Source organism: Siphateles boraxobius, unplaced genomic scaffold (genome assembly GCF_051911475.1).
Source record: "Siphateles boraxobius isolate OS27281-9 unplaced genomic scaffold, OSU_SipBor_1 26, whole genome shotgun sequence".
NCBI classification, from domain to species: Eukaryota; Metazoa; Chordata; class Actinopteri; order Cypriniformes; family Leuciscidae; genus Siphateles; species Siphateles boraxobius.
Genome location: NW_027508876.1, coordinates 1,775,461 through 1,919,639, shown reverse-complemented (window position 1 = coordinate 1,919,639; position 144,179 = coordinate 1,775,461). Strand labels below are relative to the sequence as shown.

At 42.1% G+C, this 144,179-nt stretch overlaps 2 protein-coding genes across 6 annotated transcripts; both read right to left on the bottom strand.

Annotated features, from left to right (window-relative positions):
• Positions 1 to 54,653: 54,653 nt before the first annotated feature.
• pfkpa (phosphofructokinase, platelet a) lies at positions 54,654 to 91,486 on the bottom strand. Of its 5 annotated transcripts, XM_077244107.1 has the most exons (23): positions 91,214 to 91,471; positions 84,913 to 84,986; positions 84,063 to 84,140; positions 81,766 to 81,955; positions 81,333 to 81,498; positions 79,026 to 79,070; positions 78,766 to 78,874; positions 76,118 to 76,213; positions 74,509 to 74,601; positions 73,846 to 73,971; positions 73,426 to 73,490; positions 72,715 to 72,784; positions 70,942 to 71,088; positions 66,170 to 66,240; positions 65,965 to 66,052; positions 65,002 to 65,154; positions 61,065 to 61,217; positions 59,871 to 60,035; positions 59,609 to 59,670; positions 57,202 to 57,313; positions 56,757 to 56,856; positions 55,366 to 55,471; positions 54,654 to 55,277 (listed from the first exon to the last, which is right to left on the bottom strand). In XM_077244107.1, the coding sequence occupies exons 1-23, from the start codon at positions 91,302 to 91,304 to the stop codon at positions 55,121 to 55,123; spliced, it is 2,517 nt and encodes an 838-aa protein (XP_077100222.1). In that variant the 5' UTR covers positions 91,305 to 91,471; the 3' UTR covers positions 54,654 to 55,120. The 5 variants fall into 5 exon arrangements, with proteins under 5 accessions (XP_077100222.1, XP_077100219.1, XP_077100218.1 ...); XM_077244104.1 differs by lacking the exons at positions 65,002 to 65,154; positions 76,118 to 76,213 and adding an exon at positions 77,731 to 77,826 and having other exon boundaries at positions 91,214 to 91,486; XM_077244103.1 differs by lacking the exon at positions 65,002 to 65,154 and having other exon boundaries at positions 91,214 to 91,477.
• A 1,242-nt stretch (positions 91,487 to 92,728) lies between these two features.
• Positions 92,729 to 93,668, bottom strand: ifnu (class II cytokine, IFN-u). The gene is made up of 5 exons (XM_077245422.1): positions 93,555 to 93,668; positions 93,391 to 93,468; positions 93,170 to 93,295; positions 92,997 to 93,074; positions 92,729 to 92,821 (listed from the first exon to the last, which is right to left on the bottom strand). The coding sequence occupies exons 1-5, from the start codon at positions 93,666 to 93,668 to the stop codon at positions 92,729 to 92,731; spliced, it is 489 nt and encodes a 162-aa protein (XP_077101537.1).
• Positions 93,669 to 144,179: the final 50,511 nt, after the last annotated feature.

Here is a 144,179-nt window from a genome sequence, read left to right as displayed (position 1 = left end):
GCATTTTTGGTTTCTGCCTTAGTCTTGCTTAATTGAAAAGCTACGAGTGCAATGAGACACAAAACCCAGTAAAATGTAGCTTGTAACCGGAAAAGCTACACTATTATGAAAACAGCTGCTACCAAGAAATGTCCAGTCATTATACTACAATAGTCTACTTACAGCTACTTTGAGTTATGCCCTATAGAATACTTGGAACAGCAATACATAACCAGAATATAAAATGTTTCCTGGTACTGTAAAAACAGACTTTGATCACGTATTGTGAAAAAAATGGGAATTACTACAGGATTACAAATCCTTTTTTTAAATGTAAAACAAAATAGATATTGTTGGTAGTAGCTAAATTGAAAGGAACCATTCACAAAGAACACATTTCTGCACTTAAAAAAAGCGAGGCACAGGGCAATGGCATGAAATGCAAAGTCTTTTTAAGTTGACCTTTAAAAAGTAATTTTAACCTGAGCATCATGTGTAATGCCATGTCGAGATGGTGTAAAAGAATCAAGACACAAGCTCAGCAGTCAAAGATATCCATCGAATGCATGTTTATATAGAAAAAAAAACATGATCCGTTAAGGGGAATGCAATCATATAATGCATCACGATAAGCTTGGTGAAAAATCTTACTTTCAAGTTACACTTGAAATACGTTGACATGTTGCTAAGATAACTGTATTTTTATGATCATGTTAGCTTAGAAACAAGAAACTTTTGAAAGCAAGCCCAAGTCACGTCTCCCGTGTGCTTATTGTGAGGAACGAATTTGTCTTTGAATCAGTTTTTATTAAGTGACTAAATCATTAATTTTGAAGGAACATATTTTTTAGGTAAACCTCCCATTCTGTTATTGGATAACTCAAAGGGGGGAAAAGTGAATAAAATATTTCAAGATTTATCAGCGGATCTCCCACCGGACTAAAGATTAACCAGAGCTCCATTGTGTTGGTCTGTAAACCTATTCACCTTCCTTTCTGAAAATCCCATGGGTGAACATACAGCCACACATGCACAGAGCACAACACGCTTCACGGCCTCAACCCTTGTGGTGATTACACATAATTCAACAGGCCCAAACTACGAAGCTGTCGGGATGGAGGTCAACGTGTGTAAATATCTCCACTTATTAATGTGTCAACGTTCTAATGTGGCCGCAAACAGCCCACCGGGGACCTGTGGTGAAATAAAAATGGGTGGCTGAAACAAGGTTCGCTGTGCCATTATTTTTGCGCGTCTTTATGACTCAATTTAGACCGTGAGGAAATAAAAGAAGCCCACGTCAAAGACAAGGGTGCAGATGATTTACCGGGCCTGGATGTGTGTGTGTGTGTGTGTGTGTGTGTGTGTGTGTGTGTGTGTGTGTGTGTGTGTGTGTGTGTGTGTGTGTGTGTGTGTGAGACTGCAATAGCTCTCTCGGCTGGCGTGGGCGCGAGGGAAGTCTGCTAATGAATAGGGCTTATTTTGATGAGTCTCTTTAACCTTGGTTAAGAGGCCTGGATGCACAGGTTGCACCGGGGATCAGGTACGCTGTCATGGAACACACGGTTGTCTGGCAGAAGCTTCTGTGTCTCGCATGAGCGCAAAAAATGCCATTTTTCCCTTCCTAATTACCCAAACAGTCTCAATTAAAACTCACATTTTAAATGCAAATGAATGAGCTTTTATCAAAATAAGTTTCTTTTTTTCCCACTACCCAGACTTCACATTCCAGATGGATGCCATGGTTAGGAATTGATTAGTTTTTTTTTTTAATACCTCAGAATTTTTTTTATAATTTTTTTTTTTTTATATACCAAGGTGGTATAATGGTAGCTTGGCTGCCGGGTTTTTAATTGTGTTGCATCTTTTAGAAGAGAGCCGGTGGCGTCTGTAATGACGGTGACTTGCCTCGCATCGGGTTATTTTGCAGTTGTTTGGGAGCTGCTGGGGCGTACTAACACTGGAGGAGACCGACAGTCAGTAATTAAAATTCTGTTCAGCATGACAACGCTGTTTCATGCCTCATTTTTCACACACAGGAGGAATACACAATCCACACCATGAACACAATAAGTAAATAACAGACGAACACTTACTGTCATAAGAGACATGCAAATGAGCAGAGGGAAATGAAATCACAGCGTGCCATGTTTACGGTTTACATAAACGTACAGTTTTACATATGTATCTCTGCAGTTTACACGCATGCAGTTTGGTGTATCTGACATAAGTTGACATGGTGATATATGGAATATTCATGATAAGTTTGTGATGATCTGCTGGTGATAAAAAATTATAAACATTGTCATTATCTTAATGGCTTTAATGCAATTTTTACTCAATCATTAAGATTCCTGGAGAGTTTGTCATTAGACTAGTTTCATGGTCCTTCTTTGCAATTTGCGAATTTAAGAGTTAAAGTTGTCACAAAATATTATATGCAACACTGTTGATTTCCATAATCTGAGTTTTTTCTAATTGAACATTATATTTGACAAACTTACTTTTCTTTGGAATAATGTGCATTGATGAATCATGTGTCACGGGTTATGGACTATTATTTATATATTCTGTTTAGTTTCCTTTTAGTTCCTGTTTCCCTGCTTTGTTTAGTTTTGGCTTCCTGGGTTACTGATTATTTTGTTTGTTTCTATGGTTACTTAGGATTTAAACATGTCTTTCATTATGTTTGCCTCGTATTTATGGGCTGTTTACACGACACAGTTTTCAAATAAAAACGTAAAACTTTCTAAGCGTTTTGGCTGTTCATTTACATGACAACGGCGTTTTGGTGGTCTGAAAACAAAACCTTTGAAAACGGTCTCTGTGTAAACTGCAAAATCACGAATCTCTGAAGACTATGACGTCATGCACATGCGTATTACGTGTTTAGTCTATAGTGTTTCATCGCCATCTAATGGCCTGGTAGCAGAATACAACGTTTTTTGTAATTTTTGCAAATCTGTGTGAATGGGGATCGTTTTGACAATGGTGTCGTCTGTATGTGGAAAACTCAAAGGAAAAACTTCTCAGTTTTAAGCATATCGTTGTTGTGTAAATGGACACTTATACTCCCTGTTATGTTCAGTCCCTTTTCAGTTCTCATTTATTATTTACATAGTTAGCGTTTCTCCTATGTTGTTCCTGTAATCCCCTGAGTATTTTGCATCATTAATAAAGACTGTCTATTTGTATCTTTGTGAGTGCTGACTGCTGACCACGCTTTACATCATGCACAAAAAGACCAGAACCATGTGTTAATAAAGAAAACAGAAAATAAGGGGTTCATTTTGATTTCATAATTCATATTTGTCCTCACTTGAAAATTTTCATGAAAATCCCAGTGTCACATTTGTTTTACATATTACACGTTTAAGTTAAAATATATGTAGCCATATATTTGCTATGTTTAAATAAAAATTAAATATTCCTCCTTGTGTTTGTTTAATTGAAACTGTAGACTTTAACTATTGTATTTAATTTTACATAAATAAATAAATATTGAGATTGAATTTACACTGAATATCGTTGAAAGGCTTAAACATATTTTCCAATCACCTAGCACTGTGGTTATTTCTACAAACTCAAGTTTACCACTAATCTGATGATCTTTTCTAGGTGGGATTTGTAATAACGGGACACATGTGGGGATTTATCACAACACATGTGAATTAGTTAGTAAAACTGAAGGTAGACGCGTGTGGGTCTCCAGGGATGGTGTCCATGGGGCTCGTCCATTATTGTCAGTCAGTTATCAGTGTTTCTCCCGCTATGTGAAGGTCTCAGTGGAGCCCACAGTCTCCTTAGCATTTAACCTGGGCCTCCACACTCTCGGCTCTTTCATCAAAAGCATCCTGCCTATTTTGTTTCCCAGCACCGCTGAGAGTTATTGCTCGTGACAACTGCAGTTCTCTCTTTTCTCTTGCTCTCTCTCTATCTCTCTCTCTCTCTCTCTCTCTCCACTTGCTGGGATTGTATTACCCTGTGATATTCTAGCACTCTCTATTAAATATGCATGAACCCTAGAGATGAAATTAATTTTGGGAATGCACACTTTTGAATGTTCAAATATGCCTTCATCTGCCTTTGTATCAACTCTTGAATGTGTAATTTCATTTAGGATAGAGGCGGTAGATTAAAGCAGCACCATTTTGGCCAGTCATCAATGCAATGCTGAAAAAGAAACGCACCAAAAAATATCTGGTGGTAATTTGAATGAAAACTGGGGTTCAGTTGAAAATCCTTAAGATATTTTAGTAAAGATATGTCTGGAATGATAAAAGTAAATGTTAAAAAAAAAAAAAATATATATATATATATATATATATGTGTGTGTGTGTGTGTGTGTGTGTGTGTGTGTATGTTAACATTTATTCACCCTCATGCCCATCCAAAACTACACATTCAAATGTTGGCACATTAAGATGTCAATTGCTCTGTCTTGTGACCAACATGGTGTTATCAGTCTAGTATTATTTTAGTACCATTAACATACTGTTATCTTTTTCATTTCAGTTTAGTTATAGTAATTTAGTCGTGTGTTTTTAAAATTTTGTTAAACAGTTTTTTATATGTCTATATTTTTATTTATTTTTATTTAGAAATTCCGAGAGCTTAGGCTGCTGACTTGTTGCCTCGTTGCCCTTTCTGGCAATGACTTCTCAGGCAGCGTTTACCCACAAAGATACTTCACCAAACGACTTCTGAGGCAGCATAACGGTTTAGTATACATCTATGCTGCCTTCAAAAATCAGTTACATGATGGTTCTCAGGAGACCGGAAGTGAAGCTAAACTTTGGATTTGCACGTGCCTTCCTACCTTGAAATGCATCATCCGAAGGCAGCATTTTTAAGCTTTCGGACGCAGCCAACATTTCAAATTGGATTAATAAGAGCACAGTGTTTTAGGCCAAACGAAGGGGGGAACACGTCTCGGTTACTTATTTAACCCTTGTTCCCTGAGTAGGGAACGGAGTCGTTACGTCGGATGACGACGAATGGGGTTCCGCTTAGAAAGCCTATCAACTTCGAGTATTAGAAAACGAGCCAATGGCAAAGAAATGCATTGGGTCAATGGAATTTGCATACCGTATCTCCGCCCTACCTCGTGGGTATAAAAGGAGGACGCAGGCAACATGCAGATATGTTTCTTCGCTGAGGAGCCAGGACTGAGCTTCAGGCGATCCCCGCGGTACAGCGGAAAGTGGCAGGAAGACGTAACGTCTCCGTTCCCTACCCAGGAAACGAGGGTTACATACGTAACCGAGACGTTCCCTTTCGTTGTCACTCCGAGTTACGTCGGATGACGACGAATGGGGTTACCAGTCTAATCACGCCACCTTCTCGGCTGCTTCCAGTGCCCTGCGTAAATCTGAGATCCCTGTCGTGAGACTGGCACGGACGAAGGACTCCTATTTAGCACAGGAATACCAAGGTACACTAGGGTGCATATCCCAAGGTTTAGGGGAAAATGCAATTATTGCCAACCCAGAGGGGGGTTCTTAGAGAATACACATATGGATGGATGCATATGGAGAACAAGTCAAGTAAAGTCAAGTCAAATATATTTATATAGCGCTTTTCACAATACAGATTGTATCAAAGCTGCTTCACAGTATCAATCAAAACAACTTAACAATGTTTGTTTATTACTGGAAAAAAAAAAAGAGAGAACACTGGGGTGTCCAGCCGCAGGTGGAATATTTCAACCCCAGGGGTGGCAAGGTGGCTTGCCAAGGGAAAGACACATGCTCAGAGAGGCTTACAGCGGAAATACACATGTGGGGGTCGCTCAGAGGAGGGACCATGCACACGGGAGGCACCTAGCCGACGCGCAGGCAATAGACACTGGCACCGACGTCAGGAGTGCTGGAGGATCTCAGGGCTTTTGGGGAAGCTCACCTGAGGAAAATATCGCCCGTATCCAGTCCGTGGAGTGGAATGGCGAGCAAGCGAAGACACCTGAGCGGGTCCAGTACTAGCTGGTTGAAGCGAGTACATGAGAGGACACAGGCTCCACTCGGAGATTGTAGAATCTGGCGAATGTGTTCGGTGTCGCCCAGCCTGCAGCTCTGCAGATGTCTGTCAGCAAGGCGCCATGTGCTAGAGCCCAAGAGGACGCCACACTCCGGGTGGAGTGGGCAGTCACACCAAGGGGGCACGGTCGACCTTGCTGCTGGTAAGCCAAAGCAATGGCGTCCACTATCCAGTGAGACAACCTCTGCTTTGAGAGAGCCTTTCCCTTCAGCTTCCCACCATAACAGACAAAGAGCTGGTCTGAGGTCCTGAAACACTGCGTTCTGTCTACATAGGCGCGGAGGGCGCATACTGGACAGAGCAGTGCCAAGGCTTGGTCTGCCTCCTCCAGGGGCAGTGCTTGCAGGTTCACCACCTGGTGCCGGAAGGGATTGGTAGGAACCTTGGGCACATATCCAGGCCGGGGTCTCAGGATCACGTGAGAGTAAGCCGGCCCGAATTCCAGGCACGCTTCGTCAACAGAGAATGCGTGCAGGTCCCCTACCCTCTTGATGGAGGCCAGTGCAACCAGGAGCGCTGTCTTCATTGACAGGAACTTAAGCTCCACTGATTGCAGAGGCTCAAAGGGAGCACTCTGCAGGGCAGTTAACACCACTGAGAGGTCCCAAGAGGGAACGAGAGGAGGACGAGTAGGATTCAGTCTCCTCGCTCCTCTCAGGAACCTGACGATCAGGTCGTGCCTCCCCAAAGACTTACCTTCAACAAAGTCATGCTGTGTGGCAATGGCGGCGACATAGACTTCTAGGTTGGAGGGAGAGAGCCTTCGCTCCAACCCATCTTGTAGGAAGGAAAGCACGACGCTGATCGAACATCTCCGGGGGTCTTCTTGGCGAGAAGAGCACCAGCTGAATAACGCTCTTGCTGTTAATCTAGACATTTTTGCTCCCCTGAGGTCACGCAAGTTTACTTTTACTCGCACTGCTCCATGGTATAATGACAATCTGTGCACTAAGAAGGCGGCCTGTCGGAAAATGGAGCGAAAACTGCGTCTCACTGGCTTGCATGTTCATTATCTAGCCTGGAAGGATCTTCTAAGTGACTACGGAGCATTAATTGAGATTGAAAGATCTTTGTATTTGTATTTCTCTCAGACTATTGAAAACAATCAAGAAAACCCAAGACATCTATTTAAAACTATAAACAGACTCCTTCAAGTTAATGCTGCTACTACCACGCCTGCTTCTCAGCCGCTGTGTAATTCTTTTCTTCATTTCTTCAATTCAAAAATTGATAGTGTTCGTAAACAAATCTCTGTTTCATCTGTTTCTACTGTTTCATTCCATTGTCCACCTGGGTTCACTGGTACTTTTCTAATTAACTTTCCTCTTCTTGATACTGAGACTCTTACAAGGGAGGTATCAAGCATTAAAGCTTCCACTTGCTTGGTTGATCCTCTTCCCACATCCTTATTTAAATCTTGCTTTGGGGTCCTGTCTCCGGTGGTTCTCAGTATTATGAATGACTCTTTGCAGACTGGGGTTGTTCCAGCAGAAATTAAAGATTGCTGCGGTAACTCCAGTACCAAAACAAGAGAATGTTGCCCTGGATGATTTTAATAATTATCGTCCTATTTCAAACCTTCCGTTTCTGGCAAAAATACTTGAGCGTATTGTTGCCTCTCATTTGTGTAAACATCTCACAAGTAATAACCTCTTTGAACCACTTCAGTCAGGATTCCGTAAATTTCATAGTACTGAGACGGCTCTGGTTAAAGTCACCAATGATCTGTTGATGGCTTCTGACTCTGGTGCAACATCTATTCTCATTCTTTTAGATTTAAGAGCCGCTTTTGATACTGTTGATCACAGTCTAATGCTTACACGTCTTGAGAGAGTGTCTGGTGTGTCGGGGACAGCTTTGAAGTGGTTTCGGTCCTACTTTGCTGACCGTTCCCAGTTCATCTCAATGGGTGACCATAGGTCTGAGATTAGCCCGGTTCTCACTGGTGTTCCCCAGGGGTCAGTTCTGGGCCCTTTACTCTTTAACATCTATCTATCACAACTTGGCCATCTCTTGAGATCGCTCGGCCTCCATTATCATTTCTATGCCGACGATACGCACATTTATATACACTCAAAACCTAATGAGCGCTCCAACGTTGATTTTCTTTCTGGTTGTATTACTAGGAATAAAAAACTGAATGAGTAATAATTTCCTGTGTTTGAACAGTGATAAAACAAGTTGTGCTCATTGGTTCTCGTCATCAAACTTCCAAAGTTGGTTCTCTGTCTTTTAATCTTGATGGCTCTGTTTTGGGTATCCAGAGCAAAATGAGGAACCTTGGAGTTATTTTTTATGCTAATCTTTCATTTGATTCTTTCATTCAGAGTACTGTTAAAACATATTTTTTCCATCTTAGAAACATCGCTAGATTGCGGCCTATGTTAACTTTTCCTGTAGCTGAAAAGCTGATAAATTCCTTCGTCGTCTCTCGGATTGACTATTGTAACGCTATTTTAGCCGGAGTTTCTAAATCTACACTACACAAGCTTCAACGTGTACAAAATTCTGCTGCTAGGATCTTAACTGGGTCCAGAATATGCAACCATATCACTCCGGTTTTGGAATCCTTGCATTGGCTCCCAGTTAGGTTCCGAGTCGATTTTAAGATTATGATGCTTACATATAAGTCCTTGCACGGCCTGGCTCCAAATTATCTATCTGAACTGTTGCTCCCCTACACTCCGAATCGCAGATTGCGCTCCTCACAATCGAGCATGCTGGTGGTTCCTAAAACTCGCTTAAAATCTATGGGTGACAGGGCTTTTTCCTTCTCTGCACCTGTCCTTTGGAATGCTCTGCCTCTTGAACTTAGAGAAGCCCAGACTTATGCTACTTTTAAAGGTCAACTTAAGACATGCTTTTTTAAACTTGCATTTACCTGTTGATGTGTTTTGCTTTTAACAATTGTTTATTGTGTGTACAGCGCTTTGAGAAGCTGCTTTTAAAGGCGCTTTATAAATAAAAGGATATTATTATTATTATTATTACCAGTTGACGAAGAGGTTCCACTTCAACGCATAGAGGAGTCTCGTGGACAACGCTCTAGCGGAAGTGATGGTAGCCACCACCGCTGGTGGTAGGGTACTCAAACCTGCCTCGTCCCGTCCAGGAGCCACACGGGGAGGTTCCAAAGATCGGGACGAGGGTGCCAGGGGTGCCCCGTCCCTGAGAAAGGAGGTCCTTCCTCAGAAGGATCGGCCAGGGAGGTGCTGTCGCGAGGAGTACTAGTTCGGAGAACAAGGTCCGGCCGGGCCAGTAAGGCGCAGCAAGAATGACCTGCTCCTCGTCCTCCCTGATCTTGCGCAAAGTCTGCGCAAGAAGGCTCACTGGGGGAAACGCATACTTGCTGCCCTGCGGCCAGCTGTGCGCGCCAGAGCGTCCGTGCCGAGCGTGCCCTCGGTCAGGGAATATAACTGGGCGCAATGGGTCGAGTCGTGAGAGGCAAACAGATCTATCTGTGCGTCCCCGGACTGGTCCCAAATCAGCTGAACCGACCGGGGATGGAGCCGCCATTCCCCCTGGAGGAGCTGCAACCATGAGAGCTCATCGGCTACACAGTTCAGAGCTCCGGGGATATAAATGGCACGAAGCGACCTCAGATGCTTCTGACTCCATAAGAAGAGGTGGCGGGAGAGTTGTGACATACGGCGGGAGCGCAGACCACCTTGGCTGTTGATGTACGCTACAGTCGCGGTATTGTCTGATCGGACTAGTACATGTTGGCCCTTGAGCCCGGCCCGGAAGCGGCGCAGAGCAAAACGTACAGCCAGCAACTCGAGGCAATTGATGTGCCATAGGCGGAAGGGTCCTGTCCAGGAGCCTGCAGCAGCACGTCCATTGCACATGGCGCCCCAGCCCGTGGAGGAGGCATTTGTCATTACAACAACATGCCGCGAAGCTCGTTCCAGGGGCACTCCGGCCCGTAGAAAACTGAGCCCACGGGGTGAAGGTCTGACGGCAGGTCGGAGTAACTGGTACTCGGGGGGTGCCGTGATGCCATTCCCACCTCGGGACTCGGTCGCGAAGCCAAAGCTGAAGCTGTCTCATATGAAGCAATCCGAGCGGCGTTGCCGCGGCTGCAGATGCCCCAGGAGCCTCTGAAATAATTTCAGTGGAACCGCACTCTTGCCCTCGAACTGTCTCAGGCAAGTCAGCAGTGACTGCGCACGCGCGCTCGCTCGTAAGCTGCGCGGACATGGCGACCGAGTCGATTTCCATTCCGAGAAAAGAGATCCTCTGCATGGGGCAGAGTTTGCTCTTCTCCCAGTTGACCCGAAGGCCCATACGGGCTAGGTTCCGGAGCACTAGATCCCTGTGTTCGCAAACCTGATCTCGAGAGTGAGCTAGGATCAGCTAGTCGTCGAGATAGTACAGAATGCGAACCCTGTGTTCCCGAAGGGGAACAAGGGCTGCCTTGACGACCTTCGTGAAGACGCGAGGAGACAGGGCTAACCCGAATGGGAGAACCGCGTACTGATATGCCTGCCCCTCGAAAGCAAACCGCAGAAACGGTCTATGTCGAGGGAGAATGGAGACATGAAAGTAGGCGTCCTTCAGGTCGATTGCTGCAAACCAATCCTGGGGCCGTACACATTCGAAAATGCGCTTGGCAGTGAGCATCTTGAACGGCAGCCTGTGAAGGGAGCGGTTCAGCACGCGCAGGTCCAGGATTGGCCGTAACCCACCGGTTTTCTTCTGGACAATGAAGTACGGGCTGTAGAAGCCGGACTTCATTTCCGCTGGAGGGACAGTCTCGATCGCACCCTTCGCAAGCAGGGTAGCAACCTCCACTCATGATAGGGGCATTGCCACCAACCAAAGTGGAGCGGACTCCCCTGAACTGAATCGCGTAGCCGAGCATGACCATTCGTGCGACCCAGCGGGACAGGTTGGGAAGCTCTAGACAGGCTCCCAAGAACTGTACCAGCGGGGTCATGCGAACCACAGACTTCCCGTCGGTGGAGCAGCGAGGCGGAATGACTGTCCCGGACGTGGACGGCATAGCGGCCCAGTGTCGGGGCATAGTCATTGACCGCGACCTGACAGAGGAGACCAGGGAAGGACGAACGTTCCACGGGGGTCTACTCTGCCAGGGGGACAGTCGGTCCATGAGAGCGGCAGAGTCCGGGGACAGCGCGTGCTGTCATCCGGCTCTGGGACAGAGGGGGACGAGGGGTGCACAGCTCGGAGGCGGCGCACCGTGTCGTCCGAGAACTCTCTGTGCTCAGGGATAAACATGTCACTTCTTCTTTAACCACATTAAGGTGCTGCCCACCCGGGGGTGAGCAGCAGGAAGTGGAAAACAAAGGATTCTCCCCCGGCCCTCCACCGGGGGAAGGAGTGGTCCTGCTACAATCTCCTGAGAAGTGACCATCATCCCTGAGCAGCCCGTCTCAGGAGCGCCGCTTGGCCCGGCGTTTAGCGGGGGGCGGGGCAGAAGAGGGCTGTGGCGTCCCCCTGCGGCCTCCAGAGCCAGCCCGTCTAGGTGAACGGGCGGGGTGGGAGCCGCGGTGGGGGGCGCCTTCAGCGGTGGGCAGACTGAGGGATTTAGGTGGACGGCGGGGACGTCGGGACAGAATATGCCTCGGTCTGCTCATGGGCGGTTGAGAACTGTTGTACAGCCCACAACCGCACCGCCGAAGGACCAACCTGGGATATGAGGGTGTCGAGCAGACGGGTCCGCCGGGAACATCCTGCACATCGGACAGGTTAAGGCAGAGGCTTGAATGGTGGACATCACCTGATCCAGGGAGCGTGCGGCCACTTTCGTCGCTCGGTGAACAAGGTCAGTGGCGGCGCGCAGCTCGATGAAGAGCCCCGGGTCAGTCCTACCCTCCTGCATGTCCATGAGCACCTGGGCCAGGAAGACCAGCAGAATGGCCATGACATGCAGTGAGGCGGCCGCATGTCCTGGGCGCTATAGGATTTCGCCACAAGTGTAGACGAAAAACTACAGGCTTCGGAAGGGTGCTTAGGATTGCACCGAGAAGAAGCACTCTGAGGACACAGTTATTCCACTCTAGTCCGACGCTCGCGGCGGCGTGGGAAAGCATGGCCGTCATCTGAGGATCGAGGACTCGACAAATGCCGTATGCACACCCGAAAGTGGCAGCACTGTCAAATCTTCACTTCCTGAAGATCCTAGCCCGCCCTGTGATGCTGCGATGGACAACAGATCCAATTCTGGAACGTCAAAGGAAACCCGTGGGGGGTCCGAAGACGGGCCCACGGGCGTCCCGTGATCGTTCACGGGTTGCGTCAATGGAGAGGGTGCGTGGGGCACGGACGGATAGTCGGCGCCTTTGTTCCACACCAACACCCTCAGGTCACCCTGGCCACCTGCCGAAGTAGCACCTCATGTGGAGAGTGTTAGATCGGGGAGTGGATGAGGGGACTCTCTCTCTCACGAGATCACTGAGTCTCGAGCGTAATGACGCGATGGTCACGTTCCCACGGGGAGAACGCATCCACAAACGCTGCTCTAGCGTGATCAAGCCCAAGCACGCAAAGCAGAGAATGTGCCCATCAAAATCGGAAATGAGTCAACCGCAACCAGAAATGCACGGGCGAGCCGTCTTTAAAAATATGTGCCGTGTGCGAGCTCTTTTGTGAGAGAAAAGAAACCCTGATAGTGTTGAAGCGCCCGGGGAGAAACACACTCACTGGCAAACCACTGCACAGATTAGCAGGAAGCGGGCACTCGCCGGGAGATCACCGTCACACCAACACCAGAGAATCTCGCTCGTCTGTAAAGCTGACAGTTCAGAGATGGCTTGTGGAACGAAGGATTAACTTGGCTCCAAAGCGAAAACATATCTGCATGTTGCCGGCGTCCTCCTTTTATACCCACGAGGTAGGGCGGAGATACGCTATGCAAATTCCGCAGACCCATGGCATTTCTTTGCCATTGGCTCGTTTTGTAATACTCGAAGTTGATAGGCTTTCTTAGCGAAACCCCATTCGTCGTCATCCGACGTAACTCGGAGTGACAACGAAAGGGAACTGAAAAATACTCCCATTCTGTCAGTTCCGCCCAACCCCTCGAAGCAAAATGCGGTCTTGTACAGGTAAGAAAGCTGTTTCCATAGTTTTTCCATAATGCTGTTTCAAGAGAAGACACATTTTCAGTGATAAACCGACTCTTACAATAACTGTTCTGTTTAATAACCCTTTTTTGATCCGACTGTCTTTGGGCAGTAATGCAAAAATGCGAAAGTATAATTGATAGTTTTCACAAAGCCCTGGAGCTGTCAAAACTCAGACTTATAAAACAAAGTTAATTCAAACTATTAATAAATACATATATATATATATAAAAGCTAATTCAAACTATTAATAAATAATATTATGATATATAAATAATACTTAAATAACACTGCCATATTTTAAAGAATTTGAAAGTAAAATATGAGCAGATTTTTAAAAACAACTGTAATTTCCATCTTTTCCACACACAAAACAAGTGTATGTCTGGGATAAAACTGGGATATAAGGGTCATATGATACTTCAGTACTTTTGTATTTTTAGAGCTCTTATGGCCACAATCATGGCTTATCACTTCCACTGTATGGAAAAGAGTAACTTGAACATTCGTCAAAATATCTCCTATTGTGATCTACAGAGAAAAAGTCATACAGGCTTGTAAAAAACATGAGGGTGAGTCAGTGATGACAGAACTTTAAATTCTGGGCAAACTAAGCCTTAGATCATCCCCACAATCGGACATAATCGTGTCATTGTTGTCGTCGTAGGCTCCAGCTGTGAAGCTTCCCGTAAGTCCCACACTCACTCGAGCTGAGTTCCAGCATAAAAGCAAAGTGTGTGATTGGTTCCACACACACTTTCACTCTAACTACATCTGCATAATTACATTCTGCACCAGGGAAGTCTCTCTGGAGCCATATTGTTTGGAGACCAGTCAAATCCCCTCTCAGGCAGATAACCCAAAGGCTAACCATAGCTGATTCCAGAAAGGCGTATTTTACTCTTTCCCCCTCAGAGTAATAATTGGAAATGCAGTTTACCATCTTTTTACCGATGGCAAGAGTATGAGCCTAACTGGTACCTTCATTGGGGAGCGTCAATAACAGTTGGGGTTAGATGTGGCGGGTCGTTAGTAGGCGACCCCTCGGTCTTATCAAGTAAAGTGGTTTTTGATTAGTGTTAATGGGGATTGGTAATGGCCTTTGGCTGTTACATGGACGGTCATGCTTCAAGTCAGGGTGCACTGTGGGAGTTGTTTGTTGTTGCGAATGCACACGCATAATTGCTTTTCTCAAGGGCACATAAGCCATGCGTCGCTCTCCTATATTGTGTGTGTGCAGAGAAAGTCATAAATCCATTCACTGTGTTTTGCAGCCAAGTTTTTCAAGAAATGCTTTAATGCCTTGCACTGGCATGCACCTGGGTGGCACAAACAAGACTGGTTAAACTGCATCGGCGCATGTGCTTTCTTTTCACCTGCCACACTGAATGCCAGGCGTTCCTGTCGAGCTTTGCCCTTGCATGCTAATGCATGCTTAATGTTATTCTTATGAACTGGCAGTGACTTCATATGTTAGCCAGCACTCTGTCAAATTAATGTCAGTTCCATTAATGCCGCTGTCCATTTTCTCGCCCTCTCCCTTTCACCGTTCAAAATTTCTTTTCCCGGTGTGGTCGCAGTGTGCCACCGAAACTCTGCAAAGATGAAAGACAGAGAGGAGAGAATTAACGTCCAGGGTCATTTATCAAGAACGGGACCCAAAAGAGCAGATGAAACTCTGCCGATGAAAATGTGTCCTGAGAAATGTCACTGAGATATTAGGTTTAATATATCAAATCATGAGTCTTCCCAACAGTGCTGAGCCAACACCAGTTCACCGCCTCACACTTTGCGTAAACACCGTGGCGTACCATCGACTTTATAATCTATGGGGAACGGTCAGCATGCGGGAAACGGCGGAGCAGCAAAGTGTCACTAAAGGTGTCATGATTGATGTCTGGTTTTGCGAGCTATCATTTGTCCAACAATAAAATTTGAGAATCTAAGCAAACCATCAGTTCGCTATCTGCCACATGAGGGATGAGCTCTTTCCTAACTCTGCGTCTCCGTGGTCGTGATCGATGTTTCGTTTTAGAAAGCAATGTGGCGAACAGCAGCTGTGATTGTTCAGAAGACAACGCTAGTTTTGATGAATGCTGCCCACCTGCATTCTGCGCTAACTCGCAGTTCTTGCTGAATTTGAAATCAAAATTGATAAACAATGTGCGAGAGAATTATAGCCACCACTTACCCAACCCGACCCGAGAGATCAAAGTTTGTCTGGTTTGCTCGATTCAGTTAATCCTTACTGGTAGACTTTTATTTTGAATAAAAATCATCCTTTGGAAGTGCCTGTAATTAAAGTAATCTCTATAAAGGATAAGGGCCTGGAGTTAATGTCAGGTGATTTAAGACTGTTGTCCTGTTTGGAGTTTAATTAAATAATTAAAAGCTATTATTGCAAATAATCATAGTTAACGCAAAAAAGAAATTTCTGTCATAATTTACTCACCCTAAAGTTGTTCCAAACCAGTATAAACCATCAGCTGAACACAAAAGATTGAAGAATAAGAGTAACCAAAACATTTGATGGACCCCATTGACTTCCATAGTATATTTTTTCCCTCCATACTATGAAATCAACTGTCTGGTTACTCATATTCTTCAAAATATCTTCTTTTGTGTTCATTCAGCAGAAGACAGAAATTCATACAGGTTTGATACAACTTGAGGGTGAGTAAATGATGATAGAATTAAAATTCTCTTTAAGATATTATATTTGTTTCCTTTTAAAGGAATCTTGCTACTATCTAATCTTGCTTAGTAAAATAGCAAAATATTTCATTTTGGCCAGTAAAAATTATGCCAGGGCATGTAAAAAAATAAAGAAAGAAATAAAAACCTGAACTACTGGCTCGCCTGGGCCAGCAGAAAAAAGAAAATCTTTAAATTTGATCCCAAATGATGAATTTGAAAAGCATTGTTCCTTTTCTTCTCTAAGCAAGTGAATGCAGATCAGTAATAAGGCTCTTGATACAATCTCCAATAACAGACGAGAAAGCAGTGAAGTGCAAAGCCCTTAATCAATGAAACATCCAGCGTCAGATACTGTACAGTACAGTACAGCATAGCAGAGATTTGTTCAATCTGCCTGCAAAAAAGCTTCAAAAAGTCCCACATTCATCATTCACGTTTTATCGAGCTGCAAAAGCTGGAACATTACGCCAGTTTATTTCTTCATGGATTTATTCATTCATAAATATTCATCCTCCACATGTCACACACACACACACACACACACACACACACACACACACACACACACACACACACACACACACACACACACACACACACACACACACATGATTTATCTGAAAGAGAAATATTGCTTTTCTAATATTACACACCGAGATTTATTGTCTCTCATTACCATTGTTATCGCAGTAGCTTTCAAGTAATCTATTTTTACCACTATGGGCGTTCACTATTTACTGCACAGGAATATCATTCGGGATCATACATCTTTCTCCAGAAATCCATATAAGTGTGGAATCTACGGCAGAAATCTGCAGCACAAAGCATTCTGAGACCACACATTGACTGAATTAAGCGTCTCTTTAATGGAAATGGTCTATTTTCCAGGGCATTAGAATGATCCAGGCCTGAGTTTAATTGGAGCGCTGTGTTTAAGAGGAGTGATGTATGAAATGAAGTTAAAGTCAGGCAACTCCACACATCTGAGCTTGATACGGACCCTGAAACGGGCCGAGGCTTAATCAGTCAGATGAGATCAGATTCTGATTTAAGACGGAAGGAAATAACAAGGGAGAAATGAAATGGTAATTACTATTGATTACCTATGTGCGTATGACCCCACAGGCCTGGCTTTGCATACTTAAATCAACTTAAATAATTGGATTTGCTAATTTTTGTACGTGTAAGCGAGAGTGTGTATGGCTAGGACTATGAAATGCGTCCATGCTCACTAAAAGAAAAACAAAACTTTAGACTCTTGTGATGAATTACCTAACCTTTAATTTGTGTTTTGAACATGCACTGGATTTATTGGTGAAGTTTGGTACTTCGGTCATTGCATTGTAGCTACTTGATTTTAGCAAACAGTAGATTATAATTATGAGTTGGGAATCATTTATTATATGATCTGTCTTTACAAACAAATCCTGCACACATGTCATGAGTACACATGCTCCATGATGAAGATCAGGATCAGAAGCAGTTGTGTGTGTGTGTGTGTGTGTGTGTGTGTGTGTGTGAGTCTGACAGAAGCATGAGTGACCATGCTGTGGAACACGTGCTCGCGGCTCAGTTAGTGTGATGATGCACTGCTGCCCCCTACCGGATGGACAGAGAATCGCATCACTATAGCAAACGCTAATTTATAATAGTTTTATAGTTCATGTGATTATGCAGTCAGTAATTTAACTGAATAAAAGACAGGCCCAAATTCAAATGTCTTTTTTTATTTCACAATGGATTTAAGAACAGAATGGAGGACTCATTAATAAACATACTGTAAACATTTTTACAGAGTATAGAATGTTTCAGTAAAAATAAAGTGTATATTAGAAGTTGCCACAGTCATTTGGGAACAGATAGTGTCAAGGAAACAACAACAAATAGTAGCTACTATTGCCATGATTGATCAAATAAATAATTCCAGCAGGTTTGTTGATTCTTATTTGCTGTATTTGCCGGTAATTGTTCACTTAAACAGATCATCCCAATATAAAATTGTCTTGATAATTATTGACTCATAATATCTCCATTTACAATATAACTTAACTGCATCACCATGCACACATTAAAAATTACAGATATTTATACATGAATGATTCCTATTTCATCTAACATTACTGACCCGTCCTTAACTCCATCCTCCATTTTTTTGGACTATTCAACATAAATTAAAACAAAAAGCTAAAATTGAGTTTCTCTTCACCTTTTGTCCACAAGTAAGTTTGACAACGCTTTTAAGTTATTGAATGTGGATTGGTTTGAATGGTCACTTCTAGCAATGATTGTTTATGGAGGCAATATTTAAAGGCGGGCTCTGGCACAACACAGGTAGAAAAAATTCTGCTTTTTTAAAAAGGGTTCTATTTTTAATTGCTTTAATAATTTGTTACTTATTGCCATGCATCACAAGATGATATAGAACATAACAATATATATTTTTTTTTTGTAAAGTGTCTTATATAGCTGAAAATCATGATTTCTTGTTGTCCGAATTAGTCAGTGTATTTTTTTCCATCATGTATCGTGTAATCAAAATGTTTTATTTTACTTTTATTTTGGTAATATTTCATTGATTTGATTTATAAAAGCCTTAATAGTCCTTTTGCTAATTCTACATTAAATTGTTTAAAAATAACTTCAATCTTACAAAAATGTGTGTCCATAAATCTTGCTTCAATTATGTTACCGTACCATACTTTGGCTTTAAGTTGGTGGAATTATCTCCCACAACTATGCAAGATACAGGAAATGATGTCACTTTCCCTCATTGATAAGATCTGAAGCGCTGAAAGGCATGTGTGCTCTCTTTCTTTCTTTTTCTAAAAAAATTCTTACAAAACGTCAAAATTGTTACCTGTTTTCAAAAGTAATCAGAATGTATCACTGATCACACAGTGGGTTGTTTAAAAGTCTTTTAATCATGACTTTATTAGTGCCATGTGCTCTTAGAATTTATGCACCAGGGTTCAGCATTCACACTTATTCAAATGAACCGCACTAACAGAGCAGGGTCTTTTAATCCAATCAAACATGCCAAATGTGAACACACCCAATTTTGATTCGCCAGTTTGGTAAGAATGTAGGAAACATTTCGTTATTTCTTTTTTTGCTTTCAGCCAGTGAGAAATGTCTTTTTCTATTAAGAGGCGATAGCCTATTTGCCCCTTAATTTAGATTTCCTAAGGCAATTATTACTAATATAAGTAAAAAATTCTATCCTAATTAAATATATGCATCATATTTTATGAAAAAATATATCTTAAATTGAATAAATAGGCAAAATTTCAATCAAATAAGAGAGCAGAGCGAGAGAGCTTTATTTTATAGAGTTATTTAAGAAATTGAAATGCTGTTACTAATGAAATGAAATCAGTCAACAGAAGCACAGACGCTCAATCTGAAGTGGCATTTTGATGTTTTTACACACAATGTTTAATGCAGCTCAGAGGTGACATGAATGTATTAATTAGAATTGCATAAATAATATAATGAGATTAGAAAAACGCGGATTCATTCAGTAATGAGACACCAGTCTGTGTTGCTCAGAGACACAAAGGTTCTGCTGTGGTTTTGTTTGGAACTATTTTCATTGAAGAAATATAGCAAAAACAGACAATATTGAATCTAATGTAAATCACTTAATATTAGCTTTTTCTTATTTGTGTAAAACGCCCTCAGAGCTCATGTGTAAGCCGATGCACATCATTTGGGCCCAACATGAGAAAAAGTGGAATTGGTAACATAATTATTAAAGGCTTAGCAAGAGACATTGACGACTTGGCTTTTTACGACACTTTCTCATGCTTTGGGGAAGTTCTGTTGAGCAGCACGGTCTGTGACATTAATGGAGAAGCTAAAGGCTATGGTTTGGTCCATTATGCCACACTCGAGGCTGCTGAGTTGGCAATTAAGAAGCTATAGGAAGCCATTGGAGGAACGCCAAGCGAAGAGAAATCCCAGTCCAGACCACCTCTAAAGAAAAACTACAGACTTTATGTGTAAAACCTGCCATACAGCTTAGGCAGTGAGGAGTTGTGTTGGGATGAGTCTCCAGCTTCAAATGTCGAAGAACAGACTCGTAGGTTTGTCTAGTATGCCTCGTTTGATGATGCCATTATAGCTACATCAGTAATGATTGGCTATATTGTCGGAAACTGGCCATTGAATGGCCACTTTGTTTCAGAGCGTGAAGAAAAAAGGAAATAGAGCCCCAGTGAGAGCAGCCTCGACATTTTAATGTAAAGTCAATTTTGCCCCAAGCCCCTCTGAATTTTCTGTCAGCATCGTACCATTGTACAGAAATATTGCCATTTTCAAATGCCGTAGTAGTTATGGGAGAAACAAAGCTTTTCAAAACTTTGAATCAATTGCGTCGCAAAATAATCCACTGTATCGAAGCACTTGGACCGCCACATGCTGGTCAAAACGGTGTAAATGCAACGAAAACTCAGAACTCAAATCCCAAATAGACATAAAACACCGTTTACAAACCAATTGCAAATGTTATATTGAATATTTAATGAATGTGCAATTAACAAATCATCTTATACCATTAATTATTGAAGTGTCTGTATAATGTGTTGTTTAATTAAATTGGTTAATTGGGCTAATAAGTGACTAACAACAACTCTTCCTTTTAATTTGACAAATATGTCATTATAGTTTTAACAAATTTATAAACCTAAGCCGAGATCAAGTAAAAACCATATAGACGCTGGTTCATTGGTTCTCAGAGATCATCGCCCCCTAGCGGAGAACCACTGTCATTTTGAAATGTTTCGAATCAGTTTATAAATGTAACGAATCCTCGTTGACTGAAATCTCATGACTTTGGCAGTTTGATACGCAAGTTTCATGAAGCAATGTTTGAAACCCCCCATTACTATACAATGGTATTTTTATACCACAATATTAGAGCTGCACAATTCTGCCATATAAAGCCATAACACAGCGAGGGAGAAGAACTGATTTCCATTACACGAGAGTAGATGTTAAAACTTCATGCTGATTTGTACTCGGCTTTCGCCAAGATAAGCACCAACTAAGACATAGCTTTACAGTAACCTATGCTTCTCCATCATTTTACGCTTCTTTCCATATGGTGATGTAAATCTCCTTCTGTCAAGTGTTAACACGCGTCAGCACACACAACGGCTGCAACCACAGTGCGGTCCCCCCATGACAACCGTCTGGATTGAGCTGAGTAGGGGACATCTCTAGGGTCTTCAAGTGGGCACCTTCCGTCCTCAGTGTTTCATCGACTAGCCCACGACACCTCAAGAGGGCTCGACAGTGACTCTGGTGTCCCAGAGTCACCCCCCTCCGTCCCCCACTCTACTCAGCTCAGCTTACTGACCTCTAAATCCCTCCTGCTGCTGAGACCTAACCACAATCTCACAATCTCTCCGCAACCCAACCATACGCGCCAACCATGCGTGCTGATCCAGACAACAAAACAATATCTGGTCGTAGGTTAGTGGTGGCAATATCAGGTGGAAAAATAAGCCGTTGCTCAAGATCAGCCAGCATTTTCCAGTCCCTAGCAGCTTCCAGTTGTCCTGGGCGAGAGTTGGTGTTAGCACCTTTTCTTGGTGGTTGCTCGCCTGGGCGGAGGAATATCGTCTTCTGCGTGTAATGTTTTGCTAGAACAGGCGGCAACTTATTGGTCATACTACGCTTGCCTTCCAATGCTAAAGCCAAACATCGCAAAACTTGGTCATGGCGCCAAGTAAACCGACCTTGGCTAAGAGCCACCTTACATCCAGTCAAAATGTGCCTTAATGTGGCAGGTGATGAATACAAGGGACAAGAGGGATCCTCTCCTACCCAGAGGTTTAGGTTCTGCGGTGATGGGAGAACATCATATGTTGACCTAATAAGGAAACTGATCCTACTCTCTTCCATTGACCAAAGGTTTTGCCAGCCCATTTTGCATTGTTCCACACTCTCCCATCTCATCCACTCTCCCTGCTTGGCCTGGGAAATGGCCTTTATTCATCTCATCCTCTCCTCCTGTTTTCGCACCTCGTTGACTACCAGCTTCCTCCTTTGAGCTGGGCCTGCCTTGTGCCATTTAGGAGGAGCTAAACTGAGCCCAAAACCCCCTCTTCCATGCTGTACCTGTCCCACGATATCCCCAATTTGAAGGTCAGCCTTTGCCTTTACTACAGATTTCTTTGCTGACCACTTTCTACCAGTTTTTACCACAGGGGTTGCCTCCCTTACACATTTGTCGTGTGACTCTGCTAAAGTCATTTCCAGTCTGACCTTGGCACACTTAAACTCCTCAGTTAAAGCAGAGACTGGCAGCTGCAATACTCCTTTACTATAAAGTCCCACTCTGCTGAGGCAGCGTGGAACTCCCAACCATTTCCTGATTTGTGAACTTATTAACGCTTCCAACTAAGTTACATGAAACAATCCAACTACATATTTTACACCGCTGACAAGGGAAAAGTCACTACTCAGTGTTTATGGCTAGCTTCTAGCTTTCTGCTGCTTCTCTTTCAAGTTAGTGACGAAATGCACTCTTTAGCGCTGTTTGTTCGCGTTTGGCTACGGTAGAAACATGACGTCACAATATGTCTCCTTCATAGAAGGGGGTACCCGCGGTTATGTAGATATAATGTCTCATTCTAAGGTAATAAAAACATTACCGTTTATTAAGTAAGTTCTTTATATACCACTGAAAACAGTTATTGATGTCATATTGCATTTCTGTTAATAGATACGCAATTTTTACACATTGCACCTTTAACTTGTTTCATTACGGGATGAATCAACGTTTTTGAACAGATCTCTTGAATGGTACAATGACAAATACATTCTTTTAATAGTCACTTGGTCGCCCCCCTGGTGGCATAACAATGTAATACAATTTGTAATTTAAAGCATAGACAGCAATGAGATCGTGTGTTTGAATCAAGAGCGCAATTGTCACAGGTCGGGGGGGGGGCAAGCCAGACTGCACCCACCCCTCAAACCCAGGACCACCTCGAGGAGTGTACCAGAGACCAGGCAGACAAGTAGTATTAAAATGAACAATCTTTATTCGTCTAAAAAGGGGAATTAAAAAGTCTTGACGTGGATTTTGTGTCTCTTCCCAGGAAAGGGAGCCCGCTTTTGGACCCTGGGAAGCGAGGGGTTCGCCCCACCGATCCATGCCACCGGCAACCACAGAGGAGGAGGGATTCAACCGCCGTTCCAGCAAGCAGGTAAGTATCTTGGTAAGTGAACCTTCTTGGGCGTGATACAGGCGGACAGACGTCCGGACTGGGACTGAAGACTAGGAGAGGACTCTTCCACCAAACAGGTGAGTGCCAGGTACGTATACCTCTCCAAAGCACAAGCAGAGCGGAAGCGCCTCGCTGGAGGACAGGTGGGTAGATGGGTATGTATATCTCCTCAGGGCAGGGCGCTCTCCCGTGTCGTCACTGGGCAGCAGGTGCGGGGTCTCTCGTGTCTCTTTCTCCTTCGGCGGGGTTCAGTCGTTAGCAGAGGTATCCTCCATTACAAAGACAGAGACAGTTTTTTTTGTACACACTCACTCCCTTTACAATGGGGCAAGGACTTACGGCTGGAGCGGATGGCTGTACCGACACAGTGTGGCCAAGGCAGGCCTCTGCTTCAGTCAGGCATCACACGAGAAGGCAGTAACAGGGGAATCATCTATTTAAACAGACAGAACCATTGATACAGGTGCAAGCAAACTCCTCTATAAGCTAGAGAATCGAGCTTACGGCTGGATTGTGTGGCTCTAAGCAGACAGTGCCGAGGCTAAGGTGGATCCCTCCTTCAGACGGGCATCACACAAGACAGTAGCAGAAGAATCATCTATTTAAACAGACAGAGCAATTTATACAGGGCAAGCACACTTCTCTTCAGTATCGAAGCGGGGGCTTATAGCACGAGCAGGACATGCACATTCAACACTGAGGCCTTGTTCAGCAAACACTGGGCAAGAATATGAACTGAATAATACATATACATCCACACACTGCAACTTCACGTCAAATCCACTACTGTGTGACACTTCAATTCGGGCACTGCATATCCACTCTCAGTGCAATAAGGCCAGCACCCACCCAATGATCAATCCTTCCACTGTTACGCTGAAGCAGCACTCAGGAGATGAAGAGATGCAGATGACTTCTCACAGCATGGAAAACAGCGTCTTCAATACTCTCTCACACTCAGACGAAGATATCAGGATTTTAATGATGACTCAGTTCACACTTTTAAGTGACAGTTATACTCGAAATCAATACACTTCACAATTCCTTACTCAACTCAGTGCAAGGCATCCATTCACACAGATCCGATGTTTCATTACTTAGCTTCCTCTCAGGAATGATGGCGCTCTCCAGTCTTGACTGTGTCTCCACAATTCTCCTACTTCCCATCCAGTTCACGCTTCCAGCTTGTATTCACATAAATCACCGTTGCACCTGTAATCCAGCCAAATTCTCAAAAGATCCCAGCAAATTCAAGCTACTGCCAAAGAACGATTTCTCCGGGGGAGTACCAACGCTCAATCTCCTCTTCCTTTTCCTTTTAACTGCTTCATTCGGCCCTGTAGCCCTATCGCCGATCCTCACACCAATCGCCCGCACCTGATACCGTTTGCCTCATCAGCCGCCGCTGTCATGGAAACCAACAACAAGCGGAACCGGCTCGGTGTTTCACTGATATTGTTCCGGGGGGAACACATTTCCAGCGGACATTTGTTCCGCTTCCTTTGTCACTTGTGACACAATATTTAAATAATTAATCGTGCAGCTCATCACTAGTAGCGGGAATTTCGGATAATTTTACTGACTCGGATCTTTGAATCTCGTTATACAAAATGAACTTTTTTCAAGTCATTCGTTCATTTCAGCAGAAAATGTCACGTCAATAGCCAAATTCCCCAAACACATCAAATGTTGATCACATTTAGAATAAGAAAAAAAAGTTGCAATGCAAGGAAGAGGCCAAATTATGAGAAACAGAAATGATTAATTCATTTATCTGGGTCTTCAGGCTATATGCAGTCCGTTTACATTATCTCCCGATCTGGGGTGCGTTTCCCAAAGCCAACTATGGTCGCAAGTTCCGTCGTTACCAATAGAGTTCAATGGAAATTGCGATCATAGTTGGCCAACGATGCTTTTGGGAAAAATACCCCTGAGTTTTCGTTCATCCTGTGACATCCTCATAAACTGAGCAATAGCAATAGACCTTTCTCACAATAACCGGAAATACGTAATCGTTGTGGAAGCGGAGTTCCTGTCAAGCGTCAACACATCAGAAAAACAGAAAATGGATCAGAGAATCTACACATCTTCGCTAACGGATTTGCCAAAAATTACATTTGCCGACATTACACGACTCGTTGAGGAAAACTCCGCACCAGAAAGAAAAGCAATAAATAAATAAAGGGTAACATTTTTATACAAACCGAATGTATCGTCCTGTGGAATCATTCATTCACAGTCAGCATGCGAAGATGTTCAACTAATAATAAAGATCTTCATCGCTGGCAAAAATATGATGCCTTTGCAGATTTGCTTTCACTAGACTGTAGGTCCACGGCCACTTCATCCAACGCTCTTGATGTTCTTAAATCTTCCTGTTACGACTCAGAGTCGAGTGTGAATTGAAATCGCTTCAGACGATTCAAGTGCGTGCATGAAACTTAACAGATCATTCAATCTGATTCGCGAACCGACTTAGACAGATCTGCCAACTTGTTTGATGAAGTCTTTGAACAGAATCGACTCAAAAGAATGATTCATTTTTTAATTGAGCATCGCTCATGCCCATTAAAAAGATACAGCGTGCTTGGAATAAACTACGCATTTAACAACATGTATTGCATTAAAAATAAAGTAACGAGAGGAACGTCGCCCAACATAACGAAGTAAAAGTACAATTTTTTTCATTAGAAATGTACTCGAGTTAAAGTAAAAGTACCCACATTTAAATCTACTCTTAAAAGTACAATTTCTCCAAAAAAAAAAAAATAGCCTACTCAAGTAAATGTAACAGTTAACGAAGTAAATGTACTTCGTTACTACCCACTTCTGCAAATCATAGCGTGTCCACTTAGACATAGTATAGAGGACTATCTTACTAAAGCATTAAGTCTGCTTTTAATGAAGCATTATTTGTTCTGTCTATGGATGTCCAAGTGAACGTCTTGTGTGTAGCGACAATAATGTTAAGTGCTCCCCTTCTTAATCGTAAAGTTTGGTCCTTCATCCCGCCGGATAGCCTGAATCCATTTCCGTCTAACTTCACTATCAACAGGGAAGGAATGAAACGACAGATATGGCTGCTTTTGTGAATAACTACAGATATCCATAGTTAGCCTTTATTGTGGATATCTATGACAACAGTCCTGTAAGCTACAATGACTCTTGCTCGTTGCTTGCGCCATTTGTTTACCTTGCCAGAGAATGTAATATGGGGAGAACGGTCAATGGAGCTATACCCCTAAAAATCCACTTTTCTCAGGATATAATTTTTTGTGTAGTAATTTATATGTTGTATTCGAAAGGAGATGCAAAGAAATTACTCATTGCTGAGTGTTAGATTTGTTAGAGTCACTCATTTGCTTTAATAGGGAGTGAATAGGCTCTCTGTAGACGGCTCTGGCTATGCAGGTCGATACCGGATACAGAATTGATTAGTTCATCTCTCGAGTCTTCGGGTGCGAGTAGTTCAGTTTTATGCCATTTAACTTTATGTTATTAGTCCTATAAATACGTATCTTTTTCAAAGTGATTTTCCCCATCATATATAAAGCTTAAAGGCCATCTTTCAATTTAATTGTATAACTTAATTTATACAGAATCTTGTATGAAAATGTCAATTTAAAAAGACATACATAAGAATACATATGTTTTACAACACCCACAGGCAGAAATTAAGAAAAAAGTGTACCTATTCTAAGCTAGGCTCAAAAAAACCGCCCTTTTCCAGAGAACCCGTCATATGACGTAACGACAGGCAAACAAGTAGGCGTTGCTGCCCTGGTTCTCAGTGTGGGTTTACGTAGTCTGAGAGGTGGTAACAGAAAATAGAGCTTGTAGTTCTGCAAACGCATCTAATCTGGTGCCTATTACACGACATACCAAGATTGCTGTGGGGACAAAAAGTAAGACTGTTAAGTTAGCACTTTTAAAAATCCACTCACTTAAAAATAAATCACTTTTAGTCAACGACTTAATAACCACATACAACCTGGATTTTATGTTGCTAAATGAAACTTGGCTAGAAGAAAGTTGCAGTGCAACAGTCCTCAATGAAACAGCCCCACCTAACTTTACTTTTATGAGTGTCTGCAGAGCTGTCAGAAGAGGCGGAGGTTTAGCTGCTCTTTATAAAGATGTCTATCAATGTAAGCAAATATCATTTGGGAATTACCCGTCTTTCGAATATCTGGGTATTGTGTTAAAAGGTGCTCCACGCATTTTACTTATCATTGTTTACAGGCCTCCAAAATACTCTCCAGCTTTTGTTGAGAACTTAACAGAACTGTTATCAACAATTTCCTCAGAGTTTGACTGCTTTGCCATTGCTGGAGATTTTAACATTCACATAGATAATGCAGAAAACAATATGGCAAAAGAAATCAAAACTGTTTTAAAAACTTTTGATCTGACTCAGCATGTACATGGACCCACACATAATCGTGGACACACTCTAGATTTACTTATCAGTAAGGGTCTAAACATTTCATCAATTGTTATTAAGGATGTAGCACTGTCTGATCATTTTTGTATTTTCTTTGATATATTGATCTCTCCTGCCATTGAAGCTAGATCTGTGTCTGTCAAGAAGAGATGCTTAAATGAGAACACTAGTGTACTATTTATGAAGGCTATATCTTTAACACCAAGCATATCTGCTGACTCTGTTGATTTTCTCCTTGATTCTTTTAACTCAAAAGTTAAGAGTGTAATTGATGATATTGCTCCTGTGAAAGTCAGGAAGAAGAGTGGCAGACAAAAAGCACCTTGGAGAAACTCAACAGCAGTGCAAAATATGAAAAGACAATGCAGAAAAGCAGAGCGCATGTGGCGGAAGACAAAACTTGTAGTCCATTATAAAATCTACAAAGACAGCATCCATGCTTTCAATAAGGAACTAGGCAAAGCTAGACAGACTTTCTTCTCGAATATTATAAACAGCAATATAAACAACACGCGCACTCTTTTTGCTACTGTAGAGAGACTGACAAACCCCCCAAGCCAGATTCCCAGTGAAATGCTCTCAGTGAGAAAGTGCAGTGAGTTTGCTTCTTTCTTCTCTGAGAAAATCAATAATATCAGAAAGGTGATCAGCTCATCCTTGAGTTGCGCTGGGGTAAGGCAGATCAGACAACAGCACGAGAAAGTAGCCACTATGTCTGATTTCGAAGAAATTGATGGCAAAAGTTTGGAAGAAACCGTACAGCACCTAAAAACATCAACCTGCGCCCTTGACGCACTTCCCACATCTTTTTTCAAAAATGTGTTACACAGCTTAGAAGCAGATCTCCTAGAAGTGGTAAATGCCTCACTTCTCTCTGGGAGTTTTCCGACCTCCCTGAAAACTGCTGTTGTCAAGCCCCTCCTGAAAAAGAGCAATCTGGATAAGACCATATTAAACAACTATAGACCGATCTCAAATCTTCCTTTCATAGGCAAGATCATTGAAAAAGTTGTCTTCAATCAGCTGAACAAATTCTTAAGCTCGAATGGATACTTTGACCATTTTCAATCTGGTTTCCGACCGCACCACAGTACAGAGACCGCGCTCATAAAGATAATTAATGATATTCGCTTAAATACTGATACAGGCAAATTATCAGTGCTGGTACTACTCGACCTCAGTGCTGCATTTGACACTGTCGATCACGAAATACTTCTTGACAGGCTGGAAAACTGGGTCGGGCTTTCTGGGATAGTCCTAAAATGGTTCAGGTCATACTTAAGAGGCAGAGTTTATTATGTGAGTATAGGAGACCATAAGTCTGAGTGGACATCCATGACATGCGGAGTCCCTCAAGGCTCAATTCTTGCGCCACTCCTATTCAACCTGTACATGCTCCCAATGAGCCAAATAATGAGAAAGAACCAAATCGCTTACCATAGCTATGCAGACGACACACAGCTCTACTTATCCCTATCGCCTAACGATTACAGCCCCATTGACTCCCTTTGCCAATGCATTGATGAAGTAAACAATTGGATGTGCCAAAACTTTCTTCAGTTAAACAAAGACAAAACTGAAGTCATTGCGTTTGGAAACAAAGATGAAGTTCTCAAGGTGAACGCATACCTTCAGTCTAGGGGTCAAACAACTAAAAATCAAGTCAGGAATCTGGGTGTGTCTCTAGAGTCAGACCTTAGTTTCAGTAGTCATGTCAAAGCAATAACTAAATCAGCATACTATCACCTGAAAAATATTGCAAGAATTAGATGCTTTGTTTCCAGTCAAGACTTAGAAAAACTTGTGCATGCTTTCATCACCAGCAGGGTGGATTATTGTAATGGACTTCTCACTGGCCTTCCCAAAAAGACCATAAGACAGTTGCAGCTCATACAGAACGCTGCTGCTAGGATTCTGAGCAGAACCAGAAAATATGAACACATCACACCAGTCCTCAGGGCTTTACACTGGCTGCGAGTTACATTTAGGATTGATTTTAAAGGATTATTACTGATATATAAATCATTCCATGGCCTAGGACCTCAATACATTGCAGATATACTTACTGAAAATAAACCCAACAGATCACTCAGATCATTAGAATCACATCAGCTAGAAATACCAAGGGTTCACTCTAAGCATGGCGAGTCTGCTTTTAGCTACTATGCCAGCCGCAGCTGGAACCAGCTTCCAGAAGAGATCAGATGTGCTCCTACAATAATCACATTCAAATCCAGACTCAAAACACATCTGTTTAGCTGTGCATTTACTGAATGAGCACTGTACCACTGTTCGTCCGACTGTTTGCGCTGTATTTTATTTTATGTTTTAATTACTCTGATTTCGTTTGATTATTTCTGGATTTTATCTTTTATTCTAAACTGTTTTAATTATTCTGATTTCTTTTGATTATTTTAATTTCTTCTATGTAAAGCACTTTGAATTACCATTGTGTATGAAATGTGCTATATAAATAAACTTGCCTTGCCTTGCCTTGCCTTGCCTAGTTATCGTTATAGTTGAGTTGGTTTGAATTGTCACAATGGTGAATTCTTGTGTTTGTTTTAGATGCAACCACTCCAACTTGTCTGGTCATCGGGTCCACCGATTTCCAAACAAGAAACACAAAGATTTCCGTGCTTGGATACGTTTCGTCCAGGCAAAGAGAAGCAATTTCGCTGCCTCCTCGGTGACAAGACACACGGTGGTATGTGAAAAACACTTCACACCGGAAAGCTACAACCAAGGAGATCTTATGGAATTTCGCATGGGATTTCGACGAAGAGAGTGGCTTAGGCTGGCAAATGGAGCTGTGCCATCGGTGCATGCAAGTCCACCAGCAAAATCTGGCGGGAGTGAAGAGTCTAACGCTAATGTTAGCACTAGCAGAGAATCTGCGCGTCGAAAACGGGAGCTTTGCACAGTAAGTCTTATAATACATTACATGTTGCATCGAAATGTAGCTCTGCATGTAATTTCTGCAAATATATTTTTCTTGACGTTATAATGGATTAGTCTTGGCATTTTCCTGCGGGACGGGATAAGACATAAAATCAATGCATCTCTATTATTGTGCGGGAATAAATTTGCGGGCGGGAGTGTAACACATATGTTGCGGGAACGGGTGGTAATGGTCAGAAATTCGGCGGGCGCGGGCGGGAACGGGTGGTAATGGTCAGAAATTCAGCGGGCGCGGGCGGGAACGGCTGGTAATGGTCAGAAATTCGGCGGGCGGGAACGGGTGGTAATGGTCAGAAATTCGGCAGGCTTGGGCGGGAACGGGTGGTAATGGTCAGAAATTTGTCAGGCGCGGGCGGGAACGGGTGGTAATGGTCAGTAATTCGGCAGGCGCTGGCGGGAACGGGTGGTAATGCTCAGAAATTTGGCGGGCAGGAATGGGTGATAATGGTCAGAAATTCGGCGGGCGCGGGCGGGAACGGCTGGTAATGGTCAGAAATTCGGCGGACGGGAACGGGTGGTAATGGTCAGAAATTCGGCAGGCGCGGGCGGGAACGGGTGGTAATGGTCAGAAATTCGGCAGGCGCGGGCGGGAACGGGTGGTAATGGTCAGTAATTCGGCAGGCGCGGGCGGGAACGGGTGGTAATGGTCAGAAATTCGGCAGGCGCGGGCGGGAACGGCTGGTAATGGACAGAAATTCGGCGGGCGGGAATGGGTGGTAATGGTCAGAAATTCGGCGGGCGCGGGCGGGAACGGCTGGTAATGGTCAGAAATTCGGCAGGCGCGGGCGGGAACGGGTGGTAATGGTCAGTAATTCGGCAGGCGCGGGCGGGAACGGGTGGTAATGGTCAGAAATTCGGCAGGCGCGGGCGGGAACGGCTGGTAATGGTCAGAAATTCGGCAGGCGCAGGCGGGAACGGGTGGTAATGGTCAGAAATTCGGCAGGCGCGGGCGGGAACGGGTGGTAATGGTCAGAAATTCGTCGGGCGGGAGCGCAGGACTCTAAGTTACCTCCTGACACTTATTTTATTGAGTTAATAAGATTATCTTTTTGGAAACGCATCCAAGTAATGCTTTATAATATTATTTTTCTTAGTTACATCGAATTTGCCTTGGTTTTCTTTGACTAATCAAAGCTGGTATCAACAGGGCACATGCGAGGGGATGCAGCTCGGGACTATTTTGAAAAGATTAGCTGTCTTTTAAACAATACACGAATGGGGGATTTTCATGAAATGACTACATTTTTTAAAGTTCAAAGTTGTAATTTTGGTCTGTTTTCAGATTTTGGGAGAGAGTATTGCCAGCAAAGACAGGGCGGGTGCTACTGCCACTTCAGATCCTGAAGATGATGGAGATGGAGACATCTCTACAATGGACCCTGAGCCAGCAGTGGTCCATCGTGGATCACAGTGCAACATAAGATGTTTACATCGTTCATTAGGTAGTTAGCTTATATCTAGCATTCACCATACATGCCATATACAATCACAAATAAGGGTTACATGTCAACATTTTTCATGATCTCCATGGTTACTATTTTGTAGTTTACACTTTTCAGACAGTAAACATTAAAAATTATGAACTTCATAATGTTAGAAAAATATATTTTGTACTGGGTTGCATTAGATAGTGCATGTATTGTTACCAATGAATGTACAATGGTGAACAATTATTAAGATTAATCTCTTTCATCTAAGCTGTTCAGGTAAAGCCTCAGATGGTGGCTGTGGGGACTCAAACCGAAAGGTTTGAGCATCGCAGATCAACTCCACTGGCCAGTCCTGAACAAAGTAATGATGAATGATCATTTTCTGATATCATCAACCATTCTGGGAATATGTCATGGAGTCCAGGGGAGGAGATGTTGAGTGAGTCCTCTGAGGAGGAACCAAAAGAGCTGGAATCTCTCAGTGACCCAAAGTAAAAACCTTTTTATTAATGGAAACTGTTTCTGATTGTGTATCAAAAATGTCATAGTCAGAATTAATGTGTTTTTTCCTTTTCTTGTTTTCAGTGCTGTTGACAAGTTCATTGTTTGCCAGAGGCAGTTGCTGTCCTTGTTCACGGTTTGCCCTGCATGCTGTGGGGAAACCCAGGGACACATAATGCACCGGAAGGAACCTTCATGAAAGTTAAGCAGGTAATGTCTTAATTGTCAACTGTCTGTGAGGAGCTGAATTATAGATTGTGAATGTACAGTATGTATATTAATTATTTGTGTCTTAACTATACAGGCATTTCACTGCCTCATCTTAAAGCTGCTTGAGTCTTGAATCTTCTCTCATCTTTCAGGCCTGCGGAACTTGTGGTTATGAGTGTTACTGGCAAAACCAAGAAAAGGTGCATCGAAACATGCCTGCCTGCAACCTTTTACTCAGCGGTGCCATCCACTTCTCAGGTTGCATGGCTACTCAGACCATCAGGATGCTGAAGCTGTTTGGACTGCAGTGCATAATTCCCGGCACTTTTTTCGGCCATCAGTGCTATTACACTATCCCTACTACCATGCAGGCCTGGATGAATGAGCAGAGGGGGATCATCAGGGAGTTGAAGGAGACTGGAGGTGGATTGATCCTGTCTGGTGACTGCAGGTAGAATGATCCAGCTCACGTCACTGATGTAGAACAGGTCAGTGTGTTTTTGCATTAACCTCTAAATGTAACTGTTTTTGACGTTCTTAGATCAGATTCTCCTGGACACTGTGCCAAATATGGTTGCTACTCCTTGATTGAGGATCGGATTAACAAAGTTTTGGATGTTCAACTTGTCCAAGTAAGTTGATGTCACACAGAAATCTTGTGTCTGATTTAGTTACTGATATTACTGATACTGTTCAGTAATAATCAATTGATTTTACAGAGCTCAGAAGTCCCAAGCTGCTCTTGGTGTGAGCTAGAGGGTCTAAAGCGGAGTATGCAGTTCCTGATGGACCAAGACATGCAAGTGTCTGCTCTGATAAGAGACAGAAATCGGCAGGTAATGATGCTAGGAGAGATCTAAAGCTGAACAGTATTGACATGCACAGTATCACTCAAAATAAATTCTAAATTCTATAAAATCAATTTGTGTGTTCTTTGTTTTAGGTGGCCAAGTCGGAACGTGAGAAAATGTGTTCAGAAGGAACAAGGCATTTCTTTGACATCTGGCATATTGGGAAAAGTATGTATTGTGATGTTGGTAGTTCTATATAACAGACTTGTTTTCTGTAGTTAAGTTCACTTTCCTAATAATTAGTTTGCTCTGCTCTGTTTGTCTGCTCTGGAACAGGTGTACAGAAAGCACTGGATGCTGCTGCAAAAGAGAGGGACTGTGAGGATCTGAAGCTGTGGAGGCCAGCCATTATCAACCATCTCTACTGGACCGCAGCTTCCACCCCTACAGGAGATCCAGATGAGATGCAGGCAAAATGGCAGAGTATGATAAATCATGTACAGGACATACATGAACACAGCACTCCTGCATTTACCAGCTGCGCACATCCACCGTTGGAAGGAGAGGCAAGAAACAAGGAGTGGCTTGAACCAGGTACAACATAGTAGCCTATGTTAAAAGATGTCAAATGTTTTGAGGCTAAACTTTTTTCAGTGCTTGTTAAGTTTAGTTTGGTTTTGTCAATACGTAACCCCATGTGTACTAATAATTACTTGTGCTATGAAATGCAACAGACTATATGACAGAATATGTTTTATTTAGGATCACCAGCAGCCACTAAACTGGAGAGTGTAGCTGCCAGGAAAACACTGGTAAAGAATATTCGACAATTGTCGCCTCAGCATCAGACATTCTCCCTGGAGGCCTACCATTCCCTCATTCTGCACTTTCCTCCCAAACACACTGGCTTTTCTTTTCTTGGGATGTACAGCAGGTAGTGTTATCACTTAAGTATCGATACTAATAAAATTAGGTATTTTTTTTAGTGCTGGGCAACGATTAATCGCATCCAAAATAAAAGTTTGTTTACATAATATGTGTGTGTACTGTATAATAATTTTTTATATATAAATACACACATATGCATGTATATATTTAAGAAAATATGTTCCCTTTCGAAGGGAACTCAACAATACGTCAACGACGTTATGGGGAACGCCTCAGGCGTGACAGGTGTCTGAAATCACTATCAAATCACGTCAATCATATTGACCGGCGACAGCCCGTGAATCATTAGCGTGAATGATTAACGTGCGACCTGGAAGTATAAAGGGGCGCCTTGCAAACATGACAAATCATCTCATCGTCTTCAGGGACTGTTTGTTTGAAACGCTATTCAAGTATACGAAGGTAAGAGAAAGATGAAACGCACAGCTAAGGCAGATTGTTTTCGTAAGTGTGCCGACCCGTGTCCGAGGTTTCTGACACCGGCCGACACACACGAGCTGTGCGTTTTTTGCTTGGGTGAAGAGCACGCACGGGAGGTTCTCGAGGGAGCCCTCTGTGCTAACTGCGAGCGTTTTTCTCTTAAAACGCTCCGCTCTCGTCTGGCCCTCTACTCGAGTGAAGGGGGTTCAGCGTCTGGACCTCACGGCGCGGGTCCCGCTCGTGCCGAGGCCGAGTGGCGACTTACATCATGGGGCTCCCAGATGGAGCTCGTCGATCGCCTCGAGAGGGTTGTTAACCTCTCAGATGATTCGATGGCTGACGAGGGCGAACTGCAGGTCGATGGGGAAGATTACTCACCGACTGTACCTGCAGTTGATGCTCTTCAGGACGCGCAGGAGATGGCTGAGGAGGTTTATGATCAGGTAGATCCTGAACATCCTCAGCCATCCTGCCCCGTGTATGCAGAGCTGGTGGATGTGATGGAGCGCGCTGTCAATAGGCTGCAGCTGCCTTGGCAGCGCGCTAGAGGAGAGATCGCTCGCGGTAGGCTCGACGATCGGTTTCTCCCCGGCCATACACCACCAGCTCAGGTGAGCCTTCCATTCCTTCCTGATCTTCACACGGAGATCGAGAGGGCATGGAAGAGCCCATACTCTGCCCGTATTCACCGACATCAGCGGGCCAGTTTCGCTGATGTCGAGGGGATCAGAGAGCATGGGTACGTGTCAATGCCGCCCATTGACGAGACGTTCGCGAACTATCTCGTGTCTGGGCGGGCAGCGACATTGAAAGCTCCAACCCTGCCATCCAAACCGCTGAAAACAACGGCTCGTTTGAATGGCAGAGCATACACGGCAGCAGGTCAGGCCGGTGCTGCACTGCACACCATGGCAGTATTACAGGCGTACCAGGCCGACCTGCTGGGGGATCTCGACCAGGGGGCAGGGATGTCCCCTGAGGCGGTGGCTGAGCTGCGCCGCACCACAGATCTGGCTCTCCGGGCCACCAAGCAAACCGCTGCCGCGATCGGACGGTCGATGGCGGCGATGGTGGCCACAGAGAGGCATCTGTGGTTAAATCTAGCCGACATCGGGGAGAAAGAAAAAGCCTTTCTCCTCGATTCGCCGGTTTCGCCTTCCGAACTCTTCGGCACCTCCGTAGAGGCGGTGGTGGGGAAGTTCAGGGAGGCGAAGGCGCGCTCAGCAGCGTTTAAAACTTGTATACCGCTGAGATCCGCGTCCGTACCCCGGCAAGCGGGAGGGCCTGGCCCTTCACGGTCTGAGGACCGTAGGCAGGGTCAGCGAGCCAGTGTCGCCTCTCGTGCGCCCCCTCCCTTGAGGAGCAGGTCGCAGAGAAGGCGTGACTCCCGCAACAGAAGAGATTTGAGGGAGGTTATCCAGCGCAAACGCACACAGCGTCGGTAATGGATAACCTCCCCGGAGGGTCACGAAATCTGCCCTCTCTCTTCTGACCCCCAGGCGTTCATAACATCAGGCCTGGGGATGGGCCTATGATGAGAACTATGTTCTGATGGCCCACCTAGGCTTGGTTAGTGGAAACGCCCCTTTCAGGCATGTAAAGTGGCGGATCCCAGGTTTGTAAAGAACTATCTGGCGAGTCTTCACTTTGCACGCCGCAGGTGAGCTGCTGGTCTTTTCAAAGAGTATTTTTTGTGATTAAAAATAACATATTTCTCTTTACAGACCTCGTTCCCTGTATAGAGTCATGGGGTCATGTCAAGGTAATAAGGTAAGAGAACTTTATTGGATTATCAGGGCCCTGAAGTTCCCCGTTAGGTGGCCAGAACGGTAACTGTGTTAGCCTTCGGGCTGCTAGCCACCTCAGGGTAGAGTGGTTGGTCTCTCTCTTTAAATTGTTTTACTTAGAGTGTTGACTGACGCTAGAGCTTCAGATAGATCTTATGTCCGGCCCACGGGTCCGTTTGACTTCTTCCTGAGTATGTCGCCCCTTGAGCTCTGTTTGGGTTTTCATTAGGCTGAGCGATTCTGCAGCCCTTTGTATGGAATAATACAGACTATATTCTTTAGTAAGGCTGTGGCTCCTCCGAGCCCTCAGATAGATCTATGCTTGCAGGCTGGCCCTCACCAGGGCCGCCTCTGTAGCTGGCCTAGGCTGTGCCAGGGATAATAGAGGCGCTCTGCTAAAAATTTTAGCATTTCTTCCTCTGACCCTTCACTGTGTGAATGTTGGTTTCTAGCATCCCTGTATAAACAGCCTCCTCCCGTGGGAGTCGTTAGGCCAAGGCCCGCCCCCTTCTCTGCATTCTGGGGTGACTAGAGTAATGCAGCGTGGTGCAGAGGATGGTTTGTAAGGACATGGTAGGTCTCAAACAGGCCTCCGTGGTATATATGTCTTTATTGAGCAGGGTTAGGCCGTCTTTCGCTTCACGAAGAAGACTGGGTTTCCTGCCCGACCCTGCCATGCAGAACTGGCCTACAGATTTAGGCCGCCAGTTTAGGCTTCACTCACCTCGCTGAGCTACTGCTCGAGCGCTAGGTCGTAGGTGGTTGGCTTTCATTCAAGCCCCACTCCCCTAGGTTGGGCACAGATACATTTCTGTCACCCCTAGAGCCGCTGGCAGGCCCGCACCCTGGTAACCTCAGGGTGAGGTGTGAGTATTCCCCTGAAGCCAGAGCATTGCCCTGAGCTGACGCCCATGCATAGATGGTAGGCCCCTAACTAATTGGGGCCTCCGTTGAGGCAGAGTGGCGTATGTTGTACTCCCCTTGTTTTAAGGGTGCTAGCTTTCTTGCGGAGTACACTGCCATGGGCAATGTGATTAGGCACCAGGATGCTGTAGGCGCTGTGTAAACAGTTTTTCTGCCAACGAAGGCTGCGCCATTAGGTAGTAGGCCTCAGCAGGCCTCCTTGATTGGACAGCCCCCCAGAGGGCACTGTAGGCCAGCTCACTTTACGTGGTTGGCCTTGGTGGTTCGGGCAGTTGACTCACTGATGGGTAGTAGGCCTTAAACAGGCCTCCTCGGAGGTGAGTCCCAACATTGTGGGACATACCTTATAGCGCTACTGGAAGCCCATTAGTAAATTATGCTGTGTAGTATGGTTTCCAACAGTGTACTTTATGGCAGAATATGACTTGCTATTAGCTAGTAGGCCCGACCAGGCCTCCCTGATAGGCGAGTCCCCAGCTGGCTGGCCTTAGCAGGCCACCTTATACTTTCACCCGGACTCAGGGCTCAAAGCTACCCGTGGTTATCAGGTAGTAGGCCACTCAGGCCTCCCTGAAGGTGAATTCCCACTTAAGATGGTTATCAGGTAGTAGGCCTCACCCGGCCGCCCTGAAGGCGAATTCCCACTTACGTTGGCTATCAGGTAGTAGGCCTCTCTGGGCCTCCCTGAATGTGAGCTCCCAAATATTGTGGCTGTCAGGTAGTAGGCCGCTCTGGGCCTCCCTGGATGTGGGCTCCCAAATATTTTGGCTGTCAGGTAGTATGCCTCACCAGGCCTCCCTGAAGGTGAGTTCCCACATACTGTGATTATCAGGTAGTAGGCTCATCCAGGCCTCCTTGAATGAGAACGGTCAGGTAGTAGGCCTCACCAGGCCTCCCTGAAGGTGAGTTCCCACAGATAGTGGTGACCAGGTAGTAGGCCTCACCAGGCCTCCCTGAAGATGAGCTCCCCACATACTGTGGTTGTAAGGTAGTAGGCCTCACCGGGCCTCCCTTAAGGTGAGTTCCCACGTACTGTGGTTATCAGATAGTAGGCCTCTCTTGGCCTCTCTGAAGGTGAGCATCTCACATACTGTGGTTATCAGGTAGTAGGCCTCTCTGGGCCTCCCTGAATGTGAGCTCCCAAATATTGTGGCTGTCAGGTAGTAGGCCTCACCAGGCCTCCCTGAAGGTGAGTTCCCACATGCTGTGATTATCAGGTAGTAGGCTCCTCCAGGCCTCCTTGAATGAGAACGGTCAGGTAGTAGGCCTCACCAGGCCTCCCTGAAGGTGAGTTCCCACAGATAGTGGTTACCAGGTAGTAGGCCTCACCAGGCCTCCCTGAAGGTGAGCTCCCCACATACTGTGGTTGTAAGGTAGCAGGCCTCACCGGGCCTCCCTGAAGGTGAGTTCCCACGTACTGTGGTTATCAGGTAGTAGGCCTCTCTTGGCCTCTCTGAAGGTGAGCATCTCACATACTGTGGTTATCAGGTAGTAGGCCTCTCTGGGCCTCCCTGAAGGTGAGCACCCCAAATACTGTGGTTATCAGGTAGTAGGCCTCACGGGCCTCCCTGAGGGTAATTCCCACTTACGTTGGCTATCAGGTAGTAGGCCTCTCCGGGCCTCCCTGTAACGTTCCCTAGTGGTGCTGGGTTTATGAAGCTAGTGGTCACTTGCTATCAGTTTCAGCTAGCCTTAATAGGCAGCTGCTGAAGGCGAGCTTGCGCCCTGGCTCGCTAAAGTGTTCATTCTCTGCTATTGGTTCCCCCCCGGAACCTTTTCTGCCTACAGCCTGGTTTGCCTACCAGGCAGACCTTGTGCTCCCCTCACCGAGGGTCTCTATGAGCATGCGGCTTCCTGAGTCTGGTCAGACGGTCGTAGGCCTCTCGTGAGGCCTCCCAGTTAGATCAGCCCTTAGGCCTTCACAGGCCTCCTCAGTGTTTTGAAACACAGACACTGGGTTGATCCATGGATCGAGTAGAGAACTCCCCTCGCTAGCAAGGGTTGAAAAGCACTATGCTGAGTCATACTCTCCGGGATATCCCGTCTCTGAGATCCGGGCCGAGTGGTTCTCTGCCAGCTTCGCAGTCCCTCGGGTTGGATGCCTTACTTAAGGCATTTGTCCAGAGGCTCTGTCTTCAGACAGACAGGATTTGGCCAGACTAAGTGTCTATGTACTGGCGCCAGGTCAGGCCGTCCTGGTGGCATTTCGGGGTGAGTACGTTCCCCTGAATAGTGACTGGCTGGGGTTCCCTTGGGTTCCCTAGCCACATTCCCTAGAAGGGACCCCTTCTAATTGGAAGCTGAGGTTCCAGGCCCGGAGCCGGCCCAGGTAGACCTTTCATTTAACCATGTTTATGAAGGTTTTTCTGTGAGGCTGTAGCTTGGGCTATGACCGTAGGGAATGCTGTCACTGACAGCCCAGTGTGACCTGAGGGTGAGTGGTTCTAGCGTTTCATTTGAAGTTGCTGGTTCTGACAGTTGTCACTGCCACTTGGCATGCACTCCCCTTAGCATGGCGGCGTTGGTATATCGTTCCCCATAACGTCGTTGACGTATTGTTGAGTTCCCTTCGAAAGGGAACGTCTCAGGTTACGACTGTAACCTATGTTCCCTGAGAACAGGGAACGAGACAATACGTCTCCCTGCCATGCCTCGGGGCTTGCCTACCGTACAGTCCCTTCAGACGATAAGGTGATTTGTCATGTTTGCAAGGCGCCCCTTTATACTTCCAGGTCGCACGTTAATCATTCACGCTAATGATTCACGGGCTGTCGCCGGTCAATATGATTGACGTGATTTGATAGTGATTTCAGACACCTGTCACGCCTGAGGCGTTCCCCATAACGTCGTTGACGTATTGTCTCGTTCCCTGTTCTCAGGGAACATAGGTTACAGTCGTAACCTGAGACGTTATTTATATATAAAATATTATATTTATATATAATATTATGTATGAATATATATACAGTATATACATGCAAATGTTTCTTAAATATATACATACATATGTGTATATTTATATATAAAAAATTATTATACACAGTACACACACATATATTATGTAAACACAAACTTTTATTTTGGATGCGATTAATCGTTGCCCAGTAAAAAAAAAAAAAATTCAGGATATTGCAATACTTTTGTAGCAGGTAAATGATGACGGAATGATTATGGCTAAAAACTAATGCAGTCTTGTATAGCGGACCAAAATGTTATTGATTGATAACAGCATTACATATTGTTTGCAAAAAAATAATTGCAAAGTTGAGTCATTGTCTTAGACCCATTTGAACTGAAAACATTAATGTCATGTATTTCTGTTGCATTTCACTGCATTGGGTTAGCTTTGGAGACCTAATGTTCTATCTACTTATCTCCTACAGACTTCTCTTGGCAGCCCTACATTTCAATAGTAATGGCAACAGAGATGTAGCTCGAACCAGTGAGGGTGAGGCACGCTAAGACGTTCGCTACCCGCGGTTTCGGAAAGGTGGCTTGGTAGCCCACCCCATCAAGAAGAAACCATCTTACGGTTAGTAGTTTCACTTAGTTTCTAAATATCTTTTTTTATGTGAGTCAACCATGTTATTAAATGTGTTCTTAACATCTCTCCTCAAGGATACGCAACAAATCTGATGGTCTCTCTGGTAGAGGAATACTCCAAGTCACCACAGGCCCTACAAGAAAGCAGTGCTGTCTTGTCCTCTGCTGAAACCCCCCCCCCCCCCCCCCCCAAGGATGAGGCAGTCAGCCTCCATCTCGTACGACACTCGCGTTTTTACACGTAATAAAAGATAACTTTGACCAATACAGTTTGTTTCACTATGAATTTATTAATCGTCTTCCAAGTGGGGCCACTGGAAACTTTTGTACGTTTGTCCCTCCTCTGCAAACTGCCTCCTTATTGCTGACACAACACATGAAGGTATGGCTTTCCTAATGTCCCTGCCTAGTATTCCGTACGCCCAGCGGACAACCTGTCTGTATGCTGTGTATCGAAACTGCCTGTGGTGGAGATTGGGACCTAATTACATTTTGATCATACCATGTTTTCATAGTAAACAATTACAATGGTAAATATTGAATGTCCTGTTGGCTGATATTCTACTGTACTGCACAACACCAAAGTTGTTTTTATAGTAAGTATATGGAAACCACTGAGTTTAAAAACCTGCTTAACAGGATTTACTATTTTGGTGTAGAAAAGCTGGTTCTTTAAATTGCAGTGTGAAATAATTTTTGCTCAAAACATACTCTGGCCTGCTGGCTTGGAGAGGGCCATGCTCCTGTCTGAAGTTCAAGTATGCTATCTGCAGCACAAAAGGATTCATACAGGATGCTTCAAACCCTGGATGGAGTGTGAGGCAGGTAATGTCTTCTGGGGGATCTAGGTTTTGGACAAGGGACCAATAGGCGTCGACCTCCCTTCAGCACACACTCTCCACTGCTGATGGCATAGCCTCACATCTACCACACAAGCACCTGTTAAACAAAATGTGTCAAGATAAACTCACGCATTTATCTGCATGCCTTTCACCCAGTCCAGGTGACAATAAAATATCCTTGTGACAATGACTATATTTACATGAACAACATATTCCCGTCCTAACCGGAACACTAACTGCTTTCATACACATACTCTGTAGTACATGCGAGCTAATTTACATAATGTCCGTCGGAAATACTAGGGGAGTATAACAGCCGGCTAAGTTCGGAAAATCTGGGATCTAAATTAAACATTTTAAGACGCATGTTGCTAGCATAGATGGTGACAATATACATGGATGCTTGAAAAACAACAAAGTCGACAGCAATGTTGCTAAATATGATTTATTAAAGATACTGCAATGTGATAAAAATGGAGACAACGTTAGCCACAATTAGCTATAGCCTGTGGTCACTCACCAAGACACCTGACCAATCCTCCACCGATTCTCCTCACACCACAACTCTATCTCTCTCCTCTGTCCATTTACGCTTCACCTTAACTCTGCCTGACCCCTCCCTCGCCTAGGTGGCTCATAATTATAAGGCAATGGCCCATCGGAAGAGTTGACATGAACCCCTACTGCAACCTCTTCAATGTCTTCTTCTTCTTCTTCGTCTTTCAAGTTTAATGGCAGTTGGCAAACCAAACTTTAATGGTGCATTCCCGCCACCTACTGGATTGGAGTGTGGATAACGTTATGGTAGTAATGACCAAAATCCTGTTAATTAAATGAGTAACTTTTAAAAAATTAAATAGTAATTCATATATTTTAAATTGCGTTGGACCATTCCCTAATAATGCTTTGATAGAAAAAACGTCAATTTCCATTTCTTTTAATACTTGAAATAGTTTAAATCTTTCTCTCGCATAAGCCTCACATTTCAATAATACACATTCCACTGTTTCCATTTTTCCGGAACTACATTTGTCACAATATCCAGTCTGGTGTTTCCCAATCCTGGCCATACTTTGATTTAGTAAACAATGGCCAATACGCATTCTTGAAATTATAACATCCCTCCTCCTATTACCAAAATTTCTCCTTTCTAAACCAACTGTTCCTTGAATTTTGTATAAATGCCGACCCATATTTCCACTATCCCACTCCTTCTGCCATTTCTTCCTAATTTCTTTTGCTATAATACTTTTTATCTCAGTCTTACTTAATGCAATTTTAATATCAACTTCTTGGAATTTTATGGCCTGTTTGGCTAAACTATCCACCTCTTCATTTCCTGCAACCCCCATATGAGCTGGTATCCAAAGAAAATTAATAACGATTCTCAATTGTTTGATTCTAAAAAGACTTTGTAATATTTCATAAATTAAGTCCTGTCTAGCTGTAGAAATACCACTTGCTATACTTTCAATTGCATATAACTGATCTGCTTGGCTGAACTTCTTCAACCCACTGTAATGCTAATATAATTGCTATTAATTCTGATGTAAATACTGAAATGTAATCTGCTGTTCTTTTCAAAATGTTGACTTTAAATTGTGGTATAAATACTGCTGCAGATGTTATACCAGAATGTGGATCTTTTGAGCCATCAGTATATATCTGGATGGCACAATAATATATATGATCAATGTAATCTTGTACCTTTACGCTATCCAGGATAATCTCCTCATTATGTTTGTCTTTGTGTAACTGTATATCTATAGAAGGCATTGGAAAAAACCAAGGACGAATTGCTGGCAAAACCACACAGTTGGCAATATTAACATCTTTAACTATTCCTCTTGCTTCCTCATTAATGAACCATCCAAAACTTGTTAGATTTTTATAGTTATATTCCCAACAATCCCTTAAAACATTCTTAACTGGATGATTTTCCGATTGACCATTTATGTTTGCCCAATATCTCATTCTTAACTTAATCCTTCTCATTCCAGGTGGCATTATACCCATCTCCACATTAAGTGATGACACTGGTGATGATCTCATTGCTCCACAACAAATCCTTAATGCTTGATTCTGAATTGCCTCAATCCTAGCAAGATGAGTTTTTGAGGCAGAACTATACACAATGCTACCGTAATCTATAGTTGCTCCAATTAGTGCCACATAAATACATTTGAGCGATTGCCGATATGCTCCCCATTCAGCTCCAGCTAAACATCTCATTATATTTATCACTTTTTTACATCTATCTATTATATTCTGAATATGTATTCTGAAATTTAACTTTGAGTCCATCCATACTCCTAAAAACCTAACAACTGATGTCTGCTCTAAAGTTTCTCCATACATTTTAATGTTTATAATAGGGTTCATCTTCTTTTTTGAGAAGTAAACACAAATTACTTGTGTTTTTGCCATAGATAGCCTAAAGCCCCATTTATTAGCCCAGTTTTCTATCGATTTTACAGCATTTTGAACCTTATCCTGTACAAACTTGACATTCCGACCTCTTTTCCATATTGCAGCATCATCAGCATATAAAGATTTCCCTATCCCAGGTTCTATCTGAGAAAAAATGTCATTGATCATTAAGTTAAACTAAATTGGACTGCTGACACTTCCTTGAGGAGTTCCATTCTCGATTACATAAATCGGAGAATACTCACATCCCACTCTGACTTGAATAGTTCTATTTAACAGAAAGTTCATAACCCAGTTATACATTTTACCTTTAATTCCCATAATATCCAACTTAATTAAAAGTCCCTCCTTCCACAACATATCATACGCCTTTTCAACATCAATAAAAACACCTACCATAACTTCTTTATTAATCTGAGCCTTTCTTATATCAGCTTCCAAACACAGCACAGAATCCATAGTATTTATCCCTTTTCTAAAGCCACTTTGGAAAGGGGAGAAGATATCCCTCTTCTCGATAACATAAACCAGCCTATTCATTACCATACGCTCCATTACCTTACATACATTTGAAGTTAGAGCAATTGGCCTATAATTACTGGATTGCGTATGATCTTTTCCTGGTTTCGCTACTGATATAATTACTCCATGTTTCCATTCCATTGGAAGCTTTCCTGAATTCCATACTTTATTATAAAAACTTAAAATGACATTTAATGACGGATCTGATAAATGCTTAAACATTTCATAACATATCTCATCCCTACCTGGAGAAGTTTGTTTGGTCCCTGCAATTGCTCTTTTTAACTCATACAAAGTTAATTCAAAATCCAATGTATCTCCAGTTGACTCCTTAACTTCCAATACATGTGGTTTCTTCCGCATACTCTGTTCCCTTAACTTCATCATGTCATTTGATATATTATCATTACTATGTACTTTCACAAATGTTTGTGCTAGAATCGTCCTGGTTTCGTATGCAACCCACCGTTCCCTGAAGGAGGGAACGGAGGACGTAGTCGACGCGACTGAAATGGGATCACGCTAGGGAGCCTATCATCTTCGAGTACTATTGAACGAGCCAATGTAATTGGCGTGCGTGATTCGCATCACACACTCCGCCCCCGCGGCGCGGGTATAAATACGGAAGTGGATGCACGCACTAGTTGCTTTTCGCTGAGGAGCCGAGAGTAACCCGGGGTCAGCGGTGGTCCAGCGGTAGTGGCAAGGGGACTACGTCCTCCGTTCCCTCCTTCAGGGAACGGTGGGTTGCATACGCAACCAGGACGTTCCCTTTCAGTCGATAACGTCGGACGTAGTCGACGCGACTGAAATGGGATCAACCATTGAACACGCCACTAACGCTGCCACCTTCCAGTGCCTAAACCAAAGCCTCCTGATGCCCCCGCAAACTTAAGGCGGGGAAGGACAGGGCTTAGGCCAGGGAAGTCACTGCTGTTCCTACAGGACCACTGGGAAAGCGTTCCCCGTACGTTGGAAGGAAGGGACGCTGCGGAAGCCACATCCAACCCGAGGGAGGAAATGTGGAGAATACACATATGAACTGGGCGGAAACCGGGCAGTCTAACATATGGAATGTCACTGGGGTGGCTCCAGCCTAAGACGGGGGGAGACACACCGGACAGTGACGGCAGAGAGACTCTGCCGAGGGAAGACACGGGCTCACCGCAGGGAGCCGTATCGTGGAAGAATACACATATGGGGTCACCGAAGGGACCGCAACATATGGACCCAGCCTAACACAGGTTCCACACTGCTTACGAGTGGTAGGCCTAACACCAGACGTTCCGCACGTCCGACGTCGGAGGGGTGTGGAGGAACTCAACAGGGTTCAATTTTAAGGGAACTCAACTGGAGTAGAAAGGCGCACGTATCCAGTCCATAGGAGGGGAATGGCGCAGCAAGCCGACACTTGAACCGGGCTCACGGTGAAACTGGCTTCATGAGAAGGGAGCCCACGGGAAGCAGCGGTTCAACTAGGTGTCGTCCAGCCCCCAACTCTAGAATCTGTTTAGCAAAGTATATCGTCAACGCCCAGGCGGAGCACTTTACACTCATCATAGAGGAGCTCAACACCTAAGTGGACATGTTGCATCTCGGATCTTTGCCGAAATGAAGGCAAGCACTAAGTGCAACTTTGCATGGAAACAGCCTTCCCTCTCTGCTGAATTCCAACAGATCTTTGAAGAGCTGGTCTGAGGTCTATGACTTGCATTCTGTACACGTCCAAGCGAATCGGACAGAGAAGCCAGGGCTGGATCTGCCTCCTCCAGGGCAGCGCTTGCAGGCTCACCACCTGCTCCTATTACGGGAGAGGTAGGAACCTTGGGCACAATCCGAGCCGGGGTCTCAGCTTGTGAGAGTTAGCCGGCCCAGACTCCAGGCACAATACGTTGACCGAAAGCGAGCAAGTCCCTACCCTCTAGTAGAGACCACGCGAGCAGGAGAACTGATATAACAGAATTTTTAACTCACTACCCGCAGTGGCTCAGGGGCGGTCTCTGCAGTGCAGTCGCACCAGGGACAAGGCCCAAGAGGATAAAGAGGGACACAAGGATTTACAAGACCTTGCTTCTCAGGAACCTGACGATCAGAACGTGCTTCTGCATACTTCTGCAACACGATGAGCGTCGTTTAAACACCGAGGCAACATCATTTTGAGGGTGATTTAGGAAAACAGCCTACTGCAACCCATTTTGCAGGAAAGAGAGCACTGAAGTGATCGAAAGCTTTCAGGATCTCCTCAGGGGAGAAGACGCACTCAACGACTAGGTTCCACTTCTAAAGGCGTAAGCACGCTACCCAATTCTAGGGGGTGCTCGCAGAAGTGATGGTAACTAACACATGTTCTTGTGATAGCCACCTGAACCTCCGCGTTCGGATGTAAGACCGCCCGGAATCTCCGGGGGAAGAACGCGTGTGCCATCGTGCCCCGTCCCCGAATCCAGGGGAAGTCAGGAAGGCTGTTGAAGGGAACCAGGTCTAGTTGGGCCAATGAGGGGCAACTATGAAGACCTGTTCCTCTCCTGACATGGCACGTAGGTGCAAGTGACGGGCGCAAAAGACAGGAGCATTGCTCAACACAACATGTGAAGATCACTGGGCTTCAGGAGCATTTTCTGCTCAGCACTTGGGTGTGACAAGTTCACTGAGCTTCAGGAGCATTCCTGCTCAACACCTGAGTGTGATAAACTCACCGAGCTTCAGGAGCATTTCTGCTCAACACTTGAGTACGAAGAACCTCACTGAGCGACAGGAGCATTTCTGCTCAGCACTTGAGTGTGACAAGTTCACTGAGCTTCAGGAGCATTACTGCTCAACACCTGAGTGTGATAAACTCACTGAGCTTCAGGAGCATTTCTGCTCAACACTTGAGTGCGAGGAACTTCACTGAGCACCAGGAGCATTTCTGCTCAGCACTGCGTGTGATGAATTCACTGAGCTACCTGTGATGGACTCACTGAGCTACAGGAGCATTGCTGCTCAACACCAGAGTGCGATGAACTTCACTGAGTTTCAGGAGCAAATCTGCTCAACATGAAGAGTGATGATTTCACTGACTTGCAGGCGCAAGGCGACCATGAGTCGCAGTCACTTTTAGAAGGCTCACTGGGGTTAAACGCATTTCTGCGGGCCCCTGGGGCCGCTGAGTCCCAGTGTTTGTCCAAGGGTAGTCCGCTCGGTTTACCCAAACACTGGCGGAAAAATAAAACCGGGGGGGCAACTGAGCGGCCCCGGAATGGTCATGACCCAGCCGGACCCAGGGGATGGAGTCTCCACTTGCCCTGGCTATAACTGTCGTGAGGCTCGATGGCGGCACGATTGAGTAAGCGGGAGGAGTGGAATAAGGCGCCCTCAGAAGCGTCTGACTCCAAGGAGGAGGTGACGGGTGAGTTTGTGACATGCAGGGGAAGCTTGCGCAACGGTCGCAATGTCTAACAACTCGAGGCACGAATGCCCGTGTAGTCGGGGGTCGCCCAGGCCCCCGTTAAAACACGCCCTTTGTACATGGCCGCTCTGTTGAAGAGGGTTTGGCAGCAGACCGGGATGAACTATAGTCACACAGGGTGAGCTGCTCTGCCACGGTCACCTCGGGACTCGATCGTGAAGCTAGCGCTGAAGCGGTCACATATGGAGGGAGCCAAAGGCTGCGACTACCATATACCCCAGGAGCCTCTGAAAGTTCTTTCAGTGGGACCCTTTCTCACTTCAACACCAGCTGAACACATTCTCATTGGAGAGACATGTTGGACCGAGTACCTCTCCAAAACTAGAAAAGAGATACTCAGCCCGTGGGCGAGATTACTCTCTTCCAGTTGACCTGAAGACCCAACGGGCTCTGGAGCACTCGAGGGGAAGGACACTGTACTGATACTCCACCCTTAGACGCAACACACAGGATGGCCTGCGGTGCGGGAGGTAGAGATCTGAAGCACATGTCTTTCAGGTCAAAGCTGCAGACCAATCTTGGGCCAAGATGGTCACGACCCACCACCTAGTAGCACGAAGAACGAGTTTACAACTGGCCTTCGTACCGGCTGGAGGAGCGGCTATATCAAATCCTTCGCCAGCAGGATAAGATAAGCACGCACAAGTCAGGAGCACTGCTCAACACTCGGTGTGATGAATATCACTGAATTTTCAGGAGCACGTCTGCTCAACACCTAATGTGATGACTATCACTGACTTGAGCGGGGTAGCCGAGCCTGAGGTGGGGCAGCAAAGTAGAGAGAGTGGTGTTAGTGTGCTGTGCAACACTTACCTGTCTCCACAAGCGGCAGGGGGCGCGTGAGAAGGCGGATGACCGGGTCCTCGAACGCACCAAGCTGCCTGCTGGCGACCAAGGGGGAGCTGAGGGGTGTAAGGCTATACAGGGTCACACCCGCCAGACTGGCCCTCTTGGGACCCAGGAACAGATGAAATTGCTCTCTCTTTGAAGTGTGGGTACCGCTTGCTCCGCTTTTTTTTTTTTTTAGGGAGCCAGCGGCGGAACAGACACACACACAAACAAAGGCTCCACCCGGCCCTCACCCGGGGGGAGGGAGTGATCGTGCCACTCCAAGAGCATCTCATCCATTCCTGGGCGGCCCGCTCCGGAATGCTTTCGCTGTCGCTTGCCACCTGGCTTGGCAGCGCCTGGAGCGGGCTGGGCGTCTCTACTGCGGCCGGCTCCCTGCTGAGGCCTGGGTGGAGGCTGCTGCGGAGGGCCAGCAGGAGCGGCGGCCGGAGAACGCCCACGGCGACGAGCAGGCGGAGGAGCTGCCACCGGCGGCGGGTGGAGGCAGCAGCTGGCCACCGGGGCAGGATGTGCCGGATGACCTCCGTCTGCGCTTGAGCGGCAGAGAACTGTTTGATGCAGTTCTCCACCGCGTCGCCGACCAGCCCAACCTGGGAAATTGGGGAGACCAGGAACCGAACCTTGTCCGCATCCGCCATACCAACCAGGCTGAGCCAACGAAGGCGCTACTGGACCACCAAGGTGGACATCGCCAGACCGATCACGCACGCTACGACACCCGTACCCCGGAGGGTGAGGTCGGATGCAGTGCGGTGCTCACCTATGAGCGCACGGTCTGGATTACCCTCGTGCATGCCATGGGTGCCCTAGCCTGCAGCAACGCCATGGCACGCAAGAGGAAGGGGCTTGCCCACAGGCTTTGTAAGCTCTGCCCGTCGGAACGGACGAAACTCACAGGCCTTAGGGGGGAGACGAGGATCCCCCCAAAAGGCAGCGGCCGCCGGACACAGGTGCACCTGTGTCGACAGACCGCTCCAATGGAGGGACACCTCGCAACCCTTCACCGTTCCTCCATCAAGGGTAATGAGGGGGAAAAGCTATTCAGGCAGTTTCTGGCAGAGAAAGATGCTGTTCACCACCTGATAAGCTCTCCATGCATTTCGGGAAAGAAAGGCACTGGGGCGGCGAGCTGAGAACCAGCGCGGCCCGCCCCAAGATACCAAACTCCAGATTCCAACCGAGACTGAACGGGACACGGTGGAGGTTCCACTCGAGCCCGGCAGCCTCGGCGGCCCGTTTCAGCATAGCTGATAATTCTGGATCCGGCTCGGGCAACATTGAACTCCCGGAGGGAGACAATGCAGCCGAGTCATCATCTCCAGAAGTCAGCTCACCCTCTGATGCTGCAATCGGCGTCCTGTCCTCCAGGGGAGCCCCGAGTGAAACCGCTGGCCCACCCATTACAGATGGACCAGCAGACAACACAGGAGGCTCCAGTGGTTGCAGTGGAAGGGAGGAGTGAGGAGCCCACAGGGAATGGTTACCGGGCGGGACATCCAACACTATCCTCCGGTCACCCATCCCACACAGCACCCGAGGGTGGGGCATGGTAATGGGGACTCGCTCTCCGCGAACGAAGGCGAGTCTCGCCCTCAACACTGCGACAGTCATGTTCCCACAGTGAAAACATGAGCTGTCCACAAAAGCTGTCTCAGCGTGCTGTAAGCCAAACACGTGACACAACAGTTGTGACCATCAGAGAGAGACAGGGAACGACCGCACCCAGAAACGCACGGGCGGAATGACATCTTGAAAAAGACGCAAACGCACCCGTGTTGCTCTTTCAGAAAATAGGACCGTCACCAGTGCCGGAGCACACAGGGAAATGACCGCGGCAACACTGAACAGAGAACTGAAACAGTGAAGCACTCACTTTTCCGCCCTCTAACCAGCCATCAACACACACAAACATTTAGAAATTTGTTGCTGTTAAAACAGCAGTTGAGAGCTCAAAGCTCGCGATCACCGCTGCACTCGCGCTGTAGAACACCAGCACTGGGAGAGTCTTCCTGAAGAACACCGACACACTCGCTCGTTGTAGACAACAGCACTCTCAGAGACATCAAACGATCGGCTCCGAAGCGAAAGGCAACTAGTGCGTGCATCCACTTCCGTATTTATACCCGCGCCGCGGGGGCGGAGTGTGATGCGAATCACGCACGCCAATTACATTGGCTCGTTCAATAGTACTCGAAGATGATAGGCTCCCTAGCGTGATCCCATTTCAGTCGCGTCGACTACGTCCGACGTTATCGACTGAAAGGGAACTCTGCCTTCCTGCTATCAGACACAACAACTTCCTCATTATGAATTATCGTCGGAATACTATTAATTCTTTGTTTTCCTCCCATCTTTCTAATCATATTCCAAATCTCATTAATTCCAATATTTCCTCCAATATTATTGCAATACTCTCTCCAATACTTTCTTTTTGCTGCCCTGATAACCCTCCTCACAATTGCCTGAGCGTTTTTATATACAATAAAGTCATCATATCTAATAGATTTTCTTACTTTTTTAAGCGTTTTGTTTCTTTCTTTAATTGCCATATTGCATTCTTCATTCCACCACGGAACACTTTTCCTCTTACTACATGCCTTCTTTCTACCAAATACTTCTTCTGCTGTACTCCTAAGAACCTCACTAATTTTTTAATTTAAAACATCAATATCTTCCTCACCATTATCATTAATTTCAAACAATTTATCATGACATACCTGTAAATACATCTCCCAATCCCCTGATTTAAAATTCCACCTAGGAATTCTTTCGAAGACTGTTTTTAATAATTCTACTCCAATTGTACTACAAACAGGAAAATTATCACTACCAATAGTACTTTCATTCAATACTTTCCAATCACGCCTACAAGCTAAATTTTCTGATACTATTGTCAAATCTAACACAGAATATTTGCATTTAGAAAGATTAACTCTTGTGTAGCTTCCGTCATTAATGCATACTAGGTCTCCCCAGTCCAGCATATCTTCTATGATCAATCCAGTATAATCAGTTTTAAAACTCCCCCATAAAGTACTGTGTGCATTAAAATCACCACACCACACCCTTTTAAAGTCTCCAATTCCTCCAATGTTTTCCATCATTTCCTTAGTTAGCTTGTCACATGGGTTATAAAAATTAATTACCCTAATACTCTGATTTCCTTCCCACACTTCCACGACCACAGCCTCAAATTCATTATTATCCACAATTTTCCTAAACCCTATACCTTGTTTAATAAAAGTTGCTACTCCACCACCATTTCCTTTAATTCTGTCTTTCCTAATTGTCTCATATCCACTAATCAGAAAATTTAACTGTGGCTTAAGCCATGTTTCCTGAACACAAATAATATCAGGGTACACATCACAATTTGCTATAAAATGCTTAAATTCTTGCCCATTTGCAATTAAACTTCTTGCATTCCACTGCAAGATTACAAAAACCATTATGAGCCCCCACATGCTGTCTGACTGTCTGTTCCTTGTACCACCAGTCTTTCTTTTATCATGTCAACAGATATGTTCCTCAGTTCCAAATATTTTTCTGCAGCTCTAATGATTATCTTAATCCTTTCTGATCTACTTTCAGTCTGTGCTGAACAATTCACCACTTTTGCTACAAACGCTATGAATGAGACTTTATCTTCAATCAATTCCATTTTTTCCCTTGGTGTTGGCATCTTACTTGGTTGTGATTGTACCCTAGCAGGGGATTCCTCTACCATGACTACTTTAGGGGTTTGTTTTACTTTTTTAAGTGCTTGAGCAAATGTTATTCCTTCTTCCATTCTCACATTTTGAACCTTAATTGCATCTTTCCTTACTTCACAACCTCCATAAGCTGCACTGTGCTCTCCCCCACAATTACAGCATTTTGGGGTTTTACTTTGTCCACATTTACCATACTCATGATCGCCTCCACATCTTGCACATCTTTGTTTACCTCTACATACAGCAGCCACATGCCTGTATTTTTGGCATTTGAAACACCTTACTGGAGGAGGGATGTATAATCTGACTGCATAACTGACAAATCCTAAAAAAACTCTTTCTGGTAATTTGACCTCATCAAAAACCAACATAATTGAAAGACTGTCCGTTTTCTCATTATTTCTGAAACATTTCAAGCGTCTTACTTCCTTAACTGCTGCCCCTTTTACATTTCTTTTGATCGTCTCATCTGAAACATCCAAAGGAATTCCAGATATTACACCTCTAATCCAATTTCTCTCTTCTGGAATGAAGCATTCTACTTTATGTCCGATCATTGATTTAATTCCCAGAGCTGCTTTTTGTTGACTACTATCTTTACAAAATAACAACAGTCTTCCATCCTTCAAAGTTTTTACATTCTCTACAATCCCTACACTTTCTTTGATTGCTTTTGTAAGTCTCAAAGGGTTGATGTTACTCACAGAGTCGGAAGCAAACTTTATCATTACTTTAAACACCTTCTTCTGTCCTTGACCCAGTTGACTTCCCTTGTCACTTTCCGAGTCTGAAATTAACTCACGGCATTTCTTCCTTTTCTTAGTTTTAACTACGTTCCATCCTAAACTTGAATTTCCCCCACTATCTTCCTCAATCCTATCCTCCTCCATTTCCGGATCGCTTCCGGAATCTCCGTCAGATCCTACCATCCGTACACCAGTCACAATCCAGCTGTTTGCCAACCGTCCGCCTCCACCTGAGCAGACCTCTGATCTCCCACTCCGAGCCACGTTTTGCTCTCTTCAATGTCTGACTCCATTACGAAGAGATGAGATTTACCGGCTGTTGCGTCACGTCCGATCAGAGCGTTTGTGACAGCGGAAATAATTTTACTCACAATTTCTTTAAAAAAACTTTTTTAATGCACATTTATGATTAATTTCTTCACGCAAATCGAGTTCCTACAGTATTTATCTACACGTCTAATCACAGGGATCTTCAACTTGAAAGATGGGCTTTAAAGCATTACCAACTCTTTAGTACCACATAAATTAGGAAAATAACCATCATGACAGAAATTCTAAACTATTATAAATTGAAAGAAATAAAAAAGCTACAATTTGAGACCAAAAACGCAGCATGTAGGCCTAACTGTCAAAAAACTGACTAAGCGCTTGTTTATAATAAAGTTTGGGAATTATTAACTCATTTATGTGTCCAGCGCTCTCACATCATGTCACGTGACAAAAGAACTAAAGTCTCAGAAGAATCAGACCCGAAGACTCGAGAGGTGAACTAATCATCTCTGTTTCCGGTACAGACAGCATAGCCTGTTTGGGACTGACGGGAAGAACAAAAGATTCGGACCCGAACCCGAAGACTCAAGAGATTAACTTATCAAATTTGTGTTTCCAGTACAGAACCTATAAATGTTGCGTATGCGCCATCAACTCGGTAGTCCCGAGTCATATTAAAGATTTGTTCAAAATGAACCAACCGACCGACCCATCACTACTCTACACAGTATTCATTACATGGTACTCGATGGCACATGACGCAAGTAAAAAAAAAACAGGGAAGCATGTGTTCATGGTAAGTATGTTAATGAGAAAAATCAAACAGCAGACATTGATTTTCACACTTTGTGATTGTGGTCTTTATTGGTCAGGCAAATGTTAACACTTGATGATGCAATACATTCAAACATCAAAAGGTGCTCTACCAATGTGGACTTCACCACATACAGCGCTTGACACCGGAAAGTGGAATTTTTCATTCTTTCTGACAACTTCAGAGAGAGAAATGTGCTTTGAAGCGCAACACTATTGCAGACATGGCGGGGTGACAGCGAGGCCGTCGCTGGAAGCACAGCGACAGGAGCGAGAGGGCATAAAACAGTCAAACCAAACTGCACAGCGTCTTACACTCTCCTACGATTAACACTGATTTCTGTAAAATAACAAAGGGTGACATTTTTCCAACACAGCGATGAAAAAATAAAAGCAGGCCCGGAGAACAAAAGTGTCGACGCCAGCGCTCGCAGGACAGACGGGCCCGTCTAAAGCGTGACCTGTGAACGCCACCGTTATTTGGATGAGTTTAAATGGCAGCCGTGGCCTCAAATTCTCTGGGTTGGTTCAGGGCCACGTGTTCCAGCTGTCCCGAGTCTGACACGTCGTAGCTGGTCTTGTACTTGGCTAGGATCTTCATGAGTGGACGTAACTTCAGCCACCACTGTTCCTTAGGGATTCTGTGACTAAACACACAAAACAGAGGGTGAGATATTATTAATTTTATAAAAAATAAATGATCTGGTTTATGGAAGAACTGTGGTGTGAACATACACAAAGTCAGTCTCATCTTTCAGCTGAACCACAGGCTGGAAAACCATAGCGCGACGCCGCATGCCCAGCAAACAGGCCGAGTCCTCTGTGTTAGCAAACACTCTCCCTGGAACACACACAGGTTTAACACGCGCTTACAAAATCACTGTCTTCGCATTAGACTGTGAAGCATTTCTGCAGGAAGTGTTAACTCGTTCCCTGCCGTTGACGGAGTTTTCTGCAAATTCTTGTTTTCACTGTTATACGGTAGGGGGCGCTGTTACACAACTTCTGAAATAGTACAGAATCTCTGGATCTTCAGATTTTCTAAATATTCTGGGGGCCAGGAAAGTTTTGTTTAAATGATCAAAAATGTTGGTGCTGACTGGCAACTTAAAAAAAAAAAAAAATAATACAAAACCGCTGGCAGGGAAAGAGGTAAAAAGATTCTGATATGGTGTGTCAGTTTGCATATGAGAATAACTGCATTAAATCAATAAATAGAAATAAATGCATGATTTATATTCAACCATTCACAATACTGACCTGGTCAATAAATCGGAATTAAATAAAATAAATATATAAATGGAAATATATTACAAATCCACAAAATAAAAAAAATAAAAACTTATAAGCTTATGGAAGCTTGTTTCTGCCACGGAATAAAAAAAGAAAAAAGGTAATTGTGAGTTTTTATAAGAATTCGGACTTTTCCTCACATTTCTGACTTTTTTTCTTGCAAATGCTAGTTTATATTTCACAATTCTGACATTTTCTCAGAATTGTGAAATATAAACTCGTAATTGCGAGAGAGAATAGTAAATTCTGTAGAATTAAACTTAAATTCTGAGAAAACCTCAGAATTGTGAGATATTAACTTGCACTTGCAAGAAAAAAAGTCAGAAATGTGAGAGAAAATGATTTTTCCCCTCAAATTCGCAATTACCTTTTTTATTTTGTTATACCGTGGCGGAAACAAGCTTCCATATAGACAGGCTAATAATAGCCTTAAGGACATTCTTTCACTGAGGTCACCAAATCAGACTGAATAAAATTCAAATGTTTACCTTCATCTTTATTCATCCACAGGCACAGCAAAAGGAGTAAACACACACAAACACACACACACACACACACAAAACTAGCTGAAAAAAATGCAGCGACTCTACGGTATGATTTCAAAATCAAGTAAATTAAGGTCAAGGACTATGTTGAGTACTATGCCACATCTGTGGTGTTTGTGTGCACTCATGATTACACAAACAATATGACGGTTACTGAGTGGTTTGTGTACAACAGCACAGGTCAACAAGAAGGACAAGAGGTGATTGAATTCTACTGACAGGTGAAAACCGCTTTAGTGAAATTTGCTTCATTATCCACATGAAACGCATCACTGTTGTCATTTCTACCTTGTCTGTAGCTTTCATTCAGTTTCTTGGTGATCCACTGCATGGCCTTGGCAGCGATTTTGGTCCCAAAGTTACGGTCAAATGGAGAAGGAGCACCACCCTTGTGAAAAATAAATACATTTATATTGTATATAAATAGTATTGTATATTAAATATAAACTAATTTATCCTATAAGCCAGGTATTCCATGCACACAGAAACATACTTGCTGTATAAATGCAGTTATCCAGCACAAGTATGATCTAAACTGTTTGTGTCAAAACTCTTTCTGTTTCTAGAATAAATCTGTCCTTGTATTAAGCAATCATAATACTCTTGCTCGTTCATTTGAATAAGCAGGCAAAAGAAAACCGCATGTCTGCTCCAGAATATTGATTCATTAGACTGGAGTTAACTGGTTCCTGTTGGCTACTGTGTTCTTTGATTTCTGATTTATGTGCAGTACCTGCTGCATGTGACCCAGAACATTCTTCCTGCAGTCAAACACTCCCCTGCCTTCCTCAGAATACAGCTGATAGATGAAGTCTGTGGTGTAGTTTTCATTACTGTTCTCATTCCTGCATGAACACAAGCACACACACAAACCGGCTGAGTGAGGAGTGTGTGTTGTGACTGACAGGACGCCTGAGGCTCTGCTCACACATCTCAATCACACTGACCCAAAATACTCTCATCTGAGCTGAGAAGAGACAAAACATGTCCTGATGGATGTTAAACATGCATGATCTACAGAAAGACACACAGACATATAGATAGACAGACAGACTGGTGGACAGAGAGACTGGTGGATGGATGGATGGATGAGTGGATGGATGGGTGGGTGGATGGATGGGTTGATGGATGGATGGATGGGTGGGTGGGTGGATGGATGGTGGGTGGGTGGGTGGATGGATGGGTGGATGGATGGGTTGATGGATGGGTGGATGGATGGTGGATGGATGGATGGATGGGTGGGTGGGTGGGTGGATGGATGGGTTGATGGATGGATGGATGGATGGATGGATGGGTGGATGGGTGGATGGATGGATGGGTGGGTGGATGGATTTGGATGGATGGGTGGGTGGATGGATGGATGGGTGGATGGATGGGTTGATGGATGGATGGGTGGATGGATGGATGGGTGGGTGGGTGGATGGATTTGGATGGATGGGTGGATGGATTTGGATGGATGGGTGGATGGATGGATGGGTTGATGTATGGATGGTGGATGGATGGATGGATGGGTGGATGGATTTGGACGGATGGATTTGGATGGATGGATGGGTTGATGGATGGGTGGATGGATGGGTGGATGGATGGGTGGGTGGGTGGATGGATTTGGATGGATGGGTGGATGGATGGATTTGGATGGATGGATGGATTTGGATGGATGGGTGGGTGGGTGGGTGGGTGGATGGATGGATGGATGGGTGGATGGATGGGTGAATGGGTGAATGGATGGATGGATGGATGGTTGGATGGGTGGATGGATGGATGGATGGGTTGATGGATGGATGGATGGGTGGGTGGATGGATGGATGGATGGGTGGGTGGATGGATGGGTGGATGGATGGGTTGATGGATGGGTGGATGGATGGTGGATGGATGGATGGATGGGTGGGTGGGTGGGTGGATGGATGGGTTGATGGATGGATGTATGGATGGATGGGTGGATGGATGGATGGGTGGGTGGATGGATTTGGATGGATGGATGGGTGGATGGATGGGTTGATGGATGGATGGGTGGATGGATGGATGGGTGGGTGGGTGGATGGATTTGGATGGATGGGTGGATGGATTTGGATGGATGGGTGGATGGATGGATGGGTTGATGGATGGATGGTGGATGGATGGATGGGTGGATGGATTTGGACGGATGGATTTGGATGGATGGATGGGTTGATGGATGGGTGGATGGATGGGTGGGTGGATGGATTTGGATGGATGGGTGGATGGATGGATTTGGATGGATGGGTGGGTGGGTGGGTGGATGGATGGATGGGTGGATGGATGGATGGGTGGATTGATGGATGGATGGATGGGTGGATTGATTGATGGGTGGTGGATGGATGGGTGGATTGATAGATGGGTGGTGGATGGATGGGTGGGTGGGTGGATGGATGGGTGGATTGATGGATGGATGGATGGATGGATGGGTGGATGGATTGGATGGATGGGTTGGTGGATGGGTGGATGGATGGATGGATGGGTGGATGGAAGTATGGATGGATGGGTGGATGGATGGGTGGGTGGATGGATGGGTGGATGGATTCTAAACTATATTTGAAATGCATTTATTTTATGCTAAGTATACTATAAATACATTTACATATTATATACTTAATATAGATACCCTGCAAATGTACATTTGGTCAATTGGAACAACTAATTTTGAACTTAATGTACTTAAAGTTATCCAGAAATAGTGCTGAGGCCCAACTAAAGATATACTTAAATATATTTGATTATGCTAAAGTGGAACTATTGCAAGAATACTTTAGGTAAACTTTACATATCTTACATTTAAAGACTGATATTATACAAAGATCATACTAGCCTTACTTATAATGATATTAAAACACATTTTAGGCTTAATATTAAGAAATGTGCATTGTGCAATAAAGAAGTACTCCAAAAAAAGTTGAATTAACATTTTTATATCAGTAAGTCTCAAGCGGTATGTCAGTAAATATGTTAATGGATTTGTAGTATACTTAGTATGAAATAAATGTATTTTAAATACATTTTGGTATACTTTTTGTCACCAGATAGATAGTGACATTAGATAGATAGATAGATAGATAGATAGATAGATAGATAGATAGATAGATAGATAGATAGATAGATAGATAGATAGATAGATAGATAGATACCTCAGGATTAGTCCTCTCTGAATGCTGGTCTTCATTTTCTCTGTCAAGTGCTCTACATTCGACTGAAGTAAAGAGAAATGCGGTTCCTTCATTTAACCAACAGATGGCACTAATGTTATGTGTTTAAGAAGTGCACTGAACTTGGCACAAAGTCAAAGTTTATATAACCTTATATGTAAATATCTATGAATCATATTACGTAATTTATTTTATTACTAGGACACTAGTGGTTTAAACGTGTGTGTGTGTGTATGCTGGTAACCTGTAGGTCTCTGATGTCAAACGGTTCCTCATAGATGTATGCAGCATCTGCTCCAGCCGCTAGACCACCAACACTGGCCAGATAACCACAGTACCCCCCCATCGTCTCGATGATGAACACACGGTGCTTCGTACCACTGGCAGACTGCTTGATACGGTCACATGTCTGACACACATACACAAACATTTAGTCATGTTGTTTCTTGTAAAGTAATGCTTCAGATATTGCTAAAGCCTGCATGCTGAATCACTGTCATTCCAGATACATGACATGTCCTGCAACAACTTGTCTAAAACCATACCTTAAATTGTCTTTCCTTAGTAACTATCATAATCTAGAATCAGTTGGGAGACATAATATTTACTTTTCATGTAAATATAAGCAAAGAATAATTGATTTGCATTTACGGACTTTTGGGAAGACGAACTACAATAAATGGGCTTTTAGGAGCTTAAGAGCACTTACTGTGCATGACATTATGAAGCATCTTCCTGATTATAAACAATTTACGATACACAATAACACTCCTCACACTAAACTGTATATAACATAAAATGTGTTATTCCAAAAAAGAATGCTGTTTAAACTCAATGAATTCTTTATTACTGAAAATCTTTGAGTCATTTTTAGGAAACTCCATGTGTGTGTTCCCATTCACTAGTGCTATATTTAAATCAGCCTTTAGCCTGTTTATTGTGTAATGTAAAATAACTTTTATTCTTACTGTAAATGTTTGTTTTTCATTGGAATATCAGCCAATTTGCATGCTCCTATGTTTATCACTAGATGTTTTTGTTCGCTTTTGTTAATAATAGTAATAACTCAAAACAGTAGAATTTATTTGCTGACATAATAATTACCTGAGAAACATCATCTTTCTTTTTTTTACCACATGACTCAAACAAAGCATGAGTCTTTATCAGTATTTTAATTTTATTGTGGCCTTTCAACTCTGTTGTGGGTATATATACTTATATTAAGTACTGACTGTAAGTATTGTGATATTTGCAAGCTAACACCATTATTAGACATTTAGCAATTTCAACACCCAAATTGTAAATGCTAACAGGCTTGGTAGTTTTCTTTTGAAATTATAATTATAAAAATTCCAAAAGTAATGTGACAGGGTTGCAGTAATGTTTCCTAAGAATGGCCCCTTTGCAGACAGGAATTAGTTTTTTTTTTATTTCTTACCTCCACAATGGCATTGAGGGCCGTATCTGCCCCGATACTAAGGTCAGTGCCGGGAACATTGTTACTAATGGTTGCAGGCAGCATACAGAGCGGGATGCAAAACTCCTCATAGTGGGATCGAGCCTCATTCAGCTGCAGCAGACACTCTAATGCCTTTGGCAGGTCAACACAACACAGCAGGGGAGCACAGGGGACAGGACAATGCACACGTTAGACCAGCAGAGGGAGTACTGGTGCAGGAGCGGACCCTGTTGATCGGACACCCACCGTGTGATGCCCGCCATGGCTTCCGATTGGGAGTTGAGGGGAAGAGGAAGGGAGTACAGATGGGATGGGATCGACTTTTGCACTCACATGCACATGGGGTAATCATGTGGCAAGACACTGAAGCGGGACGGCAGGTATTCTGAACATACTGTAGAAGCAGCAATATGATCCAGTCCACACATCAACATGTACAGTAATGATGCCTTCGCTACATCAGCATACTGAATTTGCGACTGGTCTTCTTTCTTACATCTATTTGCATACAAAAGTATCAGTATATTAAAGGGATAGTTCACTCAAAACTGAAAATTCTGTCATCATTTACTCACCCTCACGCCATTACTGCTATTTTTACCATAAATCAAAAACCACAATGTTTTCCAGAATGAAATATGAATTGTGCACTCAAATCTTCTGAAGTCATGCAATAACTTTGTATGAGGAGGAACTAACAAATTTAAAATACATTTTTACCATAAATCAAAAACCACAATGTTTTCCAGAATTATATATGAATTGTGCACTATATTCCAAATCTTCTGAAGTCATGCAATAACTTTAAGTTGTTAAACTAAATTTAAGCCAACATTTGCTGAAAATCTTCAAACATGGCATGCCAAAACGTATAGCACAAGGTTTGACGCCAATAACACATGGTTAAATGTATGTCGCATGTGAATATCTCAGTTGAGCATTATGTATTTGCATTCAGCACATTTCACAGTGGATTCTTTGGTAAATCAGTCGCAATTTCGGCGCAGGCTTGGAAACAGACTTTTATGATATGGACTTGACAGTATTGCCACAACATGTAATTAACAGTTTTAATTATAATGCCTGATCTGTGACCAGTGATTTCTGATATGTAATGATTCATGTACAGTCAGATGTTCTTTGTCTATGTGTCTGTAAATTAAACCAATGACTAAATGGTCAACTTCACATTGTTTATCTTAGTAGGATGAAAATAATCTTATTTAAACTGTGATTTAATTGAATATAGAGAGCGATCAAAGAACGCTCCCTTCTACAGTCGCTGGAGCTGTCAATCAAACAGCGCGAGTTTATCAGTGACTGAGTTTTGGATTCTTGCCAACACTCCCATTATTACAAAGTCCCTTTAATCTATACTCTTTGGTTAAAAATCAACAAATCTCTTATTTACATTGTCTTTGTACTGTTGGTTATGATGAAAGCATTTGTCAGTCTGCAGAAGTCGAGTTGCAAAGAAGAGATCACTGCATTCATGCGCACAATTGTCTACACGCTCATCACTGCCACGATCTAAATATAATGCTACAACTAACACTCTCCTCAATTAGGAGATTAATCTTGAGAGCTGTAATAGTAAAAAAACGTGCTAAAAGTTTTTGAGGGAGTTCCACGTGTAATACTTATTTCATATGCAAAATATGTTAGCCAATCACAGCAGTGGGCGTTTAGACTGAAGTCCCACAGCAGACACATCCCTTCAAACAGAGCGTTCAAATCAAGGCAGCAAAAAATGCCTTTTATTTCTAAATTATGAAAATTTTTGATGAAAAAAATTATACTGACATTCAAAGTGCACCCAAGGAAACATTCTTAAACAATAATAGAAAAATGCAGTCAGTTCATGACCAGTAATGCATTACTTTTAAAAGTAAATTTTCCCAACACTGTTCAAGGGAACAAATTCTTAATTCGTAGTAGGGGTGTAACGATACACAAAACTGACGGTTCGGTTCTTCCCACGGTTCTGACGTCTCGGTTCGGTTCGGTACGGTTCGGTTCAGTTCAGTTCGGTGGGGTTTAGAAAGCTAAAATTGCTTTTTTAAAACAGTGGTTTGATGAAAAAATTTTCTTTGTCTTTAAATTAAATTAATCGCTTACAATTAAACGTTTTGCAAGGATTTAAAAAAAAAACAATCTGCTAATGCTGTAAACTATATGGAGCCAGCGCATTACTATAACATTAAAGGTTAACAAAAGAGCCTAGACTTTTAGCCTAAATTCAGATGCTATTTATTTTTTAGATATAATAAACAACACCCAACACATTGTATGAAAACATGTAAACTGAACATAAGGCAGTTTTGCATTTTACATAACTTATGTTTTTACTGTAATTCGTTATTGAAATATAATAATTTACAAAGTTGCTGTCATTTTCATTAAGGATATGTTACACATACATTAAATAATTAAGATATCATTAACAGGTTAAGTAAAATCGTGTTCGTGTTCGGTACGCCATGAGAGAATCGTGATACGTATCGTGGGTTCTGTATCGCGGTTTTTCGGTTCGGTTTGAATATCGTTACACCCCTAATTCGTAGCCATGATAGGATACTTTTATGGTTCTTTTTTTTTGCTGTGATTTTTCAAAATTGATTTTCCTTAGGCCCATTACAAGGTAAATCCAACATATTTTTAAAATACCTTTACATTTGAGTTACACAGACAAGAGAAGGATGAGATTGTAAGGACAAGAGGGTGAATAAATGACAAATCATTTTTAGCTTAACTATTTCTTATGTGAAAAAAGTTTGTTTGCAGCGGCCTGTGCTTTTCTAAGGCTTGTGTTCATTTAAACCTTTAACTATGAAACTATGCAGACAGATTCCAGTTCAGTCTGCATTAGACAGGGTCAGCGATCTGTTATGACGGCTTAATGCAGTGTGATCATAGCACAGAACAGGCTCAGTCACATGACAACCACAAAAAAGCAGAGCTCAAAACATGCTGCCATCATGTCATCGCCACTTACCTGTTAGCTAACGACTCGCCTTTGTGTTTATCAGCCAAAACATTGAGGGTTAGTGTAGAGATGTTTCAGGATAAATCTCACAAAAAATGTCCAGGTCATATTTCTCCCCCAAATCGATAAGGTTTATTATTTGGTGTAATGAAAATTAAGCTAAAATATGACATTTCTTTGTGAGATTAATCCTTCTGTTCTTAATTGCCTGTCATTAGCTAGCTGATCAGTAACTAGCATGGTTTAATTTTGGCTTGCATGCTTGTTAAAGTAATGAATGAAATCATTAATGTTGCAACATCCTTTCTACTAAGATGTCTTAATGTGGTTGCTTGGAAGGCAGAATAGATGTTTTCCTTAGTTTATAAATGTCCAATTTTCTAAATGTATGACTCGTTTATACTCACAAATGAGGCACTGCAGTCGTTAAATTGTCTAAAGCTCACATGAATTTATTATTTTAGATTATTAGACATGCCATTGCTGTGCTTTGGACGCCTGTATGAAACCAGTTCCCTTAGGAGGTGCCTTCATACACAATCATATTTTGAAACTGACTGACTGGCTGCAAGGGAGCTTCCTAAAGTTGTGGTCACAATAGCAACATTTTGGGGGTGTAGTGATGTATGAAGCAAAGCTCACACAGAGCTCTCACTTTCAAACCATGCAGCTTTCTGTTGATCAACCTCACACAACATTAGAGATAGAGCAGGTAGAATTCCTGTTGACCTGACTACATTTTTTTAATGAAAATTCACCGATTGGCGGTTAATGTGACCGCACCTTTAGGTCACGGAAAGCACTGCTACTTCTAGCATGGACTGAGGTAACTGGCTGATAAACATAAGGCGGAGCCTGATTGGCTTGTAAAGAGAAGACAGAGCCTCTGATGTGATTGGCTGGTGGGTGGCGTCCCCCAGCCTAACTTACATCAGTGATAGCGTTCAGAGCCGTGTCTGCGCCAATGCTGAGGTCTGAGCCGGGCACATTGTTGGAGACGGTGGCCGGCACCATGACCATTGGCACACACAACTCCTCATAAATCCCGCGGGCTGCTAACAACTCCATGATCCCGAGGTAGGCCTGCAGGGCAGATCCGGGGATTTAGTGAACCGCTACCGGTGCTGGGAATGGGGATGGAATGAGGGGACAGACAAAGAATGAGAGAGACGAGGCAAGATTGGGAAGGAACCGAGTGGAAAGCCATGGCCATCACGACGGAGAGCATGAGACAGAGGATCCACTCCATACACACACTTCAAATAAAAAAAAACACTTGTTTAAAATACATACACACATCCTGATGATTTCTGCATAGAAAGAGAGAAGATGAGCCTGAACTCTGCAGCATGAAATGACTTTGGAAAAGCAGGTGAGCTATTCTGCAATTGAAGGTTATTGTTCAGTATTTAATGGCGTTGTTTGTCATCTCAGCTGTGTGAATGTTACATTTCCAACAGCTGAAAGATAACCAGTTCCTGCTAAGAAGGTGATTATCACCTCATTCTTGAATGATTTTTGATGTTCATTATGAAAAGAAGAGGAGCACAGGAAGTTGAGTAAGCTTTAGGTGATGCTACATAGGAAAGGATGAAGAGGGCAGGAAACTTAACAAAACCTAGTCATGGACTTTTTAAATTGAGAATTAAAAGTTAATTTACATATATAGATTATTTAAATTTAAAATAAATATTAAAATATAAATAATTATTTGTATTGCTAATAATGTAATACTATTTATGTGACTATATTTGAAATAATTAATATAAATACAAAAATAAATAATTATATAAAATATTAACAGGAAAGCACATTACTTTATTTAATCATTCATTAAAATGACCACCCTGTCAATACACTAAAAATGACTAAAGTCCAGGCTGGAAAACATACCTCAAATCCTCCGATCACTAACAACGCATTGATGTTATACTTCCGCATCTGTTCTGCTATTTTTTCAATGTACTTTGCAGGAAGCGTTCTGCAAATTTGAAAACATTGTAGAGAAGCACTTAGCACAACACAACACATTACATTCAGAATCGACTGTATTACTGAAATCTGCAGGCTATATAAACTTTACATATGGGATACATACCGTTTAGTTCCCAGCAGGGATCCCCCCTGGCCCGTCCATCCACCTACATCTGCCCATTTGACCTCTTTTATCTGAGAAAAGATCAAATGTGTTGGACCAACATTTTCATATAAGGGTACATTAAAACTTCAAACTGTGAATGAGCTGCTTAGTTATGTACATGGTAGCTATCATCTGAGGGGTGGGTCGTTTACACAACACCATTTTCAACTAAAAATGGAAAACTTTTTATGTGTTTTGGCTGGTTATTTACTCGACAATGGCATTTTGTGGGCCTGAAAATGCTATGAGATACCATGATATCGTGTATCCAGACCTCAGATATCATCAAAGCATCAGCTAGCCTATCGATATCAAGAGGATTTAGCATTTCCAATTTATGTATTAAATTATTATTATTATTAGGGTAGGCCTACTTTTATTATTAAAATTATATTACAATTAATTTGCCCGGCAATAATTTCATAGCTTATCACTGCAAAACCGACGCACTGCGAGGATAATAAAAGATTATATAGATTAGTTTACTCTGCATTGCCCAACTGGAAATGATTTAAAAACATCTAGGTCGATTATACAATGAGTAACAGGCCTATAATTAAAATTATCAACAGTCTATAATATGTCTGAACACCGCTTTAATCAGTCATTAATGAAAATTAATTTTTCACTAAATATATGGGCAAATAAATTAAGGAAAAAAAATAAATGAAGACAGTTATATACCGTTATCAGCATGTTGAAGTAGGATTTATCTCGAGTTTTTAAAGTAGTTTCTATCAGTTTTTACAGTAGTGACTTTTTCCCCAGCATAACTTAAGTTTGCACATTGCTTGTGTGATATTCACCGACTAGTCTTCATGGTTTAAAACGGAAAAATTGTGAATATTGTTGTAAAAAACAATTTTTATCACCAATTGCCAAATGATGGACAGCGGTTCACTTTTCCCGTGATAATAAAAGTAAATATTAAATAAATTATTAAAGGTGGGGTGTGTGATTCTCTTTTTTGTCCATTTTTTTCAAAATAACTTGAAATCCTATTCCTAACCCACTTACAGCCACTGAGTTAGACTTAGAAGCACTGAAATGAAAATTAAGCAATTTAATCATCTGTAGAACGGGCAGGACTCAAAAAACTCCAGCCAATCATTCCAAGACCACCCAGAATCATTGGACAGTAAGTTCGTCAATCAAACGGTCGTACCACACACCCCTCCCCCCAGCGCGCGTGACCCCCTTCCTGCGCGTACTCAAAGCTCGTGCCGCATGCGCATCTCGTCAGTAAAGCCGGTTCCATGATTAGTAGTAAATTGTCATTACAATCTCTCGCGCATCTGAGTTTTCACCCGTGCTTGATTGCGTGTCCATGTTCTTCGAATGGGTGGTGTCAGGGCCAGCGTTGGAGGAAAGAAGGTAGGACCATTTGAATTGTGTATTTTCAAAATCTGCAGGTTGTTTTCCAAATCACATACCCCACCTTTTAACGAAGTGAAAGTGAAAAGTGAAACGAGTAAATTATAAAGAGGTGTTGGTGTATATGCACGGTTTGGAAGATGTGGGTAATATGGTTGTAGCAATGTTCAGGGAAAAAGGAGGCGGGAATCGGCAAACCATTAAATAAACTTTATTTAAAATAAAACAAACAAACAAAAATTCCGCCAGCAGCCCCTCGCGGACGACTGCTGGCTACCGAAAATAAACATAACTGCCACTAACCCCTCGCGGACGACTGCTGGCTAAAATAAAATACAAATACAAAAACCAAACAAAACTAAAATACAGGCCTGTTCCTCTCTCGATCATCAACGTCGTCGCTCCTCCTTTAATGCTTCCGCTCCTCCGTGAGAGATTTGAGACCGGTGTGCTTCACAGATGTTGCTCATTAGCAATCGCACCACCGGCCTCGCGCCGTTCTCTCACGTCCCTCTGCCGTCCTGTTCGCCACATACCCCCATCTTCCCTCACAGGCCGGGGGGTACCCACGAGCCTGTGCCTACTCCCCCGACCGGCGGCGGCGGCGATCCCTGGGGGGTATGGACCGACAAGCCGAGGGAAACGGAGACGGAAGCATGAGGAGCGACAGATCGAGAGAGGGGAGAGAGGAAAGAAAAAAAAAAAAAGAAAAAAACTTGGTCCAGCTCCCACAACGCGCTGCCATCTGGCCCCCCACCAGCTGGGCGATCTCCTCCGCTGTGCCTGGCAGTGACGCTGGGTAGCCCTCAGTGGACGGCTCGACGCTCCTCTGCCGCCCGGTGGACGGTGACGGCTCCTCGGGTGCCTTGGGCAGACGGCAGGAGTCCCCCGCTCCCTACTCCTCCCCTTCGCTGGTGGACGACAGCAGGCTCCGGCCCACGGCGAGCGGCGGGGACTCCTCCTCTCCCTCCCGGATGGCAGCCGCCCCTCCAATATCCAGGCAGCCGGCAGCGAGCTCGACCGTCCAACCGGCAACTCACTCCAGCGCACCGCCTCGAGCGTCCATGGCCGCGAGTCCCCCGCTACCTGCTCCTCCCCTGCCCGGCGGATGGCAGCAGGCACCGGCCCACAGCGAGCGGTGGCGACATGCTCACCATGCTCGATGGCACCGCGGATTCCCCACAGCGGCGAGGACTCTCTGACAGCACGTTCCTCCCTCTTCCCGGGTTTCGGTACCAGAGTAGCAATGTTCAGGGAAGAAGGAGGCTGGAACCGGCAAACAATTAAATAAACTTTATTTAAAATAAAACAAACAAATAAAAATACCGCCAGCAGCCCCTCGCGGACGACTGCTGGCTACCGAAAATAAACATAACTGCCAGCAGCCCCTCGCGGACGACTGCTGGCTAAAATAAAATACAAATACAAAAACCAGACACAACTAAAATACAGGCCTGTTCCTCTCTCGACCATCGACGTCGTCGCTCCTCCTTTATGCTTCCGCTCCTCCGTGAGAGATGCGAGACCGGTGTGCTTCACAGGTGTTGCTCATTAGCAATCGCACCACCGGCCTCGCGCCGTTCTCTCACGTCCCTCGGCCGTCCTGTTCGCCACAATGGTTTATCCATTTTACACCACAAACTGGAGGTAAGCCACAGTTTGCTAAATTGCAGTTAGTTTGATAGACACAGAGCTTAAAGAATTTTCAGTTACTTTCTTGCTTCATTAAAGATGAATTAATGCAGCATGAAAAGATGAATACTGGTGATTATTTTATTAGGGGTTGGAGCAAAACTCGGCAAGACAGTGGAACTCCAGGACCGACGAAGCCCATCCCTGCCTTAGGGTCATTTATTTTTTTAATGTAGTTTTTCAAATGGAAATGCAAATGGGTTAAATGTGATCACTACTCATGTGCTTTCTAAATTCACTGGTTTATTGTATTAGACTGGCTGAAGAGATCTTAATGGAGGTCAGCCATGGATCAGACTTCGCTTAGCAAAAAAAATAACTCAATGTTGCAGTGCAGAAAATAAGAACTCGAAAATGTTAGATGTGAAAAAATATTTATTTTGAAGCTACTGATAACAACACACATGGATTTGACGAGACACTGCTTACTCTACCCAAGTTCGTAAGCCTCCTTGCGCTTGTTCAACAAGACGATTAGTGGATCATGTGTTTATCTACAGCAGGGCCCAGCCCATGTAATGAAATAAGTTGCTCTGTGTTTATCTCCATTCCTCCAACAGCTCTCGGCATAAGGCTAATGAGATTACGCATCGCCCCCTTTCAGTTCACAGTGGTACTGCAGTGGTAAATTGGTTTATGTTAATCCAGTCGTGTTCTTCGTCAGAGTAAAGAGCAGCAGTGCAGGGCTAGAGGTGGCGACACTGCTGTCTGTCCTGTTTTCAACGCCTACTTGGGTTAAACGTGTTAATGTACCGTCTGCTCTTAATGCTATTACTGAAGTAATACAATCAGCACAACTGGACGTGAGTGTAAATACAGTGTTTGTGTTCATGTTTTTATGTGTGGTCTATATAAAGGAAGCTTTTCATTTAAACTTGACGTTAATATGTGGAAAATGTGCACACAACAAAACTTGAATGCCGTATGAAAACTTGAATAAAAAGTTTGTGGTCGGTCAAATTTGTTTAATGTTTTGAAAGAAGTCTCGTATGCTCATCAAGGCTGCATTTATTAGGCTGCAAAAATACAGTAAAAAACATTTATTTTAAATATTTATATATTTTAAAATGTAATTTAATCCAGTGATATCAAAGCTGGATTTCCAGCGTCACATGATCCTGATTTCCTGCCCAATTATTTTTTTTTATCAATGTTGAAAAGTCATTCTGCTTCATATTGTTGTAGAAATATTTTGTGACATTATAAATGTATTTACTGACATTTTTGATAAATGTAATGCAGCCTTAATAATAATAAAAGTATTCATTTCTAAAAAAAAAAAAAAGTACTAAAAAAAAACCATTGACCATAGACTTTTAAATGGTAGTGTATCTAAAACAACACATGTTTAAAGACATGTAGCCTATTGGCCAATTAAACTAGCGTACCCTATTCAACTTAGTAATTATATCAAATATTTTATTTTATATTTTATAATACACACTATAAAACCATATTCTTATTTAAAAAATTGCTAAAGGATCTAGGTTTTTATCCTCCATCCTACTATTTAACCTCAACAACATTTTATTATATACATTTAAAAAATACATTTGGCCTTTGGCATTATAAACAGCTTCCCCTTGGGGTCCAAGTGGGACAAGATTTTGTTCATATGTAAAGATTATTTGTTTTTCTTTTGTTAAAAGAAAATATGTATTTACCTGTCCCTTATAGAATCCCTCAAAACCGTCACTGACAGCAAACATTTTGTGGCCCTCGGAGATGCCCACTCTGACAGCCGAGCGCACGGCTGCGTTCATGCCCGCCGCGGGGGCACCCACGTTCAGCACAGCCACGTTATAATTGCTCTGAATGGGGGAAGAAGACATAGCATTGCTTATTACGCTGACAAATATGTCAATATATTACATCTAGGTCATTCCTCGAGCATTTGCTAATACGAGGCTTCAGCTAAATTATTGACTTATGTTCAGTTGTCTATAATAAATACAGCAAATGTCCTGTTGGATATATGTGGGCTGATGTGTAGAGCAAACTAAAATGGCCATATTCATACTAAAATGGCCATATTCATTTATATAACTAGCAGGTATGTCTATATATTTGTGGCCTTGTGCTTCTTGATCATCCTCATGTTTTTGTTTTTACCACTCATTGCCTATTAGGAATTTAACAATGTTTCCAACCAGCCGTTGGCATTCATCAATCGTTTTTCCATTCCAATAGGCACAGGGTAATTTGGTCTTTCGTTTACTCGACACACAGCCCGGAGCATCAGAGAATGATTATTGACTAAACACTTCTGGACAAACGGCCCTTTTGACTTTTCTGACTGTGTTGTAGCTTTCCCATTCAAGACTCCTGTTCTCTACGCAAGGCTTTTAGAAAAGCAACAGAAAGTATACTTACCATCAGCGCTTATAAACATTTCCCCAAAATAGCTTAAATTTATTTAAAATAAGAAAAGGCAATCTTTAAAGTAAGCTAAAACAGCTAAAAATCAAGATTCTAATTTAAAGGCAAGAACCTGGATGAAGCCAGGTTTAAAATCTAATGGTTTTGCTTGTACACTCTTTCCAAATGGGAGGTTTTCATGGAACCATTGATGCCGTGTTTTCATGGTTTTGGAAAACCCGCAGGGAATTTTAAAAGTGTGATATCTAGACCTGGAAAAGTCATGTAAATGTCTTCATGGAACAGATTAAAATATCATTTTTGTTCTAGACATGTCAAGCTCAAACATATTTTCTTTGAAATAAATTGTTGAAAAATTGCTATTTGTAATTTAAAAAAAAATAGTAAAATTCATTGGTAATAAGTGCAAACCTTGAAGAATAATCAGTTATTGAAACATCAGGAATTATGTGATTTAATTATTATTATATAATAATTATTTGATTTTATTGTTTTATGCTCAACGTAGACCATTTATGGAATCTAAGCTGCAGAAACTTCTTGTTGCCACCATGATGCTAGTGTATCATGGATGGTTGTCAGGGCATTGCTATGTAGTTCCTAGGGTGTTCTGGGAGATTGCCCAATTCAAAAGAGTCCATTACAAAAATGATATGATATTCCGGTCTCTAAAATATAGCTTACTTCCTTTAATATGAATCCATGTTGTTGTTTTTTCTCAGTTTTATCATCCACTGAAAATTATGATTACGTTAGATCACTAAAAAAAATGTGCAAAAAATGTGCCCTTTAGGAATATTGTTGCATTGAGATAATATTAGCTAGAGAATAGAGCTAAAAATAACTATCCACAAGCAGAAATATTCACACAGGATGTGTGACAGGACTAATTAATCTTGGTTTCCACTGGAAACATCTGCTAGGGGAGGAATTCTGTCATGTTGTGAATAGCTAAGTTTGACCCAACAGCATGCTAATGTCAGTCAACAGAGGTGGTGTTGTGTTGAGATCACCAGGGTAAAACAAACACGGCGTCCCTCTCAGGATGCGACACTCACTTGTGGAAGTTCAGACTCTGGTTTGCGGTGAGCCAGGAGTTTGTAAGTCCTCAGGTTGTTCTCAAAGCTCCTGCATTCACACACAAACATATAAGTGTTATCCTTATATGTAATACGACTTAAGAGTTATATTTGTAGCTATGGTTAAAATGAATACAACATAAACACTACCGTTCAAAAGTTTTGGGTCAGTAAAACATTTTTTAGAGGATACATTAAATTGATCAAAAGTGACTTTTAATTTGTTACAAAAAATATATATTTTGAATAAATGTTGTTTATTCATTAAATAATCTTGAAAGAATTTTTATCACAGTTTCCGTAAAAACTTTAACGGGTTTCAACATTTATAATAAATATTCCTTTAGCATCAAATCAGCATATTGGAATGATTTCTGAAGATCGTGTGACACTGAAGACTGGAGTAATGATGCTGAAAATTCAGCTTTGATCACAGGAATAAATTACACTTTAAAATATAAAAGTTATTTTACACTGTGATAATATTTCACGATATTACTGTTTCACTGTATTTTTGATCAAATAAATGCAGTCTTGCTGAGTACAAGACTATTCTTTCATAAAATATTTAAAAAATCCTACCAACCTGAAACTTTTTAAAAGTAGTGCGCATGCTACTCGCAGTCAAAGTTAAACTACAGTCAAGCTACTAAAAGTAGCAAAGTTTCAAACTAAATGTAGCAAGCCCACCTGCCACGTAGCCGCACTGCCTCTTCAAATTTTTTCTCATCCATGGCCTTCTGCACCTGCTGAGTCTACAAGACAGACAAAGGACTTTTATTATAATGATATTGTAATGTAATTGTAACTGTATTGTAAATTGTAAATCAACCTGTCATGACACATTTTATTTAATTATATATTTTATAATTAAAAAATATATATTTTATTTTTATTTAATTATATTTTTTATTTAATTATACAATGACATGTTATTAAATATTTAAATGTAAATAAATATAATTAAATTCAGCTCATATGGAGGCAAATGCCAGAATGATTCATGAGTGCGGCAGAAATGCAATGCTGTCATTCCTCTGCTGGAGTGCATGAGCGTGGATCTTTATCATCACAGCACTAAACCCGATGTGGCATCTGTCCAAGCCTTACCATCTGCACACACTCCATTAGGGGCAGCCGCACAGACTGGTTCCCACACAGAGACACCACGCAGGCTGGCGTGTTTGCAGTGGTCTCGAGCAGCGCCAGAACCGCCTCCACACCCATGCGACTGGCCTGACAACAAACACAAAACAGCATTGCAATCTGTAGTGCTTTAGCCTGCTTAGATGTAATCTTCACGTTATGCATAGAAATAGTTTCATATGACAGAAAATTCCATTTTAAATCACCCTAGGGATTTAAATGTGTTTTACCAGCACTGAGAATGCTTACATAATGTGTTCAAGAGGAAATATTTTTTTGTGTGTTATTTGTTTAAGCAAACTGTGTTCGTGTATTGCTGTTGCTTATTCAAGAACCAATTTATGCATGTTGAATCCAAGGGTTATAATACTTTTCCTACTGTAATTGTTGTTTGTGTTAATCGACAGCATGCCACATATTATGTGCATAAACATAATGTTGAAAATAAACAGACCACTTAGGATTAGGAAAGAAGCTGTCTTTCTTTTCAGGCATTATTTTTTTCTCTGTTCCCCAGAGTGCACTTTAGAACAGCAGAGTAATTGCAGTGTATGAACATGAAATCTGTTTATGTAATAAATGTAAGCTCCCCCAACCCTCCTGTTTTTATCCCCAAGAGATTCTCACCAGAATCCTGTCAAATGCTGAGGGGGTTCCTCCTCTCTGGACGTGGCCCAGGATGGTCACACGCGTGTCAAAGCCCAGACACCGAACCACCAGCTGGAAAAGGGAATAAAGAAGATTTAAACTTGAATTATAGGAATCAAGGGAATTTAGAGGTTTTAGGTCATATTTTGTGAACAAAACTTCTTGTCCTTCACGCAAGATAACATTTCATTCCAAATAAAGCAAATGTCTATGAGCATTTTGAATTTTCAGTACAACATGTCTTCATAATGTTTATAAATCTTACAGTAAAAAAAAAAATATATATATATATATGTATATATATATATATATATATATATATATATATATACACAGTATATTAACCCAAAACTGAGTTATTCATAGAATCAATGTTCAAGCTGCTCATTTCGATACAATGAAGTCAACTTAAAGATGTTAAAGCTTATGATTTTAACTTAGCTTTGTGTTAAGAACAGATCACAGTTTAATATAGTCCATGAGTCGTATGGACCACTTTTACAATGCTTCTGTCTTTTGAAAAGTTAGACAGCCCCTGGTCATCATACACTTTCATTGTATTTTTAAGAGCTGTGTTAAACTATAACATCTCCTCTGGCATTCTACTAAAAACAGGAATGTCATATGAGACATTAATGAGTGAGTAAATGATGCCAGAATTTTAATTTGTGGGTGGACTCTTCCTTTATATGTTTTGATGAATATAAATAAAATAAAAAAATTAAAGTCATTTAATGATAAACCTAAGTACAAGCACAGAAGACACAAATCAATCATAGTACTACATGCATTTAGCAGAAAGATTCACAAGAAAGCTGCAACACACATGCAGATTAAGAGATTTAGCATTAATTGGTGAAATCAGAACAGCGTCCCATGCTAGTCAGTAAATTCGAACCCATCTTTTAGCGGTTAGTGTTAGAGACGTGCTAAACATTGTAAATAATTCAACTCTTGTAGGACCTTTTTCAGGGTGAGGAAATGTACTTCCTTTCACTATATATAACCTGAACAAAGAAAACATAAATGTTTCCACAAGCATGACTAAAACTAGATTCTTACTTTGTCTGTCTAAAGAAAATATTGTGTCCCATCATAAAGCTTAGGCTCCCACACATGGTATTCTGGAAAGTTTAAGTTAATTATTTTTTTGTTGCAAGTGTACCATTAATGTCAGTTGCACAAATAAAGTGGGACAATATATGCAATGAAGTTTAAAATTTAGGGTTAGAGGTTTTTAAAAATAAAGTATGAGCAATGCTAATAGTGACGCTTGCATAATGTTTCTCGTAACACAAATTATTCTAAAGAAAAGAACAGATAAGACTGAACTGTACAGCACTACAAAATGTGCATGCTCCTGCTTCGGGTAACATTCAAGACACTAATGCACTGATGCCGTGCAGTAGTTAAGTAGAGGATAGCCATAGCTGGTTATGTTCGAGATGACCACATGTGCCTTACCAGAAAAGAGTGTGGGTGTGTTTAAGCAAACCACACAGGACAAAGCCAGAGAGGGAGCACACACAGAGCTCAGAGAGGTCAGGGATCAATGCAGGAGCTGGATCTCTATACACCATGTACTTACATTCTTTACATGTTCTGAGGTAATGGGCTGGTTGTTACGATCAATCGCACCTTCAGCTACTATTATGATATTCAGCCTTTTCATTCCTGCCCGTTTCTATGAGGGTAAGAGACAGGTCACAAACTGATGACAAAAACAACGGGAGAGATTCAAAAAGCTGGAATTAAGGCTGCAGAAGTGGCCCATGAAATAAATAGCCACATACTGAAACACCATTTCTAATGAAGCAACTTTTGCTCACGTTGCTTAAAGTAATGAGAGTGGCTTGCTCCTTGCAAGATTACCTACCCAGATCTTTAACCACTACACCAGACAACCCAGTTAAGGTGCATTCTTTCTAACAGCAATTCAATTAAATTGTTTGTCAAGTCACTGTACTTTTGGTCAAGGACTCCAAATGGCTCTACTGCTGTTCAAGGTCTTCAAGTACATGGTTGGTCGGCAAGTTGCTGTACTGTTGGTCAATGTCTACAAGTTTCTACATTGTTCAATGTCCCAAAGTCGATGTGCTGTTGGTCAAGCAGTTGCTGTACCGTTTAACATGGTCACCAAGTCGCTATACTGTTGTTCGAGGACCTCAAATGGCTGTGCAGTGGTCAAGGTCTTAAAGTCAAAATACCTATATTGAGGTAACCAAGTCATTGTTCATATTCTGTTGGTAGAGGTTTCCAAGTTGCTATACTTTTGGTCGAGGTCACCACATGGCTGGGTTGTTGGTCAAGGTCTGGAATTGTTCGCCAAGTTGCTGTACTTTTGGTCGAGGTCGCCAATGCCCTGTACTGTTGGTCAAGGACTACAGGTGGCTGTACTGGTGGTCTTTAAGTCACTATACGGTTGGTTGGCAAGTTGATGTTGGTCAATGTCTACAACTCACCATAATGTTGTTTGATGTCCTTAAGTAGCTGTGCTGTTGGACAAGGTTTTAAAGTAGCTATACTGTTGATAGAGGAGTTGCAATACTGTTGATCATGGTCACCAAGTCACTACACTTTTGGTTATGGTCACCAAGTTGCTGTACTGTTGGTTGAGATCTCCAAGTGGCCGTCTATATAATGTTGTTCGAGGTCCCCAAGTTGCTGTACAGTTGGTCAATGTGTACAAGTCACTATTTTGTTGTCCGATATCTCTTCACAAACTTCACTTGGTTATGCTGTTGGGCAAGGTCTTTAAGTTAATATACTGTTGATCACTGTCAGTTGAGGACACCAAGTCCCTGTTCGTGTAATGTTGGTTGTAATTTTGACTGAAGTAGCTGTGCCTTTGGTCAAAGTTTCCAAGTCACTGTACTTTTGGTCAAGGCCAGCAAAAATAGTTGACTGCTGTTTTCAAATGCTTTAGGCAATTGTGCTAAACACTTTGCCAACGATCTTTGTCCATTATGATGCTTCAAATTGCCAGATCTTATTGAAAAATAATGATTTGTGCACCATTTATCACTGTAAATCGCTGTCAGTGTGAAAGCCCTTGTACATCTTGTGCCATGTGGTAGAATTTGTAGCATGTTTTTGCAACAAGGCTTTAGGTCATTTAGGAGTTTTATTGGAGATGGACAACTGCAGTTCTAGAGGATTCCAGATTTTTGCTCTCTCCCTTTGAAAACATCCAGTACTCACATCCTTGACTATACTAGAAGTAATAGCTTTTCCATGTCTGTCAATGGCTCCTTCAGCGACTATTATTATGTTCAACCTTGAACCTCTGGATCGAGTCTGGGGCAGTGAACACATTTGTTCCACAAAAACAAATGCATGTTACAAACAGAAGAATACATTCTTGAAGTGGAAAATCAATTCGTTGTACACAGATGACTCTCGGATAAATATCTTATTTAAACTGTAAATGTGTATGTATAACCAAATTTTAAGTAGTGTGTCTTTTTTCAAGTAGTATGACTAATTCCCCATACCTCTAAAGGCCAATTTATACTTCTACGTCGAGTGCGCGCAGTAGGTACGGCGTAGCATACGCACAGATGTGTACCATACGCCGTACCCTTCGCCATACCCTGACGCGCACCTCCTCAAAAATTTAACTACACGTCGCGACGACTCGGACAGCAAGATCTGGGATTGGTCGGCTTGGTATCATCGCTTTTCCTCCTACGCATTTCCGCCGCGTTCATGTGCACAGCCCGCCATTTTTAAAATCAGAAGTTCAGTCGAAAGTTCAGTGAAGAAAAATGGAAATGGACCATGTGACCGAGCGATTGGTTGAAGAGGTGCGGAAATACAGCCATCTGTATGCTTTCTGTCAGTCGCCATTGCTTGTAGCCTAAACTCAAAACAGCCGCGAGGAATCTAACCACAGTGGAACATTAAAACCCTCCCACGCCAAATAGCGTTTCGGCGCTGTAACTGCAGCGCAACACAGATATAACGCAGAAGTATAAATGCTCACAACGGCGTCGCCTACGTGCGTAGCCTACGACGTACACTACAGCATACACTTGTCGCAGAAGTATACATTGGCCTTAAGTATGACTATTCCCCAAAACTGTGTACAACCACAAGCATACTTTAATGGTTTTGAAGATTTTTCAGGTGAAAAACTAGTAAGAATAAATCTGAAAGTGTGAGCACTAATAACATAAGAAGTATATCACGTGTGCTGCATGTAGATTTAGTAGAAATTATGTATTTTTGTTTTACCGCAGAGAGTTTTTGACACATTTTCTCTTCCCAGCCATCCTCAGGGGGCATTTCAGGAATCAACACCCAGTCAGCTCCACATGCCAGGGCACTCACCAATGCCAGATAGCTTCATACACAAGCACATACAGATATAGAAAACAGTGTCTGATGTGACAGTAGACAGCATCATTTCACCGTTAAACGCAAAAACCATGCCAATAATATGTTTTGAACAAATCCAGGGCAAAATGAATTGTGATGATATGTAATAATCTTACCCACAATGCCTGCCCATCACCTCCAACACAAATGTCCTCTGGTGACTGTAAACCACAAAAAACAATATATGCCAATAAATGTGAATCACTCAAAACTTGGCATATTTTTTCAAGAGAAAGAACTTGCACAACTGGTAACTTTTTCTGCTTTGTGTCAGGGTTCTGCACTTATGTCTAGTCTAATCATTGGTTTTGTGACAGAGCCCTGACACTCCTGTTTTGTCTTGTACTGTGTAGCACACAGCTTGTGTTTAACACTAGCTGTGTGCTTTCATGTCATGTTTTGTGTGAACACTTGCCTTATGAGTGTTCTCATTGGGTGCGTGTTCATGTCTCGTTTTGAGTTAGCACACGGCTGGTGATTTGTTTTACTGGACATGTGCTTGTGTTTTAGTCATGTTTGGTGTGAGCACATGGCTTGAATGTCCATAATGTAATGATAAAAATGAAACTTTCATATATTTTAGATTCATTGCACAACAACTGAAATATTTCAGGTCTTTTATTGTTTTAATACTGATGATTTTGGCATACAGCTCATGAAAACCCCAAAGTCTTATCTCAAACAATTAGCATTTTTCATCCAACCAATAAAAGAAGTATTTTTAATACAAAAAAAGTCAACCTTCAAATAATTATGTTCAGTTATGCACACAATAGTCAATACTTGGTCGGGAATCCTTTTGCAGAAATGACTGCTTCAATGCGGCGTGGCATGGAGGCAATCAGCCTGTGGCACTGCTGAGGTGTTATGGAGGCCCAGGATGCTTCGATAGCGGCCTTAAGCTCATCCAGAGTGTTGGGGTGTTGCGTCTCTCAACTTTCTCTTCATAATATCCCACAGATTCTCTATGGGGTTCAGGTCAGGAGAGTTGGCAGGCCAATTGAGCACAGTAATACCATGGTCAGTAAACCATTTACCAGTGGTTTTGGCACTGTGAGCAGGTTCCAGGTCGTGCTGAAAAATGAAATTTCATCTCCATAAAGCTTTTCAGCAGATGGAACCATGAAGTGCTCCAAAATCTCCTGATAGCTAGCTGCATTGACCCTGCCCTTGATAAAACACAGTGGACCAACACCAGCAGCTGACATGGCACCCCAGACCATCACTGACTGGGTTTTGACACTGGAATTCAGGCATTTTGGCATTTCCTTCTCCCCAGTCTTCCTCCAGACTCTGGCACCTTGATTTCCGAATGACATGCAAAATTTGCTTTCATCCGAAAAAAGTACTTTGGACCACTGAGCAACAGTCCAGTGCTGCTTCTCTGTAGCCCAGGTCAGGCGCTGTTTCTGGTTCAAAAGTGGCTTCACCTGGGGAATGCGGCACCTGTAGCCCATTTCCTGCACACGCCTGTGCACGGTGGCTCTGGATGTTTCTACTCCAGACTCAGTCCACTGCTTCCGCAGGTCCCCCAAGGTCTGGAATCGGTCCTTCTCCACAATCTTCCTCAGAGTCCGGTCACCTCTTCTCGTTGTGCAGCATTTTTTTGCCACACTTTTTCCTTCCCACAGACTTCCCACTGAGGTGCCTTGATACAGCACTCTGGGAACAGCATATTTGTTCAAAAAGTTCTTTCTGTGTCTTACCCTCTTGCTTGAGGGTGTCAATGATGGCCTTCTGGACAGCAGTCAGGTCGGCAGTCTTACCCATGATTGCGGTTTTGAGTAATGAAACAGGCTGGGAGTTTTTAAAAGCCTCAGGAATCTTTAGCAGGTGTTTAGAGTTAATTAGTTGATTCAGATGATTAGGTTAATAGCCGTTTAGAGACCCTTTTCATGATATGCTAATTTTTTGAGATAGGAATTTGGGGTTTTCATGAGCTGTATGCCAAAATCATCAGTATTAAAACAATAAAAGACCTGAAATATTTCATTTGGTGTGCAATGAATCTAAAATATATGAAAGTTTAATTTTTATCATTACTTAATGGAAAATAATGAACTTTATCACAATATGCTAATTTTTTGAGAAGGACCTGTATGTTTCCTTGTGCCATGTGCTCTCCTGTCGATTATCTAACCCCGCCCATCTTGTTAACTGATTATTGATTAATTTGCCGCACCTGTCCTCCCTCGTTACCTGTTTTGTTTGCTCTCCCTATTTATTCTCCTTGTGTCTTCAGTTCTGTGCAGGTTCGGCATCGTCTGTACACTGTGTGTTTCCCTGCAGTCAAGTCAGTCTTTTCTTCCCTCTCGGGGTAGTTCTTGTTTGTATTTGTTTTTTTTATTAAAAACTCTGCACCTGAGTCCTTGCTCCTTTCACCACCCCCACACCTGACACTTTGTTATGGACTGTTAAAGTACCTCTGAGCTGTAGTCATGATTGCATCCACCACCTCAATGATTCTGTGGAGGGCTGAGTCTGTTCCTATTGTCATGTCGGTGCCACAGAAGTCATTGTCAATAGAGCCCACCATGCCCACAATGTGAAGAGCAGAGTATTTCTGAGCCGCCTCCTCATCAATCAGATCTATTATACAAAATAACAAACAAAAAAACTGCAACATGAAAGCACATTCGATCAAATTCTAGACAATATTTTGTTATTATTATTTGCATATCAATCTGTGTGATCTTTATTTTTTTGGCTAATTTAAGCCTAATTAAACAGTTCTTAAAAAATATTTTCAAAATTTAGATAAATTCAAGCTAAAGATAGCTAGAACGCTTTGTATGTGAAATAAACAACAGCCTCAAAAAAGAATTGTATTTCTATTGTGTGGTCTGCAGCTCATACCTTGCTGGACCAGCTCTGCCAGCAGGCCGCTCCACTCCTCTCTGAAGAGATTGGCCCCGGTCAAACTGCCATCTCCTCCAATCACGCACAGGTTGGTGATGCCTCTTTTCACCAGGTTATGAGCCGCCTTCAGACGACCCTCATGCGTGCGGAAATCTTTGCATCGTGCGCTGCCGATAACAGTGCCGCCCTGAAACACAATCACACAAATTCTTAACCATTGTAAACATGAGGTATTGGCCCATAATTTGGTGTTTGCTGAATGGTCAGAGCACCCTGTGACGTTTAAAGATATCAGTTTCTCCTTGTGAGATCACGGGTGCTAACCACAGCAGGGTATTTGCAGGGTTTTAAAATCAAATGTAAGGCTTTTTAAGACTTGCGCAAAACAAATTAATACCATTATGGGTAAGGTATAGGGTAATGTCCATGGTAACATCCTAGACTGTAAAATGACAGTAAATATGATGATTGTAACAATACAAATTCAAATAATACAGGTTTTGACAAAGCCAAAACCTTATATAAAATGATAAGCCTCACATTTCAGTCTTTAAACTATTTTTTTAAGAAAAGAGATGAGTGAAAATTATAAATATCTAGTTTAGTAATGAAACCCCAGTAATAAAGGTCCTTTACATGCAATCTACAAGCAATCATATCATTACAGCATGACACAAGCTGACTAGCCTCTGCTGATCCTGCAGCCAATGAGATAGCTTGCTCAACATTTAAACAGTCTGGTTTATTGTTTGCTGTAGGCTAGTCCTGCAGAGCGCTATTAGAGTTCCTCTGAAACCCTCCACCTCCCCCAGCTCCACCTGCCTTGATCTGCTACGAGATGCATGTCTGTTTATGCAGCAGCAGCATATCTTACATGCTCACAGCAGCGTCAGTGTATCTATTAGCAGTTGCAAGGCCATACATATAGCAGCAATAATCAAAATCAGCAGCAGCGTAACAGATCTAGTCCTCTAAGACCAAATACACTAACATTGCCATATTAAAAAACATGCTAAAACTATTCAGAAAGTTGTCCAAATAAAATATGTGTTGATTTTCACATTGGTCTGAACTAACACTTTCTTGACAGTAGGCTGCGCTGGTAACCCGTTTACAAAGCAGCAGTGCTTGTTAGAACAAGGCAACACGTTTGTATCTATGATATAAACACCATAAGGTAAACATTTTCATAAATGATCAAGAGTTGGTCATAAGCAATCGCTTGGCATAAATGCATGGTATTAATTTATTGCAAACTGCTCTGAAACCGCAAGCATGTATAATGTGCAATAGCGCAGCATTTTTATTTTGAATAGTGCATGGATCACATTTAATTATATTTAAGGCTGCGTTTACACTTGGCATTAACATGCGATCACCGGGATCCGATCAAGCAGATTGGATCATAATTCATAAGCCAATCAGGACACGGTGCGTTTACACCTGTCCACATCAAGTGGCTTCTGTATCTGGATAACAGATCGGATCTCGCATTCCCACAAAAAAAAAAAAAAACGATGGTTCCGGTGCAAAGTCAACCTGAAGTGGTGGGTTTTCTTTTAGAAAGAGTTTTCATTCGAGGTACATTTTACAAATCTCGCAAAATGAGGAGGATGAAGAGGCTGCAAGTACTAATAATGTGGATAGATGCCGTAATGGAAACGGTACAGAGAAACATATCCAAGAACATTGCCAGCTGTGGTGGGAAAAATGCGCGTTCTTTACAGAAAATAAATGGTTCTGAAACTTTTAGGGTGCGAAAGCAAACATTTCAGTATATTTGCGATGTACTTCGCACTCAACTGTATCGCAAAACCCCACAGCTACGTGCAGCAATTCCTGGAGAGAGCAGGGGGAATAATGACAGTGCGCGGGGTTTTGTATGACATCCACCTGTGAATGCAGACACGATGGCTGGATTGCGTTTACATTGTCGTCGACTACCTCCGAACCTGGACACGCTGATCGGATAACATTCCGATCAGAAGCGCGTTTTACACTTGTCTTTTAAATGTGTATGTGGACACCATCCGGATACAGGTCGCATGTTAATGCCAAGTGTAAATGCAGCCATAGTCTTTTAAAGTTTAATAATCAATCACATTAGGCTGTATTGTGATTCCTGTTTTCTATCCCCAAACACCTCTTGAAATCAGAATGTTTTAGACCATTTGGGACTTTTATATGACCTTAAATTCATTGGGACTATGAATAGTAACCGATAACCTTGTGACAGTATGAGCAGAGGTATGTGTAAGTGCTTTGAGCAGTCGTATGATTCTCATCACACTCACCACTTGCAGCATGCTGGACACACTCTCCCAATTCGCCTCCTTGATGTTGTCGCCTCCATCCACCATACCCTGATAACCCTGTAATTCACACAAAAACACAAAAATAAAATCTCTCCTCTTATCCTTCAATGACCTCTTAGTCACCAGAAATGAATTCAATTCTCCGGGTAATCGTATGAAGCCGCTTACTGAGATTGGCATGCAATGTTCTGGCTTGGCAAAGACGTGGCTTTGTGTTTACAAAATGTCTCTACATGGCACAATCTTGATATTAAAGATAAAGTGTCATTTCTGCATCATTAGCAGCACTTCCAAACACTTGCCTTAGCAAACGATTTAACAAATGACACGTTTCACCTTAAAGAATGAGGGTGGAATCAGGAGAAAATGGATGTGTGGGTTTCTTCACTGAAGACATTGCATAAGAGCACAGTGGGCGAAGGTATTTGGCCTATCACAGACAGACATCTCAGGGCTTACATGCCATGTGATGCTAATGGAAAATTCATGTTTATATGAGGCCAGGTATATAGGCCTTTAACTCAAAACAGTTATGCTATTTCAACAACTCTGTAGAAGATTAATATAATTTATAATCCATGACTTATTTAACAAAAAAGGCTGTGTGTACTCATATTACGTCTTGAGTATTAACATTTTTATATTGGAAATAAATTATTGGCCATTTGGAAAGGGTGAACAGCAACATCGAGAGCCATTAGACCCATATGTTACACAGCACTGACACTGACACTAGTTTGTCTTAATGTTTACACATCAATATAAGTATATACAGCATACCAGTCTTGCAGTATCACCTGAATTCTGTATGGATGAACTAGAGACTGACCTCATGAACGAAGTAGACTTTGGCTCCTACATAGATTCCCATACGGACAACAGCCCGAACAGCAGCATTCATCCCTGGATGTAGAGAAACACCACACAAATCACTTTATAGAGGGATATCTATAGTATACTAAGAAAGCAGGTTCTAAATGGCTATTTGTTTAGGTTTGCACTTGCTATTGAAATGTGAGGATTATTGGAATGTTTTTGTACAGCATATTATAAAAACTTTTAGGGGAAGTCAATATTTGGTCATCTGTTGCTAGTCTCCTCCTATAATAACTCACCCAGACTTCAAACTTAAGTACCTCTCTGTGCAATGTCAAAATGGGGGGGGGGGGGGGGGGGGGTTGTAGTGCAATGACTGGTAGGCTATTGGTAGATCATCGGTTCACGTTCCGAGGCGCTAGCTATCTGTCACGTCACATTTAAAAGTGCCAAAGCGGTATTTATAGTTTGAATTTCGTAATAAAATTGAGTTAATGCTACTTAAAACAATACAATTTTCTGAACAAGCAGTTTAGTTGTATTTTGTGTGGCTCATTATTTTTAAGTCAACATTACTAATTTACTGAATATTTTTAAGTATACTGACTGAGCGTCATAAATTGCGTCATGTCGTTGCTCTGATCGACATGATACTCGAAAGCAGCAGGAGTAACGCATGGAACAATTTTTAAGTACTCCAAGAACTTATGAAATGTTTTATCATTTGTTCTTTAAATGTTTCAACAATATATAATCAAGAGAATTTTGAATCGCTAGTTTTATGAAGCGCGGCAGTCGCATATTACTCGCACACTTTTTGAATGCCATTTTAGCGTCACTGCTTAGTGTTATGTGAACGTCAAGCAAGCAGGGCAATAGTGTTAACGTTAGCTGGTAAGTCTTCAGTCAATGTAGTTATACGTTTGGAAAGTGTGTTGTTTGCTATCTATGGTAAGCGCCTTGATATGGTAAATGTGATTTTATTCCTACATGTATGTGAATGAATAGCAGCAAGCAGAAATGTCCATGATTAAAGGGTTAGTTCACCCAAAAATGAAAACTCTGTAAGTATTTACTCACCTTCATGTTGTTCCAACCCCGCAATCATACTAAGTTAACTGACTAGAGGCCAACAGAGAAGGAAATGAATAGTTGAAATAAAGTCGTTATTTTTGTTTGTTTTTGCACACAAAAGTATTCTCGTCACTTGATAAACTTAAGATTGAGCCACTGTAGTCACTTGAACTATTTTAACGATGTCTTTAATAACTTTTCGGGGCCGGCAAGTTTCAATCCCTGAAGAAGCCTATGGACTAGTATGGAGGAGTGATCCAGCTCTCAGATTTCAGCAAAAAATATCTTAATTCGTGTTCCGAAGATGAACGAAGGTCTTACGGGGTTGGAACAACATGAGGGTGAGTAAATACTGACAGAATTTTCATTTTTGGGTGAACTATTCCTGTAAGGCTAATACACTGACATGAAGTTAACTAAATATTGGATTAAGTTAAATAATAAAATTTGACTGACTGGAAATATTTGGTGTAAACCTTTACAAATGTTCTTCAATCGCAGTGTGAACTGGATGCTTGCTGAACAGAGCCTCAACATTCAGCCTCAGCAATCGAGGTAACATAAATGGAGTGGAAATGCAAGGTGTGCCGTGTCATCTCAGACACCAGGGCACAGTTAATTTAGTCACTACCGTTTACAGCATAGCAATTATTCACGAATTAGCCCTTTGCCTCGTCTATATGACACTTGTATTTGTACATTTCAGTCATTTAATGCACTGAAAATTAATTTATCACGAAGTCACAAAGACACACACAGAACTGGTTCAAGAGAAGTAGCACAAGCAGAACATGCACTTTTTTTCTTGTCCCTTGTGTGACTTTAAACAGCCCTTCTCAGAGGCAACAATGTTCACTCATTTCAGGAAACACTTAAAAAATCATGAGTCTGTAACATGCCCATTTAAGAACTGTGGCTATACCGCACAAATGTGTACTCTTCATTTAATGCTCACAAAAGTAGGAAACATGCAGGAAGTTTATGGAGATCTGCTAGTATCAGGTTGCTAGAATTCAAGGTTGTTAAGCTTTAATTATTTAAAAAAATAATAATATATATATATATATATATATATATATATATATATATATATATATATTATTATTATTATTATTATAAACTCTAGCAGTGCTCTGGTAATTATCTAATAATCATCTAAGCTACCACTTACCTATACATTAACATTACCTTTGAAAAGTTTTAAAACTTAAAAAAAATATATGTTTTTGAAAGAAATCTCTTAGGCTCAACAAGGCTGAATTTCGTAAGCGACTTTTTTCAAAAGCATTAAAATGTTAATTGCTATTGTGTACTTCTAATGTACTAAGTTTAATTGAAACCTATATGCTTCTTCCAGATGGAGAAGTCAGACCAACCTGACATCACAGACAGTTGCTCTTGTCATGGTGGTCGAGAGAGGCACTACAATCCTGCAAGCACTGCTATTGGTAGAAGATGATAGCCTGGGAAAACCCAGACGAACTTCCGGCAAATTTAGATTTGCTCTGCAAGTTAGTCTGGCCAAGAGCCCATTCAAGCTCATTTCCAATCTTTCCAAATCGAGGCACCAATCACAAACGTTGAGGCGGGCTTTGCAAGGTGACGATCGATCTGATTGGTTTTAAGGTCTATCCAATTGCTTACAGAGGCATTTGAGCGACATCCGTTGGTGACGCCCCTTTGGAAATGAGTTCGAATGAACCTTCCCCAGACCCTAACTCAGTTACGACTGAGAAGGGTCTGGTTTTGACCAGGCTAAGAAGATGAAGTTGTGATGAGTGACATCCCCAGGTTTGCTGATGCATTTGTATTGTTGTTTGGGTTGATCCATGTATTGCATTTGGACTACCCCAGGGAACTCACTCTTACTTTTAGCTTCATCCAGAAAGTACTGATGGGTCTTGATGATGGTAAACCACTGAAACCCTGCCTACTCAGTCTACAAAATGACCTATTACAGAATGTGTAGGCCACTTTAAGAGTTGTATGTGGGCACATGCCTGCATCTATGTTCCAGGCATCCCAAGTCTCCGGGAAGTTACGGGAGTCTCCCGCATATTGATAGCGGCTCCCTGATGCCCGCCAATTAGTTCAACTCCCCCGGAATCTAGAGCTCGCGAGCTCCAAACCGTGTATCGCGCGCAGCCGCGCACGACAGAGAGGGAGAGAGCGAGAGACCTTGCGTGTGTGTGCAAATGTGCACGTGTGCCTCATGAAGTGAAATACCAAATTCATGTTCCACTTTAAATAGTATAACTTGTTGATCTGAATCTTAAGTTGAGACTTGCCTTTTAAGGTACTTAATTGTTTTATTTCTGGATGTATGTGTAAGTCTTAAGTGGCATAGATGTATTTTAATGTATAAAATACATAATATCTCTTTACATAGATGTAAAGAGCTGTATTTTTTTTTAGTTATTATTATTTTCCTTATTATTGTTATTGTTTTTTTTCACTTTCAGCTTGATGCATTGCTGTAGGAGTTATATTTCTTCAAATTCTTCTGTGAAAATAATGGCCTGGTGTCTTAACTTTTACATGTTCAGAGACAGAAACGGGGCTTGAAAAAAAATGTAAGGTTGAACAAAATTCAGTTCTATAGCTAATATTGTCTTTGTGTTTTTTTTATATATATATGCTGAACTTCAGCATGATTAATTCATTAGCCTATGAGTCATGCACTGTGATTTTTTTAATTATTATGCATACAAATAAAATATGAATAAAAAAATTGAATTGAATAAAAATAAATATGCATGGATAAATTAAAAACATGGGATATGGGATATGGGAATATGGGAAACAGAAGTATTGAGTACAGTGAAATTAAATAATAAATAAAATGAAAAATAAACTTAAGTTTATTTAATTTATTTTTTAAGTTCACTGTACTCACTTCTGTTTCCCATATGTAATGTTTTTTATTTATCCATGTATAATATTGATGCAATGTAAAAACCTGATAAGTACAGAGTACTCCATTTTAAAGCAAAACCATATTTATAAATTAGAATTAAACCAAACTTAAAAGTTTATATTTCATTCTATCATTTATAAATACTTAAAATTTTTGAGTTGGTTTACTGAAATGTTTTGAGGTAATCGGGGTCTACAAAAATTGAGTACTCTGAACTTATCGGGTTTTACAGTGTAAAAGTAAAAACCGAAGTAGCCTATACATTGGGTTTTACAGGGGAAACTATCTTAATTTCATAATTGTTTTTCTTTTTCTTCTTTTTGTGTTCTTTGAGAGAACGGTATTTATATGGGAACAACAATGTTTGGTGGTTTCTAGGTTGTCAACAGTCTTTCTTATATGCTGGTCTGTAGATACAGCTTGAGTTCCTTCTACAATGTAAGTTTCATTGTTCCACAAGTCTGATGTCAGATGAGAGTTCTAGCAGCTCAACAGGTGATCAAACAGTCAAATCAATGACTGAAGGTGTCAATTTCACCATGACATAAATCTTTTGAGTCCGTCACTGTCTAACAGTTTATCTTAACATACAACAAATGCAGTCCTGCTATGCATGTCCTGAAGCTGCTTTAAAGTATCAACAAATGACTTCATCTATAACATGTATTCAAGTGACTGAGAAAAGTGCACGTATAGTAGGCTACATTAAGTCACTTAACTGACTAGTAATATTGCATGAGTGTTACATCAGATCAGAGTCACTACTGAAGTGACACTGCATTTGGTGACTCATTAACTACTATGAAATTATATGTATTTTTTTTTTACCACACAGTAACTTACAAACCAAGAACATTTGCATTTCTCATATGAGCTGCAACGAAATCTCTTGTGTAAAAGAGTGCACTGCGTAGGCTACTTCTAAAAAAAAGTCTTAGTCAGAAATAATAAAAGGCTTAAAAATAATATACTTGTATAAAGGAGTGCCTGAAATGGTCTCATAAACTTGATTGTCATTTCTAAAGAAACTACTAGTCTTTGCAATGTGGTTGTAAAACTGCACTTCATGGGCAAATCTTAACTAGGCCTGACCTCTTTTTATTATTGTAATGACTGAATCATCCTGTCTGGGTTATACAAGTCAAGGCCAGATCAGGTTATAAACAGCGTCTTTTGGTAGTCAATCCAATGCACGTATTTAATTATTACAGCAAAGGTATAATGTTTAGTTATGAGTGAGTTGAACGTGACTTTGGTGTCAGATTGCTGTGACGTAACTCACCGGCACAAATGCGGCTCCTCACGTACGCATCCTGTCTACGCGCTAAACCCTTAAAGTCACATAATTCACATATTCTTTACAAAATAGGCCACTTAATGAAGAAACAAACATGATTTTTAAAAAGCACCTGCACGCGATAAACGCAGGAAAGTGACTGAAACGAGCAGCAACTTCCTGGTTGAAGGCGAAAAAACTTCATATCGATCGATGATTGACAGACAGAAAAGCGCCGATATGAGGTAAAATACATTACGGTTATTCATATTAAGGAAACATAAGCAAGCATCAGAATATTAGTTTAGGCTCGATTATGGCAGTGAAGATGACATGCTACGTGCTCTTCTTGAAGGTCACGTGATTCCGCAATGCAGTGACATGCATTTAATAAATGTTATTCAAGCACATACACACCTACATAATAGAGACGTAAATAAAAGCTGCCCGTTATCTGAAAACGTTATGACAGAAATTAAAGCTTCACTGTCATATGTAGCCTAATGTAGCAGAATGAGCTCAAATGTATTTCGTGTACGATTTGCATCCTCACCATCATCTCAACCTAGCTACATTTTGACTGATATTAGCCAGCCTGAACAGCCAGTCGTGGTGGATCTAAATATTGCCAGACATTCCTATGCTCTAGACCCGATGACCTAAACATCAGCCATGTGTCGGTCAAACGCATCAGAATGCATGATATATGACCTTGTGATTATCTGATGCTTACATTTCAATGATCAGGCCCGCAAGGGCCATTGCATCCATCCTAGCTAGAGTACATCTAAGTATGAGGTTCTAACAAAGTTGCATTTATACAGTGCAACTGATATAATGACGGAGCAGTCCATTTAACACTGATAACAGTGAATCGCACTGTATAATAAGTTACCAGAATGAACATCAGATGTCATAATGATACGTAGAGAACATTCTGAACATTATGCAAGAGAATAGAAAATAACACTGATAATCATGAGTTAAAGTGACACAATATAGGAAACGATCATGAGATGTCAGTGAGCTCTTCTACTGTAACGTTACCTTGAGCATCTCCTCCGCTCGTCAGCACTGCTATAGCTTTCCCAGCGCCCGTCAGGTTCTCAAAGAACTTCTTATTGTCTGGCTGAGCCATTTCCCTTTTTTAATACTTACAATATGTTAAAAAAATAATTAATAAATTCAATTCTATATGTAAGTGTGCCGGTTGAGGGACTCTGTCCTCCCCTCTCCTCTTCTCACACCAGCGGTCTCCTCATGTACGTCCTCTCCTCAACCTGAACCACCATCAACAGTTTATGTGACTGAGAGCTTTCTCAGCCAATGGCAGAATAGATTAAGAATTCTTGTCAGGATGTTGACCAATAGTAGACTTTCTCGGCGACGTTTCCGTGTAGAAAATGATGTAGGCGGGACGATTATTTTGCATTGGACAATAATGGTCCGGTAAATATTTCCGGTAACTGTCAGACGCCGTCAAAGAACAAAATCGTTCAAATTTAATTTATAGTACAGTATGTTACACCTATATTATTATTATTATTTTTTTTTATGTTTTACCGTGCAATAATATCATAGATTAAAATTAACATGCGTGATTACAGTCTTGCTAGTCATTTGTGTAGGTTTTAAAGCGGTTTTTTTTAGAGTATGCTGTCGTCTGTTGGTTAGTATAAGAACTGCAAGGGAATTTCAGTCACAATCCCAGGTCTGTGATTGATGTTGTTTCTAGAATTTAAATTCTAATGTCGGCTATTCTTCCAACTGATCATATGACTGAGAGTTTTTTTGTTTTGTTTTTTTAGATTTGTTTTATTTAAAATATTGCCAATATGCAAAAACAAAATATTGTTTTATTCTTCCCGCACCACTATCCCCCGGTTTCACAGACAAGGTTTAAGTTAGTCCCAAACTAAAATGTATATTTGAGCTGTTTTAACTGATAATAACTTGCACTGACTGACATATCTTAAAACATGTCACTGCCATTGTCTCTAAATGCACACCCGTTTGTCTTTTCTAAGGCACATTTATAAAAGCCACTTAAATGTTTTAATTGAAATAAGGCCTAATCCTGGCTCAATCTAAGCCTTGTCTGTGAGAGCATTTATGTTTAAATCAGTTAGCATACATTTTGTATGTTTAATACACATATAGGCCTGTATGTTTATATTCAATCACAACACCATATATGACAGAAGGATGAAACAGAGATTTTATTCATATTCATATTCTTTTTTTATTTTTGTTCAAGTACAGATCATATAATAGACATACAGTAGCTATGAAGACTCACTTTTTAATAGCAAAATGTATAAATAATCTATAAGTACACAATCTCACACAGCAACTGTTCATGGCTCAAAATGTCATGAATGTGCATTTCATAACATAATTTTATTTTTAAAAATGTAGTAAAAAAATACATAGGCCTATATCAATCAAGCTTATCACATACACACAAAAACAAAACATGAACTTGAAACGTTTTACATATTATGTACATTTTCATAACTTTAAAAAAATATGCAAAATATGCTAAAGACATGCATAAAGTCTCTAACGGCGCCTTCTGACGGAGCGTTTCTCCAGCCTCTGAAGAATCTCTCTCAGTTTTGAATTAATGATTTCCCATGCACAATGTGGGGGGGACTGAAAAAAATAGAAATATGTAGACATTTAGACAGGCATGGATAGATAGATAGATAGATAGATAGATAGATAGATAGATAGATAGATAGATAGATAGATAGATAGATAGATAGATAGATAGATAGATAGATAGATAGATAGATAGATAGATAGATAGATAGATAGATACTCATACCTTTTTCTTAAGAAAAGCATCTAATTTGTTAAAGCATGTGATCACAGGTTCCTTTTCAACATTGCCAGAGTGATGAACCTATACCGAAGAAATGCAGACACCGTGATTATCATGTTGACATTAAGCGATGTGACTGTATCATAACTTCTAATACCACATTGTGAGATTCTTACGCAATTGCTCAGGGTATGACGGGTGTGACGGAGAGTCTCAATAAACGCCCCTGGGTTCGGATTCTCCCTGTACATTGTTTCTGCTTTCTTGACAATCTCGACCAGAAGAACTGCATTATGATCCACCTGTGAACAGCAAATAATAATTGTATTATTATTATTTACTTATATAAAAAAAACCTTTAATCAGAAATATACAGAAGGATTGCAGATGTACAAACCATTTTGACCAGGTGACGTGGATCACACAGACTGTCTTCTTCATAATCAAATGCACAATCATGAGATATCGCAGTGCCCTTTGAAAATACAAAGCATATGCGTTCACTTCATGTTGCAAGTTTAATTGAAAATACATGGTTGAATCAGAGTTATGGACACTTACCATTGAATTTAAAGACTGAATGAGATGGGCCCAATGTATGTGTCTTGTGCACTCCTTATGGGCTTGCAGAAGAGATATGGACGTGCACATGATGATGATTCGAATCCAGACCATGTTTTCTGAAAGCATGGAAGAGCGAGAATCTTCATCATTATAAGAATCGCATTTAAACACTCATGCAAAATGACTAAAATGACATGAAATGAAAAGTTTGCAGAAAATGCTCACCTTCTGTGGTTGTTCTGCTTGTCAGGAGCTGAGATGCTGTGAGATGCTGATGTGACACTGTTCTGCTGTGCCTTTTATACCTTGAGAAATGTCACCTGTTGTACCACACCTGCCATTCTGGTCAAAATGAAACGGGCCAGAAACACTGACCACACCTGTCAGGTAGGGTAAAAATGAAACAGGACATCTTTTTTTGGATGCCCAAATTCTGGTATTCCTCAAGGAAGTTCCTGTCAGTAGAAAGTGTGGGGGTGTTTAACTGATACTGTGGGCGGCACATTACAACTGCTTTTTCCACCATTTAAATATGATTTCTGTTATTTATTTATTTGTTTCTTATCTTCAAATAATATTTGAATTTACTATTTTATTAATTTGTTAATTATTTAATTTATTTTTACTATTATTTATGTTTTTAATTAACATTTCGGTAACTCTTTATTTCGATGGTCCCCTAACAATAAGTAACATTGCAACTACATGTCAAGTAAACTAACTCTCATTGAAGTATCAGCAGACTGTCTGCTTAATATCTGCTAACACTTTATTTTCATGGTTCACCAACGTTCTGTTTACTACAAGTAACTTTGCATGTACTGTACATGTCGACTTATTCTACTAACCCGAACCTAACAGTCTACTAATACTCCACTAATACTCTAATGAGCGTTAGTTGACATGTAAGTGCAGCATTATTTACAGTCAACAGAATGTATAAAGGGGACCATCAGAATAAAGTGTAACCAATATTCATAAAACTCAAGAAACATTATCCAAATTTCTTGTGGAAAAGCTTTGCACATAAATAAATTAGGCTGTTGCATGCACATTTATTAAATGTATTGTTTTGGTTCATCATGTGTAGGTGAACTTAATTCAGTTATTAAGATAGTGATTACATAAATAATAAAAATGATCACAATTCGACCATTGAATAAACAGAATGGAAAGTGAGTACGAGAAGCTGAGACGTATTACGAGAAAAGTCACCAGTAACTGTAAGCATTATTTTAACAGAAGGATAAGATGCATTGTTCAATTGTTATTGACGTCATTTCTTTTCCCTGCAGCACTGAAGGTTCCCTGATCATGTCAACCGTGTGACGTGTTATGGTGAAAGTTGGATGGCATGTAGCTTGTGCATGGGAAATGAAAGTGAAAATGCTCTCACTGTTCATGCTGACACAAGAGAATCACTTTAGTGGAACTGAACGGCAGTTGGTGGAGATGCATATACAGCACATTTTCCTCTTAGTCTATTGTACTTAATGGCCTCTTATATAACATGCACCATATGCATACAAAGCGATGTGAAAAGCACTCATTTTTCACGAAAATTATCAATGAACATTGTTTTGCACAATCAACTCTTGCACAAATTGTTTTAGGTCCATACAGTCATGGAAAACTTGGAACTATCAGGGAATGTGAAAAAGTGTTATTTCCAGGCCTAGTCATAGAAATTCATTCAAACAAATCTCAGAAAAGTCATGACAATTTTTATATTAAAAGAGCAACATTTTAAATAAGTAAAATATATATTTTTAAATCCACTATTGATGAATGACTGGAAAGTTAAGGAAATTTAGCAGTCAAATAGCGTGAAAACCTGATTGTACTGCCATTATTTACTTGAAACGCATGTAACCATTTGCCTGGAAATGTTTTGTGACGATGCACTGATCTGAAGCTCCATTATTGGAAAAGAAAACTGAAATCCAGTGGAAAAAAAACAGGCTCTTCTTCACAGAAGACAAATATAAAATAAAGCCTGTCCCAACATGCACTGCACAGCACCTTTCCTTGAAACCAGGCACAAATATTATATCTATTCATTCATCTACACCGGTGATGCAATTTTCGAAGCAAAATGTAGGTTATTGCTTTATTTAGAATGTGGAAAGTACATGCCATTGGGCTCGTAGAGGAGAGGGTGTGATATTACTGCAAGCATACTTACATCAGCAACCACATACATAGCAACACCCTAGCAACACCCAGAACAACTGTGCAACTGCCTTTTTGCACAAACTAATCGGTAAAAGCTCCAACTCTCGACAGATCTGATCTGAAAGAGTTATCTGACTAACACCTTGACTTACACCCATTGATCCTCAGCTGCCGAGGCGAGTGCTCGGTCAGGATGACTTTTATCCATCATGTTATCAGTAGTCCTGCGGCAATTTAATTATTTAGAAGAGGCATCGAAGATAAGAAATAAAGGAATATTTCCTTCAGATCTGTTTTTTACACCATTATATAAGTTGACTCCAACTTTATTGACTCCAAAGCTCCCCATGACCACAAAAATATTAGAAGGCATTTATAAAAATAAGGAGTGTCCACATTGTAAAAAAAATAAATAAATACAACTTGCAAAATGTTCTTCTAACAGATATAAAAAAGTAGCTGAACAAAGATGATTTAGTAGGAGTCAATTTATTATCTCGAGTGAACTAAACAAGAATCCTCTAAACATATTGCTTTGGTTGGCCTTAATTCGATTTTCGAGTATTTGTCCAAAACTTGTCCAAATGTTTCCAAATTGAGTTATCGGAAATTATTTTATGTTGAACATTGCTGTGCCAGTTCCCAGCATGCATTGCAATGTCAATGTTATTATTAAGCTATCATATACTGTAGTTCAGAGTTTATATGTTTAATGAATTTACATATGTTGATCATCAACGTTTGAGTTTTGTGTGTGGAGGTATATGTGTTATTACAACTTTTGTATGAAATATTTGCCTAATAGGGTCAAATGTTTGCCTCTAGTTTTAAAAGGCAAACAATTTTCATAGTTAGATTTGAACGAGAATTCATTGCATTGCTAAATGCGAAAAAAATATTTAGTTGCCTTGACAGAATTTTTAAGTTCAAAAGACTACATTTTACACATTAGATGAACAAACGTATTTAAGTTGACTATAATTGGAGCATATTAACTTAAGTTGAATGTGATAGGTTGCATTGTCAACTTTTTTATAGTGCATATTAAAATAATAAAATAAAAATACATAAATAAAGAAGTTTAAGAATTCCAGAAATTTTGAACTGAATTAAAATAAAAAATATATATCTTGATTTTTAGTTGTATTATCTTATTTTAAAGTGCCCCTACATTATGCTCCTAATTTTGTTTTGGAGTCTCCTACAACAGGTTTGGATGCATCCAAAGCCAAGCAACACTGTCATTTTCTCATAATATATTGCAACATCAGTTTTTTTTCACAGTTTCTGAAATGGTGCGATAAAGGATTCAGTCTTTTTAAACCCCTCTCCAAGAGCCTCCTCCTGATTGGTCAGATGGTCCAGTCTGTTGTGACGGCCAACACTGGTCAAGGCTCGGCCCCCCTGCCGGCCCCCCCAAACTCACCGCCCCACCCCCAGTCTGAGGAGGGGGAACATACATTTAATTTTAAAAAAAACTCCTTATAAGAACCAGTGTAAAGGAAGATGAAATGTATACATTATTATTTTATTTTATTTTATCAAGTCATTTGTCACTTACGCTATAAGCCCCATATTAGCGACATGTTGGGTCACGCCCCCATCAACAGTGCAAGACATTACCTGCCTGCATTCTGACAGCGCTTAATGGAGACTAGCTGGCTAGCAGCTAACCACTGGATACACTGCAACTAACAGCTGAGTAAGTTGGTGATACTTGAAAGCATAATTGAAATGATAAGATCATATAGTTATCTTCTCACTCAGTTTAACCCTCTGCTCTGGGTGTCGATTTTTTTCACATAGCAGCAAAATAGACTTAAAATACTTAAAATACATTTTTGGTCATACAGACTTAAGAAATATGAAAAAATAAACTGTATAATGTCTTCTTTTGTGTCCAATTACAATCGAAATAAAACATTGTGCTTTTGTAAAATAACGAAATAAAAAGGGTGTGCTTTCTGGCTCTCCGTCACCGCAAACTTTTTTTTGGAGCACGTCTCTAAACTTAAACAAAACACAGCGAATACTATTCACCCAGGCATGAGCAATATCTTTATAATCATTTAAGTGTGTACTTTTAAATGATCTAATTCATAACAAAAACAAATATTCTCTTTTTATGTTATTTAAATGAAAAGAGAGCGATGTCAGTCGTTCTCATTTCAGCTCATTATAGTTTATTTAATATATGACACACGCCCACAGAGAGCGCGCGCTATTCAAACGCAAATGATCTGAGGCAACACGCAAACGTCTCAACGTGGTAACACGTTAAAACACACCAAGTTTAAAGCTCCAGTAGGTAGCTTTTGTAAACAAATATTTGTTAAAACTCTCATTATGTCCTGAAAGTACAATATGAGACAGATAATCTGTGAAAAAAAATCAAGCTCCTATGGCTCCTCCCTGTGGTCCTCCTGCCATTTGCAGAAAAACACCGCTCCCGGTCAGAAACAACCAATCAGAGCCAGGAGGAATGTCTTAGCAGTGTCAATCACACTCGTCCGTCGTTCGTGACTCTCCTGTTCAAACTCGTTCATCCAAATGAACGAATGTTTTTTCGAGTCATTTTGTTCATTCAACGAACGAATGACTCGAAAAAAGATTTGTTCATTTGGATGAACGAGTTCGAACAGGATCACGAACTTGCATCACAGAACAGAGCAAGGCGAGCATTTGTGCTTATAAAACTTAAAGTTTTTTATTTATTTTTGAAATGACCGATCGTTTCACTAGATAAGACCCTTATTCATCGTCTGGTATCGTTTAAAACCCTTTAAAGCTGCACTGAAACTTTCATTTGGTCCTCGAAACGTTTGTGTCCTATTGAAGTCCATTATATGGAGAAAAAGCCTGGAATGTTTTCATCAAAAAACTTAATTTCTTTTCGACTGAAGAAAGAAAGACATGGACATCTTGGATGCATGGGGGTGAGTAAATTATCAACAAAAGTTTTTTTTTAAAGTGAACTAATCCTTTAACGTTATCTTAGTAGCTATTTATAACTTATGGAAAGAGTGCAACCTTATAAAGTTACATGTATTGCAAAATACATAATGATTTGAGGACCAAGTTTGTAGTCAAAGTATGGGCAGGCCATAGTCAATGTTCCATAACTGTTTATAATCCGCCGTCATCGGTGGTTCTGCTTACTAGCCTGCGCGTTCATGGCAGGCTCCGCTGTGGGGGAGGAGCTGTGGAGGGAGGAGCTGTGGAGGAGGAGCTGTGGAGGGAGGAGCTGTGGGGGAGGAGCTGTGGAGGAGGAGCTGTGGAGGGAGGAGCTGTGGAGGGAGGAGCTGTGGAGGGAGGAGCTGTGGGGGAGGAGCTGTGGAGGGAGGAGCTGTGGAGGGAGGAGCTGTGGGGGAGGAGCTGTGGAGGGAGGAGCTGTGGAGGGAGGAGCTGTGGGGGAGGAGCTGTGGAGGGTGGAGCTGTGGAGGGAGGAGCTGTGGAGGGAGGAGCTGTGGGGGAGGAGCTGTGGAGGGAGGAGCTGTGGAGGGAGGAGCTGTGGGGGAGGAGCTGTGGAGGGAGGAGCTGTGGAGGGAGGAGCTGTGGGGGAGGAGCTGTGGAGGGAGGAGCTGTGGAGGGAGGAGCTGTGGGGGAGGAGCTGTGGGGGAGGAGCTGTGGAGGGAGGAGCTGTGGAGGGAGGAGCTGTGGGGGAGGAGCTGTGGAGGGAGGAGCTGTGGAGGGAGGGCTGTAGCGCAGCAGAGAGCAAGGGGGTTGGACCTGTAAGTTGTGCTTGTTCAAATTTTCAGGCTAAGTCAACATTTTCTCAAAACTCCCTACTGCAGCTTTAATCAGATAACAGTACTTTACGTTTCCTTGCGAGACTGTGAGGAATAATCCTGGGAAATTTGTGTGAATGAATTAACAGCTTTTCTCTGAGTTTTAAAATAGTAGTTTTTGACAATCAAGTGCCACCCCAAATAAAAGACTGGGGTGACCCCCCCAGAAATAATGTCCTGGCTACGCCCCTGTATACCGTTTAAATGGCTAATTTGCATGTACCCTCTGTGGTTTCAGTTAAAGGTCCCAGTAGTGGATAGGAATTCTAAACAATCTTCCAAGCACAACAGTGCTGTGAGTGTTTCAGGAAAGAGCAACTATTAATGTAAATCCTGAAACCCGTTGGGGCAGTAATACACAGTATTTAAAAAATGAATTGTCACACTAGTTTATGTGCATAACTCCTTTTCAATAAATAAAGGAAGTAAGATATAAAAAAGTTTATTCATGCTTAGGATTCTCAGATAAACGAAAATCAGGCCCACACTACAGGTATATGCACCTTCATCTGTGCAGATTGTTGCCAGAAAGGAGCATAATTATGGGGAATGTTTTTAAATGTGTATTAAATATGATTAATATAGCCTACATAATAGACTCTATGCTAAGCACCGCGCTAAAAATGCTAAAAACACCGTTTCTAGCTTTTCATCAGTACTGGGGCTCAAGCCGCTCATCAAAAGTGTCCCCATATTTTGAGACCCTTTTTGATACTGTTGTAGATATTTTGTCTTTACCTGTAGTTCAGATTTGTTCATAACTGTTATTTGTTAGACCTACATGTTCTTTACACATATGCAGCACTGGAGTCGAGTGTTCATTAAGCATAAATAGCGTAAATATATTCAATTAAAATATATTACCACTTATACAAAATTATAATCAAGCACTTTACATCAAAATAAGTGTACTTCTTTAAAACATGACAAAATATTATTAAAACATATACAATTATTTAAATTGTACTTTAAAGTAAAACTTTTAAAGCTTTTTAAAAGTGAACCTAAGTGTGTGTACTCTCTTTAAGAACACTTAAGTAGCCTACAGTTTTTCTTTTCTTTCTTATAGTCTACTTTAAAGATTTGAAGTGCACATTCAATGCAATTAAGTGCTTTTTCACAAGGGTTTGTTTTCTGTTTAATAATTATGCTGTTACTATTTTGGTGTGAGAATTTGCTGCAAATGATTCAGTGTGTGAGTGAATTGTCCGAATGAATTAAAAGAGTGTTTCTTTAGTGAATTTCTAAATGGCTAATACAAAACACACATGACATGATTGCTGAAATAATGTCAAAGGACAAGATGTCCATGTCAGTATGTGGTAATCTTCATCATAGGAACAGTTCTGTTCACTTGCACTAATATTACCACTTGTAATGTTTAAATTGAATTAAAAAGGTTCACTGTTCAGTTGCAATTCATTCCAGCCCACGTAAGGATAATATACAATAGTTTTTACCTATTTTACTGAAAATCATAATATTCATGGAAATCTACAGGATTGAGCCTGTTTGGTTTAGCCACATAAGGTTAATTTGGTATTCATTTGGTATTTGAAAGCATTATTAGTTTAGCCCAAATAATCTATGACCCAACATGAAAATTATACGGAAAGTGGAGAAGTTGTAGCGTTCTGCAGAAATCTGTGGGCGAAGATTCCTTGCAGGCCTATAGGGCCTATACTGATTATCAGCCAAATCCAGTTTCACATTCCAACACAACGTGCGTTTACAGGGACAGTCCCGTGAGGCAAGGCTTGCTCTAGGGCACAGGGGGATCCCAGCACAGGATTATAACTATCCTGCAAAAATACCCTGATAATTAACAATCATATAGCATGTATATTATTAACACACTAGCTTTAGTGTTAGGCACCCTTACACTTCTTATGAATCTCAAAATTGGTTCGTCATTTTTTTCTTCTTCTGTGTGGCAAATGATGAAACTAAATTTTGTGTCTTCTGAAGACTGATCTTAGTCCAAAATTATTCTATTTTACTGGAATGTGACAAAGTCTGGCATGCCGAAATCATCACAACTCATTACTTCAGTTAACAATGCTGCAGTTCTTGTTTCCAAAACCAACATTTACAGTTTATAACTTGAAGGATGGGGCTTGATTTTTTTTATACATTAATTGGAATTGGGAAACTGTATACAAGTGATTGAGTAGAAGGCTTGGTGACATTAGCCAAACTAGAGAGTGCTTTCACAGGTAAAGAAATAATTTTTTAAAAATATTTTGCATAATACATTTTGATTTCATGGTGACTTTTAACAGAATTAAGTGCAACGAGGAGCTGAACTGAAAAAGTTAAACGACCGTGTCAAAGTTAAAGTGCATTTTGATGTTAGGTTTCCGGTTTAAACCAGTTTTGTTCAGTATAGCTAAAAGCAAATAATGTTTAAACAGTATTTTCGCTTGAGTGTTGATGCACAGAACACATACTGGCTTTATTGACTCCAGAATGTATTCATTTATTTTTGTTAAATGACACACTATGGCAGTCTTTCAGCTCACTCTTTCCATTTACTATAACGGAGGATACAGTGGTTGCAAACATTAAAAGCACGCTGTTCAGTAAGATATGATCTCCCACAAGCCAATACACGTTGCATTTCACAAATAAGGGAGATTTTATGATGCAGTGTAATTTAACATTTGTTTGGCTAATGAGCAGCGCCCCCATTGACCAGCCATCCGCGGGAACTTGCTGGCCCATTAAATAAACTATTAGTCCATGGTAATAAGAATCATATTACTGCTGCGTGGGTGTCTGATAGGAAGACAATGAGCTGATGGTTATTTTCACATAGAAAGCTCACGGCTCACAGATCTGTGATTAATGTGGCAGATGAAGACAGCCAGTAGAAGGTTGCCATGTGTGAGACAGACATTTTTCATTAATGACCTGTGTGCATTTTCATAGCAAAGCAGATTTTCTGTTTGTACTCGCATTCTGTTGTTCATTTTATTTATTTGACAGTAAATGGATCACATTCATTTAACAAAAATAAATTATATAAACAAACAACACATGAATACATATTGAATGCATTGCTAATGGTTTAATATGGTCACTCAAAAATCCACCTACATCAGTTCTACCTCCTTATGATGTAGATTGATGATACTGGAGTGTTTATTAGTAAACATCTTATTGTAAAGGTACACTATGGGCTGCGTCTGAAAGCTTATAGCCAGCTCACTTGTTGCCTTGCTGCCCTATCAGGCAGTGACTTTCCAGGCAATGTTTGCGCACGAAGGTTCCTCACGAAACTGATTTTGGACAGACTTCTGAGGCAGCGAAACGGTTCAATGATCTGCAACAAAATAGAAAGAACTTTGCTGATAACTAAGCTAATATTTAATTGCTACAATACTAATTTCTTGCTAGAAATTACATCAAAAGTGTAAAATGTTTTTTCAAAAATGTACTCACAAATTGACCACCAGCCGCAACTTTCAGACAACATCTTTAATTTTAGCTCAACTGTCACAGAATGGAAAGCAAAGGATTGTGGGATATCAAAGACAGCAAAGGATACATCTATGCTGCCTTCACAAAGGAATCAAAAAATGAAGGAATCTCAGGAGACAGGAAGTGAAACTAAAATTGTATTCGGACATGCATTGTTGCCTTTCCGACCTTGGAATGTGTCCTCCGAAGGCAGCATTTTTAAGCTTTCGTAACTTTAGGCCCTCTAGCAGTTAAAAAACAAAACTGTATAAATTTTGCAAAAGAACATTGTTTCGGTTGTGCTTCGGCTCTGCATATCTGTGTGTATGAATAAGACCCTTAACAATAGATAACTCTGTGAGAGAGCTATGGCCATTTATTTGTTCAATGAAAACTTTACTCACCTGTTGAGATATAAAAACGAATCACGTGTTGTTTCTTTTAAGAGATCATCTCCTTGGTATACATCTGAGTTACGATAGGCAGGCAGTTGGAGCGGAAATATAAAAAATCTGGCCTAACAGTTCACAGATCAATGTTTGACCAGCATCAGATTGAGTATCATAATGCTCTCAAAGCTGCAAAAGTGGCATATTATTCTACTATTATAGGAAAATCTCAAATCCCAGAGTTCTGTTTAGAACAGTTAATAATCTAATTAAATCTCCCAGTAACTTTAACTGTCCTTCCATTGAGCAGTATAACGCATTTCTCAACTATTTTTCAACTAAAATTGAGAATATTTATAACACCATTGCCTGTGAGGATGCTTCTGAGCTTGTTGAGGTGCATTCTCCTAATCTCTCTGGTCTCGCTTTTTCAAGTTTCAGTGCTGTTGATTTTGATTTTATTTCCAAACTTGTTTTGTCAATGAATTCTACTACTTGCTTACTTGATCCACTCCCTACGACTGTTTTGAAAAACTGTCTGCCTGTTATTGTATCCCATATCACTGCTATTGTAAATGCTTCACTCAATACAGGGAATGTCTCTTCTTCTCTGAAAATGGCTGCAGTTATGCCAGTTCTTAAAACGCCTGGGAGTGATATCACCAATATAATAATAATAATAAATATGTATTTCTTCAGCACATTTAAACACAACACGAGTTGACCAAAGTGCTTTACAGAATCCACATTTCAATAATGATAAAAACAGACATAGATGGATACAAATTATTCAGAACCACATATAGCTAAAAACAATTAAAAGCAACAGTAAATAGATATGTCTTCAACATAGACTTAAAACCTTCAATGGAAACACAAGACTGAATGTAAACAGGGAGACCATTCCAAAGCCTCGCTGCAGCCACCGAGAAAGCTCGATCTCCCTTTGTTTTCAGGCGAGATTTCGGAACCTTTAACAGTAAGCTTTGCGATGATCTTAATTTTCTGGAGGTGCAGTGATGCTGCAAAAGCTCGGAGATATAGACAGGGGCTTGTCCGTGTAGACCCTTATAAACCATTAAAAGGACCTTATATTGCACCCTAAACTCCACCGGGAGCCAGTGTAAGGAGGCCAGAACTGGAGTAATACTAGAATATTTACTGGTCCCGGTCAGCAATCTGGCTGCTGCATTCTGCACTAGTTGCAGACGCGCCATGGACTTTTTGGACACAACCACATAAAGGGAATTGCAATAATCTAATCTGGACGAGATAAAAGCATGGATCACAGTTTGCATATCTTTAGTAGACAAAAAGCCTTTAATTCTGGCAATCCCTCTTAGTTGAAAAAAGCTACCCTTCACCACCGCATTTATCTGTTTATCAAATTTTAATTCGGCGTCAAAGATAACTCCGAGGTTTCTAACTTGAGTCTTAACATTGGAGACAAGGGTGCCAAGCTCCTCGGAAAGCTGTTCAGCTAACTTCGGTGGGCCGAACACCACCACTTCATATTTTGATTCGTTCAGCTGAAGGAAATTGTCTGCCATCCATCCTTTTTATCTCATCCAAGCAGTTGAACAACGCTGACCCTTTAGACTTATCCTCAGAGTTCAAAGGCAAATACAACTGGGTATCGTCAGCATAACAATGGTATGCCACTCCATGTCTCTGACAGATTAAACCCAGGGGGAGCATATATAATGAAACTAGTACTGGGCCAAGGCATGAGCCTTGAGGCACCCCACAAACAACAGGGCAAACAGACGAGGTAGAAGTCCCTATTTCCACCGCAACGGTCCTCCCCTGAAGATATGAGACAAACCAGGATAGCACATACCCCCCAATTCCCACCCACTTACTCAATCGTTCAAAGAGAACCCCATGGTCCACTGTCAAAGGCCGCGCTAAGATCCAGTAATACTAGCACTGTGCAATTCCCTGAATCCACCGGTAACAACAGATCATTCGATACTTTAAGAAGGGCAGTTTCTGTACTGTGTTGCGATCTAAAACCTGACTGAAAAGTATCAAAAAATTTTTTTGTATATTATTTTAATATGTCAAATTATCAACCCATCTCCAATTTACCTTTCCTGGCAAAAGTGCTTGAGAGTCTGGTTGTTGGGAGTCTGGCCAACTCCATTCTCATCTCTGTATGAATAGCCTATTAGAAACTTTTCAATCCGGGTTTAGATCTGGACACAGTACAGAGGCTGCTCTAGTCAGGGTCCTGAATGACCTTCTCGTTATAGCTGACTCTGGGACTTGTGGCTTTTCTGGTTTTGTTAGCTGCATTCGATACCATATGTCACAGCATATTATTGGACAGATTGCATATGTGGACCGGTCTGTCTGGAACTGTGTTAAACTGGTTTAAATCCTACCTCTCAGATCGTTCCCAGTTTTCACTGTTATGCGGACGATACCCAGATTTATATCAGCTCCCAGCCTGATCTCTATTCTTCTTCTTCAAAACTTTCTGACTGTTTGTTGGAAATCGAAGTGTGGATGAAACTCAACTTTCTAAAACTAAACTGCTCCAAAACTGAAATCTTATTAATTGGCACTTAATGTCAGTAAATGTAAGGATTTAAAAATCTCAGTAGACAATACCCAATTGTCCCCTTCTGGCCAGGTGCGTAACTAGGGTGTGATTTTTGAAGCCCAGCTAACTTTTAATTCATACTTTAAAAACATAACAAAAGTTTCTTTTTTCCATCTGAGGAACATTACGCGTATTATACCATTTCTCTCTAGGCCTGATGCAGAGAGGCTTATCCATGCCTTCATCACATCAAGTCTTGATTATTGTAATTCTCTCTTTGCTGGTTTACCAGCAATTTCTATTAAGAGGTTGCAATATATACAGTACAGAACGTCTCAGGTTACGATTGTAACCTATGTTCCCTGAGACAGGGAACGAGACAATACGTCATCAACACTATGGGAAACGCCTCAGGCTTGACAGGTGTCTGAAATCAAGTATCAACTCACAGCAATCATGTTGACTGGCGACAGCCCGTGCATCATCAGCTCGCAACAATCAATGATGATTTTTGATGATCATCAATGATGATCATTGATCATCAATGATGAGCATGCAAACTGGATGTATAAAAAGGGCGCCTAGAGACTGTGACAACATCCTATCGTCTGAAGGGACTGTTGCAGGCAGGCCCCGAGGTATGGCAGGGAGACGTATTGTCTCGTTCCCTGTCTCAGGGAACATAAGTTACAGTCGTAACCTGAGACGTTCCCTTTCAAAGGGAACTCAACAATACGTCATCGACGCTATGGGGAACGAAATACCCACTCCGCCATGCTGAGGGGAGTGCATGCCCAAGGGAAGTGACAACCGTCAGAACCAGTAATTCAAAGAACACTGAAACCACTCACCCTATGGTCACATTGGGCTGCCAGTGACAGCACTCCCTACCGGTCATAGCCCAAGCTAATGAGCCGAGAAACTGCCAGAACATAGTTAATGGGGGAATATCTGGGCCAGCTCAGAGGCTTAGGACCACAACTTCCTAATAGAAGGGGTCATTTCCAGGGAGCGTGGCTAGGGGACCCCAGCCAGTCACTATTCAGGAGAGCATGCCTCCTGAAATGCCACCAGGCAGGCCTGGTGATCTATACTAAGACGCACCGACTGGCCATTGGCTGTCTGTCCGAGACAGAGCCTCCGGAAATTGCCTTGGATAAGGCATCCAAAAAACCGAAGGCCTGCGAAGCTGGCAGAAACCATTCAGTTCCAGATCACAGAGACGGGATTCCCCGGAGAGTGTGACTCAACCTCAAGAAATGACGGAAGACGTCCACTCAATCCATGGGTCTACCCAGTGCTCGTTCTGAACACTGAGAAAGTAAGAGGGATCAAAACCAGGAAAGTCTTCTGAAGCCTAAGACCTGATGACCGCCTATGTGGGTAGCTCCAGTACACGATCGCTCATATCAGGTGAGGTTTTTTCTTTCTCCCCGATGTCAGCCTGGTTGAGCCACAGATGCCTCTCCGTGGCCACCATAGCCGCCATCGAACGGCCGATAGAGGCAGCACACTGTTTGGTGGCCCGGAGAGACAAATCCGTGGTGCGGCGCAGCTCTGCGACCGCGTCAGGGGACAGACCGGGCAGAACCGCTCCTGCCTAACCTGCTGCTGTGTGCGCTCTGCCATTCAAGCGTGATGTAGTCTTAAGCGGCTTGGATGGCAGGGACGGAGCTCCTAGTGACGAAGACCGACCAGAGGCGAGATAGTTGGCCAATGTGAAATTATTCCGCTGATGCAGATGAAGACGTGCAGAGAACGGGTTCTTCCATGCCTTCTCGATCTCAGAGTGGAGATCAGGAAGGAATGGAAGGCTCGTCTGGGCTGGTGGTTTATGGGAAGGGAGGAACCGATCGTCCAAAATACCACAAGCAGGTTCCTCCCGGACGCGCCTCCACTGTAGCTGCAATCTTTTGGTGGCGCGCCCCATAACGTCCACCAACTCAGTGTACACTGGGAAGGAGGGCTGAAATGCTTCAGTCTCAACCAGACTGACATCATCAGCAGCCAACTCCTGCCCGCCCCGAAGAGAACCAGTTACAGATCCATCAGAAAGAGAAAGAACCTCTTCAACATCGACCTGTAACTCACCCTCGTCAGCTGGCAGATCATCCGCGAGGTTAACGCCCCTCTCCAGACAATCTGCCAGCTCCATCTGAGAGCCCCAAAAGCTCACGCGCCGCTGAGCCTCAGCCCGAGCGGGACCAACAATGCGGGGTTCAGATGCCGCGCCCACTTCCCTCGAGAAGTGGGACAGACGAGAGCGGAGAGTTCTTAGAGAAAAACTCTCACAGTTTGCGCAGGAAGCTCCCTCGAGAACTTCCCGCGCATGCTCCTCTCCCAGGCAGAAAACGCACAGATTGTGTGAGTCCTCCGGTGTCAAATATCTGGGACACGGGTCACATGATCCTTCAGAAATTATTCTAATATGGTGATTTGCTGCTCAAGAAACATTTCTAATTATTATCAGTTTAAAAGTTTTTTAGTTTTTTTTGGAAACCATGCTCTCAGAACTTTAGCTAATGTTCTGCATGTTCTCTCAAAGTTATGAACAAACATTCTTCTAGTAGCCTAACATTAAAGGTTTGTTCAAAGTTATGTGGTCTTTAATAATGTCTTCAAAACGTTAGTACACAAAAAAACGGGACGCAGCAGGTTTGAGTACCCTACCACTTCTGGTGGCTACCATCACTTCAGCTAGGGCCCTGTCTACTCGACACGCCTATGCATTGAAGTGGATCCTCTTCATCACCTTGTGTTATTCTCATCCTCAGACCCCAGAAGACCCCAGAAAATGCCCGATCAGTGTCGTGCTTTCATTCCTTTAAGATGGTGGGAGCAAAGGCTGTCTCCCTCCACCCTGAAAGTGTATGTTGCCGCTATCACCGCACATCACGACGCAGTCGAAGGTAAGTCCGTTGGGAAGCATGACCTGGTCATCAGGTTCCTTAGAGGAGCGAGGAGACTCAAGTGAGTCACACCTCGCTCTCCTCTTATACCCTCTTCGGACCTCGCAGTGGTGTTATCTGCCCTGCAGAGTGCTCCCTTTGAGCCTCTGCGATCAGTGGAGCTTAAAATCCTGTCTATGAAGACAGCACTCCTGGTCACTTTGACCTCCATTAAGAGGGTAGGGGACCTGCAGGCATTTTCCGCTGACGAAGCATGCCTGGAATCCGGGCCGGCTAACTCTCACGTGATCCTGAGACACCGGCCTGGATACGTGCCCAAGGTTCCCAACACTCCTTTCAGGGACCAGGTGGTGAACCTGCAAGCGCTGCCCCTGGAGGAGTACGGTACGCCCAGTGCGCTCCCTCCGTGCCTGAGTAGACAGAACACAGAGTTTCAGGACCTCTGACCAGCTCTTTGTCTGTTATGGTGGGAAGCTGAAGGGAAAGGCTCTCTCCAAGCAAATGTTGTCTCACTGGATAGTGGACGCCATTGCTTTGGCATACCGGCAGCAAGGTCGACCATCCCCCCTTGGTGTGAAGGCACACTCTACCCGGTAAGTCTCCATCGAGGTTGTGTCTTTCCCTCTCTCTCTCTCTCTCTCGAGGTTGAAACCTTCCACCCTGCGGGCTGGATACCTCTGAGTTTTCCATATGCATCCCGTACTCGGGTCATATGTGTATTCTGTAAGTCCTCCCTTCGGGCAGGCATTGTGTTGCATATTTCCACTGAGATATGCTTACCAGTGTACCTTGGTATTCCTGTGTTAAGTAGGAGTCCTTCGTCCGTGCCAGTCCACGACAGGGAGCTCAGACTGACGCAGGGCACTGGAAGACAGCCGATATGGCGTGATTAGATTGGGACCCCCATTTCGTCATTCACTGACGTAACGTCTCTGTTCCCTCCTCAGGGAACGAGGGTTACATACGTAACCGAGACGTTCTTTAAAACTTTTGAACTGTGGTTTATGTAATAAACATCAGCATACATCAAATTCAATCTTTATTAAACAATATACAAATGGATTATGGTTCATAATGATTTATACTTATACAAACTACTGGGCTAATTGATGACACAATATATAGACCTGCAGTTATAAAACTGTTCAAAATTAATAAAAAAACAACAACTATTTTTACACTTAGTTGCCTCTAGTTAACGAGACTTCAAACATCCACTAGAAATCATTTCTGACACCAAAATGAATCTGAACGGTTTTCTACTTACATAGGACTTGAACTTGGAAGTGTGTTTTTTTATGTCATGTAACGGTGTGACCAGCAGAGGGCAGCAATGACACACAGAAATGACTTCAGCTCTCACTGTCTCCCCAATGTCATTAGACACAAAGAGCAGCATGGGAGTTCACTAATAGCTGATCTACAGTTCCTTCCCAGACTAGAATAATTGAAATGATGAACAACACGGCCCCTGACAAAAGTGCTAGAAAAACTGCCATGCCAAAAATAGAGACATTCATTTATCATTTATCATAAGAATGCAACTGAGACAATTTGATATCATGCTATACTCAGAAAAATATTAAGAACACGCTTGTTGCATGACTCCGTACAACCGTAAGTGTTTACTAAAAAAACTTTTAAATATAGGCTGTGCTTCTCTCATAACAGAGGAAGAATTCATTCATCAATAAACAAACAATTTTTTCTCATTTAGTGGATGAATAAAACCTAATGAGTCACTGAAATAGGCAACATTAATTCATAAATGTGATGCATGCATACTTTCTATTTATTATATTTACCTTGTTAAGCACACTGATATGTTCCGAAACAAACTTTATTTATTTCAAAAGATAAATATACATTGCATGTATGTATCTAAAGAAAGAAAGAAAAAAATGAATTTTTCTATTTCTATTTTTTGAAAATTCTGTCTTCAAAGTGAATTTAAATGGATTCACAGTCAGAAGAAAAGCAGTTAGAAATCACAACACTGAGATTTTCTCAGTATCGTATCCACAGCTGCCTCGATGAATAGTAGCTACGTGCTTCGGCTTCTTTCTTTAATAAAGTACAGGGCTTGCTATAAAAGTAGGATCCACAAATGCCACAGTGCATTAAAAAGTTGCATTGAGTTTTGGGGGGGGGAAATGGACTATAGCAAGAAAACCTTTTTTTTTTTTTTGATTTTCAAAACATATATTTGAAAGAACAAATTTTTATATTAAAAATAACAAACATTAATAGTAATAATAATAATATCCTGGTGAAAAAAATATATGCTAAGTATACTTGCAGCCAGACTAATTATCTAATTCAAAAATGCCTTTTTGAAACAACTAGTTTTGTACTATGCCTTTCTTCGCCTGTAGCCATTGGCTTTTGGCAATAATAACAATATTATTACAACATTATCTTCCTGTTATCACTGTGAAGCTGCTTTGAAACAATCTGTATTATAAAAAGTGCTATATAAATAAAGGTTAGTTGACTTGACTACTAAGTATATTTTAGTTGTAATTAAATTGTGGTAAAGCATAACTTTAAATGTATTTAGTTTACTTTTGTGTACTAAATTGGACCAACGTCAAGTATACTTATATACTTATATATATGACTGTGCAGGGACTGTACAGGGACTAATTAAATACTTGATTAGTGATATTAAAGTGTGCTTTATTTGTGTTACATTACACATTCATACGAGTGTCTTCGAAACATACAATCAATAAACCATAAGTTTATATATATATATATATATATATATATATATATATATATATTTTTTTTTTTTTTTTATGTAAAAATTTATTTTTATGTAAACTTTTGGCGTTTTCAGCTTTTATTAGGAAAGGATTGTCGCTAGACCGGAAGTGAGGAGGAAAGGGATCAGGAAAGGTCCACAAGCCGGGACTCCGTTCTCCCGATCACATGTCGGCACACTTTCCTACGAGGATATCGTGATGTGATATATATGAGTATAGGTTCATTAATACTAATACTAAAAATTGCATACTTTGTCTTCAATTACAAAGGTACATTATTAGACAAAAAAACCTTAGCTATACTTGGTACAAAATACTATTGTATATTATAATGTATTTTGAAAGTATACTTTCAATGCATTGTTACAATGATCATTTCCAGCACACAGTTAAAATATACCTATAATATATTTTTAATAAAGTGCAAATAAATACACTTTTAGAAAATAAACTGAATTTTCACTTCAAATATATTTTTAGAAAATATACTAAAGTACAATTATTTTAAAGTGTGTTAAAAGTTGTATTGTGAAAATAGGCAAAAGCATGATGCTAATATGTAATAAAAGATAGTAAAATTTTTGTTAGTATATTTGCAATGTACTATTGAAAAAGAGAATATATTTTAAATACAATAAATTATACTTTTTTTTCACTAGGCTAGTTTTGCATCTCCAGAAGGTCCCCAACATACAGTAAATGATGGACTGATATCTAACACACGACTCATTAGCAAAGGTTCCATGACCTGAGCCGTGTGGAACATTGAGAAACAGGATATTTACAGCTATACTTTGTTCATTAAAAAGGGTTTTAATCTATGAAAAATGCAAATTCATATTGGATATTGATGTTCAAATAAATACTCAAATAATTAAGAACTGCCGTAATACCTTACAGCAACCAAGGTTGCCAGATTCACTTTCATCTGTTTCGGATAAATCTGATCATGCTTTTTATGCACTGGACATTTCGGTTTGAAAGTGTCTCGAAATGAGCAAAACGTTGATTTCATTTTGCACAAACGTCGCCACAGACATGTAAAATATTTATCAACATGGAAATACCTGGTCATTTTAAATAGAAAATGCTCAAGATAAATACAAAACCAATTGTCTCCAAAAACTTCACACAACAACCAGCTTATGCTGCGTTCATGCCATAACTACTGTAATTTGGAAGAGATGGAATTGAAAGTGATGTTATAGCCTTTTCGGAGAGGTTCTTGACTTGAATTTATGCATTTCAATGTCAACACTATCAATGTCAAAATGAATCTGCAGCTGTCAGGTGGTACAGGTCAGAGATCTTTAAGTTGTTTATGTTTATTATTATTGTATTGTTATGTGCTTTGAGACATGAGGTAGTTTAATGCCGTCTCTCGTGACACTTTTGTTTGCTTCCTGCTGTGCGCGCTCATGTGTTTTGAAGGAGGCGTGGGTTTGGAGACGCTCTAAAGGGAGGGAGGGATCGTATGCTTTCAAAGCTAACTCGCTATTGTTTGCCTCTCTGAAAATTACCTACCCTACCTTTAAATGTTCCCTACATAGTGTTCAGTATATCTCAGCTATATATCAGTATACTCAGAGCCATTCAATTATTAGAAAAATAATGCACACCAAGGTTGTAATTACCACAATTCATTTTTCAAATAATTCAACGACCCGTCATCAATTATTCCTTACATACACTCCACATGATATGGAATCTTACTTAAAATGTCCAAATTGTAATAGTTTTTCTGCCACTATTGGGTAACCGGACTGGTAGAATTGGAAGGACCTTACCAACCAAAGTTTTTATTATTTTTATTTTTATTCATTTATTATTTTTAATCTCAAAAGCATTAATGGGACAATTCATCACAGTATAAACAAAATTTCTAAATCCATTCCAACGAAAGATAAATCAAAATACTAAAACTGTATTTTGAGTCGCTTTTGGAACAGAACAGAAAACATCAGTTAGCAGCTTGACTGATGTACAGCTGAGAATTTGTTAGGGCCCATCGGCAGTGACAAGCATCAAAATATAACTGTTAGTGGAAAGGAAATAATCAAATTGTCATTTGGCTCAAAGCTCAACCCTCAGCAGCTTCTAGTGAGAGATCCAGCACAGTGGCTCGAGAGTCTCGGGGACCAAAGCCTGACCTAGGGTGATGGAGTCTGTGCCCACAACCAATGGAGGAAAAACTGGGACAACATTCAGATGGAGTTTGTCATCTTTGAGTTGCAGCATATCGCTTTTTGGTACCAACAAACTGCAAACAATCTGTACTACATATTATCAGAGGTGTAAAGAGTACCTGAAACCATCCTTGAGTAAAAGTACAGATACCTTACAGCGAAAACCACTCCATTACAAGTTAAAAGTCAATTATTCCAATACCTCTACAGTAAAAGTCTTGGAGTATCTGATTTTACTCGTACTGAATGTAGGCTTAAAGATTCACTATAGTCCTCAAAAACCAGGAGACATGCCTGTGAAAAACAAGAAGATTTGTGAGGAGAGAAATCACATGTTTATTTTCAAAATCAAAATAAAACTGAACACTTCAAAATTGCAATACATCATGGTCGACACAACAGCCTTTTAAATGTATACAAACACTAAATGTAAGGTTAAGCTCAAGTTCTCAAAAAGGGCATCAGTAAACCATTATCCTTCAAAATTTCTCTCCTATAGATAAAACAATGTTAAGTAAAATGAAATAGTCAAAGCCTACTTGCACTGGATGTGCTGGTTTTGGCTGAAGCCATGTCCGCGTCATAACAACTGATGATAATGCACTCACATTCACGTAAAGTAGCCTTGTTTGGTGTGCAATAGTGCAAAACGCACAATATACCTTCTATGCCCTGTTGATGGTGATATTGCCATCTAAATAAATAATAAATTGCTACAGAAAAAGTTATGTGTCACGCAAAATGCAATGTGTAACTGCATTACTCATCACAAATGTATTGGAGTAAAGAGTACAAGTAGAGAGTAAAAGTTGCTAATATCTTTCATACTCAGTCAAACTACAAAGTAACCAAAAAGTTACTTAAGTACATACATATTTACATGTACTCAAATACTTTACACCACTGTATTTTTTGCTACAAGCAGGTTGAAAAAATATGGCAAATGTGCCTGGGTTTCTACACTATTTGCCCAAAACAGAGTTTTTCTCTTTTCCCACAGCAGATTTTAAATGTACGGTATGAACCTTAAACTCAAATCCCAGGATCACGTATCAGTTCTAGCATGTGCTGTTATTGTTAAGGCAGTATCTGGTGGAGAACTACAGTGATGTTATTCTCTCAAAGAAGGCCATGCCTCAGCAGCTCACCACCCATGCATACGCAAATGCTAATGACGGGAGCTCCACCGTCACCAAACGCAATTCCACACAGATATTTTCTTCCCCAAATGGATTATTTCGGCCTCGCCGGGCACAGATTCTGTAGTTTTCCTGTGATTCATCTTACTATTAATAATGTCAAATAATTGTTAGGCCCTCCAAATAAGATAATGATGAATTGGCGCAGGGGAGCTAGCCAGGCCGCTAACGCTGTTTATATCGGTGCAGAAAGTTCTGTCAGGCCTGATAAATCTGATTCTCGAAATAGTTTATAAAGTAGCGAATTGATGTGTTGGGGTCAGCAAAGGTGGCAAATTAATGTCACGAAATGGGCTTTGCTACCTGGGCCCTGATGAAAGCCAGGGGAAAGTCTTTTATATAAATTGTCTGTGTGGGGAGATCGAGTAAATGGAAAGAGGGAAGACACAGGGAGAGATAATGGTCAACGAGGCGTGGGTCAGCCTCCGAGAAGAAAGAGAGAGAGAGAGAGAGAGAGAGAGAGAGAGAGAGAGAGAGAGAGAGAGAGAGAGAGAGAGAGAGAGAGAAGGAAGAGAGAGAGAGAGAGTTCTCGATGGCGGGCTGCTATGCCCTGATCATTCATAATGGCAGCGCAGAGGCTAGCCTGTAAAGAAGAAAAATGAAAACTATTAAAGGGCCCCGTGTGCAATGTTGGCTTTGGCGTGTCAGCAATTATTACCCAGGGACACACTTCAGATCCTGAGACAAAAAAAAAAATCGAGAGCTAGTGCGAAAGAGGGAAATGAAACAGAGTTAGGGAAGAGGAATTTACTCTGGGTTAGCATTTTAACTTTACATTTTCAGTAGCTGACACGTACATTACATATTCTTGCTTTACAACTACAGGGATGCCGGATTAATTTATAAACTTGAAACCTAGAGGTTGCTATGCACTTACAGCACTGAATGCATGTCCAAATACTTGGTCCTCTTTTTGTATAATAGAGAAAAAGTTCTACAATGGTATTACCATGGTTTTGCATGTAACATTGGGATTCCTTGTTGTCTGGAAATGTTTACTTTTGTGGGGGTTTTTTTGGACATGTTGTTGGTGTTGGACATGGTAATAACATGTTTTTCTTTGTGCCTAATTGTATTGAATGTGCCCTTGTAGTAGGCCTACTTAAAATCTTGTATTAAAAAAAAAACTGTATTGCATACAATAAAATAAAGATTGTTTTTTAACACACTTTAGTCTTAAAAAGTGCACTTTGTAATGGTGTCAAATGAAAAGTTTTACTTTTAAAGTATATTTTAAATCGTAGTGTTTTAATTGGCTTTTGTCATGTTTTATAGAAGTACACTTAGGGCCCTTTCACACCTACCTTGTTTGGTCCGGACTTTCGGACTTTTCAGTTTGGTCCGAATCAAAATTACAGGTGTGAAACCTCCCCCTGACCACGGTCCGGACCAAACAGATGAAATTGCTTGCAGTCTTCTCCTCCTTTCCTGCCGGCGACGATAAAATGTTCGCACGACGAGAACGTTCATCTGGCAAATTTGAACTAGCCTTGTGTATAGTTGGTGCTGCAGGTAATTATGTCATAAAAATAACAATACAGTTGCAATGATATGCGTCTGTTCATTCATGTTGTCAAAGTTACCCGCCGCATTGACAACACGCTGACGTCAGACGCACGTCCATTTACAAACCAATCAATGTCAAGATGCAGCCCACATAGATGATGACGACAGGACGCAAGTATGTCACGTAAAGTTCTTTAGTGCGCTCGCATAATTGCAGTGTGAAACCAAACCAAAACTTTCTGAAAGTATAAAATGTATCAAAACGTGAACTTTGGTTCGGACCTTGGTGCGGACTTTCAGGTGTGAAAATGCCCATAGTTTGATGTGTTGACTAACAAACTTAAGTGCAAGTAATAACATTTTAACTGTAGTGTGCTCCTCAATATTACATTTAAAACTAATATATTTTAAATGTGCTAAATTGCAACTTCATTATTATAAATATGTATGTAACAAGGTCCGTTATTATGGGTCGAAGAAGGAACAAAACATCAAATAAAATAGTCCAGGCCTGTCCCTCTCTCGATCTCCACTGTCGTCGCTCCTCCTTTATGCTTGCGCTCCTCTGTGAGAGATACGAGACTGGTGCGTCGCGCCGCTCTCTCACGGCCTTCGGCCTCGTCCTGCTCGACACAGTGTAATTACAGATACATCCCTTACAGTCAATTGAGTAGAAATTACATGATAAAGACAACAGAAGTAATTATAAAATAACATATAGTAAAGATTGAATCACAATACCATGGTACCATCACAGCACTTTTTGTAAGGCTCTCTGGCTCCACTGGGACAGGTCATCAACCATGACTGTCCTATAAAGGATCCCAAAACACAGCGAAGATAAATATCCCTGGCTTGCGGTCAACGGTATGGGGCGTTTGGAGAGGGCCAGCTGGAGAGTGAAGAGGGGTGTTAGCAAATCACTGTTCTAAAATAGCTTTTTGCTTCAGGATATATGTATTTATTCACATACGCCAAGTAAATGGACCACTGCATACTGGTTCTCTCTGCGCAGCTACACCTGGGGCGTTTAAAATAGGTCTACTTTCGACTAAATATAAAACAATATGCGTTTTGGGACAGTGTGGAAAGATTGTGGTGTGACGCAGAGGTCAATCCAACATAAATGAAACACTCTTTCATTGTAAACCATATAGAGATCACATCAGTTACATGGTAAGCGAGTTTCCAGAGGTCAAAATGGAAAATATTACCCTTGACTTCTGTCTCTGGCGTCTTCTGTCATGCACATATATGTAGAAAGCAGTAGTTTGAGAAGAGTCCCCTCTAAATTATAATTTTTTTTAGACTGCAGCTTCAATGCACAAACCATTTCCTGCTTGAGTTTTTGCTTGACTGTCGTTATCGGGCCGAAAGAGTCCATTGAGATGTAATCATGCATTTTCAGCATCAGATATGCTCCTGCACCTTATCAGAGGCCGGAAGAGAAAGAAGAATGGGGGGAAAATCAGTCCAGTCGCACATGGCAAGAATAAAAGTGAGTAATTTATGATTGTAATCAACGGCCACACTTCCACAGAGCCAGACGGAGAAACGGAGCGAGAGAGGGAGAACAGGCGATATAGAAATTTGAACTAGCAAAAAACGAATAAATTGAGGAATGTAAAGAATAACAAGATCATAAGGCACAGGAAACACAAATGAAAAGCTGACTTACAAAGCTTGAACTGATAAAGGGAGATTGGCAAAAATCTACTTTACAGAGTAACATCAAAATTCAACGTTCCATCAATGAGTCATTCACTTCTTTTCAAAGCAGTTTAAACAATTATTTTATACTGAACTAGATTTTTACATTTTCTTGAGAAAATGTGAGTGATGTTAGAACGAGTTGACTCAGTAGAATGACTCGAATTTCCAACAGAAATATGGCTACAACAAAACAAGTCGAAAACTGTGACAAATTCAATTGCTGAAATATTTTTGTAATCTGTTCAGTTCACGAACCATCCAAAAACCTTCTCACTGGAATTTCCAAGCATATGAGAGAGAGGATTATTTAGGATGAACCGATTCACTTGAATGAATCAGTCTACTCAAAGCTACACACGAATGAGAGAGAGGACAATTTCAGCCGAACCGATTAAAATGAATGAAGACACTACATGTGAATAAGAGGACTTTCCAATGCTACATATGAGAGAGAGAAGACAATTACGATGAACCGATTCACAGGACTTTCTGAATATGTAAAAGAGAGCGAAGAAGCGTTTGGTCGTGATACATCTCTAACTCACTGGCTACTGGAAATCTCGTGAAAAGTGTATGTTCACATTTTGTCTTGTTTCACGTCTGGCTATAACTTTGAGCATTTATAACCACCATCATCACCTTTTAAAATCATTACACTTTCTTCTCTGGTAAATACTTCTTGATTAATGTTGCTAGACCTTTAAAGATTGCAGATCGGAAAAGCCTCAAATGATGTTGAAGTGTCTTCAAATGTTAAATGAGGCAGAAATACAAATTAGCCTGCAAATGCACAGCACTGCCTATTAATGGACACATTGACTTCTGATATTCACAGAGGAGCTGAGTACAGCAGACTGCAATGACAGACACATACTTGATAAAACTGACATATGTGCATCATTAGATGATGATAACGGAGGAATGACAGGATGAAAGCTATTTGGAGGCAATGTTGAATAATAATACATTTATTGTTGTGGACAATGTATGTCAAGGTTGCATGTAAATATGGCAAAATTATTATAAATTATTTTTTAGTTATTTTATTTTGTATTTATTTAACCAATGAAGTCAAATGTACAAATGCACATTCCTGATTTTATTTCATGTGATTCATCATAATCGTATAATTTTTCTTCCCCTGAAAGAGCTTTCCTTTTGCACTGATGTCACTTATGCAGGCTATTGGATAATGTTAACCAATATAGCCAAATAACTGTCACAAATATATCACAAAAACCTTTAATGTTTTTGTTGAAAACATCTTTAAGATAGATCACACTTAGCTAAGTGGACCAAGGGCATTTTATATATATATTTTTATAAATCGCTTAATCATCATTGAATAATTTGCATAATATTTCTGTCCATTACTTTCACCTGTTATTAGTTTATTCTAATTTGTTTCCTGTTAGATACAATTTCTCAGTTTCTCAGAGTACTGTACAGCTCAATGTTCTGTTTTTATGTTTTATGGGGACTTTCCATTGACATAATGATTTTTTATACAGCACAAACTGTATATTCTATACCACTAGCCTACCCATCACAGAAAACATTCTGCATTTTTTAATTTTCAAAAAACATCACTGATTTTCCTTTATGGGGACCAAAAATTTCCCTACAAGGGTTTTGAATATTGCCATCTCTGTGGGGACATTTTTTTCTCCCCATACTGTACGGTCTTTGTTAATGAAACATCATATACAGAGCCATTAAAGGGAAAAATATGATATATTTCAATGTTTTTGCTTTCACTCATAACGCCTTGGCACCTTAGCAAATAGGTGGCGAATTCAAATGAATTTGTACAGTCTCATTTGTATGTTTTGTACAATTTGCTTACATCCAATTGAGGGTTAGGTTTAGGGGTGGTGTTAAATGTGTTTATTTCTTCTAAAAATCGTATGTTGTCATACAACTCAAATCGTATGAATCTGCCAACTTGCCAATGTGTAAAATAGTTCATGAGATTGTTTTAAGTGTAAAATAGTTAATTTTCTCATGAGATAATGAGAATGAGGGTTGATATAACTTATCAAACTATATATCAAGCTTGGGGTACATTTATACGACAACGATGTACTAACAACTGAAAAGTTTTCAAACATTTGACATTTGATCCCTTTTCACGCAGATTTTTATTCTGCTGCCAGGCCAGTAGTTGGCGATGTCACTTTGTAAAGAAACACTACTCACCTATAGACTGAACACGTAATATGCATGTGCCCGACATCACAGTTTTCACAAATTCACGTTTTTGTAGTTTACATGGAGATGATAAATGGTATAGTTTTCAAAAACCTGCACTTTGAAATCCTTTTCAAAAGTTTGCGTTTTCAGGCCCCCAAAACACCATTTCCATGTAAATGAATGGCCAAAACACATACAACGTTTTCAGTTTTTAGTTTAGTCGTGTAAACGGCCCCTCATATGACCATCAAACCTTTCATCTCTGAAGAAATTAATTTGCAATGAAGGCATAAGAAACCACGCTTTTCCTTCTTTGACCCAATGATTATGTGAAAACGTAATGAACCTTTGCCATAACTCTCAGTGTAAGCATTTATTTCTCATTCATTATATTTTCTACCAATATAAGCATTCAGCTTTATCTTCACAAAAACAGACAAACACAGTATCTTTTGATGTCAACTTCTCAACTGTGCACAGTCAGTTCTCCTAATAATGAATTAATCAGTCAGATTTAAAAAAACAAAATAGCTTTCACTTCCAATCAAATCTTCTTTCAGGTAGCGGACATGTGAAGCCTTTTGATGTGAAGAAACGGCAACCGAATCCATGCACTTTTCTTTAGATGTTCACATGCATATTTGCCGTCTTCACAGCTGCAGCCAAACGTGCAAAACAGGAATGACAGCAAAGACAACCATTATGACATCTGATGACATACTGGGGGAAATGTCATGTTCTACTGAATGCTATTGATCTGAGCCTCAACTGAAATTCACAGGTTCAGCGATAAGAAGAATGTGAGATGGCATGTTGCAGGGTTTAAGTGCCAACTTGTCTCAAACCAAATCAACATCTTGTTTTTCTAAATTAAATTTGTCACATACTGACAGTTATTCAGTGGCTGGGAAGGCCATTCTTGACACCAGTGGAAATTATCTAGCTGTGACAGGATTGGTGTGTCTCGCACATTGTAAAAAAATAAAAGTGACACTTTTTTTTTAAGTTGTAAATAAAACAAAGTTTACTGAGGTACATTTATAAGAAGCAAATACTATTTCAGTCTTTTTGTTCAAATATTTCAAGTTTAACCTTTTTAAGCCTTTTCTAAAAACTCACATGACATGGTCTTAAAAAATGTTTCATAAAATGTATAGTTTTAAAGACAACATGCTCAGATTTGAAATAAAATATGAGTGACATCAGCTTCATTGTGCTTCTAAGTTGCTAAACCACAACCACATCATATTTTTGTACATTTAAAAAAAAATATATATACATTTTTATATTTGATTATATCTCCATATTAAGATTTCCATTACACAAGAGTAGATGTTAAAACTTCATGCTGATTTGTACTCGGCTTTCGTCAAGATAAGCACCAACTAAGACGTAGCTTTACAGTAACCTATGCTTCTCCATCCATTTATGCTTCTTTTCAAATGGTGATGTGAATCTCTGGTGTTAACTGTTAACCCTTCGGAGTCTTGGGCTATTTTGGCCGTTTTTGAGTACTTTTATTTGTTTTAAATTTTGCAACATAAACAAATGTTTACCATACCAATGTTTGGTATAATTTTTTTCAGCACAACACCACCTATATGATCAGACAATTAGTTCCCTTTCGTTGTCACTCCGAGTTACGTCGGATGACGACGAATGGGGTTTCGCTTAGAAAGCCTATCAACTTCGAGTATTACAAAACGAGCCAATGGCAAAGAAATGCCATGGGTCTGCGGAATTTGCATGGCGTAACTCCGCCCCACCTCGTGGGTATAAAAGGAGGAAGCCGGCAGCAAGCAGATATGTTTTCGCTTCGGAGCCAAGTGTATTCTTCTCTCCACAAGCCATCTCTGAATTGTCAGCTTTACAAACAAGTACCTCGAGTGTTGGTGTGACGGCGATCTACGGCGAGAGCGTGCTTCCTGCTGATCTGTTGCAGTGGTCTGCCAGTCGGTGCGTTTCTCCCCGGGTGCTTCAACACTTGAGTTTTCTCTCACTAAAAGAGCTTACACGTGGCACGTCTTTTTAAAGATGTCTCGCCCGTGTACTTCTGGTTGCGGCAGATTGGTATCGGACTCTGATGGGCACGAGCGTTGCATAGTATGTTTGGGCATTGATCATGCTAGAGCAGCGCTCGTGGATGACTCATGTTCTCTCTGTGGGAACATGACCATCGCGTCATTACGGTCGAGACTCGGTGAACTCGCAAGAGTGAGAGTCCCCTCATCCACCCCCCGTCCTGCGGCTGGTGGCCAGGGTGATCTGAGGGTTACGGTCTGGAACAAGGCGCCGACTATGTGTCCGCGACCCCAGCCCCCCTCTTCAATGACGGTGCCCGCTAGTGAACTGCTGATTCACGCGGGTCTACCCTCTGGTGGCCCGCGTGCTTCAGTTGAAGCTACAGAGGAAGATGCCATGTCTGTTGCAGCATCACTTGGCGGGTTTGACTCTTCTGGAAGTGAGGGCTCGTCACAGCTGCCACCTTCCGGTGTGCATACGGCTGTGCTCGAGTCTGATCCGGAGATGACGGCCATGCTTTCCCGGGCAGCCGCGAGCATCGGACTTGAGTGGAGGCCTCCACCCTGTCCTGAGCGCTCGCGGCTGGACGATTGGTTTTTGGGTAAGGCCGCCGACCCTCGTCCTCGGGAAACCCCAATACCTTTCTTCCCGGATGTGCATGATGAGATCTCGAAGTCCTGGAAAACCCCCCTGTCTTCTCGGGACCGCTCGCTGGTCTCATCCGCCTTTCCTCCCCTCGATGAGGCAGCTGCCCGTGGGTACACTGGGCTTCCCCCGGTTGAACGCTCTGTTGCCATGCAACTATGTCCTCAGAGTGCTTCTTCTCGGGGCGAGCCTAAGCACCCATCCAAAGCCTGTAGATTTTCGTCGACCCTGGTGGCGAAGTCTTACAGAGCGGCGGGACAGGCGGCTGCTTCACTGCATGCTATGGCCACTCTGCAGGTCTACCAGGCCCAGATGCTCAGAGACATGCACGAGGGTAGGACAAACCCAGGGCTCTTTGATGAGCTGCGCGCCGCGACCGACCTTGCTCTCCGGGCGACGAAGGTTACCGCGCGCTCCCTGGGTTTGGTGATGTCCACAGCTGTGGTCCAGGAGCGACATCTGTGGCTGAACCTGGCTGACATGCGGGACGCTGAGCGGACCCGTCTGCTTAACGCCCCCTTGTCCCAGGCCGGCCTCTTCGGCGGTGCAGTTGAAGACTTTGCCCAACAGTTTTCAACTGCCCAGAAACAGACCGAGGCCATCAAACACATTCTGCCCCGCCGGCCCGCTGCTGCCTCCACCTTGCCGGCCGGGCAGACGCCTCGACCTGTTTCCCGCCGAGGGCGCCCTCCTGCGGCTCCCGCCCCTCCCGCCCGGACCACGCAGCAGCCTCCACCCAGGGCCGGTCGCGGAGGAAGCCGTAAGAAGGCGCCACAGCCCTCTCCTGCCCCGCCCCCCGCTAAACGCCGGGCCAAGCGGCGCTCCTGAGACGGGCTGCTCAGGGATGATGATTGTTTCTCAGGAGGTGGTAGCAGGACCACTCCTTCCCCCGGTGGAGGGCCGGGGGAGAATCTTTTGATCTTTTGCAAGTATGCGTTTCCCCCAGTGAGCCTTCTTGCGCACACTTTGCGCAAGGTCAGGGAGGACGAGGAGCAGGTCATTCTGGTTGCCCCTTACTGGCCCAACCGGACCTGGTTCCCCGAACTAGTACTCCTCGCGACAGCACCTCCCTGGCCGATCCCTCTGAGGAAGAACCTTCTTTCTCAGGGACGGGGCACCCTATGGCACCCTCGTCCCGATCTTTGGAACCTCCACGTGTGGCTCCTGGATGGGACGAGGCAGGTTTGAGTACCCTACCACCAGCGGTGGTGGCTACCATCACTTCCGCTAGAGCGTCGTCCACGAGACACGTCTATGCGTTGAAGTGGAACCTCTTCGTCAACTGGTGCTCTTCTCACCGAGAAGACCCCCGGAGATGCTCGATCAGTGTTTTGCTTTCCTTCCTTCAACAGGGGCTGGAGCGAAGGCTGTCTCCCTCCACCCTGAAGGTCTATGTTGCCGCCATTGCCGCACATCATGACCTCATCGAAGGTAAGTCGGTAGGGAAGCACGACCTGATCATCAGGTTCCTGAGAGGAGCGAGGAGACTAAATCCTCCTCGTCCTCCTCTCGTTCCCTCTTGGGACCTCTCAGTGGTTCTAACTGCCCTGAAGAGTGCTCCCTTTGAGCCCCTGCAATCAGTCGAGCTTAAGTTCCTGTCTATGAAGACAGCGCTCCTGGTTGCACTGGCCTCCATCAAGAGGGTTGGGGACCTGCACGCTTTCTCCGTTGACGAAGCGTGCCTGGAATTTGGGCCGGCTTACTCTCACGTGATCCTGAGACCCCGGCCTGGATATGTGCCCAAGGTTCCTACCACTCCCTTTCGGGACCAGGTGGTGAACCTGCAAGCGCTGCCCTCGGAGGAGGCAGACCCAGCCTTGGCACTGCTCTGTCCAGTACGCACTCTCCGCGCCTATGTAGACAGAACGCAGTGTTTCAGGACCTCAGACCAGCTCTTTGTCTGTTATGGTGGGAAGCTGAAGGGAAAGGCTCTCTCCAAGCAAAGGTTGTCTCACTGGATAGTGGACACCATTGCTTTGGCTTACCAGCAGCAAGGTCGACCGTGCCCCCTTGGTGTGACTGCCCACTCCACCCGGAGTGTGGCGTCCTCTTGGGCTCTAGCGCATGGCGCCTCGCTAACAGACATCTGCAGAGCTGCAGGCTGGGCGACACCTAACACATTCGCCAGATTCTATAATCTCCGAGTGGAGCCTGTGTCCTCTCGTGTACTCGCTTCAACCAGCTAGTACCGGACCCGCTCAGGTGTCTTCGCTTGCTCGCCATTCCACTCCACGGACTGGATACGTGCGATACTTTCCTCAGGTGAGCTTCTCCGAAAGCCCTGAGCTCCTCCAGCACTCCTGACGTCGGCGCCAGTGTCTATTGCCTGTGCGTCGGCTAGGTGCCTTCCGTGTGCATGGTCCCTCCTCTGAGCGACCCCCACATGTGTATTTCCACTGTAAGCCTCTCTGAGCGTGTGTCTTTCCCTTGGCAAGCCACCTTGCCACCCCTGGGGTTGAAATATTCCACCTGCGGCTGGACACCCCAGTGTTTTCCATATGCTTCCTTCGGGTCATATGTGTATTCTCTAAGTCCCCCCCCTCCGGGCTGGCATTAATTGCATACTTCCCCTAAGCTTGGGATATGCTTCCCAGTGTACCTTGGTATTCCTGTGTTATATGGAGTCCTTTGTCCAGGCTGACAGGGATCTCGATTTACGCAGGGCACTGGAAGACAGCTGAGAAGGTGTCGTGATTAGACTGGTAACCCCATTCGTCGTCATCCGACGTAACTCGGAGTGACAACGAAAGGGAACGTCTACGGTTACGTATGTAACCCTCGTTCCCTGAGTAGGGGACGGAGACGTTACGTCTGCCTGCCACTTTCCGCTGTACCGCGGGGATCGCCTGAGCTCAGTCTTGGCTCCTCAGCGAAGAAACATATCTGCTTGCTGCCGGCTTCCTCCTTTTATACCCACGAGGTGGGGCGGAGTTACGCCATGCAAATTCCGCAGACCCATGGCATTTCTTTGCCATTGGCTCGTTTTGTAATACTCGAAGTTGATAGGCTTTCTAAGCGAAACCCCATTCGTCGTCATCCGACGTAACGTCTCCGTTCCCTACTCAGGGAACGAGGGTTACATACGTAACCGTAGACGTTTTTCACTTTGATGTACTCTATCAACATACTGGACCCAAAATCACACAAAAAACACAAAATCCAAATAGAAAAATTATAGCTTTTCTACTACAAAAAACACAAACATGCTCAATGAAGCATTTTAAAAGGTTTAAAATGTAAACACAAGTTGTAAATGTCAACATATACAGGTACAATTCAGATATAATCAACCTATATACAAAAAAAATATGATTTACAAAAAAAAGGGGGTGTAGCCATAGGCTTGTTTTCTTTCTTTTTAGCTCAGCCACTTTTTAAAAAATGTTGTGCACACAATTATTCAGAGAGCTATATTTAAGGCCTTGCATTCCCAGAGTATGAGGGTTCGCAAATAGTGCAAATACAACATAAAAAATGTAAAATTGAGATAAAATTAAACTATATGCAGCAAAAAGCAGGTGTGGCAATAGGCGTTTTTTCTTTTCTTTTTTGCTTCACTCCACAAAACACCTCATGTACAATTACACAGATAGCTACATTACAGGGATTTCATTCCTTGAGTAAGAGGGGTTCCTCAATAGTGCAAATATACCATACAAAAGGTAAAATGAACACAAAATCTAATTATACATACAACTATTTACAACAAATATCAGGTGTTTTTTATTTTTATTTTTTATCTGTGCCTCTCCTCAAAACAGTTTATCTAAATCTACTCCTAAACTACCTAAACTACTCCTAAACTACCTAAACTATCTACACTACTCCTAAACTATTCTCAAAATCTACTCAAACTCTTCCAAAAACTAGCAATAATCTCTCTCTCTATATATAACGTATATATGTCTCTCTTTATCAACTCCGTAAATCCTCTGCCTTTCAATTTTGCGTCTTAGCTCAGTTGGCTCCTCCTCCTCCATTCCCTAAAATGTGCAGCCTGAAGAGCAGAGTCAGCAGATTCACACATTTTTCTCCGTTTTGTTTTATGACAAAAACCGACGAAGTTATTAGAATAAATGCAACGCCTGTCGCATCCCATCTGGCGTTCTTTTACGAACGCGTCAGTATTTTTTTATATAAAGTTTAAATGAGCATATCTCCGTTTTTACTTGGTCTATCAACACAAAACAAAAAGTAAAATAGGATTTCAAGCCAGCACTTTCGACAGAATTGGACAGCAGCGCTCAACGTGACTTTGTTTTTATGCTTCGACGTCTTAAACTGGTCATGTAACTTGATCACGCCGGCGTGATCGGCGACCCCGAAGAGTTAATAGCTGCAGTGCATTTGCACACACAATGGCTGCAACTACAGTGCGGTCCCCTCATGACAACCGTCTGGACTGAGCAGAGTAGGGGATATCTCTAGGGTCTTCAAGTGGGCACCTTCCGTCCTCAGTGTTTCGTCGACTAGCCCACGACACCTCAAGAGGACTCGACAGTGACTCTGGCGTCCCAGAGTCACCCCCTCCATCCCCCACTCAACTCAGCCCAGCTTACTGACCTTTACATCCCTCCTGCTGCTGAGGCTGCTCCTTTGACCTAACCACAATCTCTCACAACCTCTCTACAACCCGACCATACGCGCCAACCCGTTTGACTAAGGCTGTCGAGCCCCACTGCAGACGTTAAAGCGGTCAGTGGCAACGGTTCCATATGGCATACTACTGCAAAACACAATATCGGTCTAAACACCAATCCTCATTCATGCAAAATACACAGGAACGTAATAACTGTAATTACTATGCAAATTATACAAATAAACCAACAGACTTCTCAAATTTTCAAGAATTTTTCGAAACCGTAGCATGGCGGCCTGTACACAGCCAGCCAGACTCTTTCCGTCTCAACCACAGCCAGTTGCTGCTCCTCTCTGCTGCTTCAGATAAGTTCTTTACTGTGCGACGCAACTCTTGGCCACTGAATCCGACGTCTCTAAGGAACCGGGTTGTGGAGTGTGCCTCAAATCCTCGACAACCCACTTCCACTGGATAAACCCGGACTATCCATCCTCGCTGTTCTGCTTCAGTGGCCAGATGAGCATACTGCAGTTTCTTCCTCTCATATGCCTCATCTACAGCATCATCCATGGCATCCCATTAACTCTATCAGTTGAACAATGCGTGCTGATCCAGACAACAAAACAATATCTTGTCGTAGGTTAGTGGTGGCAATCTCAGGTGAAAAAGTAAGCCGTTGATCAAGATCAGCCAGCATTTTCCAGTCCCTAGCAACTTCCAGTTGTCCTGAGCGAGAATTGGTTTTAACACCTTTTCTTGGTGGTTGCTCGCCTGGGCGTAGGAATATTGTCTTCTGTGTGTAATGTTTTGCTAGAACAGGTGGCAACTTATTGGTCATGTTACGCTTGTCTTCCAATGCTAAAGCCAAACATCGGAGTACTTGGTCATGGCGCCAAGTAAACCGACCTTGGCTAAGAGCCACCTTACATCCTGTCAAAATTGGCCTTAATGTGGCAGGTGATGAACACAAAGGACAAGAGGGATCCTCTCCTACCCAGAGGTTTAGGTTCTGTGGTGATGGCAGAACATCATATGTTGACCTGAGAAGGAAACTGATCCTACTCTCTTCCATTGACCAAAGGTCTTCCCAGCCCATCTTGCGTTGTTCCACACTCTCCCATCTCATCCACTCTCCCTGCTTGGCCTGGGAAAGTGCCTTTATACACCTCATCCTCTCCTCCTTCTTTCGCACCTTGTTAACTACGAGCTTCCTCCTTTGAGCAGGGGCTACCTTGTGCCATTTAGGAGGAGCTAAACTGAGCCTAAAACCCCCTCTTCAACGCTGTACCTGCCCCACGATATCACCAATTTGAAGGGCAGCCTTTGCCTCTTCCACAGATTTCTTTGCTGACCACTTTCTACCAGTTTTTAACACAGGTGCTGCCTCCCTTACACATTTGTCGCGTGACTCTACTAAGGTCATTTCCAGTCTGACCTTGGCGCACTTAAACTCCTCAGTTAAAGCAGAGACTGGCAGCTGCAATACTCCTTTACTATAAAGTCCCACTCTCCTGAGGCAGCGTGGAACTCCCAACCATTTCCTGATATATGAACTTATTAACGCTTCCAGCTTATCCACTGTTGTCAAAGAAACCTCGTACACAGTCAGTGGCCACAGCAACCTCGGCAGTAGACCAAACTGAAAGCACCAGAGTTTTAGTTTTCCTGGTAAAGCGCAGCTGTTTATGCTCTTCAACCCTTCCACTGCTTGTCGTCTAACTTCTCCCACTCGAACTGTGTCCTTTAGATTCCCATCGTACCATCTCCCAAGACTCTTCACTGGCTTCTCAGAAACTGTTGGTATTGCCTCACCATTAATGAAGAATGCTTTATCTACCACCTTGCCTTTAATTATCGAGATGCTCCTTGATTTAGAGGGCTTAAATTGCATTCGTGCCCATTCAATGTTATCGGTTAACTTACCCAATAACCGATTAGTGCAGGCTACTGTTGTAGTCATGGTTGTCATATCATCCATGTATGCTCTGATTGGTGGTAGTCCCATCCCAGAAGCCAAGCGCTCTCCTCCTACTACCCATTTTGATGCCCTAATGATTACTTCCATTGCCATGGTAAAAGCCAGTGGAGAAATTGTGCATCCTGCCATTATTCCAACCTCTAAGCATTGCCATGTAGTGCTGAATTCTGGAGTTGAGAAACTAAATTGCAAATCTCCAAAATAGGCTTTCACTAAATTTGTTATCAAGATCGGTACTCTGAAAAAATCAAATGCTGCCCAAAGAAGCTCATGTGGCACTGAACCATATGCATTAGCCAAATCCAGGAATGTCACATGGAGCTCCTTCCTCTCCTTTTTAGCTGATTGAATTCGTTGCCAGATACCATTGATGTGTTATAAGCATCCTGAGAACCCTGGAATGCCCGCTTTTTTTAACTGAAGTGTCAATGAAGCCATTCTTTAATAGGTAGGTTGACAATCTCTGAGCAATAATGCTGAAGAAAATCTTACCTTCGACGTTTAATGGTGAAATAGGACGAAACTGACTGATGCTTGTAGCATCTTTTTCTTTAGGTATAATGACTCCACCTGCTCGGCGCCACGCTATAGGTACAACCTGCTTTTCCCATGCCACTTTTATCAATTTCCACAGAATTCGTAGAACTCCTGAAGCACTCTTGTACACTCTGTACGGAACTCCATTAGGCCCTGGAGATGATGAAGCCCTTGCCTTTCTCACAGCCTTGTACTTTTTCCTTCCTTTTTTCCACACCAAACCTCTCACTTCCATATGCGTAAATGATGTCCCCAAATTTATCCAGCTTCTTTTCAACTGTACCAGTTAATCTTTCCAATGCAAAGCATAGATCTGTGTTTACCGTGTCCCATGCAGTTTTCTCACAAGCTCTTGGCCATCTAACTCCAGGCCTATGCCCGTTGAGATTCTTTTCTCTCTTTTGCTGGTTAATCTGACCGGGTTCACAAGTATCAATGTGTTCATCATTAACTGTGCAAACCCTCCTCTCCTCTATGACAGGGGTACTGATATCCTGCGAACTGTGGTTTGCTTCCTGTCGCTGGATTTCATTCGACTGACTTGACTGACTTCGTAAGAAGTATTGATCAATGCGAGGCCCTTGTCCCTTCTCTCTCAAACATTTCATTTTCCCTTGATGAATCTTCAAACCTCTGACCGTTGTCGCCTTGCTCCAGCCACAGACACAAGCTTGGAGTTCAATGACTTTGCTAACTGCAGAACCTGAACTAGTCTTTTGTGAAGTACTCTCCATACTTACATCCGTTTCCATTCCAAAGTCGTTAACCATGTTGTCTAACATTGAGTCATCTTCCGCCCCCGCTCTCGCAGACTCTAGAGGTATTTTCCTCTTTAATTTCTCAGAAGCCTTGGGCGGGTGTCTCCAGCATCCTGTAAACACAGAGCTGGATACCGCCGACAAGGGTAACTAACCCTTACCAGCCCCAATGGGGTCTCTTTCCTCCTGTCAGCTGTCTTTCCAGGCTGTCGCAAGGTCTTTCCCTTGTTGCCAGCATCACTATTCACCGCAGTCACTGGACTTATCAAGATCTTCATGTTTTCCATTACACAAGAGTAGATGTTAAAACAGAGTCCATATTAATAACAGTCTGATTAATTCAGAATCTGTAAACTCTCAAGTGTTGGCTTTCTAAATATACATATGTTGGTTATGTGTCTATTCATAATGACTTATGATCAACTACATTTTTATTTTGGTTATGTCATTTTTGCCCCACTTCCCAAAACACATTCCTCGGGTCTTTATCGCCCTGGTACATTATTCACTAGCCCCACTCTCATTCATTTTTTTAAAGTTAGACATCATCCCTCTTAGTATTCCTCAATCTATTCATTATAAATAATATAGCAAGAAAACATATATAAAATAATGTTAATGTTTCTAATTATTTTTTTCTTAAGGAATATGGTTGAGATTGTGAATAATGAGCGAGATGCTGAATGTACTTGGAAATGAGCTCTGACGATTAAAGTGATGATGGTAAAAAGCATCTGCTCAAACTGAAGCCATCCAAGTTCCAAAATGTAGCGAAATATGATTCATTTTATTATTTTATAATTGTTATTAAAATATCAGGAGAGTTTTCTACTATTGTGGCAGTTAGGTCTATCCGTTTTAGATATAGATACGGGTCGCTACGTCTGCTCTCAAATAAAATCCAACTGGTAAAACAGCACATCAATATTCTGTAAGCAAAAAGTTCCATTGAACAATAATGTAAAAAGACAGAGCTCTGAGGTTTAAGTCCCAGTGAAACAGAAGTAGCAACACATATTTTATTCCGTACCGCGATGTACATCCGAGTGAAACAGATTATTTGTTTATTTGTGTTATTAGATTATTGGTGTCACTTTATAATAAGGACTCATCAGTTCATGTATTAAGTCAAATTAACTAACAGTGAGTACAATATTTTTTGGCAACATTTAATCATTGACACTGTTAGTTAACAAAAATACAATTGTTCAGGCTCATGTTTGTTTACACTGTTAACTAATGTAAACAAATGCAACTTTTAATATTTTATTTTTACTAAACTACTGTTAACTACTAAACTAATAAATGCTGTGAAATTATTGTTAATGTTAATAAATGGAATGGCTACTGAAAAGTGGTTGCAGATATACTCCAATACGACACAGTAGTGTACATGAGCACTCATCTTGTGCAATCACTCTTACTTGACTTGAAGGAAGAATAAAGACTCTGAAAGACTGTCCAATATAGTGTTTTAAAGAATTATCTAAATGACAAAAAATTATTATTTCGTAAAACAAATGCAACATATTGAGATGAAACACCACAATTCTTCTTCCTGCACATGATGTCTTGTAGGACTGCATTTGGAGGTGATCTACTGGGAATCCGGAGGACTCATAAATGACATTAAAACAAGAAGCATGTCTGTAATGGTATGACGCATCCCAATGTGCTTACTGATTAATAAACGTTCCCCGGGTCCCATTTCACAGATATACAACCCCGTCAACAGTTCCCCCATTGCTGTCGTAAGTAGTTTTCTGGACAAATGCTTTTCAGCTTCAGCGAGTTTCTCTTGTTTTTCCTCTCGTAGTTTTTATGTACCTTTGTTATGTGCCTTCTGCCTTCATGTCTTTGCCTGATTACCTGTCTCAAAGGCCGTAGACGAACATAAATCAAACCCCTTAAAGGGCTTTTTCATAAATTTCTCCATTAAGCAAGACACTAGCGAGAGGTATGTACGTATATGATCAGTTGCCCCTGATAAGGGACTGCTGTAAATAGTCTCTTCATTTTATCATCAAACCAGTGCTTTATATACCAACTATCAAATTCAATTCAAGATTATTCACTGATAAAATTCATTATATTCAATTTCTGAGTGAGCTACGCATATAATTTAATATACCACAGCAAGAAATGACTGCTGCTAGTATTGTAAGTATCACAAGAATTCAAAAACAAATTAAAGGTCTACATTTTTGCTGTGGTTAGAGATTTTACTTCAGGAAATTCAGGATATACGAGTCGAACATATTCAAAATCCCTGTTTAAAATGTGCTCTCACACGCAAATACATTCCCCCCTTCACTTTAGTCTCATATCTATGTAAACTTGTGCTTTGTTTATATTCATAATTCACTGTCTTATCCAGTGCTATTAGCAGCCGGTTGACCTTTGTACAAAATCTATGTTTCAGCCGGTCACCCTATTTGTCCCCTCACTACACTCCAGTGGGAAAGATAATTAGGGTTGAAATGAAGTGTGTGTGTGTGTGTGTGTGTGTGTGTGTGTGTGTGTGAGAGAGAGAGAGAGAGAGAGAGAGAGAGAGAGAGAGAGAGAGAGAGAGAGAGAGAGAGAGAGAGAGAGAGAGAGAGAGAGAGAGAGAGAGAGAGAGAGAGAGAGAGAGAGAGAGAGAGAGAGAGAGAGAGGTGTGTGTGTGTTAAAGGGATCTTCTCTGTGAAAATGGGCTGGTCAGTACCCATGCTCAATTTCTTATTTACGACATTCATGTGTATCTAATGTAAAGTCAATGCATCAATGTGAGGGGAAGTTAGAGCCCTACTAAAGATAATGAGAAACGTCTCGGTTACGTATGTAACCCTAGTTCCCTGATAGGGAACGAGACGCTGCGTCAAACGCTGCGGGAACGCCCCTGCGTTGTGCGTCATGAAGCACGTATGGAATCAGCCCAATGGAGAGATGAAACGTCATAGGCGGGTGACGTCATCGACCAGGAAACTATAAAGCACCCCAAAAACACAAGCGCATTAGCTTCTGATAGGCTTGAAGGAAGCGCTAACGGGAGTGCCGGGAGTATGGCGGAGCGACGCAGCGTCTCGTTCCCTATCAGGGAACTAGGGTTACATACGTAACCGAGACGTTCCCTTTCAAGGGAACTTCGAGCTGCGTCAAACGCTGCGGGAACGCGAATACCCACGTCGCCATAGGACCAAATGACCGTCATGTGAGACTAGCGCACAGAGGACGAGAGCACCTGTGCCCCAGGGGTAGAGCTTAAGTCTAGGTCATAGAACTTAATAAAAGTATGCGGTGAAGACCATCCAGCCGCATCACAAACATCACTCAGGGAAACCCCCGACAAAAGAGCTTTAGAAGCAGCCATACTCCTGGTAGAGTGAGCTCGGACAACCAAAGGTGAAGGCTGGCCAGCCGACTCATAAGCAAGTGAGATAGCCTCAACCACCCACTTGCTCATTCTCTGTTTAGACGCCGGACACCCTTTCCTGGGTGGCCCGAAACATACAAAAAGTTGTTCTGATTTCCTCCACAGGGCAGCTCTGTGGACATAAGCGTCTAATGCCCTAACAGGGCAGAGTGAATTAAGTTTCTCCTGGTCCGATGACATAAATGGAGGAGGACAGAAAGCCTGCAGAACCGTAGGTCTAACAATATTAGTAGGAACCTTAGGAACGTAACCTGGTCTAGGATGCAGAAAAGCTTTAACCATGCCAGGTGCAAATTCCAGGCACGAGGGTGAAACCGACAGAGCCTGCAAATCTCCGATTCTTTTTAGTGAAGAGATAGCAAGCAAAAAGATAGTCTTAAAAGTGAGAAACTTCTCGGGAACTTCTTCGATAGGTTCAAAAGGAGCTAGGGAAAGACCTTCTAATACAATGGCCAGATCCCAAGTCGGCACCCTCGTACGAACTGCTGGCCTCAGCCTCAAAGTGCCACGGAGGAAACGAGTTATAAGCGGGTGTCTCCCAAGAGAAACTCCACTGAAAGGGACGTGGTAAGCAGCTAGTGCCGCCACATACACCTTTAGTGTGGAGGGGGATAACCCTGTGGAGAAGCGCTCCTGCAGGAATTCCAGCACTGCACCCACTGGGCAGTTAACTGGGTCCTGCAGGTGTTCTCCACACCAAGAAGTGAAAAGTTTCCACTTCAAGGCATAAAGCTTCCTCGTGGATGGAGCTCTGGAGTTAAGAATGGTCTCAACAACCTCGGTTGAGAGACCGGAGTCTATGAGCTGGGCCCCCTCAGAGGCCAAGCCCACAGTTTCCACAATTCTGGGCGGGGGTGAAGTATCGTGCCCCCCGCCTGGGAGAGTAGATCCCTCCTGACCGGGAGCTCCAAAGGAGAACCGTCCAGGAGAGAAATCAGGTCCGCAAACCATACTCGGGCCGGCCAGAACGGGGCTACTAGTAGTAGACTGACCCCGTCCCGGCGGACCCTCTCCAGAACTCCTGGTAACAGAGCAATCGGGGGAAAGGCGTACAGACGTGACCTCGGCCACGGCTGCACCATAGCATCCAACCCCAGGGGGGCTGGAAGAGTGATGGAGAACCACCGATGACAATGAGTGGTCTCCTTGGAAGCGAATAGGTCCACCTCGGCGCGACCGAAACTCAACCAAAGGAGCTCCACCACCTCGGGGTGGAGTCTCCATTCCCCTGGCCTCGGCCCCTGCCTCGACAGGGAGTCTGCTACCACATTCAAATACCCAGGGAGATACATTGCTCTCAGAGATAGTAGCTTCCCTTGGGACCACAGGAGGATCTGACGGGCCAACTTGTAAAGCCGGCGAGACCGCAGGCCCCCCTGATGATTTATATAAGAGACCACCGACGTGTTGTCTGATTGAACTAACACATGATGGCCTCTCAGGTCTGTTAGGAAGTGTTTCAGAGCCTGAAACACAGCCAACATCTCTAGACAATTTATGTGCCACGAAAGATGATGATCCTGCCACAGACCTTGGGCTGGGCGACCACTCATGACCGCCCCCCACCCTGTGAGGGAAGCATCCGTCGTTAGCGTTATGCGACGACAAAGAGCCCCCAGCACAGGACCTTTGGATAGGAACCAAGTTTCTCTCCACATGACCAGAGCACGAAGGCAGCGCCGCGTGACTTTGAACGTGCGGAGCGGATTTCCCCTCGGGGAGAATCCCTTGGTCCTGAGCCACCACTGTAGCGGTCTCATGTACAACAGGCCGCAAGGTATAACGTTGGACGCTGCTGCCATCAGACCCAACAGTCTCTGAAACTGCTTGACAGTGAGTAGCTGGCCTAGCTTCACTTGTTTCACAGCTGAGAGAATCGAAGCGATGCGGGTCGGAGAGAGTCGCGCCCGCATCGATACCGAATCCCAAACGACACCCAGAAAAGTGGTCTTCTGGGAAGGAGATAATACACTTTTCTTTGCGTTCAGCCTCAACCCCAACTTTCTGATATGAGCGAGGACGACATCTCGATGCCGAACCGCCATCTGCTCGGTCTGAGCTAAAATCAACCAATCGTCGATGTAATTGAGAATACGAATGCCCTGAAGCCTCAGAGGCACTAGTGCTGCATCCATGCATTTCGTGAAAGTGCGGGGAGATAAAGCTAGGCCAAACGGAAGAACCCTGTACTGGTACGCCTCGCCCCCGAAGGCGAACCTCAGGAACTTCCTGTGTTGTGGAAGGATGGACACATGGAAGTATGCGTCCTTCAGATCTATCGTGACAAACCAGTCCTCGGACCTGATTTGAGACACGATCTGCTTGATAGTGAGCATCTTGAATTTTAGCTTCCCTACCGAGCGATTCAATATGCGCAGGTCTAAAATTGGACGCAACCCCCCATCCTTCTTTGGAACGATGAAATATCGGCTGTAATAACCTGACTCCAAACTGGGAGGAGGAACCCGTTCTATAGCCTCTTTTTGAAGGAGCGTTTTCACCTCTTGTTCCAATACCAGAGCCTGCTCGGGGCCCACCACTGTGTGCAGAACCCCTCTGAATTTTGGTGGACGACACCTGAACTGGATAGCATAACCCTTTTCTACTGTCTGCAGGACCCAATGAGATATTTTTGGAAGGCTTTTCCACTCTGCCAGAAATTCTACTAAGGGTACCAGCCTCTCGAGACTGGCCTCTGGTGTAACTTGAGCAGCAGACGCAGCGCCCTGTAACGGCGCACCGGCAGGGAACAACTGGTCTGACCGCTCTGAGACCCTCCTCAGAGGGAGCGAGCGTCCCTCGGGAAAGCGCTCGCTGGGATCGTCTGTGCCCCGGCATAAAGGCGGGGTTGGCAGAACGAGCCCCTGAGGGCACCGAGGAGGAATGGGCACCGTAAAAAGAGGTGAACACCTTTCCGCCTCGGTGGGGACCACCCTCAGCATCCTGAACGGCTTGGCGTCAGGACTTCTTCTTAGCCGAAGCCTTCTTAGCCAATATAACTGTCCTCAGATCAGTTCTACTGGGAGAAGGCTTCGGCTGAGAGTGTCGCGGCTGAGCCCACTGTCCAGCAGGGGGAGCACGAGACGCGACACTCTGCCTCTGCTGCGCTCTATGTGATGAGCTCGAAGACGGCCGGGGCTGCTCCCGCCCAGCAGCCCCAGGGACATGAACTTTAAGGGGAAGAAACTTTTTAAAAGCTGCAGTTTGTTTCTTTTCTTCTTGGAATTTATCGATAACTGAATTCACAGCATCACCAAACAACCCCATGGGAGAAAGAGGAGCATCTAAAAGAAAAGCTTTTTCTCTCTCTTTAATATTAGTCTGATTTAACCACAAATGTCTTTCTGCGGCCACCAGAGCTGCCATAGAACGACCCATTAATTTGGCCGATTCTCTGGTGGCACGCAGGGATAAATCAGCAGCCTGACGCAGTTCGCGAACTACGTCAGTACTGACCTCCTCACTCTCACTCATGTCCCTTAGCAGATCAGCCTGGTATGCCTGCAAGATTGACATAGTATGCAGACATGACGCAGCCTGACCTGCTGCCGAATATGCTTTACCCACCAAAGCCGAAGTGTTTCTTAAAGGCTTGGTGGGTAATGCCGGTGCCTTAAAAGATGATGCTGCTTCGGGGGAGAGATGGCTCGCAAGCGTCTCTTCCACACGAGGCAACGCACCATAACCATGAGCCTTGGCTCCCATAATATTAGCGTATGTTGAAGTCTGGGGACTAAACACTCTATATGACACCGGTTTTCTCCATGATTTCGACACCTCGGTGTGGAGATCATGGAAAAACGGCAGGCACCGGCGTGGAGGCTGCACACGTGACGGCAAAAATCTCTCATCCAACTTTGATTTAGAAACAGACTCCTGTCTAGTCACTGGCCATTCAATATTAAGTTTTTCAACAGCTCTTGTTAACACCTCCATAAGCTCATCACTCTCAGGAGTGTGGGGTGGCGAATCCTCCACATCTCCCTCAACACTAACAACATCAAGTTCCTCAGAACTGGATAGCATTGGTGCCTCAGCCCGAGCGGAAGAAACCGCAGCGCGTGCTTCCGAACCCGGGACTGAGGCACTGGATCTCACAGGTGAAGGGAGAGATAAGGCAGAGCCCGTCTCAAACCCCGCTGTGAGATCCATCTGCGATCCCCACGATAAGCGCCGCCGCTCTGCCTCGGCAGAAGCGGGACCCGAACCGCGGGGAGCGCGCACCGAACCGCTCTCCTCAAAGAGCGACCGGCGGGAGCGGAGCGTCCTTAACGGCAAACGCTCGCAATGCTCACAGTCTGCTCCCTCGAGAGCAAACTGGGCATGCTGAACTCCCAAACAAACAACACAAAGATCATGTGTATCCCCGCTCGTTAAATAACGCGAGCAGGGAGGAACACACTTTCTAAACTGCTGTTCGTCCGCCATAATCTCTCAATATATATATATATAGGGATAAATTGTTTGTGTGGTGCAGGGTATGTAAGACAGACAATATCACACAGGGACAGATTCACATGTAGCGCGACTGAAAGCACAGAAGCTAATGCGCTTGTGTTTTTGGGGTGCTTTATAGTTTCCTGGTCGATGACGTCACCCGCCTATGACGTTTCATCTCTCCATTGGGCTGATTCCATACGTGCTTCATGACGCACAACGCAGGGGCGTTCCCGCAGCGTTTGACGCAGCTCGAAGTTCCCTTGAAAGGGAACTACTTAAAGATGCTCTCGCTATGCTTTATTACCGAACTGCAGATGTCAGATAAGAGGCAGCAAACAGTGCATTCGACCTGAACAGGTTATCTTATAGCTGATCAAACTTATTCAATTCAGCAATTTTGAGGCAAAAAAAAAAAATAATTAACCACTATTTTACTACTATTCTTCCATAAATATCAGGATTAAAAGTTTTTTATATATATTTTGTAACAATATTACCATAATTATTATTAATGTAATGTGAAAATGCTTATATGCACAGTTTGCAACACTGTGAACAACACTGAAAAAAACAATAAGTAAAATTTACTTAATTTTTCTTTGGCAAGTTTTTGGCTTATTTTTTAAGTAAATTACACATATGAAATTAAGCAAACTCTACTAAGTGAAAGTAACAAAGAAAATAAGTAATTTTAACTTGGCTTGTAAAAGGTTTAGTAAAATATATTTAGTTGAAGTTTCCTTTGTAATTAATTTCACTGAAACGTTATAACATTGAATTAAACCACACTTTTAAAGTATAAACTTTACTTAGAAACATCTAAGTAATCAATACAATATATCAACATATTACGTGTTAAACGTCTCGTGATCGTGATCTGGAAAACAGTGAAAAATCAACCTCCTTAAATATTCAGGGCCCAGTGCATGATGGGAACACCAGTATCGGATGATTCGAGTTGAGTAATTTGTCTTTTATTTTATAACGTTGATATCTACAATTTCATTTCTACACGCTTGAATTTAGTACTAATATAGAATATACTTTTTTTTTAATTCTTGCCTGAACCAACTTTTTCATGTATATTACGTAGTTTTTTTCTGTAGTATTTACTTCACCACAAAATCATTTTATCAGTGAATGAGCCGTGTAATTTCAAACATTTCCTATACTGTATGCTTGAAACATTCTCGTCTTTTTATATTTAAATTCTAAGGATTGAATACTGAGTAGGTTTTCTTGCTATATGTTTGGTGTTGGAACACAATATATTTTCTTTTCACTCTCATCAGCACAAGCTAGATTGACGTTCTAGTGGCAACATTTCCCTCCGCCATCTGGTGAGTAAGCGAGCACAGATGGTTCACCTCCTGACTGGGAGTATGTTTTGATACTCTCCCACCCCGTAAACCACAACTAAGTGACAGTGAATATTGATCAGTAAAAAAATGGAGTAAATGAGTAGGAACATTCACTTATGCTACTGAAATCAATTCCTGCTAATGCTTATGAGAATGGTTACAGACATAAGCCAGTGGGAACTGTTGTGGTTCAGTGAAAAGGAAAATCTGATTTTGACTGGATAGAGATAAATCAATAAAGTGACCCAAGGCCCATGTCACTAACACATGTGATTCTCCACATGACATTTTTAGGGCCCCTGATTGCAGGTGACATAAGACAAGCTATTCTCTGTAATCAATTTCCATTGTGTAATGTTTGGCCATTTTGCCATGTAAGACTCAAGGCTCACGGAAGCAATTAGGCATGGTTTATTTTACCTTCAGGGCAAGCAAATTTCATGTGTGCATGGAATATGCTTATAGACACTTAGTTAAAGTTAATGTTATTTTATTGGTATAATTTATAATTGGAGCCAGTAATGCTGGGTATATTAAAAAGAGATGGGGGCCTAGCACTGAGCCCTGAGGCACCCCAATGTAATTCAAGTTAGCTTCTTAATTTTATATTTACAAAGATAAGTTAACTATATATTAATAAAAAAGAAGTCATGAACAAAACCACTTAAACAGTAGCATAAAACATAAGCAAGCATGCTGTTGTACTGTCTGTGATGGTCTTGTATAGTACCTACAGTCAAATAACAAAGCGTTACAGCACATTTATTTTCTCATCTTCTCGCTCTTTCCAAATTAAATGTCTGTTCCATTCCGAAAACACTTGTCTTAGTAAATTTCACCTCTACCCCTGTACTTATAGAGACCATTAAAGTTTTTGCCAGATGTGGCCTTCCTCATAGAGTAAGTGCTATTTTCCATCAGCACTTCTCTTTGAACCCCTATAAAGACCTTGCCATCTGTCAGTGTCATGTTGCCAAACAAGTGGCCACGTATAATTGAAAAACAATGAGAGGGCAAACAGGAGGGTCAGAGCAATATGCACCGCTGCTTCCCAGGTCACCCCCTCATTTCCTAGCACTTTGTCCTGGCATTCAGAATTAGCCGCAGAGATGTCAGGGCACATCATGTTCAGTCAAATGTCCTGCCCTGGACTTTATCACTGAGGTGAGGGGACAGATATCTCAACGGCCCTTATCCTGCAAGCCCAAAGGTAATCAATGTTGAAGGGAATATGCTTGCGTGATGAGATCGCTGCAGACGTGGCAGTCTATCTACTGGGTGCGCCATGACTGGATGAATGTATTTTGTGGCATGATGGGCACTGGCATTTCAAGAAAAGCCCTGGATGTTTTTATTTATATATTTATTTATTTTCGCTGTCATTTCAAATATCATCACTACGGATGTCAAATAGATTGTGAAAAATGTAAGGACTGTAGATCCTGTAGATTTCTGTAGATGCTTTTGGAACAAAATCGGGTTATCAAGCATTGGCATTTTTATCAAACTGAGCTGTGAATTTGATTAAAAACTATTTTTTAGAAAGGGTTTTGTAAAAAGAAAACACCCTAAAGGTTTGGATGACATTGTGCTTGAAAGCCAGCTAACAAACGGTCAGTGATGCTCAATGGGTCTCATATCTTTACACAGGGTATCTTCATTTCCAACACCCACAGGAACCTGACCCTAACTTTGCATTGACATTGCATCAGTTAACCTCCATGCGTCGGTTTCAGGAAGCAGTGTCAATTATGTAATTTAAATTATTGATCAACCAGTATGTTTTTTTTAAATGGCTAAAGTCCTTTAAAATATTCTCAAATTATAACCCAAAATCCTAAACATGTCCTTACAACCTTTCTAAAGTGTAACCCTAAGTACTACATCATTTTAACCCTGTTACAGTATAATTAAAATAATTTAAATTTGAATAGAAAACTGGCTACCCTGTACATTCAAAACGTTTTTGAGAATGACCAAAAATGTAGTAGTGGCTTTATTTTTACAGTCTATGTTCTTGTGGATCACTTCGATGTCATTCCCATTCCCATTCCCATGAAGATATAGCTTGATGAGACCAAGTTGAAAAAAAGCTGTAAATAAAACAAAGATTATTGGAATATGTTTCACAAGAAAATACTATTTCAGTCTTTCTACATCAAAATTTCATGTTTAATTCAGTGTGTTACTTGCCATTTATTTGTAATTAATTGTGAAATGTCAGGAACACATGGTGCGTTCAAGTCATCTCAAATAGATCGTAATTACGATTTGAATGCACTTGAACACCACCACAATGTCGTAAATACCAGTGGGGAGTTCGGGATTTTCTTTAAGCCCCGATATGTACGAGTTGGGGGCGTGTCAGTGAGAAACATGGCGGAATCAATGGATGCAACATCTGTTGGTAAATTTTAATTGAATTGCAATGTTTACTTGTCCTAGAGACTGTCATTTATCATGATCATTATTAATCTTGTTATAAACAGCAAGTTAATGAATTACAACAAATATGCTAACAGTTTGTTTACATTGGCTTCATAAGTTGATTAAAAACATAAAAAGAAAAACACACCTGATGTGCATTCTTTGTTCTTTATTTTCTATAAGCAGAGTTAACAAACCTTGCTGTATTTTCGTGTAATTCATTAAAAGAAGGTACACCGCCATCTTGCTCTGACGAAACTGACTTGAACGCACCTCACGTCGTAAAGACGACTTCCTACCTCGTACGTACGTACTTCCCAGGAGGACTTGAACGCACCAATAGACTTAAGGCTGATTTATACTTCTGCATCGGACCTACGCCAGAGCCTCTACGCTATACACTACGCGTTGGTTTTCATTCATACTTCTGCGTCGTTGTCCGCGTTGACGCGCAATTACACATGCAAAGCGAGCATGTGAAACCCGAGGGAGGGGTTCTAGCAGACCAATCACAACGCTTGTGTCCGCGTAGAATTGACGCATTTCTACATTTTTGGAGAGGTGCACGTCAGGGTACGCCGTAGGGTACGTGCGCTACGCACAGCCTACGACGTAGTTACAGCGTGAGTTCGACGCAGAAGTATAAATTGGGCTTTAGGAAACAAGACTACCGGAGACTGGGCCTTACAGGACTAACAACGAGACAAGGGACACCTTTGGACATTTAAACAATCAACCAATGACAACATGACACAACAGGCAAGGGAGCACATGGCAGGATCACATGACTTAAACGGGGGATCACATGACAGACCAAAACCCAGGAACAAGAAACGAAATGTGTGTTCGACTTCATGCAGCTCTGCACAGACCGATTGGTGGCAAGAATGAGGAAAAAACATTGACCTCGTAGTCTGTGGCTGACTTGAAGCAGTGCATGCCGGTTAGAAATTTTGTCCGACTTGATGCAGCGCCGATGCCACATGACTGTGACGTATGCCATTAAAGTAGCGCGAGAGCGATTCGAGAGCAGCCGGAGGACGCAGCCAGCGCAGATTCTCAAGAGCAGCTGCATGAGCTCTGATGACACAACTGTTCCACGAATGACAGCGATTACATGTGTTTCGTGTTCATTCTTCGTATACACCTTTAGTTCCACTAAAGCTCACAAATCATTTTTTATAACTATTTTTATGTAGTCTTGCTGTATTGTTTCATGTTTATCAAAATAAAACTGATTAAAAAACGTTGTAGTAGTAACTTTATTCTTGTTCAAACAGACGCTGTATAAAGCAATACATAAAGTATTGAATGGAAATGTCTCTGAAACATCTGTGCATTTTGCAAATATTGCATTTATTTCACTGCAGCTGTGGTAAAGTATGCAAACACCACGTGAGCGGTCACACTACTGGAACCAGAAAGTGTCTGACTTCACGTCTCTGTTTGCAGCTCCTCCCCGCCTGCACGAGGAAACTCTCGCCGATCGGAACACACCTAAACACTCAAAACGTGACGTTATATTATTTATTATATCATTCTGCTAAATAATAAATGTCAGAAAGATCAAACCATTATGTTTTATTAAGGGGATTTTTTTACTCTGCATAACACAATTCAATATAAT

Coding starts and splice junctions, on each gene's coding strand:
- pfkpa (XM_077244107.1), bottom strand. CDS start 91,304: ATGGCTCAGCCAGACAATAAGAAGTTCTTTGAGAACCTGACGGGCGCT. Junction 79,071..81,332: donor ATCATGACTACAGCTCAGAG/GTACTTTAACAG, acceptor TGTGGTTTACAG/TCACCAGAGGACATTTGTGT. Junction 71,089..72,714: donor CAGAGTCTGAACTTCCACAA/GTGAGTGTCGCA, acceptor TCCCCCATTCAG/AGCAATTATAACGTGGCTGT.
- ifnu (XM_077245422.1), bottom strand. CDS start 93,668: ATGGTCTGGATTCGAATCATCATCATGTGCACGTCCATATCTCTTCTG. Junction 93,296..93,390: donor CACGTCACCTGGTCAAAATG/GTTTGTACATCT, acceptor TGCTGTTCACAG/GTGGATCATAATGCAGTTCT. Junction 92,822..92,996: donor ATGCTTTTCTTAAGAAAAAG/GTATGAGTATCT, acceptor TATTTTTTTCAG/TCCCCCCCACATTGTGCATG.